Here is a 116257-nt window from a genome sequence, read left to right as displayed (position 1 = left end):
GCTACATGCCAACACGTTCTCACTCCCAACTCTTCATGTTGAGAATGTGATGCATAATGCTGATGAGGGCACAATGCTATGGAAGCAAGGAAAGCCCATTATAATTTGTAAATAAATTGTATAATCAAGTGAATCCTGAAAGCATGGAATCATTTTAATTTGAAAAACCTTAATCTGAATATATGTGATCTGAATTCCCTTATATGAAATTTCTAGAAGGCAATAAAAGTGGACAGGAAATGTGCAGCGAGAGGGGGAATGACCTAAGGTCGCCATCTGGAATCGAACCAGTGACATTGCAAATATGTACAGTAGGCCTATGCCTTGTCATCGCTCTCAGCTACTAATGTACTCCAAATTTAGCAAACTTGATTTGAACAATTCTGAAGTGTTGACAAATTCAGATTAAATAAAGAAAAAGAAAGGTTTCTATAGGCTTACTCCGAAAATTAGACTTGCGGCCCCGCTGCAGACCTTCCTGTAAGACTCCTGTGCGACGATCCCCTATATGTAGAACTGCATGTATGTGTTTAAAATTAAAATGTAGGAGGGGTGAGCGAAATGTAATTTCGATTGCCATGTGTGTGACCCACCTTGCGTGTTTGTAATTGACAAAATAAAGACTTAAAGGCCTACTTACTAAAAAACTTACTTTGTAAATATTACTGTGATGTCACAGTAAAAGACATCACAGTAATTTTTACAAAGTAAGTTTTTTTTAACCCTATATTTCTCTTTCTGTGATGTCACGAGAAAGAGAAATATAGGGTTAAAAAAAACACTCTTTCTGCCTTTTCTCAGGCTAGGATGAACCGATTTCAATTTTTTTCGCACATTTATACTACATAGGATCTCAGAATTCAATACACCTTCATATTCAAACCGGTGAAGTAGGCCTTTAACTTAACTACAAATCTATCCTTCAAAATAAAAGCTCATTCAAAGCGCTGCTGAGAGACCAAAGGTTGACTTTAACTTCTGAGGTTGTATACACAGCCACAGAAATCTAGTCATAAAATCAATGGTAATCTCTGAGAGGGGTTGACAAAGTTTAAATTAGCAGGAAAGTAATTACCCACTTTTCTTGCCTTTGGGTTCATGTTGGCAGTGGGGGTGAGGAAAAAGTTTCTCTGCAACCTACAAGGTTGTTGATGAGAATATCTTAACTAATGCATATAGATTGGGAATACATGGAAATGTGAGTTCAGCCTAACACTGAAGAGTACTGTAATGTTTCCACTTATCATTTTCCACTTAGAACTTCTGCGCCAAATCGGCTTCTCTAAGTTTTGCTTTGTGGAGTTTAGTATTTCACATACTGATGGTAGAGACTGAAGATGCAATATTGCTGATTTTATGAGCGAGTAAACAAGCTTTACTCTGGCTAAGTAAAAGGGACAAGGTGCAGTGTGTTAATAATGTATATTTTGGCAACATCTAGTGGTGAAAGATGTAGATTGCAATGCTCCGAGTCTCCCCCTCCATTTGGGAGAATTTACAAAAGCTACGGTGGCTTTCAAGGACAAGAAGTTAGTTACTAAAGATGGCATCATCCACCACTGCCTCAAGTCTTTCCACAATAAAAGTGACGAGGTGAAGATGTACTAAGTTAGTATAGTAACTTATTCTTCATCTTCCAACATGCATTTGAATGTGGATGAAAAAAACACAAATTAATTAAAACATAGCCAACTTATAAAGATTATATTCCATTTCTACCAAGTCTGTTGTGAAAAAAAAATAAAGTAAATTCTCTTCACACACACACTGCACCTTGAAGTGAAGGGACAAAAGAACAATCACCTGTGTTTGTTCCTGTCATCTGACCATTTCCACAGCTGGAACGTGACAGCTTGTCCTGTGTGTGTGCTTTGCCTTGTGTGGATAGGAGGTCTCACTGCAGCTGCTGACCCTCAGGCTGGAGCTCCTGGAGAGTTTCTCAGGCTATCACGGAGGGCTCTGTGTCTATATATTTATTCTTACACAAGCTGTAGGGTCACCCAGACTCACACAATTATTCTCATACAGTCAAGGAAAGGGCAGGTTTTTTTCCCCCCTTCTCCTGCAGGCTATCAGACCAGTGTTATATTACAACTAGAACTCTGTAACGCATTGCCACACTCTGGGTCTCAAAATGCTTGATCAATTAAAAAATGTCTGCTCAATTGTATTCCTATCTAAAACTTTAAAACATTTCAATTTCCTGACACCACCGATTTGTGTTCAGACAGTGACATCTAGTGGCCGAAATGCAGAAGAGCAGAAACTTTCTCCTTTGCCCATTTGTTTTATACGCTAGCTATAGTAAAAACATGAGCCTGCCATCACTGAGAGCAGTCATGAGATCTTCATTGGTCAGAGTTGAATAGATCTGAAACATAATCTGTCAGAACATAGCCTACTGTGTTCTTAATGTAACCGGGTGGTACAGTTATATAGGATGTAGTCTCCACTTGGTGTGTTATGGTTCTCAACCAAGGATTGTTTGTAGTTTTCTTTATGAATATAACACTTATGCCTACAGATCTAGTAGTACTTGGGAATGGGATTGCGGGTGGTTTGCATCTGGTCACAGGGTGGCAGTATTGAGTCTTACTATACTGCGCCCGGTGCTTCGATGTTTTGATATTTTGACACCACTCAATAGGTATTGGGGGTTGAGTGAGTATCCAGTACTCGGAAGAACAACATTAGTAATGTACAAGTAGTCGCCTTTTTTCATATGGTTATGGACCAAAAAAGTTTAAAAAAAGAAAAAGCATACATTTAAATGAATTGTAGGCCTAAGCACATACAAGAATAAAGTGCTAACTCAGGTGAATAATCATTTTATGTGTAAGAAAATACACTTCATATCATATAGTGTGACAAATGGATCATATAGTGTGACAGGAAAGCCTGTCACACTATATGATTAAGCGTCACACCATAGCCTGTCACTCACACCATATGATTTAACGTCACACCACCATATGAGGTTTCATGCATTTTCAGACCATTTTTTGCTATGTCATTTTATGATAGCATCATCACCAACTGTAATCATACAACATAGCTAGATATAAATGTAGTAATGACAAAAAAAGGTATTTATCTTTGTCATTTATATGTAAAACCCGTCACACTAAAAGACACTGAGAATTGGTACGGAATTGGGATTGCAGAAAAGATTTGATTTATGCAAAAAATTACAACAGCCATTAAATAAAAATATTAGAGAGAGTACATAAATTCAGTGTTTTTATGGATTTTATTATTTTCTGAATACAGAATATAGAATCGTTTTTATATATTGTTTGGTTTAATTTTCAAACACAATGAATAATGGTTTGTGATTCGAGAATTTACACTTATGAATATGCCATTTAGCGATTAATTTAATAGGGTTGATGATATAATAATAATTATATAATTTGGAACAACTGCTGGATTATGTGGCCTACATGCATAAAATGATCCGGATAACACAGTGCCACCAAGTGTTACTGAACGGTTACTACACAGGACCAGAAAAGTCACTCATGGAGAGAAGATGAAGTTCATGACATCTTATGAAATCTTTACAAGGTTAATGTGGATACATATTTTTAAATGCCTTTTTTCTACGATAATTTTTTGGGGCATTTTTGCTATAATGGCAACAGCTGACACATCTGAAGAAGACTGTAGGAAGTATCGAAACATGTCAAGGTACAAACGAAAGAATACTAGTCTGTTTACATGAACATACAATTTAATTGATCAAATTAGACTAAATTAACCCTCTCGAATTGCTTTTGAGACAGTTTTAGAGAGACAGAATTTAAATGGGGCAGTGTAACGTTACTCAGTAATAAAGTGGGACTTGGTTCTCATTCTGTACCGCCCCAAGAAACAGCTGTAAACTTATTCTATACTTTTTACTCTGTGTATTTAATGTTGTTACAGTGTTTACTGTGGAAATACTTAAAGGGAAATGCTTAAGGATTCAGATAAATCATGATTGTTTTGATTTTTATTGTTTTTTCATTATTTATATAAACAAGTAATGACAAGCACACAGGAGGGTTAAAGTGATGTTGTTAAGTATCTTTTGACCCGCTCCCCTTGACTACCTGTGTTCGAGCTAAGCTAACCTGGCTGAACGACCTCTGCCCATATCTACATCGAAGACGCACACAGTTACAGGAACGGTTTCTGTCGCCTTTTCTTGAGCCGGAGATTGATGCAAAAGCTAGTTAATTCAAAAAGTTGAACTGTTCCTTTAAATGTGTAATGCATATGGTAAAGTTGGAGGATGAGGCAAACTGAAAGTAGTTTGGGCTTTCAGGAATAGGGTTGGATGGATGGATGGGGTGTCGGTCAGGCAGCAAATGGTCCTCAAGCCCTTCTGAAAAACCGGAGAAATCTCTTCCTCAGGGATATTTGTTTGGGCTTTTTCTCTCTGTCTTTGCCCTGCTCTTCTTCAAGGTCCTTCTGCCTCTGCTGACGTTTTCTCTCCTGGACTCTCAGTGTTGTCTCAGTGTTCTTCTTCACGACAGACGTACGTTCAATCAGGTCTTTTGTCTGGACCAGAAACATTTCTAGTTCCTTATCAAACTCGTCCTTCTCCCTCTGCCTCTGCTGCTCTCTGTGGAAAGCCTCAGCTTCAATGGCCTTCTGGTTGGAACGTTGCAGGGTTAGGATTTCCCGGTTCTTCTGGAAAATCACATTCTCCTGGGCCTTGACTCTGTCGTGTAGCTGGAACAGGAGAACTTCCAGGTTAAGGAGGTTGTGAGCCCTCTTCTGCTCAGCCTGGTCGTAGAAAGCCTCACTGTCTCTCAAATCTTCCTTTAGCTCCTTCACCTCAGCTGCTAAAGCCTTGTTATCATTCTGGAGCTTTACTGTCTGCTCCGTCTGTTTGCTTCTGAGCTCCTGAAGTTCGAGCTCAGACACGTGAACCATTCGTGGTGGGGGAGAGGACTCAACCCCATCACAGCAGGTCACGGTCGGCTTTTTTCTGAATATTTCAAGAAGATCTGCCACAGCTTCTCTGGCCTTCTTGAGATAGATGGATGGGTGAACCACCTCTTGGTCCACCATCTGCTGACCATTGAGCTCAGACACATAACTCTGTCCTGGTGGGGGAGAGGACTCAACCCCATCACAGGCCTTGGTCGGCTCTCTGTTGTTCTTTTCTAGCAGGTCTACTGAAGCTTCCTCATCTGTCTTGAGGGCAATTGTTTCATCAGTCTCTTGAATTGTGAGCTGTGTCGGCTCTAGCTCCGAGACGTTACTAATATCCTTCAGAAGGGAAGCCTCAACCTCTTCATAGGCCTTTGTCTGATGTCTTACTACTAGCTCCACCTGTGCTTCTGTAGATCCATTGTCCATGTTGACTATTTTGATGTCCTCTGTCAATTCAATATTTTCTGTCCTGAGCTGCTGACAATTGTTCTCAGGGACCTGAATTGTTGTCTGTTGTGGGGGAACTTCGACCCTATCAAAGGCCATGGATGGCTCTTCTTGTAGAACTGCAGACACTTGATTGTCCACACTTGCTTTGGTACTTTGCTCCTCCGCTACTTCAGTCCCAAGCTTCTGAATATCGAGCTCAGGGATGCAAATATTTTCTGGTGGGGGAGTAGCCTCAACCCCATCACAGGTGATTTTATTAGGAGCCTCTGGAGCTACACTGTCCACATTTACTATTGTGTTTCCCTCCGTCACTTCAGTGCTGAGCTGTTGACTGTAAAGCTCAGGGACCGGAATGGTTTCCTGCTGTAGGGGAACCTCCACCTCTTCACAGGCCACGGACGGCTTTCTCCTGTACTGAGCCAGAAGAGCGGCTTTTGCTTCCCTCGCCCTGTGAAGCTGGATTGAAGGGTGAACCTCTTGGATCACGACTTGCTGACAATTGAGCTCAGATTCGATAACAATTTTAGAATTTTCTAGGGGAGAAATCTCAACCCCATCAAATGCCTTTGTCTGCTCCATCGACATTTCTGAAGATTCCTTGATGGATTCTTCTGTGTCTTGTGTCTCAAGCTGCTCACGCTCGAGATCACCAACATAAATCATACCTGGTGGAGGAGTGAACTCAACTCCATCACAGGCCTGGCTCTGGTTCCTTCTTAAGAGCTCCAGCAGAACAGCTGAAGCTTCTTTGTTTACCACCTTAACTTTGGTGGCTTCCTCTGGCTCTTCAATGATTTGCTGCTGACGTTCTAAGTCGCCAACATAAATCATACCTGGTGTAGAAGGGGGAGAAGCCTCAACCCCAACACAGGCCTTTGTCGTGTTTCTTCTCAAAAGTTTGAGTAGAACACCTGAACCATCAATGTCCACCTTAACCTCGGTGGATTGCTCAGTAACTTCCACTTGCTGTGGAGGTTTATGCTCAGGGACTTGGATTGAAACTTTCTTGGGGGGAACCTCCACCTCGACCTCCGCCCCATCACAGGCCTTGCCACTGCCAGCCTGGTCCCTCAGGGGGGTGCAGTAGGGTGCTGGTGCAGTCCAGAGCGTTTTTCTCTGGACAGGGGGGAAATCTGCATCGTAAAAAGCTTTTGTAGGGACGCCTGTTGGAGTGGGCACCTGTTGCTGTGGTGCACCCTCTGGTGAAGCAACCTTCTCGGCCTGTCTCTTCATAGTCCAATAGCAGGGCACTGGCTCTGGCTCTCTGCTTGGCTGGTCGCCCTTCTCTGCCTGGAGGTGTTCGGTGGGGTGTTGTTCCTCCCTGCCCTGTGCCTGACAGGTTGGGCTCCTCACTGACTGCTGAATGTTCACAGTCGATGGAAGAACCATTGCATCAACAACAACGGCCTCTTTCTGCCTTCGAAGACCTGAAATCCTGTTGTTCCAGGAACTGGTCGACTCAGTTGGGGTGAACACATTTTTCTTCTCCTTGTTTTTCCCTTTCTTGTTCTGTTTAGTTAATTTCTCCATTTCGATCAACTTCAATATTTTTCTTCTAAGTTCAATCTGTGCTGTAGATCCCTTTGTGATTAAGGTGGTTTTGAGTGACCAGGATTTTGGGTCCTATTTATAAACTCTGGTTCTAGAATGTTCCTTTGATGTTGGATCCATATTGTGATGTCAGATGATGATCAAAGGACATACCGTAGAATGACATAGAATAGAATGTTGCTTTGTAACTTGTTTTTGTTAATTTTTCAATTACCATGGAAACCAAGAATTGTGGCCTACTGCTTAATTGGTCATCAAAAAAATGGCGTCTTTAACTAAACAGAAAAGTTTAAGTATTCTTGCCACGCAACATAATTTCCTAATAAAAAAGTACTACCCCTGCTGTCCACCATTTAACACTATGTTAGTCTCCAGACAGTTTTTCTCTGCCGTATTGGAAAGCAGCCCAATGTTGCAGTAGGCTACTATAATAAACCACATGTAGCGAGCGGGGCAATAAAGGGGGAAGAATTGGGGGGGGGGACTGGGAGAGTACCGACAACGCCACCAGGGGAATTACACCCCTGGAAATAAAGTAAAGATAAGGGATGTAACTTGTGTTGAATAATATGAACAATGCTGATAAGGCAAACAGATTCGTTAAACTGACAGACAGAGACGGGAATTCAAAATAAACCAAATCTTTATTTTGATGGAAAACAGATAAAATGTGCAGGAACTGGAACTACTAAGGATAAAAAAGGGATTAGTGTGTAAAAATGAACAAACAAGATAACTAAAGAGAAAATATTCTTTATTACAAAATTACTAAAACTCATTTATATAGAACGTCTAAAAGTCACAATATCTAAAGTAGCAGTCCCAAACTTAAACAAAACAAAACAGACTAAAGCTGAGGCCAACTGCTGAGAGGCAAACTACGCCGAGGAGTGCCTAGGGGTGCTACCACTCACCACAAGTGCCTCACGTCAATAGTCACTACACACTAAAACTGGTGAAAAACGTGTTATATCCCTGTGCTTTAACTCGCATGCAAGTGACGGGACCTCACCAGGGGTGCCTAGCCTCCTTACAGTTTGGCACCCAGCTCCAGCCTAAAGCAAAATAACTATTAAAACATCAATCAAAAACAACAATTAACCCCCAGTTGGTTCAATAAACACTCAAAAAGAAAGACAAACAACTAAATACTAAACTAAGGCAAAACAGCAGCAAGTGAACCTACAACATGGAGGAAAATAAAGTTAACTTTGGCTCACTATGCTGCATACTTGAATCAATTAGTGTGGCCTACAAACTACTCACCACCACGGGTTTGGGGGTAAGCATGAAATTCACTCGGTCACAGGGGGGCTATCCTAAAGCTAAAAGAAACAATACCAAATTAATGGATGCTTGTTTAAAATTACGTTCAGTACATCTTCTAAAAACAGATACTCACATGGTCACCAGCCACAGCAGAGACAACATCATACTGGCACAACACACCTGCTTTATATACAGGGCTTGATTAGGGGACTGGGCCATTTGCAGGCTGTGTTCAAGAGCACTAGGTTCAATACTGATTAGAAATGCTTCTACATTGCTACAATCTACCCCTAGGTTTTTAAATCGTCGGCCCGACGATTGACACTTACTGCCAAGGCCGAAACATAAATAAAGTGCTAGGACTGGGCACCTGAGAGTTCGTAGCCCCTATTGCTCTACTTCCAGCCGCTTGAGGTTGGTGATGGAGGTTGTGGTGCCTCCCGGCATTGGTCCGGTTGGTCCTCCTCGGGGGTGCCTCACTGGTGCCTGGAAAAACAGCAGTTATATCAGGTAAATAACTTGCTTGATGTGGGCTAGAAGGTGGTACCTGCACTTCTGATGGAGTAAGTGGAGGGGTGGCTTGGGTTTGCCGACTGGTTTGGCTGTCCAAGGCTGAAGGAGCCAGTAGGAACCATTCACCATCCTGTGCAGTCCCCTCTGTAAGAGATTCTACCTCCTGGAGTGGCTTGCTAGAGGGGCAGTCAGTCACATGATCCAATTTTCTTTTAAGTAATACACGATGAACATGTTTTACCTGATGTAGGTCAGTTACAGGGGCAATGGAGTACACTGGTCCTTGTCCTGATGGGGCCTTCAACACCTTGTACACTACAGAGCTCCAGATGTCCTGAATCTTGTGGCGACCTCTTAGCCCGACATTTCTAAGGAAGACTAGCTCTCCTTCTTGTAAGGATGGATCCCGCACATGTTGATCATGGAGCTTCTTGCGCCGCTCAGCCGCAGCCGCGAGATTCTTGGTGGCACCCTCAAATGCATGGCACAGCCGGGTCTGGTGTTCAGCAATCCAATCATGGGCACTGCCAGCTACAGGTTCCTGCACTCTGCCCAAAAGAAAATCAACAGGTAACTGGGGGTCTTGCCCAAACATCAGAAAAAATGGGGACTCACCAGTGGACTGATGTGCTGTTGTGTTATTTGAGAATGTCACTTGCGGGAGGTAGCAGGACCAATCCCTCTTTTTGGTAACAGGCAGGGTGCGTAGGAGGTTGTGGAGGGTGCGATTGAAACGTTCACATTGGCCATTGCCAGCTGGGTGGTAGGGAGTGGTGTGGCTTTTGTCTATACCATACATACCACAGAGCTGTTGGATGAGTTGGCTCTCAAAGTTTCTGCCTTGGTCCGAATGAATACGCCCTGGTACCCCAAACTTATAGAACCACTCATTCACCAACACCTGTGCCACTGTGGTAGCCCTTTGGTCATGGGTTGGGACTGCTTGAGTATACTTGGAAAAGACATCCGTCATGACAAGGACATTCTCCATCCCATTCCTGGATGGCTCCAATGTTGTGAAGTCAACAGCGAGTATCTGATTTGGGCGAGAAGCAAGTAAATGTCCCATGTATGTACGAGTAGCAGGATGAGTATCTTTGGCTACCTGACATCGTTCACAGTCCAGACACCATTGCTTGATGTCCTGGTGCATCCCTGGCCAATAGCACCGCTGCCGTACCAAGTCAGTTGTCCGTTCAACGCCTTGATGCCCATGCTCCTGATGCAGCTGATGAAGGACCTGGTTCTTGAGCGACATGGGGAGCACCAATTGAAGGAGATCCCCCGCTTTGGGGTGGCAGACCGCGCGGTGCAATACTCCATCTTTTTCCATCATTCGATCCCATTGTCTGACTAGCCCAAGCACTTCCTTTGAGGTCTGGTGCCGTTCAGCTGCATCTGGGCCCCTCTTCCGGGTCCAAAACCTCTGGAATTCCTTTATTGCAGGGTCGGCTTCCTGTAAGATACACAAATCAGATGGGGAGTGAGAGGGGAAAACAGTGATGGTGGCCTGGGTAGCCCTGGTTGTCTGATCAGGTTTAAATAACTGCTTCAGTGTTTGACATGACTGCCAGAGGCTACACGTTCAGAGTCAGTAGCGCTGGGTGGGTGCTGTCGGGAGAGTGCATCTGCATTTTGATTACTTCGACCAGGCCTGTACTTGATGGTGAAATCAAATGCAGCAAGTTGTGAAGCCCAACGCTGTTCTGTAGCACCTAGCTTGGCTGTAGATAAGTGGCTGAGAGGGTTATTGTCCGTGAACACCACACATTTCTGTCCAAGCAGGTAATCTCTGAATTTTTCAGTAAGGGCCCACTTAAGGGCCAGAAATTCCAATTTCATCGAGCTGTAATTACTCATGTTTCTTTCCGTAGGTCTGAGGCCCCGGCTAGCATAAGCTATAGGTCTGACCCTGCCATCCTGATTTTGGGAGAGCACAGCCCCGAGCCCACTGTAGCTGGCATCAACTTCTAGGATGAAAGGCAAGGAGAAGTTGGCATAGGCCAGAACTGGAGCAGTCACAAACCTACTTTTAAGGCCTTCAAAACTCCGCTCACACTCCTCCGTCCATGCAACAAGTAGGCTCTCTTTAGATGGTCTCCTGGATTTCGTGCCATTCATTTCAGCCACCAGGCGATGCAAGGGTGCTGCCAAATTGGCAAACCCATCGATGAAGCGTCTGTAGTAGCTTGCAAAACCTAAAAAGGAACGCAACTCTGACACGTGGTTAGGGCGCTGCCACTTTGAAACAACGTCTATTTTGCCAGGGTCAGTAGACACACCATCCTTTGATATGATGTGCCCCAAGTAGCTCACCTCTGGTTTGAAAAAGCAGCACTTTTCCCACTTGGCCTTGAGACCTTCTTGCTGTAGGCGGCCCAGTACAGACTCCAAGCGCTCGACATGCTCCGTTACTGTTGAGGAGAAAACAACAACATCATCCAGGTAAAGCAACAATGACTGACAGTGCTGATCTCCAAAGATCCTCTCCATTAACCTCTGGAAGGTACTTGGGGCGTTGCACAATCCAAAGGGCATCCGGTTCCACTCAAACAGCCCAAAGGGTGTGCAGAATGCGGTCTTCATTTTGTCCTTTTCAGTGACTGGTACTTGGTTGTACCCAGCAGTAAGGTCCAGGGTGGAGAACCAGCAGGCTCCTGACAGAGAGTCAAGGGACTCTTCAATGCGGGGCAAGGGAAAGGCATCCTTGCGAGTCTTACTGTTTAAGAGCCGGTAGTCCACACACAAGCGGAGGCTGCCATCCTTCTTCTTGACCAGCACGATGGGGGAAGCAAAGGGGCTACTACTTTCTCTAATAACCTGTGCCTCAAGGAGCTGGTGGATGTGGGCCTTGGCTGCTTCATACTCTGAAGGGCGGATGCGCCGATATCTTTGACGTACCGGTACCTCATCCTCTAAAGGAATGTCATGAGAAAGGAGGTTAGTGCAACCTATATCTCCCTCGTTTGCAGAAAATACGTCACTGTACTTGTGCAATAAGGTTCTGACCTGACCTGACCTTGCTCCTGCTCTGATAGAGCTGTTAGATCAACTGCAGCAATCTTATCCTGCACTTCATTAGTCACTGTCTGGGAGGAAACTGTGGCTGCTAATTCCCTCTCCTCAAGCCCTGCAGGTAAACTCACGAGATGGGCATCACTTAGGGTGCCTAGGACAGTACTGGGGTAGAGTAAAACATCCTGAATCCCTACATTGACAATGGGGATGTAAACAGTACCTCTACTCACACGGACCAGTGCTGGGGAGGCTAGTAGCCCTGAAGGCAGGCCATTACTCAGGGGCTCGAATAAGGCATCATTTGCTAAGTGTTGGGAACAGGTGGCGGCAACAATTTTCAAGGTACCCCCGGGGACTCTGCATACCCTCCCTCCCTTTACTTTTACACGACCCGAGCAGTCCGGAGGGGTAGTAGCCTGAATTTGGTGACACTGCTGGAGGGCACGCTGAATTAGGGGGGGAGCCTGCAACACAGAAGGTAGGTTAAAAAGAGCAGGGCCATGCCGCACAAACAACTCCAAGTAGCATTCCTTAATTATGTTCATTCCCAGCACACCAGGAACTGTAGCTGTACTGTGTGGGGGATCCTTTACCACCAAAACCCCCCGCTTAACGATTTCCTTGCCACAAAGCTGCACATCTAACTCAAGGTATCCTATGTAAGGTATGGCTATCCCATTAGCAGCAGTAAGCCTTAACCAGTTACAGGAATGGAGTTTTTCTGAGCTCCAGGGTTCAAAATGCTTTTCAAAGAAACTCTTGGTTATGGTTGACACCATTGACCCTGTATCAACCAGGCATGGAACCTCCACCCCACCCATATTTATGATAATATTAGGGCAAGCTGAAACCAAATTTCCCGGATCATGAACTTGAGACTTGGAGCCCGTAGAGCCCCCACCTGAACCTTGGCTCAACAGTTCAGGGGGTGAAAGTTTCCCTGGTTTGGTGGACAGCGCTCATCCCTAGAGCTGGATTGTACTGCTGTGGTAGCTAGCTTGGATGGCGCAGCTACATGGCCACCATTACACTCCCTAGCAAAATGACCAGGCTGTTGGCACCTCCTACAGATAAGATTCTTCTTATCATACTGGGGTCTAGGGGCATAAGTGATGGCTGCAAGACTTCTGGTAAGCTGGTTTAACTGCTCTTGCTGAGACTTAAGGATTTCTTTTAACTCACCTAGCTCGGAGCTACCTGATGGGTTACCCATCCTGCTGTGGCTTGGATTGACTCCCTGGACAGTGTGCTGAAACCCAAAAGCAGAGGGGACAGAGTGACTTCTACCTCTCCCACCCCCTGGCATTCCCTCCTGTTCCCACCTAATGGCCTCACTGCGGACATCTATCAGGGTGGTAGCAGGGTGGCCCCGAACAAATTGTTTAAGCTCTCTGCGAAGAGTACAATCAGACACATATTCCACAAATTGATCTCTGAGTAATACATCTTTGTTTGGTAGACCATTAGGGGCTTTCTTTACAACCTTCTCTATCAGACTCATTAGTGCATGTGAAAATTCTTGCAGAGTTTCTCCCTCTTGTTGCTTCCTAGAAAAGAAATCTTCCTGCAGAGACACATATGATCTAGTGCACCCATACTGTTCCTGAAGTATAGCTAGGACCTTGTCTGGATCTTCCTTTTCTGTCTGAGATCTGTACTTAATTTCTTCTCTTGCTTCTCCTTCCAGGTGATCATAAATGAAAATTGCTTTCTCAACTGATGACAAACGCCTAGAACGTGTACAAGCCTGAAGCTCTTCAACCCACTCAACAATATTGAGGCCTGTTCTACCCCTAAACATGGGGCACTTTCTGTCTCTGGGTACAAAAATCAGTCTCTCGTTTACTGGGTTCCTTGGGGCAGAGGCACTCGATGCCGCACTGGGCCCCGGCTGGTTGCCTTCTCGTTCCTCACGCATCTGTCGATTCTCAGCTTGAAGCTGCATTATCAAGTCTTTTAGCTGGGAGAGTTCCTCCTCCATGATGGAAGAGAGAAGAGGTTATCAGGGTACAATTCACGGATCCTTCGAGGACCTGCTGCTGTTTTGCCCACACAACAAAGCTTCTACAATCAAATAAATGAGCCAACTGGGGTACCAAAAAATAAAATTTTAAACTACACGTCTCTGTCTTTACAGCATCCTGCTGACAACGCCAGATTGTAGCGAGCGGGGCAATAAAGGGGGAAGAATTGGGGGGGGGGACTGGGAGAGTACCGACAACGCCACCAGGGGAATTACACCCCTGGAAATAAAGTAAAGATAAGGGATGTAACTTGTGTTGAATAATATGAACAATGCTGATAAGGCAAACAGATTCGTTAAACTGACAGACAGAGACGGGAATTCAAAATAAACCAAATCTTTATTTTGATGGAAAACAGATAAAATGTGCAGGAACTGGAACTACTAAGGATAAAAAAGGGATTAGTGTGTAAAAATGAACAAACAAGATAACTAAAGAGAAAATATTCTTTATTACAAAATTACTAAAACTCATTTATATAGAACGTCTAAAAGTCACAATATCTAAAGTAGCAGTCCCAAACTTAAACAAAACAAAACAGACTAAAGCTGAGGCCAACTGCTGAGAGGCAAACTACGCCGAGGAGTGCCTAGGGGTGCTACCACTCACCACAAGTGCCTCACGTCAATAGTCACTACACACTAAAACTGGTGAAAAACGTGTTATATCCCTGTGCTTTAACTCGCATGCAAGTGACGGGACCTCACCAGGGGTGCCTAGCCTCCTTACAGTTTGGCACCCAGCTCCAGCCTAAAGCAAAATAACTATTAAAACATCAATCAAAAACAACAATTAACCCCCAGTTGGTTCAATAAACACTCAAAAAGAAAGACAAACAACTAAATACTAAACTAAGGCAAAACAGCAGCAAGTGAACCTACAACATGGAGGAAAATAAAGTTAACTTTGGCTCACTATGCTGCATACTTGAATCAATTAGTGTGGCCTACAAACTACTCACCACCACGGGTTTGGGGGTAAGCATGAAATTCACTCGGTCACAGGGGGGCTATCCTAAAGCTAAAAGAAACAATACCAAATTAATGGATGCTTGTTTAAAATTACGTTCAGTACATCTTCTAAAAACAGATACTCACATGGTCACCAGCCACAGCAGAGACAACATCATACTGGCACAACACACCTGCTTTATATACAGGGCTTGATTAGGGGACTGGGCCATTTGCAGGCTGTGTTCAAGAGCACTAGGTTCAATACTGATTAGAAATGCTTCTACATTGCTACACACACACCACACCCAAGACCAATTTAACTGTATTTTTATTGATACTGATTGCGTTTAACGTGCACACTATACAAAATACTGTATAGATTCAAACAATCATCCCAAACTAAAACATTTGAGAAAGTTACAAAAATAATCATGAATAATATTTCAAAATAAATGTTGAAAGCCTCAACAACAGTCAAACTTATTCACCCATTAAGAAATACCTGAAGATTAAAAACATCTTAATCATGAAACCGTCAAACATGCATATGACGTGCTGATTATGTGTAGATAGGAGGTAAGATAATTTTGAGTAAAAAAAATAAAGATTTGCAGCTTGTTCAGATTGAGTAAACGCATTAGGCGCCAAAGTCGCAAAATTGCGACAAGACGTTTTACTGAATCAAACAGCTGTTTTCTCTAAATAGAGTGTTATATTTTGTTCAAACTCCCCTCCACTAGTTGGCAGACATCCCATACCTAGACCTTAGCTCAGAAAAACGTCATCCTTCAATGCAAAATGTTCGAGCAAAATCCCATCCAAAAAACATAAAAAATATTTTTTATTTTTTTTGTCATATCCTCCTAGCGACTTTTTCTGGTGTTATTTGAGACTTTTGTGGTGTTTAGAGACTGACGGGAAAGCACGTATCACTCTGTTTACTCTGCTGTTTCTGTGCTCAACGAGGAGCGGGTGCTCACGGAGCCCCTACCCCGTCCAAAAGCACTCGCGGGCGGTCAGTCTCACAGAAGCTCAGCGCAGCGGTCCCAGCCTGCAGCCAGAGCAGAGCGGGTGTGTCTGCAGAGCAGAGAGGACACACACACCCGCTCCTCCTAGCGACCCTTTCTGGTGTTATTGGAGACTTTTGTGGTGTTAGGAGACTCTGATGTGAAAGCATGTATCACTCTGCTTTTACTGTGCTCAACGAGCAGCTCCCGGAGCCCCTGAGCCCCGTGCAGCAGTCAGGGCAGAGCGGGTGTGTTTCTCCTCTCTGCTCCGCTGACACCTCCGCGTCCAGGCTGCAAATGAATCGCGCATGCGTTGCCATTTCTGCCCAGCCTGTGTGCTGTGCCATGCAATGAGAGGTTCCACACTGTGACAAACTATAAACAGTGTCATCTGGATAGATAGGCACAGATTAGGCCTCTGCAGCAAAAAGACGCCTAGGCCTACTGTTATTATTATTATTATTATTATTATTATTATTATTATTATTATTATTATTTATTATTATTATTATTATTATTATTATTATTATTATTATTATTATTATTATTATTATTATTATTATTATTATTATTATTATATTATAATGATATAATGATAATTACAATAATGAATAATAATAATAATGGAGAATAGAAGACGAAAAGTACTGTAAAAGTTGTAGTGTGTAAAAAAAAAAAAAGAAAACGCCTGCTGTTTACATGCGTTTTGTGTTTTAGTTCTAGTTCTAGTTTACAAATGTTGGCTTACAACAAAGTGGGCATCATTACAAATAGATGGAGGGGGTGAATCTGATGAAATAAGTTCAACTCTCTTTCAAAATATCAGGTATTTCATGGAAATTACATAATCCAATATGGCCGCCGCCATATGACGTCATAATATGCAAATTAGATGAAAAAATGTATTCCCTAGATAAACTTCAGGACATTCTCAATATTTGTCTCATTAACTTTTTGTCTCTATCTCAAACCACTTTCAATCCAGAGCCTTCTGAAATTTAGGTGTCAAAATAAAGTATTTTTCAAAATTAAACCCGGCGCCTAAAGGGTTAAAGTGCGTTAACATCTGAGGACTTTAAAGCATCAGCCAGTGTAACAAACTATAGTTGACAGTAACAAAGTAAATGCGAGATATACTGAAATTTTATCTGGCAGTTACTGCAAAGCTGAATGACTGGGAGACCTGTGTTGTGAACTGTGCATGCTGTTTAAGTGATTTCTGTATGGATATAAAGTGATTTAACACTTATATTAACAAAAAAAAACTTACTTCTCATTAAATTATTTTTATAAGCAAATACTCTGGTACTTTAACTACAGTACAAAATTTGACTGGGGCAACTTTCGCTTGTCATTTAGTAATATTTGACTGTATCTATACTTTGACTTAAAGGTGGAGTCAGCGATTCTGGAGAACGCTTGTTGTCAAAATCACTTCATGCCTAAAATCAGTGAATATCTCCTCAAGATTCGCTACCTGTCCATATGCTTGAGACCCTTCCTTGGTCCTTCTTAGACGTGTTCTGTACTTCCTGACCAAACAGGGAACTCTCCACCCTATGGTGTCCAAGCAATTACACATTTAAATATCACAATTTGGTGTCACACCATATGACGTTGATTGCTCAGACTGTCAGACAAAATCTATTTAATCATAGCTAATTCAAAATATTGTACCTAGAATTTGAAAAGAACTAACTCCCAAATAGACATCTATAAGATCATCCTGTACTTTTTTGAGAAGATTTGCATTTGTTTTTCTTAGTTTTATTCAAGTTTAAAATGTGTGAAATGTGGTTGGGACAGTCACACCTTTATTTATTTTTATAAATCTTACAATTTCAGTGCCAATTTTGTGAAACTAATACGATTTGCGCTATGGACCAACGTTTTTACATAGCCTATATTTCACTATGAGACAGACTGGGTTGATCACAAAGTATACAAATTGATCAATAAGAACAGCGCCCTCTAGAGTCATACATTCTGATGGGTCAGTTCCTGGCGGCAGCATCACCATGCATGGGCGGCAGTTGAAGTTTTCCTTCCCTTTCCCTCAGGTAAGAGCATGCATCATGCATGGTTAAGACAGTAAAAGGAAAAAAGGACTAAAATCTGCGCCACAAAAAATTATTGAATCAGCCCAAATGTAGCTGTTAGCCCATTTAGAACTGTAGAGTAGAAATTTAATTTGATTGATTGATTTAAGACACTACACTGTCATACATGTGCAGAGACGTATTTTGGCCAGCTAGTAGCCTAGCCTAGGCCTACAGCCAGCTAGAAGGCCTACAGAATGAAAAGGGATGCGTATAATGACCGTTGACATGAACAAGACACGTTTCCTAAATGTTTCGGTTTAGGCTAAATCATTACAAGTTGTACTTAAATCTAGAAGTGATATGCTACCACCAGAAGTTCAACAAAGTGATCTCTGAGGGGCTGGGCCTTCACATGGGCAGCAACTACTTCTTTATCCTACCCCCTTCTGTCAAAACCACTTCCCTACTGCCACCCTTCCCTTGTTGTAATGACTGGAGGCTGGGATTTTTTTTTGCACAGTAACCTAGCCTAGACCTAGCCTACATATCCCTTCAAATGAATGGTAGCCATACCTTTTATTTGTAAAATATGATATTATTTGTGTATCTCGTTCAGGTTTGAGTTCCCAATTCTGCTCTCTCTTTTCTCAACAGATCCTGCAAATTCGTCATCCTCCTACCAACCTTTTCCTGTTTTATTGAAAACAAAACAACCTAAAGGCCCTTTTTAGGCCACGTCTTTCTTGTTAACCTGTCCTTGCTGTGTTTTACCTGTTAGCCGTTCTCCCTCTCTCTCTCTCTCTCTCTCTCTCTCTCTCTGTCACTGTGCTTACCTTCTTTGTGTTAGTGTTATTTGTCCAACTTTCTGTTGTGTGTCTATCTGCCTGTGGGTTTTCATCATGAGCGATTCAGAGGTCCAGGATCTGCTAAAGAGTGCAGATGACCTGATTGCTAATGCCTTGCTGCAAGAGGTGGATGACTTTCTTGCTAAGTACAAGAAAGAGCAAGCTACTGCACAAGCACCTCCACCAACAATTAGGTGGAAGAAGAGGGACAGCGATGGCAACTTAATCCGAAGACCACACTCAAGCAGGCGTCAGTCTAACCAGGGTCAGTATCGTTTTTACATTCATTATATTTTAAAGATCCTGATTTTCGTTTATACCAAAACAGGATAATGTAAAGCTTATCATGTATTATACCATGACTAACTAACCAGAACCAATATTTAGATAACTGATTCGCAAAGTGAATTTATTTATTTTCTCCCTATTTTTCTTCAAGTAACAACATTATTATTATTATTATTATTATTATTATTATTATTATTATTATTATTATTATTATTATTATTATTATTATTATTATTATTATTATTATTCGGCGGGCTCACCCCAAAAAGAGGTTTTTAATCTCAATGGGACTTTTCCTGGATAAATAAAGGTCTAATAATTTTTTTTATTTATTATATCGAATATCGCAATTGCCATACTAGACCGCTACACAGGCTTATACAATTTGGGTTTTGTCAGAAGAGGGAACAGACCTTTCTTTATAGGTCCATGGAACAGACCGTGGCTGGGGCGTGTGTTGTCTTTTAAATCTGTGCACTGATATCACTGATGACCTGTGTTATCAATGATGTTCTGGGCAGTTTAAATCATATGCTGCAGAGCCTTTCTGTCCTTGGCCGTGTATCAACCATGTTATTTATTTTTTATATATTGTTCTTGGCATGCCTGACTTTCAAATAGTGTATTCTGATTGCGTTGCCAGTATTTTCACTATTATTATTTTTCTTAGGGGTTTTTAGCACTTTTGACCTACTACGCGTCACGCAAAAGTTGAAAAAACTCTGCGTGCACATTAGACCTGCAAAAAAATACATTCATCTAAAAAGATGGGCCCCCAGGGGCCCCAGACAGGTTGTTCAGGCAATGATGAAAGACAGGGCTAGGAGCATGACATTTTATGGGAACATATATTGGCTCGAAGCGCACAAAAATGCAATTTTATGTTATGGGCAAAACCCATTTTTCACAACTCATTTTGGATTTAGTGCTTCAAATCGCCATTTTGGAAATTCAGGAGTTTTCTTTTGTAAAATTGTATTTTTTATTGATTAAGAAATCCGACTGTAAAAGATACTGAAGCATATTGCTTTGTTTTCATTCACTCTTGTTTACGTAAACAATATGGTACGGTCACCACATGATGTTACTCTTAAGGTATTCCCTAATGAAATATGTTTTATTTGAAATCAATCAGATCAATTAAACTTGAAATATTTTAGGTCTGTGTATTGTGTGTCAATATGTGTTTTGTCAAAACACGTTGCCAGTGTTTTGCACCAGTGAGCTTGTTTTGAGACATATGAAGAGTTGTGTTGCTGTGAGTGACTTTTTAAGGTGAAATGAACTGAATTGCACAGATGTATTTTAGTGATGCACACTGTTAAGACTTTTTGCACATGTGGCTTCACTGTCGGAAAGAAAAATTTAAACTCTGCACAAAAAAACAAATCTAACAATAAGCTAATGACATTTTTGAGTTTAACACAACTTTTTATTGATGAATTTAGCAGTTCTGATATAAATTCAGTTTCTGTGTGGCTCTGAATAAGCTGTCCTTCTGTAGGCTACCTGTAGTATTCTCTTCCACCACAGGGTGGAGCAATCTCTCCACCTTTAGCTCACTGTCTTCTGAAAGACTGATGCCGGAAGCCCCAGGTACAGATAAATCATACTTTCAAAGGTAACTGACATTCAAATCCAAATTTGATCTAAACTTTGACTTAGGCCTAGGCCTCTTATTCCGGTCACTTAAATTATTTCTCGTTCCCTAAATAAAGAAGGGTTTAAGATTTAGTATAATAATCCTAATTTTTGCTTTCTTTTTTATAGGCGGTGTATTTTAATCTCCATCGTTATAGCAATTATAGCCTACCTTATTATAGGTCCATGCGTCCCATTGCATCCCACTGTTATACCACGAGGGGGCAGTTAGATAACAAATTTGAGATGCGACCATATAGGTTGATAGAGGCGTGGGCGTGCTCTGTCTGGATTTTGGGTCGTACATTTCAAGTTTTTCAAGTGAGACCAGTCCACGGGCTAACAGTCTGCTTCCCTTCTGCTCAAGTATTCCAGGTAAGGTGACAACTTTCACACTGTGTGTGTTTGTGTGTTACAGTATTTAAAAGTACCCTGCCTGCGCATGCTGCTTATCTCGGCGCTAGCTAGCCGAGTTCACTTCCCTTCAGCTAACGGACTTTTAGCATGCAGTGTATTAAATACTCTTTTTCGACACAGTCAGCGACGTTGCGGTGTTGTTGCAGGTGTCCTTCGTCTGAACATGTCCCAGTCAACCCTGGCCAGCATGCCCGGAGCCGCTACGGGCACCGTGGTGGTCCCAGAGCCGCTCAACTACTGGGGAGGAAAGAGACTGAAGCCCCGGACTGAGGCCAACGCAGAACCAGTGTTTGAACCGGCCACTGGTGAATATACAACACACTAAAAAGTCTGGTTCATTATTAAATGCTTATATCTGAAGTCGTACTGATGACATAAGTGAAACACTTTAGGAGATGCGTTTTAAGGTGTGTAGTTTAGTGACATATAGTGCAGCGCCCGGGGTCACCATGAGGACATGCCGTTATTATTATCTACATCTAAAACCCTTCTTTATTGATGTTCTTCCTTGGTGAGGTGGTTGCATTAATAGGTTGCGTTTTAAACTGGTTTTTATCATAGGCCTAATCAAATCAAAACTCTCAAAGATGTCCCCATTTCAGATATCACTTTATGAAAACACAGACATTCCCAATGTGCAGCAGTATCAATCAGTTTTTGCAAATTGTAGATTTGTGTAATTTGTGTTGGACAAGCTCCCCATAGTTCATTTTTTGAGCCACAGCCACATATTCTGGTATGATCTGAAAATGCATATCCAGTCAAACAGGTAGGTGTCAATACTGTTATGCTAGCATGCTGGGAAGTGGTGATAACATGACTTCAAAGTCTGCTAAGCTACAGACTATTTTGACATGTCATGGTCAAAAAAATAATGCTGTCAGCACATTGAAAATGGTTACTATGAGGCATCACACATGAATGCAATTGGGCTCTTCAAATCAGCTATGTCTACAATGCCAATACTTTAAAGTAGGCAGGCTACTAGGCTACCACAGTATGCAAAAAAAGACAATAATACTACAGTATTAGCATATTATCACTATTTCAATTATTATTCACAATTTTAATCAATATAATTAAAAAAAAACATCCATTTATTATTATTTTCAGTAATACTTTAGATGTTACCATAGGTCTTTATTCTTGTGTAATTATTACACAGTAAGACATTTCTAATATCTTGTGGTAGCTCTGTGTGTAAGCTGCTGGTGTCTCTTCCCTGCAGGCCGGGTGTTGTGTCAGATGTTTCCCTGTGTGGAGGAGGAGGTGGACCAGGCCATACAGAGCGCCCACGCTGCCTACCTGAAGTGGAGACAGCTGTCGGGCATGGAGAGGGCCCGGGTCATGCTGGAGGCCGCACGCATTGTCAGGGTGAGACGCTTGTTAACTGTCTGATTTCACTGTTGTGCAACATAAATTGGAGCTGACTGTTACAAGCATGCAATAAGACACTGGTTACTCATTAAAAGACCAAATTGCCCCCCACCCGCTCCCTCCATGGCTGCTGGCCTATATTTGCACAGAATAAACCCTTTGTGTGTCTTGTGTTCCCTCTTTAGTTTCATGTGTTAGGGGATTTTAGTATCATTGTGTAATCTTCAAACTGTATGCATGTACTGACACTGAATTACCCTGAAGAGAATTTGAATTCATTCTGTTGAATTAATGCACATACGTTTTTTTTTGTTTTTTTTATGTAAATCTTTACTTTTAAAATAGGTTTGCAGGTTAACAACAACACATATCCTCTGTCAACAACATGACACATACAGTAGAAACACCGATCAGTGAAGACGTAGAGGCAACATAGGGTGAAGCTGTTTTTTAATGGTTCCCTAAACCCAGCCCACCCCAAAACCACCCCATACTCTAAATTCAACCATACATGCAGAATATTTCTTAATACATTGAGTGTTAAAATATTAAAAAATGAATACAAATAAACCAACAACATTTTCTGTTCCATTGAAACTAGGAAAGAAGGGAGGAGATAGCAAAGCTGGAAGTGATCAACAATGGAAAGACCATCACTGAGGCCCTGGTGGATATTGACGTGTCCTGGCAGACCCTTGAGTTCTATGCTGGCATGGCTTCTACCCTTGCAGGTGGGTGCACCAACACTTACATTTGTGACAAAAAATTCCCAAACTGAGTGTCTTGTTGTTTTAAAGTTGTGTTGTGTTTGATTGACTGAAGGCCAGCACGTGCAGCTTCCCGGGGGATCGTTTGCTTACACGCGGAGGGAGCCCCTGGGTGTGTGTGTGGGCATCGGAGCCTGGAATTACCCCTTCCAGGTGGCATGCTGGAAGTCTGCTCCTGCCCTGGCTTGTGGTACGTTTGTATTATTGTCTATTACAAGATTAGATTGAGTTATTTTTGTGTGTTTGTCCTATAACAAGGTGTTTATTTTGTTCCTTAATCATAAACCTCTATAAAGACTAGACCTTGCAGTATATAAGGTCAGCTATTATGTAAAATACAGTTCTTCACGTCTTTTCAACATTAATATGGGTCCCTGCCGTAACTTGAGACTTCCAAAGTATGAGAAAACCACCTCTGTCTTTTCCCCCACCTCCACTTTTCTGAAAACCTGTGTTAAAAAACCCCTGTCAGATTTCTCCATGCCCCCTTATTACCAACCTAACCTAGCACTACCACCACCTGTGATAAGCACAGCCCCAGATCCCCCTGAATCTAACTGGCAGTTAGGGAGTGACAGGCTCTAAAATGGAGTGTTTTAGACAGAGGCTGAAAGGAGGAGAATCAGCAATGGCACTGAGAGAAATATAAAAAAAAATTGGACGAAACGCCATGAAAACAGTTTCTAGTCAAAACCCAAATTACAATTTTGAACCTGAAAATTAGTATGATATAATTTTATTAATTTAAAATGAACATTATATGCGATCTTTAAAAAGTGGTTGTGTTTAGGTAATGCCATGGTATTTAAGCCGTCTCCAATGACTCCGGTGACGGCCGTGCTTCTGGCTGAGATCTACAAAGAGGCGGGTGCACCTGACGGCCTCTTCAACGTGGTGCAGGGGGGAGCAGACACTGGCACCTTGCTCTGCCATCACCCAAAGGTCGCCAAGGTCTCCTTCACTGGCAGCGTGCCAACAGGCAAAAAGGTACAGACACCAGTGCTCTGATGTTTGACCTATGGGCAATTAAACATGGCAGAATTGATTCTGAATAATAGGTAATAAAAGGTAAACAATCATCCAGATGATACATTCTTTAACTGCTCTACAAGGCCTCTGTTGTCCCTCTTGCTAAGGCCTGTGTGTTATTTTCTCTCAGGTGATGGAGATGGCTTCAAAGGGAGTGAAGCATGTGACTCTGGAGCTCGGGGGGAAATCTCCCCTCCTCATCTTCAAAGACTGTGAGCTGGAGAACGCAGTGAAGGGAGCGCTCATGGCTAACTTCTTGACACAGGGAGAGGTCAGACACTCATTTACCTATTGGGTTGTTGTATGATTTCGGGATTCAAGAAGTTAATTTGTCATATGCACAACAACGACAGCAGCAGTCATTGGCAATGAAATTCTTAAGCCTCATCATGCTCCTCTCAACAATGCAATAGAAGGAAGAAAAAACATAAGTGAAGAGAGTAACACCTGAGACACAAATGCAGATAAAGGTGTAGAGAAAAGGGGCACCATATAATCCAAAGTAAATTTAGATTTTAAAATCAATCAAATAAAATGTAGACAAAATATTTCAGGCTGGTTTTCTTGTCCACAGTATTTTTTTCTCAGTTCTGGCAGGTCTTACATGTGGGTATACTTTGTGTTTAGGTTTGCTGCAATGGGACCAGAGTGTTTGTGCAAAGGGAGATCATGCCCCAGTTCCTGGAGGAAGTGGTGAAGAGGACCAAGGCCATCGCTGTGGGCGACCCCCTGCTGGAGGCCACCCGCATGGGAGCGCTCATCAGCAAGCCACACCTGGACAAAGTGCTGGGATTTGTTACGCAGGCCAAGAAAGAGGTGTGTGTTGATATTACTCATGTTGTGAGAACATTTTTCTGTTCACACAGTGATATTGTGGGGATATACCTTCCTTTTGGGGAAGAAATGGAATGTGTGTGTGTGTGTGCTAATCATTTGATCTTAAGAATAAGGGAAAATGTCATGGTACCCTTTGGTAAAATTGTGAGCAATTGTAAAAAAAAAAAAAGGTTTGCACAGATAGCACCTCCAGCACTTTGACTAGCCTGTTTTTAATTATTCTTATTTTAGTTTTCATAGTTATTTGTCTGTTTTTCCAGGGAGCCAGAGTGCTTTGTGGAGGAGAGCCTTTTGTCCCCAGTGACCCCAAACTGAAAGGGGGTTACTACATGTCGCCCTGTGTGCTTGGTAAGGCTTTTTTATTATTTTTCATGCCTCCTCGCCCGGCAATATCTGAAGGCCGGAGGCATTATGTTTGCGGGTGGTCTGTCCGTCAGTCCGTCCCTTCAGGCCAAGTTTGCACAAGTGTCAACTGCGACTCAAGAAAAAACTGGTTACATTTTGGAGGTCAAAGGTCAAGGTTACTGTTAGGAATGCACAGATCCACTAGTTTCCTGATTCCGATATGTGGGGGGAAAAAACCTATTCCGATACCGATATTGGATAGGATCGGCCCCATCCCTAGTTACTGTGACCTCAAATCTTGAGAGCACAATATTTCAATAATGCATTGATTTGTCATATTTACTACCAACTTACACTTGGCCTCCTGGGTGAACTGATAAGACTTTGGAGGGCAAAGGTTGGTGCAGTGAACTTGTACCATAGTGTAACTTCTTGGAGTTCTACCTTCTTTAAAACATTGTCTATTTACCAAACATTACCCTTGTTAAAATTGTGTTAAGCTTGTGAACACATAAAATAAATTAACGTCTTTTTTTTTTTTTGTTATTGCTCAAGATAAACATTAACAGACATGCAGCAGAACAGCAACAATGGTACGCGAGGTATAACCACCAGGCGGTTGTTCTAGTTTAATATTATCCAAGTCATATTTTAAAACCATCTGCATGTATTGTGTCCCAGTATAACTGGAAACATTCGATTCACTCATCAAAACACACCTCTTCAGAATAGCCTTCAGCCAATGACAATATTAAATGTTGGCATATTTACATCACATAATATGTATTTTAAATATTTACACATATACATGCTTTTATATGCTTATTTTAATGGTTCACTTTGAATATGCTTGTCTTTGCTTTTGTGTGTTGGTTTGATTGCTACACCTGTTTTATAATTTGCTTGTGTACTCATTTTATTGTAAAGGGTCTTTCGAGTACCTTGAAAAGCACTATATAAAATGAATGTATTATGATAGTATGCCACATGTGTCACATCCAGTCCTATTCTCTCTGCACAGATAACTGCAGAGACGACATGACGTGTGTGAAGGAGGAGATCTTTGGGCCGGTCATGTCTGTGCTGCCTTTCGACACGGAGGAGGAAGTGGTGCAGCGTGCCAACAACACAACCTTTGGACTGGCCTCTGGGGTCTTCACCAGGTCAGCATCAGGACACACATTACTCAGCAGTCTGTGGTTCACAATGCAGACGCTTTGCTATTGAAGATAATGAGGCTATTGCATTCCACTGGCTGCACTCCAATTCAAATGAGCGCTGCCTTTTTTGTGGGGGAAAAATAGAACTGGGTTGGATTCATTGCACAATAGCAGTCTCTGGAGTGTAAGGGCGGAGTAGACCATGGGAACATGTTGCAGTCAAGTCGAGTCAACTTTATTGGCAATTTCTGCAATATATGCTAAGAGGAATCAAAAATATGTTTCTCTCCGACCCACGGTGCAATAAGTACAACAGGATCAAATAAATAATGTATCCATTAAATACATTCTAGATACATTTCTGCAAAAAGAAAGACAAAACCAAACGGCATAGAAAAGTAAAAACATTGACTCTATGTTTGACTCACTATTGACTATTACGTGCTTACTATTTAAAACTGTATCTCTTTTGCAGGGACATTTCTCGAGCCCATCGTGTGGCTCAGAACCTGGAGGCGGGGACCTGCTACATCAACAACTACAACACCAGCCCTGTGGAAGTGCCATTCGGAGGATACAAGAGTTCAGGTAGGATTTTCTATGATTTGAAATGGTCACACAATATCCACTTTTGTCATAGTCAATACAAATGGTAATACATTCGTATTAATACATTTTATTGCAGTGGTCTTGGCTGTCTTATACTTAATGACAGTAGGTTGAATCACTCACTCAGACAGACAGCGTTAATATGATGTGTATTATGCTTTTTACCCAGGCTTTGGCAGAGAGCTGGGCCAGGTGACAATCGAGTACTACTCCCAGCTGAAGACTGTGGTGGTTGAAATGGGGGACGTGGATAGCCTCTTCTAAAACGCCTCTCATCAGGTTAACACGGCTGTGACAGGACTGTGAAGAAAGCCCCGCCCCTTTGTAGTCATGTTGCTATCCTAACACAAACCAGTCTCTTCTCTACACTATGCTTTGCATTATTCCATGTGTGCTCTCAAGCAGCATGTCAGTTATCTTTACCCAACTATTCCAATGTGAACAGACAATAATGATCTTATCTTAACAAGTGAACCAAGCATTAGTATTAACCAAGTACATGATTACAAACCCTGATGTCACACAAACTCCTTTTGAAAGTGTGTGTGTGTGTGTGTGTGTGTGTGTGTGTGTGTGTGTGTGTGTGTGTGTGTGTGTGTGTGTGTGTGTGTGTGTGTGTGTGTGTGTGTGTGTGTGTGTGTGTGTGTGTGTGTGTGTGTGTGTGTGTGTGTGTGTGTGTGTGTGCGCAATCAAAAGCCTTAATAAGTGAACTGTGAATCATCATGAGAAAAAAAAAACTGCCTAACACAGTTGGTGACAGATTGTAATACTGTATGTTAGACACTACTAGACCACTAATGCCTTTTTGTTCAAATAAAGATGTTGTAGTTTCTACCTGGTTACTCCCGAATAAAAGTTAGTGATGGACACATTGTGCTGTTGGGTCTCATGTCCTACACCAGTAAAACAGTATTCCCATGAACTTGCATTCGCCGAATATAATATACATTTTTTTTTTCTTAAATGTTGAAAGTTTTTGTTCCACATTTTTTCTGGCATAACATTTTTAAGTGTCATTTTACTGTATATTCTTGGGTTATTGTCTTGGAAGCATTTCCAAGTAGTTCTATATTTCCGTATTGTGAAAAGAAAACAGGGTTTGTTGTTCCTCACTACTTCTTCTAATGCATGCTTTGATTTTGTCGACGTAAGGTGTAAGCGTTTGTGAGTTCATGGACCTTTCACCTTCCTAAAATTTTGTGCACATCATGGTAGGCCTATTTCTACTGCATTGTTCCAAATATGAACTGCAGAGGGAAAGATTTTAATCTGATGGGATTTCTGGGAGAGAAAGCAGATGAGATTGCCAAGAGAGTAAAAGTTCAGGATGATGAAATAATGAAAGTTCCCTTTGGAAAAGGTGAGGTCGTTGATAAGAGAAGCAGTGAGGCGTTCATGGCAGAAGTAGAGGAACACAGACACTAAAGGGAGACACTATTACATCATACAGAAATCAATTAGCGTGAAGGCTTTTTATGGAAAATGCTGAAGACAGTGAGGTGATGTTCTCAAGATTGAGATTTGGACAGAGTGGACTAAAGTCAACTATTTAATGAACATCTTGCATGATAAGATTTATGATTTATTAGATTGGGCTGGAATTGGGAAGGGATTTGGGATGAGTGAGAAAACTAGGTCATGGTCTAGGCCTAGGGCATTTTTAGTTTCTTCAAGATACAGGGTTAGATAAAAAAAAAAAATGCTCGTTCTATAGTCTTAAAATGTGACCTGAAGTTTCTGAAGCCTGGTGTTACACACTCCGGTACAGTAGGTGGCGGTATGCACCTAAACGTTGATTTGCGATCCGCCATCAAATTCGTAGAAGAAGTAGAGCATTCAGGAGTTCAGTGCTTCCCTCATCGTTACCGCATAACGTTCATATAACAATGCAGGTAAAAGGCGTTCAACTCCCATATATTGTAAATTACATTGTGATACCTTGTATTACTCTCTGGTCATTTTATTGAAACTATAATTAATTATACAGAATGTATGGTTGACTTGTTTGTAGGGCTAGTAGTAGGCTATGTTAGCTTGCTTAACTTAGGCAACATAACATCGAGTTTAGTGTCAATTTACGTTTAGCAAAGTCAAGATAAATAAAGATGAAACAATAGAGACAGCATTAATATAAAGTTGTGTGTGTGTGTGTTTTTCCTCCTCTCAGCAGCGGGAGGAAAAGCAGTTGGAGGCGTCGGTGGATTCCCTCATCTCTCGGGTAGCTCACGTCAAAAGCGCGCTGCACAGTTTCATCTATAAACTGGAAAATGAATACGAGCGGTTAACATGGTGAGTGATACGTTTGTCTCATTGAAGGGAAACCCTTCTCTAATAACACGTTTATCAATTTTTATTCGCCAAAGCAAATATTTCGTATTAGTTTTTAGCCTCAGGACATAAGTGTCAATACATATATATTGCTATACATTTTTTAATTAAATTACTAAAAAAAAACATCTAACCTTGATATTATACATTATTGAGATGCACCTGTGTATAAATAAATAAAACTTATAAAAAAGATTTTGGATTTTCCCTAATGAAATGGAGTTTTGTGATGTTTTTAATATATTGTTGTATCGGTGTGTATGACAAAGGGAAGGGAAGCGCCATACTCTTATTAAGTAACTAAGTTTGCACTATCATTAGCTGCTCAGTCGAGGCAGTTTTATTGGTAAAATAAGTTGACATGTGACTGTAGTTGAGATGTGTTGTTTGTGTCATCCAGGCCTTCTGTTCTGGATAACTTCGCCCTGCTGTCTGGCCAGCTCAACACCATCAATAAACTGCTGAAGAATGAAAAGACGCCTTCCTTTAGGAACCAGGTTATAATCCCACTGCTGCTGTCTCCAGACCGAGATGAGGATCTAGCAGTAAGTATCAAAGGCTTCGTTTCCACTGAGCGGCACGGTTCAGTTTGGCATGGCATGCCGGTAACCCTAGATCTGGCTTGCGTTTCCACTGCTAACAGCATTTCTTACTTGGCATAGGCGGGGTTTATGCCAGACGGAGATAGCCTCGGTCAGAGTATATACAGTCTATGGGTCAGAGCTGTTGAACGGCGCTGGTTGCCGCATCTTCTAAAGTATGGTGACATCATCATAGCAGCTAGACATTGTGTATCCTGTTGATTAATTAAATGAAGAGGAAAAACGCCAAACAGTAAACAAAGAGCTGTTGGCCGACATTTTTCTCTAAACACAAAACTCTTGACTCTTGCCGAGGTGACTACACACATTACGGTTCTCCTCTCGCATGGAAATGATTGTTCTTTCGACCAATCAACAGACTGCGGTGTGTAGCTCCACCCTTTTGGGACGGCTTGGTACCCCCAACGAAAGGGTGACAAAAAAAATAGTGCTGCACCGAACCGCACCTGTTCAGTGGAAATGAGACTTAAAAGCCAGCGACTAATATGTGTGTGTGTGCTCCTCTGAGGCTTTGTTTCCATCTCTCTCTCTCTCTCTGACCCGGTCCATGTACCTCCCTGTGCTTTGCTCCCTAACAGAAGCTCACAGAGCAGCGTGTGCCAGTGTTCAGCCATGAGATCGTGCCTGACTACCTGAGGACCAAGCCTGACCCCGAGGTGGAGGAGCAGGAGAAGCAGCTGAGTGTAGAGGCAGCCCGCATCGGCCCCGAGGCAGCCCAGGTCAGCCACCGTACACTGGGCCTCAGCCAGGCCTCTCTCACTCCTATGCAAAACATACGGAGCAGTTTGCTGTGTGCACCAATGTCAAATACTGTAGAGCGTTTATCATTATGCTCAAACTCTCCTGTTGTGTTTTAACTGTCGACAGAAACAGATCCAGACGTTAAATAAACTGTGTTCCAATCTGCTGGAGAAGCTTAACAATCCTCGTGATGAAAGAGATGCAGAGAGTGCAGGTACGTAGTCCTTTCTCTGTCCATGTGTTCCCTCTCCATTCATTTCTATTACGCCGATGTTAACACTTTTATTTTTCCCGATAAAGTGCAGGGAACTCGCTGTAATGTAGAAATGATGAAAACTTCAAATGATCTTTTGCCAGTGACTAAATATGTTTGCTTATACACCCGGCTATTGTCTAAATATAAAGATAATGATAATGGAATCAGTTGTAAATATAAGCTATTTTCTTGCAGTAAGAAAAATGCTTATTGCCTGAGTTTTAATCAGCCGATTAAACTGGGCAATATCAGATTTGACTCCAGAATATCGGAAATGAGTGAATAAATTAATGCTTTTTTTCAAACATGTAAAATATAAATAAATAATATAAATAATAATAATAGTTTAATAGTGAATGTGTGTTGTCTCTAATACCGGTATTATGAATATATATGTTTAAATATGTTGACTTTTATGACTTTTTCCCCCCCAGCTATACGACAAAACAAACCGTCATTCAACCCTGCTGACACCAACGCGCTGGTAGGAGCTGTTGCGTTCGGGAAGGGGCTCTCCAAATGCAGGCCTCCAGGTCCAGTGGCCCCTGGACATCCAGGACAAGGGCCTATGATGAGCGGAGGTCCAACCCTACAGCAGGTCACCATCGGCGGGGGCTCAGGCCAGCAAGCAGGTATGGGAGGACCATGGGCTTTTGTTTCAAGGGGAACGATTTACTAGGTTTTGTGCACAAAGTATGGAAAAAAGGAACCATGTCTAGACATGTCAAATATACAGCTTACTGTGTTTTCATTTTACATTTATATCACTTTGATCTATACCACCAATTTCTTGACATTTCAGGCACATATTGTTACTTGAAATATGTGTTCTTTAACTTTTTGATTTACAATTTACCATTGAGCATTAAGAACTGAAGGTAAAAAGGTGTAGGTTTATGGACATGCTTCACGTGTGTTTTAATAGTCTGTTGAATCAGAATACCATGTATTAATCCTACAAAGCAAAGTTGTTCGGTTGTTGCAGCAAATCCACAAACTTTGAGTGGTTGATTTGTGTCTGTCTGTTGACCTAAACATTTTGGGTTGTGTTTGGTGTTAATGTTTTAAGTGATTATTTTTTCTCTCCCCATTTTTGTTTCTCAGGAAAAATCCCAAGCAGCATCAAGACAAACATCAAATCTGCATCGGGTTCAATGCATCCCTACAACCGCTGAGCTAGAGGCTCACAGCAATGAAAACATATTCTTATATGTACTTTGCATAAACCCATCTTTTTCATGATATAGACCAACTTCTATGTTACTTCTAATTTATTACTCTGTTCTCTGTAAACATGTTCCGCTGTCATTCTTGCTGGGTTTTTTTTAATAAAAATGATCTCAAACATAAAATCGTTTTGCATTAATCAGGGTCCATATCGACATTATGAACTGTATTGTGTGAGCCACTAGATGGCAGCATGTCATCATTTATGGGATTATAACCATAGACTGATTAGAACACCTGGTTTTTGGAACTGCTCTCTGACTCTTTTTCAATAAAAGATTTGTTAAAAGAAACTATTTGGTTTCCTTAATGAATTTATTTAAATCATGTTCTCTTAAATAGGAATAACATAAGGTTGTGTTTGTCATTAAGGGAAAGTAATTCTGTTAATCCTAACCAAGGAAATGGCAAAGCTTTTTAGGGCCCAGCCATGGTCTTTAGGGGCCAGGAACCTAACTCGGCTTAACTTTATTTTGAACCAAAATTTTCACTATAATTTATTAAGAAAACATAATTGTATTTATTGTTATTAAAGTAAAATATGCACTATTTCATCTTGGAAACCTAAAAGTAGGTTGTGGTTTTTTCCCCCACCCATAGCTTTTGCATGCAACGTCAAAAGGTCAACCACACAAGCTTTCTATCGCTATGTATGTGTGTGTCTGGTGCTTTGCTTTGATAATGTGTCTAAAACCCATATGACTTGCATATACATTTCACTTCAATGTATTCTAGACAGTTTCTGAAGTTAAAGGAAAAGTTCACAATTTTTTAAGCTTGTTGCCTCACTATCTGGTTCAGGACATGGCGACAGAAACCATGCTGACAGTCAAAAGAAAAACTTTCTAACTTCACTAAACGCTCCTGTGTGCTTTGTTGGGACTTGTTTAATCTACCACGCTATGTTCCGCACTATGATCTTGTGTGATTTTTAAGTCAGTCTTTCATGTATAGCGTGTTTCTCATTTTACTCAAAACTTAATAACTGATAAGTATATCATGATGAGCAAAAAGGGGCCCCTGCAATAACTGGACCTTTTCAGGGGCCAGGCCATGTGTGTGTGTGTGTGTGTGTGTGTGTGTGTGTGTGTGTGTGTGTGTGTGTGTGGGCGGGTGGGCGGGCCTAGCTAGTTGTAGTTTAACGTCACTATTATTAGTGTGTTGACATGGATGGGGACAGTGGCCGTCAAATGAGCATCCTAACATTTCAGACGTGCACCATGATCTGATGTCTGTTTGCTATAGTTCTCCTTGCTCTCTCCTCTTATCTTGCTCCTCTTGGGCCGTTTTGCTGCAGTAGCAAAGGTGAGAGTAATGAGGGTGGACGTTGGCCTGATAATGTCAGAGTGTTTAAGGCGCCAGATGAGTTTGTATGGGGTGTGACGTGTGTGTGTGTGTGTGTGTGTGTGTGTGTGTGTGTGTGTGTGTGTGTGTGTGTGTGTGTGTGTGTGTGTGTGTGTGTGTGTGTGTGTGTGTGTGTGTGTGTGTGTGTGTGTGTGTAAGTATAGGTGGTGACGTTTGGGGGGCCTCTCTTTCACTCGGTCCCCATGGCTGACCTACATCCACCCTCTGTGTGTCCCGGGCACACATGCAGACGTCTGGCTGTGTCAGGCAGCATGGTGTGGAGTGGGCACTCTGCTGAGACAGCTCAAAGCTGCACAAGGTCACACACACACACACACACACACACACACACACACACACACACACACACACACACACACACACACACACACACACACACACACTGCATCTGAATAATAAACAAAGAGCTAACAGGCTAACGTCCTCCTGCATTATTCCACAAACAAAAAGGGTCTGGAGTGGACTGAGTTTTAAAGCAAAAGGATTCGGCTGTTTTTTGTTGTATTTTTACCATTAACAATGCAGCACACTGTATGGTTTATATTATGTTGCTTGAATTGTATACAGTGTTACTAAAATGATGATTTCATTGACGGAAGAAGCACTTTGATGATGTGATGGTTAGAGTCCAGTGTGTGTGCTAGCTGTAGCATCACTGCCATTCTGAGCTCTTTGGTTTGATAAAGACAAAAAGTTTTTTCCAGGGACTTCATTCTTAGGTTTCCCCATGTATTATTATAGATATTAAAGTGCAACACAGAAAAAAAAAATTAACATCTGATCCTCCAGTCCTTTATGATCTGTAGTAGCAGAGATGCAGTCAGGGATTTCCACTGAGAGACACTTAATACTGTGTATAGTAATGGCAGACATTATGCAATTAGAATAGTCATTTACTGCTTGTCATAAAACGATCATGTTGCATCTGAGTACCATCCTTTATTGCTGCCCTACACCAAACCAGAACAAAACACACTAACTACATGCTGCATTGAGTGTATAAAAGAATTGAGTGTATAAAAGACACCTTTAGTCTCACAGACCATGAGGGGTCAGCAGTGTTTCACTGTTGTGGAGGCACATGACCTGCCACAGGCCCCACTCTGTTAAACCTTGTGTCTAGACCATTCATTTAAAACAATTCATCTGAATTCACAAATCTGAGGTTGTGTGTTAGTTTGTTTGTGAGGGAGAAATGTTGTAGTCACATCCCAGGCTATTCAGGCTATGATTCTGAGCCCGTGCCGTAAATACTGTATAATGGGAAAACTCAATATGACAGCTGCCTCCTAAATTACAATATACAGTGTAGAGCAGGGGGGGCAGGGGAGGGGGCTGGGCCGATGTTGTTTTATTTTTTAACCGGACATAAATCCAACTTGACAACATAATCAGCATTGCTCTATCTTCTGAACGGAAAAGGATATCCCTCTAAAGTGACACACTGACCAAAATGTGCCAAATGACTTCTATGTCCACCAATGCAGCGAAAAAAACATTTAAGAAGATGCAAACACACCGACACCGACTCAAAAACAAATGAAATCTCTCCGGACATGTACGATGATGTCACTTTTCTTGTCAGATGCGAGTGCCATAATTATTGAGTGTCCTTGATCATCAGCGCAAAAATTATATATATTTTTTGTTTCATTTTTGATTTGTGTTTTGGAGAGATAACTTTCTCATTTCTTTAAATAAAAGCATCCCCCTGGCACAGTTTTAAAGCTTTCTGTTTCTCCCCCTGTATAATTACAGAACATGATAAGGTCCGCATCTTGCTCATTATGGAAGCTTAAGGCGAATATAGAAAAAAACAAACAGTTTATTCCCTTAAAAGTACCCCCCCACCCTCGATTGCTCAAATATACTGCAGATTTCCAATTCAAATGTTCCACGGTTTGAAATCACTTGAAAGGCCTATGCGATGACGCACTCTGATCTGTGAAATCTTTTCCAAATGTCTTTCTTTACAAACGTTAGGATCAGAGGAATTCATTTGGGGATCTGTGGGTGGCGATAATACGCAATTCCAGACGGATATGCTTTCCAGTGTACAAGCCTTTGCCAAATGTGAAATCTTACTGGAGCACACCCAACAGTCACTTATTACTGGACCCTATTCCTGCTGCAGAGCCCTTTTGTTCCTCAGGAGTTATGTTGTGAGCTTTAGTGTGGTTCATATGAGAGCTATCAGTGGATAGAAGAAGACTTGTTTCAGCATATTAATGCAAAAGGCTTTTTCCTTGAGACAAAAGCCGCTCCGTTATGTTGTGCCCTCCGACCCTGCATGGTCTGATTTTGTCATTCCTCTACCCTTAGGCACATGTATGTAGCCTTGGTGTGTGTGTGTGTGTGTGTGTGTGTGTGTGTGTGGTTTTGTGTGTGTGTGTGTGTGTGTGTGTGTGTGGTTTTGTGTGTGTGTGTGTGTGTGTGTGTGTGTGTGTGTGTGTGTTTGTGTTTGTGTGTTTGTCTGTGGGTCATGCTGGCAGGCGTTGAAATAGCTGATAGCACATTCACCATTGTGTATGAGGCCAGCCTTGTTATAATGAGCCACATTATTGTCATTGATATAATGTGAGCCTGCTGCTGTATGTGAAGGCAGAATGGAACAAAAAAGGCTGGGAACCCCTGCCCTAGGGTACTGTTGTTTCATTTACATTAAGACGAGACCCCACAGGCAAACACATTGTTTTTTTCAAGCACTACTTGCACAACTGGCAAACTTTCATGAGTATATCTTTATGTTATACATTGACCATCTTCATCTGCGGTGTCTCGCCCTACACAACAATATTTGAATGTGTGCCAGTTTTCTAACTACACCAAAAAAATCCTGAATCCTGAATGTCTATAAAAACCTTTATCTCGGCTGAAAGCAAAGCCTGTCTTGATTTGCAAATCATCTTATAAGTGATTTGTGGACATGGCTGATTCTCACTCCTGTCATTCAGTCTGTATTTAAAGCTGAATTTTAGAGTGAAGTGAGTTTAAAAATTTCAGGAATAGATAACAATATTTAACATTTATGACTTTTCACCTCTATTTTAGCCTCATGGTATATTTGTTAATGGGTGTTTGACATCAGATTCCTGTGGATTAGCATCTTTTCACCGTGTCTAATGGATAATGACTAACCGGTGTAGTCTTCTGAAAAAACAAATATCATGTTTTCCCGGCATAGCAGCAGGATGATTTTCAGCCTGTTTGTTACTTTTCTTTTGAAATTCAAAGGAACATAGGACTGATTTGACTCCCAATGGGATTTACACCTTTTCACCATGTAATGAGTGATTCAGCCTCACAATGGCTTTTCGGTTGGTATAGGATAAACGCATGAATAAATTAGACACGTCCAGCACTTCTTGCCATTTCATTCCCACCAAACACACTGGCTCTAAGAAGTAGAAGAAGAAGAAGCCCTTTGATAGAAAACAAGGAGCCTTCTCCATGTCATTACACTTGATCATGTTTGCATTATGTCACACCCCCACAGTCTCCGTCACGCTCTGGGGGATTTCTGGATGCTCCTCCTGGGAACCTCTTCTTCCTAATCCACAAGTCAATGTGTTTCAGACACTTTTTTTTTAAACATGGAAGGATGAATTTGAAGAGCAGATTCACACATCCTGTCTTGTCTTATCTGGAGGAGAGAGATAAGTGTGGATTCCGCCTCTTCCAGGGGACGCACATTAACCATGCGCCTCATGCCTGGAAGGAAGCGCTTGGTGTGGGGAGGAGAGGGGAGGTGAGGGGGGGTGTCTGTCTGCCCCGAGCACACAGCTTTCACTCACTTCCACAAACTGTGAAAATGTCCCCCCCCCTTCACACCCTGGGCAGCTTATAGGCCTGAGCTCCGGCGCCGCTATGTTAGTGATGGTGATGAAACGCCTGTGTGTTGAAGCATAGTTTGGAAGTGAGACGTGCGATGTTATCCAGAGGTGTTGGACGCCTACAAACGTGTAAACTTGTATCCTACAGTGACTTCTGACCCTTTTACAAACGTCCGGAGGGGAAAGCACACACACACACACACACATACACATACACACATACTTGGTGGCAAAACTAAAAGATGGAAAAAAAGAGGAACAAAACTGCATTTTATGCAACAAATGAAACTATTTATTTGGGATACGCATGGCCAGTACAAATGAAGAGACCATTAAAACCAACACCTTTCCGCTATTTTTTCTCCACAGAAAACAGGTTATGAATTGGAATTAAAAAGAGAAGACAATACTTTTTCCATTTGATACCCTTTTTTACATACGCAGAGATCTTAAAAGTTAAAACCTGACAAGAGAGAAAAAAAGCTCCACGATTTCAACGTCTGAAATCCTTATATATATATAAAAAAAAAGAAGTTAACATTCAAAAAACACTGCAGTACGTTATTGGAAGAAAAAAAAGACATGCAACAAATAAAACATTTCATGTTTTACATATTGTTCATTTTATCTCTTTCGCGCCCCTTTTTCCCTTTTATATTCAAAAACTAAAAAAGCATCATTACATGAAGCTTCGGTAATATTTGACAGGCCATGTTGAAAAGTAGAGTTGAGCCTTTTTTTAATCCAGAGGGAAAAATGCCAAAAAAAACAATCCTTGTGTTTTGCCTTGCATGGCCGCTGCTGCTGTCAGTTCACTCCAGTGACTTGAAGCAGGTTTCTGTGTATCACTTCAATGACTGCTCCACTGTAATACAGAGCAGGTGAGTCTGGGATCAGCCACTCTGAATAATCCACATGAGTTTGTATTGGTGTTATCATCACCGTGGCTGACCTCCAGACAGCAGCTCTGAAACAATTCCACAATTTTCATACATGTGTAATAAATACAGACACACTGACAACTGTTCAAAAAATACCTGTGGTTTTCAAGCCGTATACTGTGACCGGGTGGGGACTTGGGGGATTGAATATTGTTTTTGTGTAAGGGTTCATGTTAAGCTAAAAACAATGCCAGAAAGGGGCAATGTTAACAATAACTTCATTCGGACGGTAGCCATCTTGGAAAGGGCAGGGTTGTTCGGGTGAGTCTGAGTACAAAATAATTATTAGAATGATTTCACTTCGAAGCCAACGGAAACTCTATCAGGCTGATCAAAAATGGCTGCTGTCCAAATTCAAAGATACAAATGAAAAAAAAAGTTAAAAATAAGAGTAAAGGTGCATATCTACATACTGTATATACTGTATAGAGCTTTCTTGGGCTAATTCACATATAATGGTAGCATTAAAAAAGGAAACATAGCCCTCTAACAAAGCAAAATAATATCAAATGAAAAGAGATAATGATGAGTTATTCACAGAATGGAGACATAAAAATACATCCAAACATTATCTGGATTTGTGTGCCATGGTGTTTCAGTTCATATAAACACTACTGTATCCCAACTGCATTTATTTTTGGCTTTGAATACAGATACACTAGCGCATTATGAGAAGCTCACTAGTACCGTAGATAATAAAATCCTACCAAAAGAGGAAAATGAAAACGCCGGTAAAGCTGATCCCAATTTAGTTGATAAAAATTCGGCCATTTTTTTTTTGGTATCAAAGTCTGTAAATGCTGATCTCTAATGAAGTCTTATGTCATCCTGTGTATATTGAGACAACATACTATACTGTACATACGACCAATTTAATTTCACATTTTGGATTGGTTTGTGTTGACGGCTGTGGTGTTTTGAGTATGATTTAAAACTGAAAAAAAAATGGCAAAAAAGTCAGGGCACTCTCAAAGGTTGAAAATTCAAACACTCTAAGTTTCTCTTTCAAATATTATTGCTAATGTTATCAGAGAACAGGCGTTACGGGAAAGGTAACCAAGTTTTCTCAGCACTGGATGTGTATGGAGTCATATTTGCGTCACAATTCGGGATATTTTCAGCACAGAAAAATGATTTTATAATAAGTATAATACTTGGGAAAATTCTTATCACGTGCGGTAACGGTCATTTCATTTGAGCAGACAAGAACCAAATGTCCGGTTGAGTTCTCAGGATTATGACACAGACATAATCCCATGAATGAAGAGTGAACGTGAACTCCAAGAAAAGACATGCACACAACCTGGCACCTTAAAATCAGAATTACAATTTTTTTTGTGATTTGGATTTGGTTTCCCAGCAGTATTTGGCTATGTTGATGTGACTGATGCACACTGACCATGGCAAAAATGTACTGTCTATATACTCGGTTTTTTCTTTACTATTCGACCACTACTTTTTTAAACCTCTGAGTTCCCTCAGTATGTGTGTCTCTGTGGCATTTACAAACATTACCCTTCGAGTTCAGTCATTAGGTGTTATTGTGCTTTTATACATATATTGGCCTACTGTAATTCCTGCTAACGTTGTCATCCATTTAGTGATGGATGTCAGATTATTATTATTTATTTTTTTATACAAATGTTGTGGATGCAGCCAACATGCGTGACAGAACTTTAACTCTCTTGGTAAGTCACGCTCATTTTGATAATTGCTAATTGCGTAAAAATTGTGAATTCTTTGAGTTATTCTACTGCATTAAAAAAACCACTGCTCTGGCAATAAAATCTAAAATAATGCCTGATATTTCATTGTCTGTTGTAGAAGTTCTGAATACAAACTATATAAACTATATAAATGGGAAGCTGAATACTTGGTTATTACCCGACTAATACGACTGACTGGACTAACATAATAATACTTATCAAAGAGTATGAGGCATGAACAATGCAAAACTTGTAATTATGTAACATTTCCAAAATTCACCTCCAGGGTTGAACTTTGGCACCATATCCATAAAAAAATGTGTACATACAGTAACAAAAGACAGAGGCGTAATGACAGGGCATGGAGAAGAATTCCAATAATTATAAAAAAATTGTAAAACCGAAGCATTTTGAAATTTCATATTCTCTGTAGTTATTTGGAATAGAGGTAGTGTGAAAAGCAATTCAATTTTACAAGACGTGGGGCATTATTATGCTGCGCGCTGTGTACGCCTATTGTGTGTGTGTGAAGACATGATGGAAGAGAAATACAAAGAGGCAACATGGACATCAAGTGGAAACTGTACAAACTGTTTAGTGTGGATATGAGTCCCCTTACGCAGGCTGCTAGAACGCTGTAGTGCTGACAAGGTTCCGGATAAGGAAAAGTGAAGGATTTGTCCATAATGGTGAAATGTCATCCCAGACCCCCAACTGTGTCCCACCGTTTGAGTACATACAGTACGTCACGTCCAGTCCCAATGGGGTTTGAGCTTAAGTTTTTTGGGGGGGAGATTGTGTAGTTGTGAAGCAGAGGACAGAGGATTGGATCCAGAGTGGATGTAGGATCAGTTGGAGGTGTCAGAGTGAACACTACCAGGTCCTTCTGTTGGTGAAGTCACTGACGATGGAGTGGGAGCATCCTGCCAGACTCCGTTTGCCTGGGAGAGAAGAAATAAGAAATGCAAAGGGGGTTTAGTCTATGAGCAGGTTAACATGCACTATTCTGATTTAACTCCATACTGCGGTTAAGACAATCATCTAAATAAGGAGGGGCGCTCATGATGTAGTGGCTAGAGCCTCCACCCCACCCATTAGAGGCTCAGTCCTCGTCGCAGCAGACCCTGTTCGCCTTTGTTCACTGCATGTTATTCCCCTCTCTACCCTATTTCATCTACGTCTCTCCAAACTGTCTAATAAAAACCAACAATGACAGAACAATGCTTCTTTTAAGGAGGTTCACACCATGGTTCACAGCAGTAAAACCAGGGGCATGCATCGCAAACTGCGGCAAATTCCGAATAATGCAGCGAAAAAACTGTAGTTGGAATAATAAATAATAATAAGTCACAATAATGCGACTAAGATGGGGATGCTCCAGCAGCTGTCTTAATGTGATCATGGCTTACTCCTATGTGAGCAGAAACTTCTGTTTTACATTGCAATTTCTTATTCGTAATATGATTTTAACAGGGTTATTGCTGTGCATGTAAACCTGGTCTATTCCTTTCTTATTCATTATTCAAGGGAGCTGGGTCAAGCACAGAGAGGTCCAACGTATGGAAGTCCTGAGGGCAAGGTAATGTGTGACTGTGGTGTGTGGACTGGGTGGATCACACACACAGCCTTAAGCTAGATACTCTACGTCTCCTGGATTGGGAGGATATAGCTCATAGCTAACAAATATCCTATTACGGCTAATATTTCAACAAATAAGTGATACTGACTTCAAGAAAATAAAATCATGTTCTCAGCAGAGCAGAAATACAGTCTGAACCCCCATCACACACTGCACACTGTAATTCACATAATGAAGCAGTTCATAAAACAAAAAAGAACATTTTAAAGATTTTGTCTAGAAATAAATGCCTGTCACTCACTATCCTTTTAAATAACATGAATAATACATGTGAATGGTATGAAAAGCCCCTTTGAAACAAAACCAGAACAATCAAAGTCATCATGTGCACTAATTATGCTGCTGACAGCGGGAATGAACATACAATAAGAGCTGCTACAGAGGGCCTCTCCAGCGACAGCCCATTAATAAAGAGCATTGAGGATATAAATAGTAAATTCAGAGCCATCAGTTGGGGCGACGACAGCCATTAATTTCAAAGGCTGTTATTTAAGGCAGCAGACAGTGGAGGGGTCAGACTGTAGAATTGTGTGACTTGCGCTCTGCCTCCAAAGTTACTATAATTTTAAATAGAAATTGTAATTACAGCTGTAACCCACGGAGCAGCCATTATGTGCCTGCCCAGTCATTATCCAGTCCCTCTGTTTCAGATAAGTTGTTTCCTTACTATCATTTGCTCCACTCTCCATTCATTTAATGAATTATATTCAGATGTATGGATACAAGTTATACATGCTTTTAAAGCAAGGCATGGCAGACAAAAACATCGTTTTTCAACCACTGGTCAATTTTGAGTATTTTTCCTATTTTCTCCCCATAACTTGTCTTCTATCATACTATAAATCAAAAGGTCCAAAATGTACGTGTAGGTGTTTATTTGACTATACTTGGTCTGTTTGTGTCTTTAAAAATAATTTAAAACTCTAAACCAAAAATCTCATCTTCTAAAGCACTTACATCAACAACACTTTCCATAATCATTCTAAGCACTATTCTGAAGGTAGCAAAAGGAGGATTTGTTCATACTGTATGTTGTTCATTGTCTGATTTATGATACATCTTCTTTTAAAAAACAATCTAATAATGCATTTTAAAAACCTGTACATAGTATTTGTTTATTTAGAAAATGAAAAAAAAGCTGTATCCAAAATCTGTTCTGTAAAAACTTTGGACACTAGTATGTTGTAATTATAAAAATAAAGATTTTAACTCTGGATTTATCCAACATCTAGATTTTTGTTTTTTTTAGAGATGAAAATGAATACATGTTCAGTGAGATATTGCCACATTTGAATATTTATTCAAACATGAACAGAAAATCATTATTTAAATGTGCGTAATCAACTGGCAAAGTTTCATGGTGATAAAATGTTAAACTATTCACCTGCAGTGGATTTCTCTGCTTCAGTGCTGAGATCCCTCATGGGGTTTATAAAGACTTTCAAAGGCTGGTTGTGTATTGGCATTTTCTAAAATATGTTTGTATTGTTTTAAAAATGTGGTGCTTCTCTGTGCACTGAATTTAAGGACCTAAAACAGTTCATAGAAGGATACAACTAGATTAAAAAATAATGACATACAGTGTACACTAAGCAACTTTGAAAGAAAATACTATTAATTGAAAAAAATATATATCAGAACTGAGGTGCACAAAATGTAGTGAAAAGGAAAAGGCAGGTGCAGAAGAGCCACCATTCCTAACTTACTAGCCTGAGCTACATAAATCACAGGCAAAACAGCCTGGCAGACAGATGATATCCCGCTCTTACATTATGCATCGCGGGGCTTTTCTTTTTACACTGTATAAAAGTGAATAACACAGCATATTGTGGCAGTGTAAGATGTGGTAGAGCAAGCAGGGCGTCCAAGGAGAACCGTATCTGTGAGGTCAAAGGACTGAGAGAGAGAGAGAGAACCCAGGCCTGGAATACGTTAGCAGCCCTCTCAGGGGTTTAGCACAGCTGGGAGCAGCCGGGGAGCCTGTTTTGAATACACATCCATGTTTGTTATGCGGGAGACATTTCATCTGATTATCATATGGCCAGTGAGGCACGACGAGGCCCAGGCCACTGAGGCAGGAGCCCCATGCAGCGGCGTGTGCTCGTGGCTGGCTGTCAGGGCCATTAGTGAGGCCGCAACATGATCTGAGCAATGCGCCGCGATTGCTGTCCCAAGTCCACACTCTGCTCTCCTTGTGTCTGTCTTATCGATTTCACCCTTTTACGACACGGCTTGTCGCTGTGAATTTCCCTATACTGTTTGCAGCCGCCAGCAAGCAATTCCCCCCCCCCCCCCACCTCTACACAACACCCCCCTCCCCATATACCCCATCTCTGCTACAAAATAAGACAAACATGAGTGTAGCACGCCCCTATGGCATACAAGCAGTGGTGGACAGTAACGGAGTAAATTCACTTGAGTACTGAACTTAAGTATATGTTTTAGTATTTGTGCTTGACGTGAGTATCTCCTTTTTTGGAGGTAAGGTATGACTTTCACTCTTCTACATTTCAAAGACAAAGATTGTTCTTTTAACTCCACTGCATTTCTAGGAAGCTTGTTTCCTGTTATTATGAGCTGTTGATTTAAAATTTTCCAAAATGCAATTGGCTACACACGCTTTGTTTTTCACAGGAGGAAACCAATCACAGTAGCCGCTCTCAGCTGGTTTTCAAGTGAATACAGAAATACGTCACCCATGCAAAGCGCTCTTTTATTCAGACTAAATCGTGGTAGTGGGAGATGAACCTGATGCTATTGAACAATACGCCACCACACAGAGCAGCCATGGCCATATCTCTGCTATCTCTGGTCAATGTTCTAGATGTCAGACATGAGAAACGACTCTTTACAGATTCAAATGTTTAGACTACTATGTTTATTACCAAACAAACTTTATCTCTGCTTTTCAAGAATTCTCCATCCCACCAGAGGTACGTACAATATATATAAAAGTTCATTTCTCCACAAATAACAGATCCACAGAGAAACATTTGAAATACAATTTTCGAATGTTGTCAAGATTGTAAGTTTATGCGTTGAACCAAGAAAATTAAGATGCCATTTTATAAATAATTATAATTTAAGGGAAATATTTGTCCACCCGCTGCATATTAGGACATTGTTTCCAGCGGTAGTGAGATTTTATTTTTAGCAGAACAGCAGTGTTGGGAGCTCAGGTCAGCTGGTCAGAGAACAGGGCAGGAGGTGTCACCTGTGTGTGTGCCCTTGGCTCAGGGCTGACTGTATGTGGCTGCAGGTGCCAATCCAGACCTGATTGAACATGACAGGCTCTGCATGTGTGTGGCCGGCCCCCCTCACGCTGTGTACTCCGGCCAGTAATACAGAGGCAATCAACTAGGTGACCACGGAGCACAGACACAGTCCTTACTTAAGTGGCATTCTGAGCCCTATGGCTTTGAAATAATTGGTAGGGAGAGAAATAAATCAAATGAAAATACTTACATTGATGCCCTGTGGACTGTACATCTGGCTGGCTGTGAGAGCTTCACTGTACCCGCCTGTCTGACTGATAACATGGCGAAGGGTATCCACCTGAAACATGGGCACAACAACAAACAAAGCAAGGTCAGCAAGTACATCCTCCTCCTCAGGCCCAATCACACACAACAGGAAATGAAGTTGAGACACTGCAGGTGAATAGGGTCACATGTTTAATACTGTAGATTTCATCAAGAACATTTTTAGTTGATTACTTAAAATAAAACAATAATATTTTGTATTACAATTTTTTCCAGAAATGTTCAAATAGATATGCAAATGTGGCAATATCTTACTAATTATGCATATTTTTTCACTTTAAAACTATGTGTTGGGTAAAACCTGAGTTAAACAAAATATTGACAACATATTAGAGTCTAAAGTTGTTACATAACAGATTTGAGCTTTTACTGGTTTAAATATAAACTATTGACACAGTGTGTACACATTGTGACAACTATGCTGCCCTTGAGACTGTGAGTAAGCCCTATTGCGGAGCCGGTACAAGATTGTATGTTCCCTATTCCCCACAGACAGTTTGACTTAGCAGGAAAAACAAGGTTATAATGAATGACATTCTTGACGGCTCGGTTCCAATAAGGTCCTAGTAAGCTAATGCTTTTCAAACTGTTGGGCTGGCTCCCCTGGGGGGGACGTGGAAGTACTGCAGTGGGGGGGTTTGCATGACTGCAGACAAAGTTGAATCAATCTGTTTCATGTGGGAACAATAAACAAACAAGGGTGCATTCATGCTAGAAAGGCAATAATTATATTTTCAGACAGCACAATGGAAATGTCAAGCAAATATGCCAGTCAAAGCCAAAACCAAGAAAACATGAGTAGCCTAATTCTGCGCTCATGCAATGGCTGCAGAATGGGATAAACAGGAAAAATCTCCCATTATTCCAGTGCACTGTTACAAGATGCTAAGCATCTTTACTAGCCTTGCAGTCACAGCATGTTTAGTTAATAGCCTCAATTAACTTGATTGTGTTACATTTGTTGCGCTTGTTAACAAATAAAACAAAAGGTAACAAATGGTGTAACACTTCTTCATAAGAAGCCAAATCAAATTAAAGGTCACATATTAAGCTAGTTGTAAGGTGTAACATTGTATTTGGGTTCCTACAACTGCTGTTGTGTCCAAAACAAGTTTTTATTTGACACAAACTGCCATTGCTGAATCTCTTCCTTTCAGTCTCTGTCTGAAACTCTCTTCCAAAACGCCCAGTCTGCTCTGATTGGGCCTGAATCTAACTGCCGGTTTAAATCAAATTACCAGTTAGATTCAGAGGGGGTGTGTGCTTATCACAGGTGGAGGTAGTGCTAGGTTAGGTTGGTAATGAGGGGGGGTGTGGCTTCTTCCCTTATGGCATCATAAGAGGAGAGAAATCTTACAGGTTTTCAGGAAGCTTGAGGTGGAGACAAAGAGAGAGGGTTGTTTTTTTCTCATACTTTGGGAGTCTGTATTCACACCGGGTACCCATATTTATGTTGAAGAAACATTTTGCCTAATAGGTGACCTTTAATTAATTGAAGAGTAAAACTTGAATACGACATTAGTTCAATTAATTTTAATAGCTACTCCTGTGTATGAGCAGTCAAAATGTCTGCTGTGAGAAAAGGGTCTATAGGGATGGTGAGGTGGGTCTGTCTTTAGGAGTATCTGCTCGCCACCCTACCTGTGACTGCACGTTGGCTCCCACCTGAGCCCCCTGGTACGAGTCCCCATTGAGAGACTGCACGCTCATGAACAAGTCCCCGGAGTTTGACATGTTAAAAGAGCCAGCAGAACCTGGAAGGAGAGAGGGAGCAGTCGAATCACAGAGAGACAGAGAGCAAGCAGGCTAAAGCAAGTATAGGCCGGTCCAGGCAGCATGCAAGGGGTTAGCTACGTAGCAGGGGTTAGCTAGCAGGAGTTAGCTACAGCAGCCACGGTTAGAATGTTAGATGACAGCAACGTAGCCAAGAGGACACTAATGGACACGTGAGGACTGAAGAGAAACAGCAGACACCAGATGTGCTAGTGTGTGTCAAGTATAGGTGTTTTCATTTAGACATAGAAATAAGCAAGCCATGTGTAGGCCTATATTAGTGTTTTGAAAAGGTTAGAAATGGTTTAGCTGGAACAATGGGGAAAAAAGAATTGAAAAAGCAGTCTAAAGCTCTTTCTTGCCGTCATACCCAAGGTCAAATTATCTTATTAATTACATATAATTTAGGCTAATATAAGAATAAAGTACGTAGGCTCAGGATGTGTTTAGCCTATCTTAGAACAAGCACTAGAAATAGGGGGAAGTTGGTAGCCTAGCGCCCTCCAATGAGAAAAAATGCAACTTTCAACAAATCTTGCAGGGCTTTTGTGATGCCTGTCTGGTAGCTACAATAGGACAAAATATGTAGATAAATTAACTTTGGAGTGTTTCTTTTTTCATGATTTACGTGACTAAGATAGTTTTTCCATCTGCTTTCCATACTTGTTCTAAACATGTTTCCTATGGCTCATGCTGAGACCGCAAATACACACATTTAGGCCTATAGGCTTGAAAATATAAGGCTAGTATTATTCTATTTTACTTTTGTTATATTGTCAACAAGTCTAAGGAAAAAGATACAAATACAAATAGGCTACATTATTCTATCTAGAATGATCAGATTAGAACCATCGTAAAGAATGTCCCCCAGTGGAACTTTGGGGCTCATTGTTTTTAATAGTTTTCCGATCACAATGGAGCTCTATGGCACATAGGAATAACACAGGCTATACCAGCCAGGCAGTACTTGTTAGTTGAGTCAAATCCATTGTTTCATCTCTTTTCATGTGATTTGCTGACAATAAAAAAAGTATAGAATATCACCAGACCTATCCTTTCAATGTGAGTACAGCAGAACATGATGAATTCAGCGTGAAATAGTCGTACATGAAGAATATGACTCATTGAGATGAAGACAAAAGGACAGTAAGCATAGGGAGAGTTGGCATGGGGCTCAGGTTGGCTAATCTTTGACACAGCTTTGCTCTTGAGGGGAAGTTGTACGTGTTAATGCGGAAAGCTTCACTTTTTTTAATATATCAATGGGCGCGTTCCTGGGTGATAGGAGTGTTCCTTGTAGGAGAAATTCCTTTTTTGTTAGCCCTATCGGCCGCTTTCGTTCCCTACAAATCACAAGGGCCAGCATTGAAATAGCCTCACACTGATGGAACTGCAATAGCTGCTTAGTTGAAGTAATGCAAATGTCATGTCTAGTAGCCGAGCAGAGCCAGGGACTTCCTGTCTCACCTGCAGAGTTTGGAGTTGAGGGTGAATTTGCTTGGCTTCCATGTGAGGATGCATTAGCCGCACTCACGGCAGTTCTCGCAGCGTACATGTTGGCTTCTTCTTGGAACTTACCAATGTTTTTCTTGTATCTGATTCTCTTATTCCCAAACCAGTTGGAAACCTGGACAGACAAACAAGAGAATGTAGTTTAATTCTCAATCTGAAATAATAATAAAAAAAAACATACAGAGGGTCTCTCCACATTTGAGGGCAAGTGTTCAGAGGAATCGGGCTATAGTCTTTAGCGTGCATGGCCCTAAATAGCATGTTGTAGCACTGCAGAGAGCCTCTGTCAGAGGAAGGGGGCCTACATAGACTGGTGCTGTGAATCCGCATTAGTGCCAGGACGGAATGATTGCCAATAACGGTCTCATTATGTCACCATGACTGCAGCTATCATCGGAACCCCACGCAAGCACCAATCAGTCAACATCCGCTAACAGCCATTACTGCTAATGGACTCCCAGATGAAGCCAGGGTGGGTAATCCCAGCGCTAATGATAAACAACATTAAAATGAAAACCAAATCAATCCTGCAAAGTTTCCAATACGCAGAGTAGGTAAACATTCTCCTTTATTACGGCCGAGAAACGGAAACTCTACAAATCATTCGGCTTCCACAATCAGGCCCAGATGCATCCTCCAATCACTTGGTATAAATTAATGAAACCAATTGAGAAAACAATCCATTCCCGAATGATGGATTCAAAACACAAACTGCTGTTTACCTTGGCGTTGTCATTGCTATCCTTGTTATCAATTCTCACAGGATTGAAACAACTTGAGCGCTAAAGTGCAAAGATGAAAAAACAAAAAGAAAAAAAAAACAAGGTGCCTAAATATTCAACCCTTCTTGCTTGTCAGAAGAATTAGCAACAACATCGTACGTGTGTTTAGAGGTTCGGTATATTACCATGAGATTAATAGTAAATCATCATTGCCCTGCACATGCCTCAAGTGACTGCAGTGGTCATTTCCAGAGGGTTATGGTTTAATGACGTCCTTATACTGTCGGACTGAAACTACTTTTATTCACAATGAACGAACCTATTCCTCTATTTTTATGAATCAATTAATAGTTTTGTCAAATGTCTGAGTTGTACCCCAAAACATTAACTTTAAATAAAATAAAATAAATCAGACAATCAAATAAGTGATTAAAGGTAGAGTCAGCGATTCTGGAGAATGCTTGTTGTCAAAATAATTGAATATCTCCTCACAATCCACTAGTGTGTGTACGCTGAACACAACCTGGTATTCATACACAGCCGAGACTCTGTAAACAAAGGGGAGGTAAACAAAGAGGCCCACCGTAGCTAGCAACATGCTCGTTTTACAGAGCCTAGGCTGTGTAATAACACTGGAGGTAGCGGATCATGAGATATTCACTGATTTTGACAAAAAAGTGATTTTGACAACAAGCATTCTCCAGAATCACTCCACAGACTTAAATTGATAGACATTGTGTCCGGTTTTATATCACAGTTCACAGAAGTCACAGAAGTATATTACACTTATTATTTAGACTTCCGGTACATGATGAAATAACTATGACAGCAGTGTTTTTCTTTCGCTTGCTTTACTTCAATAAAAACACAATTAAGAAACAGATTCCTTGGTCAAACAAAAGCTTGAACAGTCTCCTGACATGACATATAGTACGTTGAGTCGTCTGGTGTCTCAATGCTAGCTACTGATAAAAGATTAGAGCTGTCTGTTCTCGTGACAGTCGAGAAAACGTATCACCAGGTTACTTGCCAAGACGCTGACGGCAGCTTCAGATAGAGATGATATGTACAGACGTTGCAGTCTGCAGGTTGGATGTGGTGTGGTGGGCGCATGGCTACTGATCTGTGCTTTACCTGGGCAACTGTGATGGCACACTTCTTAGCCAGCTCCTCTTTAGCCTCCTCACTGGGGTAAGGGTTACTGAGGTGTGAGTAGAAATACTCATTCAGGATCTCTGTCGCCTGCTTATTGAAGTTCCGCCTTTTTCGTCTGCAAAAAAGAAAAAACAGCATTGGTTGAGTGAAAAACAGGCAATTGAATCCAGTTAATGCTAATCAAAGCAACATACAGAGGGCATTTAATATACTTTCCAACAGTAAGAAAGTCTGGAACGTATAGGACCTGTAATGCTATTAGCAAAACGTCATACAAATGTCTTTCACTGATTTATTCACTTTAGAAATGCAGATACATGAACCCCCAGATTCCAACCATACAGTTTGATTCATCATCAACAACAGGGCTTTCCTCTCACACTCTAAAAACATGACATTTGGTAGTTTGACCCCATGTTGTTGTTGAAGAAGTGGTTTGTAAAAAAAATGATGCTACTCCCCAGTTAAACCAATCATCTAACCTCTATGATGTGGTCTCCTGAGGAATCCCTGTCCTCTGCCACACTAGACAATTTCAATTTGGCTGCAGTTTTGCTTTGAGACACTTTGTCGGTTACTTAAGGGAATCATTTTGGCCCAGAACTGCTTCACCACAGCCTGGCGTATGAGCATTCAAAATAAGAATTAGCAGTAGCAATAATAGCACATAGAGGGCCATTGGAATCTGCACAAAATCCACAATGCGTTGTTTAAAAACCCTTGAGCAAAAGGAAAAGAGCATTATGTTCCAACTAAATATTTAGACATATAAAAACAAAAAAAACAATATGAAAACTTAAATTAAGTAACCGTTTCAAAAAATGTATTATGAAAATATACTTGCCAAATACTATTGAGCACTGAATATTTTTTACCTAGTCATTGATCAGACAGTTCCAATTCTCAGTGTATGGGGATTGGTTTAAATCAGGGTTTTTTTTCTGTTGTTGCTGATTCGACTTCAAAGATACAGAATAACTGTGTCTAATAATATACACACAGTTAATCCAAACCAAATCCCAGCAAATGATAAACTACGTACAGCACATATTCAATGTTGGATTGATTAACCATGCAATATTTCAAAGTTTCCATATGAAAATGAGCCCAGTGAAAGCTCTCTCTCTCTCACACAAACACACACACACACACATGCACGCACACGCAAACACACACACGCACACACACACACACACACACACACACACACACACACACACACACACACACACACACACACACGCCTTCTAGCAGACAGATATCATATGCTGATGCCCATGAGTTGACTGACCCTCTATCTCCTCTGCACCTATCAGGTCATGTCTGCGTGTGCCACATCTAAAGAGGGCTTTGCATAAGCTGGAAAATCTCTATGCATGTATCCACCGGTGAGAAGATTTGTGCTCAAATCTCTGTCCCCCCCACACTCCAAAAGCCTGCTCCAGAATATGTAAATGTACACAGCATGCGCTCCAGCCGCCAGTAGATTAATCAGCCGAACCAAACATGGCAGTGCCTCTCAACCAGTTAAAGCTTCCCCTTTCCCTTCGCTGCTGCACCGCCACAATCATTTGCAAGAGAATAGATAGGGAGCTTTGTAATGGGGAGCGCATGCCTCATTTAAATGTTATGCCTTCGACTCACACTTTGAGCGACATTGATCCTTGGAGAAATATATGCAAATCCCAGGCACGCATCAAAAGGAACAAGCGATTACATTAGAAAAAAGGGAAACAGTTAGTGTTATGGAGCACGCAAGGGAACTCTTATTGGCCAGTGTTGCTTTCTGGGAATGCTGGTTCCAAATGGCAATCCATAGACGCTACAAACCAGCCCCAATGTGTTTATGTGTGTGTGGCATGAAGCATAAACAGCATGTGGTGGTATACGGCGCGTTTATAGCACGATAGATAGGCCTATAAGCCTCCTACATCAGCCATTCATATGGATATCAGGCTGCTAAGAGGAAAACACATGATGATTTGCAGTGTTGTTAAATTGGGCTTTTATTTGCAGCGTGGAGCATGGTTTGTGTCTGTCTGTGTGTGTGTGTGTGTGTGTGTGTGAGTGTGTGTGTGTACAGAATGGGAAATGTGCACTACACAGGAATGAATGCGAGGACACACTTTAAAAGCTTCCTATGGGCAGGTGTTGAGAACTAACATGTTTGCTAAGACACTCAAACAATACATCTGGTTTGTCCAAATGTAACAGGGGGTGGTGTAGTAGTTAGAACCCCCTCACCAACATAGAGGCTCAGTCCTCCTCGCAGCAGACCCGGATTCGAACACGACCCAGTTCGTTCTCTGCATTTCATTCCCCTCTCTGCCCCATTTCATCTCTGTCTCTCCAAAACTGTCTGATAGTAAAAGCAAAAATGCCCCATAAAAAATAAAAATAACTAAAAAACTAAAATCTAACAGACTAACACACACCTGGCATCGAGGAAGCGTGAGCGCAGGATCATGACGGCCTCACAGGTGCTCTGTTTCAGCTGCATCTGGATGGAGCTGAACTTGCGGTGGATGATGTTGACCATGCGCTCGATCTCCTTGGGCGAGATGGGCCGCGTGCGTGACTGCTCCCGCAACAGGTTCATCACGTGGGTGGTGAACTCGTTACATGCCTGTAGTAGGGACCATGGACAACACACACACAGAGAATCATTCAAAAAGTAAAGAACACGTCCGTCTATGGTCCATACAACTGTGAATTGAAAGACTTCTAAGGCGAGACACTGCAGGCGAATATAGGGTCAAATTTGTAACTTCTAGGCTAGATATCATCATGAACCTTTGGCAGTGGATTACTGAAATTTAAACTCTTTTTTTTCGTATTAAAATGTTTCAGGAATGTTTGAATAAATATGTCAATCTGGCAGTATCTAACTAATTGTGCGTACGTTTGAACCCCTTTAAAAAAACTAAAATCTAGATGTTGGATAAAGCCAGAGTTCAAATCTTTATTTCATTTTTTCAACAAATGAGTGTTTTTACTTAACAGGTTATGGATACAGCCTTTTTTCCATTTAATAAATCAAAAAATACCATGTAAAGCTCTTAAAAATGCATTTTCAGACGGTTTATTTGAAACAAAAGGCATCATAAATAAGACAATTAACAACATATGAACACATCTTTCTGTAATAACCTTCAGTAGAGTGCTAAGAATAAGTATGGAAAGTTCAGTTGATGAAAGGGCTTTAGCAGTTGAGATTTATTAATTAAATTAAAGTATTAAAATAAAAACTACAGTAGAGATAATGGCCGTTAAAGATGGTTGTCTAGGAGGTCTGTACTGATGGAAACAGACAAGGTTAAATAAACAGCTAGATGTACATTTCTGACCTTTGATTGACTTCTTTCATTTACTAGTTAAGTATGAAAGAAAACATGTTATAGCAGCAAAATGGACAAAAATATGAAAACTAACCACTGCTTGTCTAAGATTGCCAATGTGAACATATCAAATTCACTATCGTAGGAATACACATCGGCACGCACACAATTGTAGGAAACAGTATTTAAAATGAACAGATGAGAATAATGTGAATAATCCAGCTATTTTCTTTATGTAGTTCTGGGGCAAGCATTCTCACAGAGGAAAAGGAGGACTATAAGGGCTGATATATTTCATATTTAACTGAAGTGATGATGGCAGTGTGTTAAGAGCAACAAATGACAGCTGTTCCCCTTCTTAAGACACACACTTTCACAGCGTATAGCCACCCTGAGACACCAACATGCCACCACTTTTCATTCATCCCCTGTGTGTGTGTCTGACACCGTATTACAAACTGACTCTGTCTCTCCCTTTATTTCCTCTTCTCCTGCAATTCTCTCTCTCTCTCTCTCTCTCTCTCTCTCTGGGTTTAAGCGTGTCAGGCTTTGTCTGTGTCTGTCTATCTGCGTGTTCATCTGTCTCACTCACATTCATCTGAAAAGCTATTGTCATGAATGTGTCCGTCTGTTATCAAGGCAATGAGAGCAAAGCAATCCCCCCTCTTCCGACAGACTTTCAAGAAGACTTTACTCGGAATACACTCACACATTGGCACTATTCTGGGGGGTGAAAATTCAATACAAAGTGAATTCTTACACACATGTGGTAATATTTTATATTGAGGCAACATTTGAGTCCATAAGGGGTTGCCACCTGATTTCAAGCTGAAGGATAAAAGCCTGGACTTAAAATAAGAGCAAAAAAAAAAGTAAAAGAAAAAAAAAGTGGGGATATGGACCATCTCAGCAATATTTAGATTTCACCCATCTTAATAAATAAATGAATTGACTTTGTATTTATTGTGCTATGACAGCATATTTTGGTTGTGTACTAGACAGTGTTTAGAGCAGAGATGTCCATCCAGATTGTTGGACTCTTGGGAAAGCATTTGCGTAAACGTCAATGAAAATCGTGAAAAGTCCACCCAAACTGTGTCTGCAGCTTTGCTTGACTAATGACATGTTAAGCAAAGTAGTTTTCTTTTTCTTCTGTTGATTGACTTAAAATACATGGCTTTCGTTTCATCCACATATGTCTACCAACATAGTCAAGAGCCATGAAGTGGTTAAGTAAAATCCACAAATGTTTTAAAAGAGTCCGATGACTGCAATCAACTTATGAGATATACGATCCATGTACCGATCCCAATTCTATAGTACATTTATCTTTGTGTTATTATTATTATTTTAAGTGTGTAAGAAAATGAAGTTCGGTCATCGCAGAAGACCCGGTTAGAATCTGACCCTTGGTCTGTTCTCTGCGTGTCATTCCCCCTCTGCCCCATTTCATCTCTGTCTCTCTGCACTATAAATAAAATATCTAAATATAAAAAAAAAAAATATTCAATTTGATGACCATAGCTTAATGTGGTGTTTTTTTCATGCTGTTGTTTGTTAAGAGTTATTGTTGCTGCATAACAATAAACCTCATTGATCAGGTTCAGATTTAGGAAGCAGCCAGCAGCTCATTAGCTTTTTTTTATAGTTTTGGTCATTTATTTCTTCTGCACATTCTTGCCCTTCAATTGAAATTTCTATTATTATTAGTAAGTCTCTAACAATCATTGCTTCATGTAGACCAATACAAATGAAGGTTGTGTGTTTGTATAGAATAGAGGTAGTTGTTGTGTTTTTACCTGTTCGTACTTCTCCAGCTCTGTGTGGTAGATCTGTCTGATCTGTGTGAGCTTGGCCCTGTAGTCAGAATGCTCGGCTGAGTTGTCGGACCCTGGTCCCCCCGCGGCCGCCGCAGCAGCAGCCGCGGCCGCTGCACCCCCGCCCTTCTCCGGCCCGGACACGCCCTCCGCCAGCAGCATGTTGTCCAGACGCATGAGCTGGGGGTCAGGGGGCTCTTCCTCCTGGGCCCCGCGGATACTCAGCACTGTGAAATGACAGGCAAGGTCAGAGGTCAGCCAGGAAAGGGCACACCTACAGGCAGGCGTGATGCAACCGTAACAAGCTGTCAGCTGTGGAGCCTGACCGCACAGCTGACACACACACACACACACACACGCAAGCGCGCACACACACACACACACACACACACACACACACACACACACACACACACACACACACACACACGTTTACATTGCCAACAGTGGACTATGGACCTCTATTTTCTGGTCATTTAAAAAAAAATACAAAAAACACAATAGAAAGTGTACTTTTAAGTGCAACGCAAATCCACAATATAATTGTTGCTTTGTGTACATCAGCACATTGGCATGGTAAGTGGTAAGATACATGTTTGTGAGCTGGACACACACCTGAAATGGCAGTGTGATGAATATGAAGTGACCTGATGTGATCTGATGAAACTAAAGTCCTTATCATGCTGTTGTGAGAGAATAATAGATGGTAACAGAGATCGTCTCTAGCAACAATATTCTTTCTTCCACTAGAGGTCTCCCTTGCCATTCTTAAAACCATTAAAGTCCCACCTTCCATTTTCTGAAGTGGAAACAACTCCCTGGCTCTGTAGAACCATCCATTTCAATATAAACACACATCCTCCTGTGTGGAGCATGCTGCTGCTGCTATAGGAATCCAAATTGATCCCAGAGTGGACATATAAAGTGCACGGACAGCAAGCAACCGGCATTATCATGGTGACAGACAGGGCCTCGGCCTCACAGTGCTAACACGGGCTGTGACTTTACACCCCCCTCCCCATGTGTCGATAGCCATTTAAAACGTTACCATTTGTCATGTGTCTTGTTGTCTTCCAATGAAAAGGGACAGGCAGGGTGTATCACTTCATTAATTCAGAGACAATGAGAGAGTGCTTGGTGCATTAACCCCAGACTGCTGTCCGGGGGTTGGTATGGGTCCTGGGCAGGGGGTCAGTCACTGGGATGAGAATGAGGCCTGCTGTACACTAGCACAGCAAGAGGAGGGGGGGGGGGGGCTTTAAGTGGACTGGAAATGCAAATATGGAAACTGTTGGCGAGTGGATGAGGTCAGGGGTTCAGGCCAGAGGCTCTGCGGGGGGTAGATTGAGTGTAGGAGAAGTGTGGAGGGAGGAGGAGGAGGAGTGGGGAGTCTGTTGGTAGAGCAGGACTGTACAAACATCCTGTCTCATTACCCAGACTGCTCCATCACTCCTGTATAATGTATGTACCGGGGGGCTCGGAAGGCGGAAAATCCCGGATGGCTTCACACCCACCTTATACCTCGGCGGTTATGACCTGCTCCGTCAGAATCACTAACCCCCCCCCCCCCCCCCCCCCGCCTGTCTGCTTTAGTTAAAGTACATTAGCAGTGACCCCCCCCCCCCTTCTCTGCCCCGCGCCTCCTAAACCACTCACCACCATTGAGAGGCACTTCTTCTTCTATAGTTACCACCTCATAAATATCAGACTAAAGTGGGTGTTAAAAAGAGCACACCACCATATCCCGTGGAAGAAAAAAAGCTGCACACTTTCTGGAAGTCATGATTCTTTCCAAGCAAGGAAAACAACTCACAGCAGTAGATTCTTTAAGAGAAGGAGAAGAAAGAAAAATGGACACTTTTGATCAAAGTGAACACAATAAGAAGCTACGTTTAGTATTCCACGAGGAAGTGAAAAGGAGTTACCAGGTTCAGGACATTCTTTGTCTCTTTTAAAAAAGATTGGATTCCTTCATTTGAGCCATTGCTTCAGACAACTCAGCTGTAACTTGAATACATGGGTAACAGGAAAAACTTTAGAACAAATGATGGAGGAAAAGCATGATCCAAAGAAGCACCAGGACACACATACTATATATATAAGGGAGGAAGCTCTTCTGAGATGTTACCAAGGCCAGATTCCTTTCTGGACTCATAAAATGTCTAGACTGTCAAATGAAAATGGAACATAAAATTCCCTGTGTCTACAGAAAACGATACCGTTCTGCCAAGTTCTTGCTTCGATATTCACAAAGTGTTTATTTTACTTGGCTTCAAGCTTCTCCCAACATCAGTCTTATGAGGACGGCTGTTATAGAAAAGGTCGTTTCTTAGGAGATCTCATGGAAGGCAAAAGGAAACACTGACTTGAAATTGTTTTTTTGGTTTAAGATGGAATAAGAAAGGTCATGAACAAATGGAAAAGCAAATGAGGACTCCAGATCCAACAGGGTTGGGTATTCAAAGCTGTGCTCCAAATAAATAGGTAAACGAAGTGTCTTAAACTGACAATTAACACAAGCCTCCGACATGATACCCAGGTTGCCGCTTGTTGACACGTGTATATAGCCCTTTGCTAATCAGCCCTAGCGTATCACATCCAGCGCGGCCCAGATCTCTGCTCTGTTCTCTGGCTGCTGATCCAGCTGTCTTGGAGAGCATCTGTCAGCAGGGACCCAGGGAGGAACAATGCATTACGCCATGTTGGCTGTGTACTGTCATCCCTCATTGACAGCACATTGTCACACTCACACACTGGTGTCCTCTTGAGCTGCTGGCAACAAGCTAAGTAGCATGCTGCCTATAATATCAGCTCTTTTCCCTGCTGCCTCTTATCATACCGATCGGATGGGGAACCTGCGAACCAAGTGGGGGGAAATGTGTGAATCGAATGCAACAGTGTTGATTTTTTAAAATTCAAGGGTTAGGCTAATCCGTTAATTGTCTTCTGCGATAGCTATTTTTCCCCTGCATGGAGCAAACCACCCAGACCTGCTAGTGTTCACAAGTGTCGGGAGCAAATGATGATTTATTTTTTGTATCCACCCTGAACCTAAAGCACATCATTTAAACCATGGAAGGATTATCTCAAACAAATACAATTAATAAGGAAAAGAAAAAGGGGATAATATGCTTCCATAAAATTGGCTTTGCTGTGGGTCATAATTACACGACTCAGTGAGGGCCACTTTATTGTTTAATGGCAGCCTAATTGATTCATCCTAATGTTTTTTTCGAGCCTTGGGTCTGCTGGGCACTCCCTGTCCAATAGTGCCGGTGAACTTACTTAGCCACCCGCAGACAAACGACAAAGGTTCTCCCAGGGATAAACAGTTATCTGTGTGTGTGTGTGTGTGTGTGTGTGTGTGTGTGTGTGTGTGTGTGTGTGTGTGTGTGTGTGTGTTGTGTGTGTGTTTGTGTATATGTGATTAGGGTGAACACACATTTTCTGTATGTCTCTAATGGATGCCATTTCCCTCTTGGAGGCGTTTCAAAGATGGCTTGTTGTCAGACGATGCCTTATTCATCCCCACTGCTGTGACAAGCAATTCTCACAAGATGAGGCATGCAGCGGGCTTTTATGCCTTGCTTTATTTTGTGCGCTATTACAAACCAATACATGGGATTGTGGCATTTGCTCCGATGAATTGACGGGTGTCTCCGACTAAGAATTTACATAGTCGATTGTGATTGGTCTTGCCTCAAGTCTACTAATAGTCTAATCATATATATTTTTTTTAAACTTCTGCTCATTAATCTATATTGTTATATGTGACATTGGTTTACAATGTGTTCCACTACAGACAAAGGATCTGAACACCCAATTACCTGGAATTAGAATACATTTTATTGGGGGTGCTGAATGTAAAATCAGACATTCAGCACCCTCCATATAGCCGGAATATAAGGATGCTTGTTTCATAACCATACTTTGCGACTATTAGACATTGACAGGTTGGAAATGGAATCAGGGCTCTTTGGGTCGAATCATTGAATAGGTAACTATACTATACCTATAGACAACCCTACTGAAACTGTAGCAACATAATACTGGATAGAGATGTAATGTTGGAAGGAGGACTTGTTAAAACATCTATGGAGGGATTGGGTCAGGCAGGGTGTGAGGCAGTCAGTGGGTTTACTGCTCTGTGTGTACACACGGCAAGACAAAATGTCACGGTCTGAGAAGACAAGAAAAGTAAACTGGAACCGGAGAGCAGCACATTTATTTAACCTCCCGCAGCATCTGGCCTTTTACAAATCAAATCGATATTTAATAAAAGCCCGGGGCAATTGGCTTTTTGGAGAGGTGGATGTTTAACTGTCTTGGTTGGTTGTTTATCTTAGGAAATATTTATTTCATTTCCACAGAGCTGAGGGGGAAAAAAACAAAGACAGCTCTTGGTCTTTTAGGCTAAACTGGGAATATTATACTCACAGATGATTTACGTCCCTATTTGGTGGGAGAGCAGCTTGCCTAAACCCCCCCCCCCCCCCCCATCATTGCTTGTTTTCACATGTGTAACACTCTGTTGCCTGTATGTATTAGTCATTGAAGGAGATTGGCTCACAGCCTCGTATGAAGATGGGCTTGGGGATTCAAATAAGAATTGAACAACTAGCAACATAGATCCATCACTCTAGAGCAGCTTTGAGTTTGGCGTGAGTCTTAATTAAACAAAGACCATAGAGTAAACTCTGTTTTAACCTCTGAAGGGGAATGAACTATGGGTCTGCATCCTGGTGCTAGCATCACAACTATCTCATTGGGTGACACGTCATCACTGGGGAAGGACAGCGGTCACATGTTGAAGATGTTCACCTTATCTCGCCATACATAGCAGGTGTTCATAACAAAGTGAAAATATTCATACTTGACAGCGAACACAAGCAAGGTCCAGGTCTTAAAATACTCTTTTGGAAATGGGGACAATATTTTGGGATCCTATCAAAGGCTTGTCAGGGGATTAAAAAATCTCTTTCCAGGACACTGCTCGCATCTTTAAACTGATTCAGTTTTCTTCACGGCATAACAATATTAGACCAGAAAGAGTTAGAGAACACACCATGCTCTGCCGTCCAGATATCTTATCCTATCAGATTAACGGAGGCAAATGGCAGGCTGTCAAAAACCATTACCATATGTAATCCCCTTCCTAGATTTGGATAGGCCTGTCACACGGGGGACTGTTTGCAGCGCGGCCCCGTCAGGGCGATCCGGTGGATTGTGGTAAAAGCCTGATGTTTAGTTAATGACGTTGTGTCTGTTTCTGTCACAGTGAGCCAGGTGGACGGTCAAACATGGAGGCCCTTTGACAAGAGATTGGGGAGCCTTGGTTTCAAACTGTCCGGGGCGACACCTTTTGGAGGGCCCCCTTCATTCAGCACCCAGACGCTGAAATGTGATCCTCGGTGTTACATCACTGCTGCTAGATAGAACGCAGGGAGAGCAGGGGCCAAAAAAAAAATGACGCGCGATGCCCGTCAGGTGACAGCACGTCCGGGCAGATCAACAACTGCCTGGCCTGACATTTCTAAGAGCGCTTTGATTAGAAAGGAGAAGGCTACGAGAGAGTCCAAACCTGTGATGTTTTTTTAGATATCAGTCTCTCTGTTCTGTTGCTCTGTAGCTGTGTAACTTATCAGTGTTTCAGCTCACTGTTCAGGTTGCTCTGTCCTCCGGTTGACAGGAAGTAAGGCTTCCTGTTTGCAGCAGCAGAAGAAATACACTGTGTTCTGAATTGAAAACTCTTTCTCTGTACTATTCTACTACATCTGATCATTACACGTATGTAGTTTGTATGAAGTATAGGCATGCAATTGGGACATGCCTTTACTAATTTATTTCATCATAACATTGCGAGCTGAATCTGCATCTTGCGTTTATATCTGTCGGATTGCTGGTTGTTTTCACTCATATCTCAAAAAAGCTTGCTGATTTCCACACTAAAAAATCCCAACTGAGCGTATAAGGGCATCCAGGTATTTTGGAGCATGCTGCATCTGACCAAATGTATTGGGACATCCTCTTTTTCTACCATTCTTAAAAGCAGGGAAGTATAGGTATTGAAACACAGGGATGGTTTGTTAAAAAAAAAATTGTCATTCTTAGCAGCAACAACTATCACGGCCCTCCCCCCCAAAAAAAGAAATGTCTCATACTGAATAGGACTGCCACTTTATATTTGAAATACAAACTACTGTTCACACCTGGGAAAAAACATCAAATATTCAATCTACCTGTTTGACTTGACTGTGTTCAGGCTAAGCTGTTGTTGTCTGTGCTCAAAGTGGTCAACACTAGTGATCGATGCTGAACACATAAACATAACAACAGAAACACTTGAGAATGAATGTGAAATGCGTTTAAAACACACTTCATCACACATCTAAATCACATCTCAATCAATGTTTAGCAGCTATATTCAGCAGGTAGTGGTGATGATGTAACCTTGCCTCGTATAATCAGTCCATCTTTTTAAAAACTTGAATTGAAAGCCAAATGCTTTTGCATAATTAACCCTCTGTGGCCAGGCTGCGGTCGGCCTGTCTGTTTGGATTTACAGTGACAGCCCCTGGCCCTATTTGTTTGCATTGGTGCTTCAGTGGGCACACTTCATTGTGGCTTCAGCAGTTAATAAATCAAAGTAGAAGCCCCCTCTCTCTCTGTGCTACGGTGGTCCCGTCACAAGGCAGGCATCGGCGCCAAAGCGACAGCTACATGCTAATTCAACATGGGCATAATTCATTATACAGTCGCAAGTGTACTGGGATGGAAAGAGAAGCAACATACACCAGGAGGGAGACGACAGCCATCAAACTGTTAAATCCTGCTTCCCCTTAAGTCCCCTCTGTTTGCCTTTGTAAAGACTCAAGTCTTTTAAACTCCTGCCAGCACTATCAAATGATACCTCGCTCATTAGATACGCATAAAAAGAGCTTTAGCATGGGTTAAGAATAAAATGATCTACTTCTGAAATGTGGACACAAAGTCATTCTAAGGGGAAAAGGTCAACAGACAATATGAACTAGGTTAATGGACAATGAAGGCAATTAAAAAGCAACGGAGCTCTCAGGCTGCTGAAAAAGAAATCTGCCTTTTTTTTAAATTAAATATGGTTATCTATACAGTCACTTCCTGCGAGTCACACAAAGGCCAATGTAGAATACCATCTCAAAAGGTAAAATGGGTGCTATTGCACTAAAGGGGGAAATTAACAAAAAGATAGAGTCAATTAAGGCGATAAGGCCTGGTGCTCTTCAGAGGGTGAAAGGCAATGAGAGTGGAGCTGACAGCCTTCACATTAGAGCGCCTTCTCATCCACGCTTTGGAACCACCAGCTCCGAGGAGAAAGAAGCAGCATAGGCTTTGTTAAGAGTAACTGATCACACACACACACTCCTGTCATCTGCATACAGCGCTAATGAAGGGATTAGATTGAGGTCCACCAAGGCCTCAGGGCCACACGGAACAACGACAGTGGACATATACACTTCCTATTGGAATCTACATGAAAAATGCTAATTATTAGCTATCAATCACACTTGTTAATTTAAATAAAACCTTTTTCTTTAAAGGAGGGGTATGCTTGACCTACTCTCAATGCATTCAGAATGAAGGTAAAACACCACCAGCCTCAGGCTTTCAACAGAGTCATACAAAGAGGAAATCGTTTTTCAGAAAGTAGTGTTCATTGTTGGAAAAAAAATAATTTAGTGTAGCAAGAAAGCGTTTTCTTCATTCCTGATATTAACAGTAATTCAATAAAAAAATCATCTGAATTCAAGTTCAACGTATTACCATTAGACTCAGAAAAGCTATTTGACATATTTTTATGAAAGGACACAAAACAGTAATCGTAACAATAATGAAAACTTAAAATGGAATAAATGTCACACTGTCAAATTGAATCAAGCCGTATCTACAATGCTGTGGACACATCTGTTGCAGCACCCAGTGGTGTCGTGTCAATGTCCCATTGTCTTTCCAATGGTATTGGCTATCGCAATCTGTTGCTGGATGATTATGCAATACCAGCAGCAAAAGTTAGTCTTTCATTTCCATTTCTTCATCCGTACTCTGCACTGTCAGTTCCCTGTGCTCTGGCTATGGACTGGGGCTCATTGGAAGACAAAGGCTCTGTTGTTCTCAGCATAGCTATAGTTTCAGTGTTACTGCCCTACCTACATTCTGTTTTACACTATTCTATCTTTACGACCAGGAACACATTTCTAACATATTTGAACACAAATAGATTTTATTGTACCCCTCGGGGTTAAGGGAGGGTGCTCATTAACACAACCAACCCACTGTCTGTTGAATCATTAAGAATTTAACGGAGTGTTTAGCCCAAAACAAACAAAGCAAACAAGACAAACCACATGGTGTTGGCCCTATTTTGCCTTTTTCCGATTGGCTTTAAGAAAATGTACAATTTGGGTCGTTTCATACCTGTGGTCATTCTCCCCCCTCTTTGATTCGGAATTTAGCATTGACTCTGCATGTTACAAATGAATTAGAATCTGCTGGAATATAACGCTGACACCGATATTTGACAGTTTGACAAAAATATGATAACAATAGTTCATTCTGAATTTCTGAATACAATGTTGTTAAATTTGAGGGTGCTGTTGGCCGAATTTGACAAATGCGACAGTACTCAATATAATGCATAGGCACAGAACAATATAAATTCACCCACGTTTATTAAAAATCCGACGAGAGTTTTTTTTGTGTTAGTGCACGTGACAAAATTCAGAATACATCAGGGTGATAAAGTAAAACGCAGCGCATCGCACAGTGATAGTTGGGTTGGGGTTCATTTACACTGTTCAACTTCTCAGCCCCACATAAAGGACGGGTAGCGGTTAAAAAGCCTCCAAGACAAGTGTTCTGCTTGTCCCATACATGAGATCAGGGAGACAGTGCGGTCAGCATGCACCAGGCCGGGCTGTGTGCATGGCCTCGGGGCGCTGCTGCTGCTGCTGCTGTGTTGACTGGGCCTGCCATGTCATTAGCAGTCTCCTTGATCTGCTCCACCTTATTAAAGCCATTCCTTCAGGAGGGCAGACGAGCATGTCAGTGTGAAACCAGGCCAAGGAAGGGAAGGTGACCACACTGCCACCCTCAGCTTGTGCGCAGAGGCCCATGAGTGTGTGTGTGTGTGTGTGTGTGTGTGTGTGTGTGTGTGTGTGGGGGGGGGGGGGTTGAGGAGGGGAGAGGGGGTGTTACGGGCACAGTGCAACGGCTTTGTTGTCAGCCTCAGCCCAGACCCCCTGATGTCCCTGTGATTCCCTTGTCAGTCCGTGTTAATGGAACTCACAGTGGTTGTGCTCCTTCACATTCTTATCTCCTGTATAGCAGGACAGTGGCAGGGCCCAGCAGTGTCTGTTTAGCCCCGGCTAGGACCAGGAGACAAACTGCTGCTGCTGCTGCTGTGTGGAATATTGACAATGTCTCTCCTGTCAGCCAGAAAATATGTTTCAGGACGACTCCTACCAATACGGAAAATCATCCAATCTAAAGCCATGTCCTAACGTACGTACACGGATATTTACAAAAAAAAAGCGTTTCCCCCCCTCTCCTCGCAGAAAAAAATTTCCGTACACATGACAGTGTTTTAGAATATCTTTCCGTACACATGGCAACGCCAAAAAAGAAGAAGATTGAAAACGCAATCAACGTAGTCATGTCATGCCAGGCCAGTAGGTGGCGATAATGTGTCCTATCAAACACCATAGAAGAGAATTGTGATCATGTACATTGAGCGTCTTCTTGAGAGAGGGTGGAGCATGCTCAGTAGATGGACACAACAATTACAAAAGGTCTTGATGCCAGCGTTTCCCAAATCCTCCGGTTTCCCCCGTCCCCACCAATACAGAAATACATAGATGTCCAAAATCTCCACTTTTGCCGAAGTTTCTTTTCTAACTTTGCGGTTTTAGTGTCCGGTTGTGATGTTTGCATATGGACAAAAGGACGAACCGCACAAAAAAAAGATACGGTTACCTAAATACCCGTGTACGTGTGGACATGGATTACAGTAAACATACCTTCCATACAAATTGGCCTTGTACTTTTTGACCAGTATTAACCCAGGCAGAGAATTACTAGAGGTTAACTTCCTTTGACTGGTGTGCTCATGAGTGAAAAAGCTCGAGCATATAACCCCACAGAAAACACAGCCGATAGGGAAGCCTGGCGCCTGCCTTCCAGCTCTGTCCCAGTCCATCTGACTGACTGACTGACTGACTGACTGACTGACTGACGCTTACTGGTGTGGCATTATTCACACGGCGCAGCTCTCCTACTGCCAACCAGTTTATGTAGAAGTGATTAACAGTAATTAATCCTTAATCACCATGATTAGCCAAGTCGCAGTAAATTAAGCCACATCTGGAGCAGCTGAGGGGCTGGTGAGTGGCAGCAGGCAGGCTTAGTATTAACGCCACTGTTTACTGAGGTCTACCATATGAAAACAAAGTGCACACAGAGCATTGCTACTGCTTTGTGCTGTGAGGGTGACGCCATGTCAATTCAGAGAGAAAATACTGTTAAAGGTGTGTAATGAATCAAATCACATAAGATGTATACGTTCATAAATGTGTTGTGTGTGTCTGCATACTTATACATTTAACTAAACTACTCAGACTGTGCAAAGTGTAGGCGGTTGCAGTCGGACCATTCAATCTACTTGCTCTGGACAAAGAGTCCCATGGTAACCAACAGAGGGAAGGCTCATCACAATGTTGAGGCAAATGAAGTAAAGTCTGCTGGATTTTTTTTAAAACACAGATACCTATATTTGACAGTTTGTAAAATATAATAACAATAGGTCAGTCGATTTGAAAAATAGATAATTGCACAAATTAATTTTTATAATATTTTCTATTAATATTCTTTGTCTATCTTTTCTCTATGTTTTTCTTGGTTTTTCTTTGTGTAAATTGCCTGCACCATCAGACCACATGAGTTCCTTATATGCTGATTCTGACACAAACACAACCATCCAAACATATCTTATCTGTATTTCTGTAGTGAGTTTTGTCATCGCTTATCTGACTATGGCACCAATATATCTCTGATGAGCTAATATCGGACATTGTATCGCTTTCATTAATTTAACAGTCATATGTATAACAGAGGATCAGTCATTATTTGTTCAAACGTGACCAAAGGCCTCAAAGTATTGGTGCATGTATGAATAAGTGTGTAGAAAGACTTTTTACATGACAATGAGCGTGGTCGTTTGTGCCACACATTCAGAATGTACCCACTTTTGTGAAAATGTGACCATCTTGAACAGGTAGATCAACAGTAAGAGTCGCATGGTTTAAAATATGGTAAAAATGTTGCTGATGTGTGACCAAATCAGCCTTCCAAGTAACCCAGAAACTGACCTTCGACATCAATATCTACAGTAAACACTAAACAGACACCACGCACACACATACACGCACGCACACACACACACACACACACACACACACACACGCACACACACACACACAGTCATTTTTGATTGGCTGTGTTGCCTGAAGATGTTTCGTGTGTAGCGGCAGAAACAGCAGCAAAAAGCTTTTCCCTGCCAGATAAATGATGCAGGAGGACTGGTAGTGTGCCGGTGGAGCTGCTTCCCCTCACAGCGGGGTGTGTTTCTGTTTCTCTTAGCCCAATGTTTCTCTAGTCGTCCCCCCCTCCCCCGGAGAGAGCTCTCCATGCGCCCCAGTCTCTCCCTGTTACACAGCTCCAGATTAATTACACACTTTAATGAGCTGAATTATTAATTGGGCTCTTACTTGGCAGTTTAAGGAAATGCAGAGGAGAAGACAGCGGCGTGCAGAGCAATGGCAAACATGGCTCTCATTAAAACATCACATGACGAAGTCTTTGGGAGCGCTACTAATTTAGCTGGAGAAAAGAATAGGATCTGGTGTTTTTAAGTGAACAGTGAAGATGCTATAGGGTATGAATCCACACACAGCTAGTAAGAGATGGATAGAGAGAGAGAGAGAGAGAGAGAGAGAGAGAGAGAGAGAGAGAGAGAGAGAGGGGGGGGGGGAGAGAGAGCCCTGCAAAAGGCTTGTGAAAAAAACATTATGTCATTATGATTGCAGGCCCAATTGAAAGGCTATCTAATGCTAGCCGCTAGAAAAGCTTTGCTCCCCTGATTGTTCAGCCCCAGATGGGAGCTGCTATATTATCTGAAATGAGGTGGACTAATAGCAGTAGAGTGAAATGAATGCGAAGAAAGGCAATTTTCTAGGTGAATGTGTACTGTATATGTCCCCTATCATTCCCTTCTTCTCACCCAAAGGGGGGGAGGGGTCCTTATCTAGCAGCACAACTGTAACACTTATAGAGAAAGAGAGGATGTTCATAAAAAAATCAGGAATATAAGAAATTGTCGTTATGAGAGCTGTAAAAAGATGCTGCAGGAAAATGAGATTATTCACACTGTATCATGTTCGCTGAGAGGAGCAAATCCCCCTCAATGAAGAAACAGGAAATGAAAGCAGGAAACAATAGGCAGGAGCTGTTCCTGCGAGTTGTTCCTTCCATGTCTATTTAGGATGAGTGTGCGTGTTTGTGTGTGTGTGTGTGTGTGTGTGTGTGTGTGTGTGTGTGCGCGTGTGTGTGTGTGTGTTTCATGATGATATCTAAACATTTAAAAAAAGTACCCTGTTCACCTGCAGTGTTTGGCCTTAAAACATTGGGAGCATGTCCAACACTGTGTAGCATTGTTACAACACACGTATATGATCTGAGGGAGCAGGAAAGAACAGAGAAGGTTCAATTTGTTCTCTAAATACACTTTAATGTGTCAGGTATAAGGAGCCACCTCTCCTCTATCTTTTCCTTTGACTGAGCGTCTTTATCAAGAAGCCGCGCTCATATTTGCGGTGGCAATGATTGTTTTCATCAGACAGGTTTGGCTGTGATGCCAGACGCACTCACACAAGCTACATGTCTTGAGAGCAGCAAACGGCTTTCACGCTCGCTTGTGGAATCCACAGTGGGATCCCAGGGGATCTCTCTCTCTCTCTGTCTCTCTCACTCTCTCCCTCTCTTTGTCTCTCTCTCTCTCTCTCTCTCTCTCAATCTATTTGTGTACAAGCTGCTGCCAGAGCTGAACACTGCTGGTGTTTGGGAGGAAACAATAACCGTCTCTTTTCAGATAATATTACAGACCTATACACTCCGACTCCCAATAGGGTTTTTGGCTTCATTACCATATTTGGGAAGACACTATGACATAGCGCCTTGACAAATAAGATTGAAATCTTTCTGATGATTTGGCCTGTGGGCCTGTGGTTGGTGATACAGCATATTAACACAAGAAGTGGCTGATTAGTAATCACAGTGTAGAGTTAATCAGATGACCTAGAATGGGGCTGGGTGGCCGCGATGGAGCCTGTGCGTCTTTGTGCAGCTCCAGACACAAAGCCCCTGGGGACACAGCACAGCTAAACACCCCCCCTCACAGCCAGCACCGACAACTCACAAGTTCACCAATAAAAAAGAAGAAAAAAAAATGTCCGAGTGGCTCATTACGTGCGGGTCTTATTTGGGTCAGGGAGCAGATGCAAATGTAGGTCAGAAAGGAACCCCTGCTGTCAATCAAGACAGAGGAGAGGAGAGAGGGTGGAGTGATGGAGGAGAGAGAGAGAGAGAGAGAGAGAGAGAGAGAGAGAGAGAGAGAGAGTGTGTGTGTCTCTCTCCCCTGGGAGGAGAGGAGTGGTGCCAAGCTTCAATGAGGAAACTTAATTAGACTCATGCTTGTGAGGTTAATATGAGTTAAGTGACGCGAAAGAAGAAAAAAGCATTTAAAAAAAATCTCTGTAGCGGATCGGGCTCAGTTTTCCGTCCTGTGTCACCTGAGCGGACCATATATCATGTAGCTGTTTCCCTTCAGCCCTACCCTGCATGTTGGGGAGGACGGCCTGACCTACATGTTGCAGACCTCTACACAGTCAGTCCTCCTCCAGCCTGAAATGCCGTGTTTCCACTGAGCAGCACAGTTCCGTTTGTCACGGCACGGTTTGGCATGGGTACGGTAACCCTAGATCTGGCCTGCGTTTCCTATGATGACACCTTAGTTGGTAGATGGGTTTATGCAGGACAGCCACGGTATATACAGTCCATGGGTCAGAGCTGTTGAAAGGCGCCGGTTACCACAGCTTCTATGGTGACATCATAGCAGCTACGTAACTATCATCACATCGTAGCAGTGGCTGATTAATTCAACAGAGAGGAAAACACCACACAGCAAACATAGATCTGTGTGCAAACACTGTTCTCTATACACAAGACTCTTCATGCTTGCTGAGGTCGGCTTGGTACCCCAACGAGAGGGTGACAAAAATAGGTGCAGCACGGTTAGCTTATTTTGGTACGCTTCCCAACTTTTGACAGTGTAAAAGGAAATAAATGTGTGCCGAGCCGTACCGCTCAGTGGAAACGAGGCTAAAGGGACTAAAGTGTAAGGCAAGCTGAGCTGTCTCATCTGTGTATTTCTTTAAAGTGCAAAAATCCTGAAGTACATCTTTTCTTACTCTTGCACTTTTTGGCCGGTTGCAGCTCGTCTCAGCAGCCTGCGACTCTGTAGCACTTCATTCTGCCTCACACTGAGCTTTAGATTCAGCGCTAACTGCCTGGAGCTTGACACTTGTCTGAATAATGTTATGCTAATGCACTAGTCTACCTGTATTTACCCCTAAGTGCAGCAAGCAATCTGTTGATTGCGAGAAAGCAATTTTCCTGAGAGAGGAGGAGGGAGCGCGGGCGGGCAGCGAGAGAAGACTGAATGAGAGGGTAACAAGAGATCTTCTTTAAACCGCCGCAAAAAGCAATTTACAGAGGACCACAATTTTCTCTGGCTGTGAAAGGAGCGCTTTCTCTAATTGTGCCTTGGCAGAGCCATCGAGACGGGGGTATATACAGAGAAAAGCAGAGCAGGTTTCACACCTATTCAACAGCAACTCACAAGTATCAGCAGGAGAAACAGACATAAAACCCTGCTTATATTTAGCCAGGGATATTTATTTTGCACATTCATACTGTAGATAAAAAATAGAAATGAAATAGCTCACACACACACACACACACACACACATACACACACACACACACACACACACACACACACACACACACACACACACACACACACAGCCCGGGTACATTGTGTACATTCCAGCTCAGACTAATTACCTTTAGGTTCAACATTATATAAAACAGACTACAAACCAATACAATGATGTGTATGAAAGAGAATGGCCTCAATATGCACTCTTGTTCCTTTTGACTTGCACAGACACTGTATAATGCAAATCCAAATGCTATAATGATGAAGGAGGACATTGTCCTTTTTCATTTTGTATCCCAAGAAAGCAGCAAGCAAAACAATGAATTGCTCTTTTCTGACAAGTGTGTTGTGAGTGTGTGTGTGTGTGTGTGTGTGTGTGTGTGTGTGTGTGTGTGTGTGTGTGTGTGTGTGTGTGTGTGTGTGTGTGTGTGTGTGTGTGTGGGTGTGTGTGTGCATTCTGGGGTGCATTTGTGGGTGTGTGTGACAAGGCTTCTAAAAATAAAGCAACAGAACCGCATGTGTGTGTGTGTGTGTGTGTGTGTGTGTGTGTCGCCAGATTGGGCGCAGTAGTGCTGTTGCTCGTCTCTCCGCTCTGGCTGGACTTCTATCTGCGCGTGTGATAAAGCTGCTAACAGGCCCTTTATCGGGGAGCAAGGGGAAATATGCTGCTGCCAGATTAGGCCCCAGACTCTGCCAAGGTTATAAACAGCCTGTTATCTGTGTCCCAAACAGAGTAATCCACCCTCTATCAGCACCCAAACATATGGGCCACACAGAGCACAGATAGCCCTCTGATGGACACTTGCTTTTAATTGCAATGAGAGCCGGTCGGAGCATCGCTGGGAGAGAGAAAAGAGGGACATAAAAAAAAAAAGATCTGTTATTGTGGACGTGTCCCAGGCCCCCGGTGTCGCCCTGGCCAACACTCACAAAAGAGCCAACCAACCTCCACCTTCCTCCAACGCTGCACCTGCTCCTTATGGTGCGCTCCGGGGATAGCATTGGATGAGCCATAGACAGCGGCATCAATGCTACATATACAAGAAATCCATTCAAGCCCTGCTGTGATATTTGTTTCACACTCAAATTAATATTTCCCCCTTTCATCCGCCGTCATTTGCTGTCTTTTCGACCAGCTTGCTTAATTAGATCTTGGCAGCAGTAAAGCGTGCGTTCATTCAATTAGGCACTGAAGGGCTATCTTTGGTTTTTCAACACAACAGGGGACCATTCTGCAGCAGCCCATGTATACACAATACCTCAGTTCTCTTTCTGCAGTATATGCGCCCCTAATCAACAACAAACTTCAAACTTCCCCGGACACGTTATTCTAAGTAAACAAGAGCCACTCAGACCAGACACTGGGTCTTTCAGCACAAAACACAAACTCAGTGAGAGTGTGAGTGAAGTGCGGACAGCAGACAGAGATAATGGAGGGTGAACTCAGCCTTGCAGGAAGTGTGTAGTGCCTGCGTTAAAAAAAGCATGCAGCCGTTACTATGCATGAACATTGATATGAATATTTCAGCGTTAAAGTTGAGGCCAAGGAGTACCTCTTCTTCTTGTAGCAGCTACGTTTAATGGACGTCAGCATCTTCAAGCAAACACAAATTAATTTTTTTTTGCCACTTGTGGGCAGTGGAACAGGCCGTGAACACAAGTTGGACCTACTACTGTCATCTGAAGAAGATCGCGTGGCCATTCTGTTGGATAACCGTTTGCACGATCAGACAAAGAGCGATGTTAGCATAGTTTAGAGTCGGTAGGTTCATTTCCTTTCTGAAACTCGTTGAGTATTCAGTGGCCTTGCAGCTCTGTTTTTGGTCTCCACCAACCAATGCGTGTGTTTCTATAGCTGCTAAATGCTTCACAATGTTCACCCTGGAACAAGGCTGATGGGAGCAGAAAGAGTAAACTAAAAAGGCAAAGTGTTGTTCGTAAAACCGTTACAATTCAATCTTTAGACATTAAACTTGGTATCATGGCTTGAATCGGGGGTAACACACAATCACTCCCGCTGGCAGTTGACTTGTATATATTTTTTAAATTGTAGTCTTCTCACAAGGCATCTTAAATAATAAACTTATTGCAACGTGACACTACAAAACCACATAGTCAACTTTAACCACATAAAACGTAATTTTCCGGCAACAAAATTGTGGCTATTGAAAATGCTGAGTGGCTTTTCAATTTGGAAAGCCATTAGCCACAGTGGCTATGTCCAAAGAGGTTTATGTTAAGCCCTGCGTACAGTGCGTAGTATCGTGCTCTATGTATTTCCATAGTTTTGGCTAACACTACGTTAAATCATGTCATCTGGGCAACAAGCAGTCATTCAATCCCACTTACAAACCGCAACGTTTGCCAAACCCGATTTAGAAAAAAAAAATGCCATAGTGTTATACATATAGCACTATTTCTGTGCACTGGGGGATTCCTTATGCTATTTTGGGGTGTGCTAACTCCCAGTTCTATCTCACAGCAAAGTGGTTTATTGTATCTGGCTAAACTGTTGGCTTTGTTTGTAAAAGTATCTGATTGACCGTTTGTGTTGTTTGCCCCATCGGACTGCGTTGTAACGATGTCGCTGTGTTCCCAGATCTCAATTACAACAATTGCTATTGCAGAGTGCTGTTTTATCTGGAGCTGCAGCGATGAATTGTTTCATAAATTAGCTTATCAACAGAAGAAAAGAAAGAAGAAATCAGCAAGAATTCTTTTGTTTAGGTCATTTCTTCAAGCCTCTTCATTGGGATGATTTGCTGCCTTGTATAATTGGCCTTGATAGTAAAACCCCAAAACACACTCAATTGTTATTATGATGATACTAGTTTCTTCTATGTATGCCATGGCAGTGTGAGAAGACTATAAAGTACATTCACCCAACGTTCCCCTGTCTTCCTGTGTGTGAGGTACGAGCCGTATAACGCGCCGTATCTGCTCCTGTGTTAATGAGGGTTGAGGTAAATCAGGGAGCGATTCGGAGCCTCCCCACTAACTCTCTGTCTGTCTGCTGCTATGCTGCTCTGTCTGTGATGTGAATACCTCTGCCTTCATAAAAGATTCAGGCCGTATTGACTTCCTGCTTTTTGCTTTTCCCCCCCCCCCATGCAGCAGAGCCTTTCCTTTCTCATTCTGCTCTCGTGGCTGAGGATGCACACACACCTGCCTCAGGAATATAGAGAAAGTCTCTGGCTTTAAACACGCAGCTTTTATAGCCATTCCCTGAACCGCATACACAACATATCGCCTATACATCTTTTTTTTAATTATATTTAACATTATTGTATTACATGTACAGTATCCTGTTTCATTACAGTTATTTTTACTTTTATTTCCATGTACATTATTCTATTTCCTCGACATTTCAATTCATTTTGTTTTGCATCCTACTTTATATTTATATGGTGCACCTTATCTCTGTATACTTTTTATCTGCACTGTGTCCTTGCACCACTTTGTGTTTATTTGTGTCTCAGGTGTTGCTCTCTTCACTTGTGTTATTCTTCTCCTATATTGCATTGCTGAGAGGAGCCTGAGACTCAAGAATGTCATTGCCAATGACTGCTGCTGTAATTGTTGTGCATATGACAAATAAACCAATCTTGAATCTCTTGAATATTATTCTCAGTGCAGTAAATGTGCACCTCATCTGCAGTGCTGTTATCAGAAGATGACCCTGGAAATAAAAAAAATAAGATTTCTCTGTATCCGATCAACTGAAATGTCTAACCATTAAAGGGACCAGTTTTCAACATCGTAGTGTAAAACAGAACGTAGCCTACTAATCACCCTCTCGTAGGGTCAGCGGTGGGGGATTATTGGCATTATAAAATGCCACATCACATCTGTTATGCTAAATATTGATATATCATGTTCCTTTTATTTCAGCATCTGTTGCTTGCTCTTTACGGCACATCATTACCAACTGACTGCATGCATTAAAAAACCACAGGCTGAGCTCGTCTGTCTCTCCGTACAATATATCAAACACAGCCCTACACACAAAAGGGCACAACGTCTAATAAATTCCCACGTTTTATATACTGTCCCCAGATTTCTTAGTCCTGTCCAATAAAGTTTCAAATGTCATGAAGGGACCTATAATACAGACAGTATAAACGGGCGAGCCAAGGAAACCATAGCATGCTCCTCCGTCCCTTATCTTTTTATCCAATAAAGTTTTATATCTTTGAATCAACTATGAAATGGTTTGGGAACTGTCAACAAGGGGATAATTGGCAGGACTTTATTGTTATGGTGACAGGCTCATTGCTCTTTTCTGACAGTAAATGAGAAAACTGTAGTATAGCAGTACAATGCAGTCTTTCAATAAGGCCTGTGCCGTCCGAATTGACTAAATTGGTACATATTTAGTGTGGGCTGTGTCCAAGAAATAAACAAAAATCTACGATGATATATAGAATATTTATTGCTGCAAATTAAATGGGATGAGAGCTACAAAAATAGAAGTTAGACTCTCTAGTCTCACTTGAACCCTTTAAAAAGCTTTAAAAAAAAGATAGTTGTATAATCTTTGTCTGTGAAGTATTGTGTGTCAAACTGTATTGTATGTGTTTTGTTTTTTTAAATCTTGAAAAAGAGGTCTGTCTTGAAATAGAGATCTCGATCTCAATGAGACTACCTGTATAAAAATAGGATCATATATACAGGTATTGAGGTTATACTCTCAGGTTATCGCTTGTGTAAAAAAAATAAGGAAAGTAAAAGTAAAGAATATCCAGATTCATAGAGAGCAGAAGGGTTGTTGACCTCTGAGAGCAATGCACACACGCCTTCTGCCCCACACAAACAAAAGCCGAACCAGCAATCTCCAAGGCACAAGCATTTCACACTTGGGTAGAGAGGCAGAGGACGGCCCTTTAATGACACACACACACAGTCGTCCCCCCTCTCCCCCCCAAGTCACCTAGAATGAACACGCAGTGCTGGAAATAGACCGGAAAAACTCAAGCGTCCGTCCACGCTTCCAAGCAGGGCCATGCAGGAACCTGCTGATGCCTTGCCTGCCAAAACACATCCTGCTCCCCCAACAACCCACTGACTATGTCTCAATCATGGCAAAGCAAACATGATCCAAGCATGTTATTCACTGAGTTAGAATGCTGACACCACACACTGATGTGCTGTCCAGTCATGTGTGATATAACACTGTGGATGGAACAGAGCCTGGGATTCTCTCTGTCCATGCTGTGTGTGGGTGTGTGTGTGTGTGTGTGTGTGCAGCCAGCTACCAACAAAACAGTGCACTATAGCTGTTCAACAAACCACCCATCAAACACCTAGAGAAGGTTTCTGTTGTGGATGAATTTGTGGGCGATATAGCTGTGTACGGTTATGAAAAATAGTACACTGTGCATCTCAAATGTTGAATTTACAATCTTACAGATCTTTGAGATGAAATTGAATAACAATTGGCGAAAAATGGATTTAATTGAGAAAATAATTATTCAAAATAATGAGTTATAAGACAAGCGTAATTTTTTTTTGCCAGATATCTAGGACCAAACATTTTGGTCTGTACAAACAAATGATTAAGGGTCAATCTCTGGCCCTCATGAGTATTTGTTTTTAGGATTAAGATTTTAATTCCTATATACTGCCTTTGACTTATCTTCACACCGAACATGAAATACAGGTCACTTACACTGTATTAATACTGAGTGCTTCCCTATTGATTGTGCTTCCTTTGCCAGTGGGGAGCTATACTACATGGCTGGTTTGCTGCTTGGGAGACAGGCCATTCCAGACATAAAGTAACTCACCTGTGTGGCCTCTGTGCAAGGAGGACTCCCCAGTATTGAATTCCAAACCCTCAAAATGCCCCCCCTCTCCTTGGTACTAAATTCCAGTGGTCTGCTATGACAAAAGGGAGTAAAGGCAAAGCAGCACTGGAGTTAAAGCTCCTCCAGTCTCTTCTAATGAGCCTCTCTTATGTTCCAGTATGTTGCATAAAGCCATTACCTGCCCAGCAAACATTACCTTATTCATTTCATCTGTGTGGATAGCTAGCTGCCCCTTCTCCCAAGAGCATGGCATTTCAGACAGGGCTGCTGGTATACTGTATGCACATTATACCAACTTATATACTACAGTCTCAACGTCAAGAGTCTGTGATGTTTGTGTTTTACATAGCCATTGAGCTGACCTCTGAGGTAGAAGGAAAACACTGAGGGATAAAAAGCTGTACCAGCAAGAGATCTATTATTCAGAGATGAGAGAAAGAGAAAGAGAGAAAGAGAAGTGAAGAAGAGGTCTGGCCTGCCTGACTGTTGTATTACAGTATCTCAGTATGGGGCCAGAACTATTGCAGCGTAGGATGGAAGAGGCAGCAGGTGGTAGTGAGTCCCGCTGTGCCAACAACAGCTAATCTAACACGTACATTCAAGGACGATCGTTCCCCCACAAGCTCTCCTAACTGACCTGATAGTACCTACTCAAATCAATGCAGATCAATTCAAAGCCTTATTGATGTCCCAAATGAGTCCTGAAATAATAAAAGCTTATAGTTGGCCAATGCAGGACCTGGTGAAAAACAGTGTTGGAGTTTTTTTAGGGGATCGAATTATTCCATATGTAATAGCTCACTCCATGATCGCTCATACCTTTCTGCAGCAATTATTTGATGAGCGCTTGTACTTTGCAGTTTTTTTTTCAATCACTCTTAAACGGCTGTCAATGAAATGCAACCCCTAATTCAGGTTTCATTTATAAAGGATACCTGTTATGCAAAGTGCTGCTTCAGGGCCAATCAGATTAGACTAGGCTTTTTGGAAGGGTAAAGTGACTCTAAACAGAGCGTTTCAGACAGAGGCTGAAAAGAGGAGATTCAGCAATGGCACTGTCAGAAATATAAAGGATTGGTTGGACACTACACCATAAAAAAACGTTTAAAGTCGAAACCCAAATTACAATTTTGAAACTAGAAATGTGCATCATATGTGACCTTTAATGCTAAAGTGAAAGAAAGTGCTCCCAAAAACATTAGCTTAACCTTGATCAGAAACACAGCAAGGTAGAAGTGCCCGGAAATTCTCTTCTCAACATACAATATTTACACATTCAGATTAGGACAAAATGTACTTGTTAAAGAGAGAGAAAAGGAAATGAAGACGGTGTCTAATAAAAGCTCATATTTACATTTGAGCTGAGTATGAGTAAAATGAACACAAACAAATGTACTGTACACTTCCTCCAAATCTCCATTCACAAGCCTGTGGAGCACACTTTGGCCTGGCCGCCTGCGCAAAACATACAGTATAATCTGAGACACGACTCGGCTTTCGTATAACAAACCACTTTATAAAGTGTTGTGTTGATTGATTATGTAGGCTGAATAAATCTTGTCAATTATCAATTAGGCCGTACTAATCCTCTGCCTTTTCACAACCAGGGGAATATTTATGCCTGTGTGCGGAAGATAATATTAAATTATCGCCACAGCCGTCACTACTGTTGACGGCATATTCATGTGTGACGCAGACCAGGGCGTACGTGTTAGCTCGCAATCTGCAAGGATTTATTCAAATCCATCGACACCTTAATTACAAATCTATTGGGCCTTCATTTCAGCTGGGTGTCAGAGAACACTTTATTATGTCACCATAAATCAACAGTGGACTCAGAAACAATGGGCCAGCCAGCAGCCGCTCATTCAACACTGCAGAGGGAGACTGTGAATCTGAATAAAGTAGTGAATATGGCCCCAGTGTTTACATGTATATCAATATTTAATCAGGGTTAGCAGGGCAGCAGCAATTTGAAATTGAGACAATGGATGGAGTTAAGATGGTGCGCCGTCGCCTTCCGCCTAACAATGTTTGCATGACTTCCCTTGGCTCTTCAATGGAAAGATAAACAATGACATCAAATCAGGGCCGAGTGGGATTCCGTACTCCCAAGGCTATGTGGACCATAACTAAATCTTCTTACATTACAAGTGACGATGAGCACAACGTGAAACCCTGTCTGCTGTGTGGTACATTCATCACTCATATCTCCCACTTCTATGGCAAACCAGCTCCATGTCTGCTGTTGATGTTATTGTTTGTCGGCCCCGAGTCAATAAGTAACGTTTCAATCCCAGCCATTTGGACTTGGTTAAGCGCTCCGACCACAGACCTCACACATCAATCAAAGGGGAACATTGTGAGCAAATGTGCCCCCCCCCCCATTATAATTGGATGCAGCGACAGTGCATACGCAGTGCTAGTAACCCACAGTGAATCATTCCGTTTGAAGAGAATGTCGGCGATATGAAATCCATATGAATGTTTCAAGACCTCCTCCAAGTTTTCCATTAGAAAAGAGAGAAAGAATCTTCTAATAAATTGCCATAGCAAATTGTCACCATCTTGCTTTTCCTTTCTGTGGGAGGCAAGGGGGGGGGGGGGGGATGTGAGGCTTGGCTGGGCTACTGTCCTCTGCATGTGGCTCTCTGCTCTTACTCTTCTCCTCGCCAAAGGCTAAGTTAAAACAGAGCATCAGAAATCCCTAGCTTTAATAATTGAGGGAGAGACTGCAGGGTAACTCTCTCTGCCTGGGCCTGTCTTGATGCGAGGAGTCCTTAAAAGATGCATGGATGCCTCATCCCCAGAGGGAGATGGAAGGGCTTCACAGAGCCCAGGCCTCAGTATACACTTAAAGATTATGTGTGCATCCTCTAAAGCAAGATGACCAAAAAATGCTCCGAGGACCATTACTCTCTGTGGAGCGTGTTTGAGGGATAGGCAGCGAGCCGATAAGATACTATCAATATTCATGCCTCTAAATCAATTATATAACCGCCTCCATGTACTTCAAATGCAAATCATTTAGGCCGGCACAAAAACCTTCTGAGAGTGACTCTGCACACTGCAATAATTGAATGCGGGATTTACAAAGCTATAGGTAAACAAGCACTTAGACACAGCCTCAGCTTAAGAGGAAGAGCGATAAGGATTCCAGTAAACATAAATGTGTCAGCTGTTTACAGCAATCACATTCAGGGGCCTTTTCTAGTTAACTGCACCAGCTCGGGCTGTGCCTTTTAAAAATGCAATCTCTGACTCAGATGTATGGCTTTCTCATCCTCACCCCGCCATTAAGGCTAGAGCCTAAATTATTGATCCCCCTGCCTTCATCAGCAGAGCAGTCACGTCCGAGCGCTGGGGATCTAACTGCGCCTGGGTCCCCAACGCTCCAGCCACTGAAATAATTAGGAGGGAGTTCTCATTAAGGGAGAATGAAAGGTTGAGGAGGAGAGCAGCCCAGGGGCATTCTGGGTGTTTAATGTCCTCCCCAGGGCCAGCAGATCCTTCTGATCAAATCCAGAGGCTGAGACTAAAAGACAACAGGACGCTGTGTGGACACACAAAAAATACATCAAGACATCAAGAGAGGGGCCATGCATAAATAAAGATGGTTTGCACCATGAAAACAAAATGAATAATAAATTGTTAGGATTGGGATCGATAGTGTCGGTGCCTGGGCTGTGTAAATAAAGCTGCCATAGGTACAGTGTGTTAAAGTAAATGTAGCAGAGGGAATGAAGAGGAGCAGTCCCTGGCCAGCCTGATGAGGGAATCCACAGGGCTTTGGTGCCCCCCAAGGTAGTTTCCTTCTTGATGCTTAGTGAATCATACAGCCAAAAACTCTGCACTTTGTCAGTGTGTGTGTGTGTGTGTGTGTGTGTGTGTGTGTGTGTGTGTGTGTGTGTGTGTGTGTGTGTGTGTGTGTGTGTGTGTGTGTGTGTGTGTGTGTGTGTGTGTGTGTGTGTGTGTGTGCGTGTTTTTGTCCTATACACAGAATGCTAAATGTTGACTCGGGAACACAAAGGTTGAAAGTTAAAAATGAATAAATTGACAAAGGCAGCATAATGAATATTTGATTTGTAACTATTTATGGAAGCTGAAGCCTTTTTAGGATGTGGCTGCCAGAAATAACAATATCCTATGTGTGCCAACGCTACTACACACACAGAGGGGCAACACTAACACTAAATTAGACCAAAGAGCCAGCAGCAATATGGAGATTAACTCATTCATTTTTCAAGATAAAGAGTGCACTGCAAAAGAAATTGCACTGTCATGTATTTTACACTGAGCAGAAGCCTGTAAAGCCAGTTAGCAAAAGGGGGACTGAATGAAGGGAATTTGCATGCTACAGTCACATTGGTGCCAAAATGGCTTTCTCAACCACTAGTGAAGTCCATGAATCTTTTTCTTGTCACATTTGAGCTTTCAGTGTGTGGCTGCCTGGGCTCACGCTGCGACTCCTGAGCTCTTGTCTAGGCTGAGTGTGTGAGGCCACGCCCCTCGTTAGTGAGGGAGGCTTCATTATGTAAATGATCCTGCTGGAGCCGTATCAACCAGCCCGCACGCTCCCTTATCATCTCTCTGCCGCCGGGGCTCTCCTTCTCCCCGATCGCTCATACGGAATCATGGCCTAATAGCATCCCATTAACATAATTGCCAGCACAACTAGTGTTCCGTGTCTCACAGCCACTCTGCTGCTCTGCCAGCCGAGAAAGAGAGAAGAGAGGATGGGTATGAGGGTGAGTGTGTGTGTGTGGGGGGGGGGGGGAAGAGGGGGGCAGGGGGGAATTTAATTAAGCCAACGCATAGGCCACTCCCTCCCACAGTAAAAAAGTCTGTTTTCTATTTTATTCTTCATTTTTTTCCTTCTCAAGAGGAGATGGCAGAGCATTTTGTTTTCAGGAGACCTTGAGAGACTGCGCTCAACATTCCTCTGATGAGCTGAGCAGCAGACGCCAAGATCGGCTCCAAAAGCCGGTCTGCCAGGCAAAATAAAATCCCCATTATTTTTTAATTAATCCTTAATTAAAATATATCACAGCGCCCAATTCCGCAAATCTCTTCCCTAATGTGAAGATGCGGCCCATTCGAGCATATTTACACATCTTTAATTAACGCGGCGCATCCTTTTCCAGTCTAACAAGCCGTGGACTCTGGAGTGCCAAGGTGGTCCAGGCTAGCACACCACTGCAGAGACTGTGAGGAGCCTACAGAAAGGCCCTTCAATGCCATTGTGGGCCTTAGAGCCTCTGGAAACCTGGTCTAAAATAGTAAAAAAAAAAAATCTATACATGATATCAAAGTTGGGTGTCTCCCTAAGCTTTTACAAAATTCGAATTGAAAATTGAAGATACATTTTCATAAATATTATATACCTTAGTTGAAATAACAGCTCTATTAACCGTCCGGACCATGGCAATAGTTGTTGTTTTTATAGAATGTTCGGGGCATAGAACTGCCTTGATTGGTTAAAAAAACTAATTGTGTCATAAGAATCAGAACACAGCTGTCAGCCTGATCTAAACCGAATTTTTGTGGAGTTTATCAAACTTAAAATGACAATATCTTTCATTTAGATGGGTGAATATGCCTGACTCTTTTCAGATGCTTACTGTGATGCAACCAACTCCCCAAATTGCAAAGTTCGAAGGATTTGGGTTTACGGGGGGCTTTGAAAAATCCTCCATGGCTATGTGTTGTGGCTGTGGATGGACGGGTATACACAGTCAGTCAGTCTATTAAGAGGCACTGCAGCATCAGCCAGAGCGGTGAGGGGAAAGAGTTGTAGCAGGGAACCATAATCATGTGCGTGCTGCCATTACCACGCCCACCACTGCTCTCCTCTGTGCACAGCCACCCGTGTTGCTCTGATGAATTGATTGACACCATTTTCCATCTTCCACTGCTGTCAGAGAGAGAGAATAAGAGAGAGAGAGAGGGAGAGAGAGAGAGAGAGAGAGGGAGCAGGAGAGGGAGAGGGAGAGCGAGAGAGACACACAGGGAGGCCCGGCTCGATTGACAGGCAGGCAGCAGCAGCACTGTGGTCACTTCTGACATGGACACTCCTCCACTCGGACATGGAAATGGACTGAATAACACAGCACTGGCCTTGTTTAACCTCAATATGCGCTGGTCAATTTTGAGATGCATGGCTATTTTGATTCCATAACATCTCTTCTTTCATACCATTATAACAATCAGAACTTGACATTAAGGTGTTCATTTAGGCCAACTAAACCTAGTCTGTTTATGTCTGTATATAGCCATCTTTAACGGCCATTATCACTACTTTTTAAGAAAATGTTCTAAGAAAATTGTAAAGCAAAAATGAATTGTATTAATGGGAGTAACTGGCAAAGTGTCATGTTGCTATATACAGTATAAGTGTCAAATTTTCACCTGCACCTGCAGTGTCTCGCCTTAAATTAGAACTGAAAACATTGGTGCAACCCAATGACCAATGCCATTTTTTTCTTTTATCCAAAAGCACGCTAGCCTAAAGTAGATTTTTTAAAAAAGAGCAGCATAAATAAAAACATAATCCACTCTGCACATCCCCACCACAAACATCAAAGGACCCTGCAATGTGAGGGTGAGTAAGTAAGAAATCTGCTTTCCCCATTGCAGCCTCACAGCTCAATAAGAGCGTCTGGCCTCGTTACGCTGATCACAATGACATCTAAATAAGCAACAATCAGCAGTCACCCAGGCATACCACAGCAGTTCACTTCATTCCCTTAAATCACCCCCGGAGATCCCAGAACGCTGAAAGCAACGATTCTTCATCAAATAAGGCAATGCTATAATCGCTGCAATGATCAACCCAAAAAAGAAGGTTAAAGCAGCACGCCAGCGAACATCATAAAACAGCTCCTTTTATTACAAGATCAAACTCATTTCTACAGCACAGACTGAGTGTTCTTGTCTCATTTTACTAATTAGAGTTAGAGTTAAAAGTAAATTTTACTTCACTGGCCTCGATAGTCAAAGGCAACAGCAATACTGTAGTTTAGTCTTATATAACCACTTAAAACAAACACAGGAGTAGATGCTCCAAACAAATTCAATAATTCAAGAGAGGGACATGCAATGAGGAAAACATACACACACAGACACACACACACACACACACACACACACACACACACACACACACACACACACACACACACACACACACACTCACACACACATACAAACAGGAGCGCTTTTTTCCCCAGGCCGTTTTAATTTGACACCTTGAGCTGGTGGTAACTAGGTGGGGGAGCCGCAGAGGAATTCATTAGGCGCGCCACTACTGCAGGGTCCTGGCTCACAGCGTTAATGACATTGGAGGATAGGGGAGAACGAGACAGCCACCACGCAAAATGAAATAAACATGAGGACTGTCAGCCGCTGACAGCACCAGCAAAAAGGGGGGACACAGTCGTATACGGGCCAGAGACCTTCAGCCCCGCAAGATCACACCAGACGGGCTATATGGACCAACACAATATGAGTGTGGTGGGTGCACAATAATCCTCACCAGGCTGCTTTAGATTCACATTGACAGACAGTGCCTGTGTGTGTCTGTGTGTGTGTGTGTGTGTGTGTGTGTGTGTGTGTGTGTGTGTATATGCCGGCATTGATCTTTCTAAGCTTCACTCTTCATATCATTAAAAATATCCATCACTTGCCGCTGCTGCAGCATTCAGATACACAGCTGCAATTCAATTATTAATGTCACACACACACAGACACACACAAACACACACACACACACACACACACACACACACACACACACACACACACACACACACACACACACACACACACACACACACACACACACACACACACACACACACACACACACACTCACTGCCTCCCCATACAAACTGCATGCAATGTGGCTGCTGAAAGACATTAAATATACAGCAATCTTAGTCTGGCTTCACCATGGATCCATTTAGGTGACTGCAAAAATAACACACACACACACACACACACACACACACACACACACACACACACACACACACACACAGGAAGTAGAGATGCTAGCCATAGAGAGTATGAGGAAATGAGAGAGAGAAGAGGGTGCATTAGTCATTGGGCTTTTCACTATTCCATGTCATCTCTTTCAATAGAAATATCATGCACTGGCAGGTAGAACAACCGCTGAATATGGACAATTTGGCATCATTCTCTGTCTGTCTGTCAATATACGGCAGTTGTGAAATTAAGTTGTAAAAAAAAAAAAAGATAATCATGACTTGAGCTTAACTTGAAGAATCCAAAACCAAGTTATACAAAGTGACAATAAATGCAAAACATCCCAACACCAAAACGTTGCTTTTCACTTCCACTGTCATATTGTATGGCTTGGCTGCATGACTATGAATGTGTAACATCTCATGAGTGGTTGTGCTAGCTCCAAGAGACAAAGCAGCATTGTGAAATTTGTCGCTATGTTAAGTGCAACATTCAGGACTTTTGTGAATTATACGTATAGTATAGTATTGTATGAATTTGATTTGGAAACCGCCTCAATGTATCAGTGTTTGAGATTGGTAAGTCAAGGTGTGGACATATGTAGTTGCTTTTATTTTTGTCAGCAGTTCTGTTTAACATAACATGTATTGTTAGCTCAGCGCTTATGTGCCCAATGTGCTTTTCACTTACACAAAGAGAAAGTATTCCAACAAGCCAACTCCTCATAGCATTCTTTATTCCTGACTCCTTGGAGACGGATCTTTATGGTCAGAATATGTAACTAGTCAAATTCCTCCGTGGCTGCTTTTGTAAAATTGAGAGAAAGAGCGTTGTCAGCTCATGGACTCTGTAGAAACAAAACAACAATGCATACAATGGAACAAATCATTCTTCCCTGAGCATGACTTGAGTCTGGCTCTGTGTTTGTGAGGCCCTCGTCTATATGATGAGAAGCCTTTCATCCTCAAAGGACACAATGAAGCTGTCAGTCAGTGTGTCAGTCAGTCAGTCAGTCAGGAGGACGCTGTCTGTCTGTCCTGCTCTGGGACTCTAGGACAGTAGTGTCCTCTGGGTGGATGCTCCATATCTGACATGGTAGGCGCTCCCTCACTAACGCCCATGGAAAGCTTGGGTCTCTTGCGATATGGGACGTGACTGTGAATGGGTGAGCCAGAGATGACCCTTCTTCTTTTCCGAGTCGCTCAGCTTCAAATATGTTGTGGCTTCTTCTCCCCGTCGCAGCAGGCATCTGGTGTGGGGGTGGGGGGGGGGGGGGGGGGTAGAGGGGGTAAGGGGGGTGCTGACACCTGTCTCTCCCAGGACCAGACTGCCTTTGTGACGTGGGAGAGTCCAGGCCTGGCTGTCGGGACGGGGCCCCAGACAGAACATGACAGGGCCACTGACAGGGGCCCCGGCCGGCCGCACACTGCTGGGAGCAACACACTGCAGTCCAACACAAACAGGACTAGTGCTCTCTCTGCTCTGGGCCTGCAGACAACAGCAACGACTGAGAGTATCGCTGGAAAGCCACTGGTTTCTGTCTCAACAATGCTAGGGCTTGGGTATCAATGGGGTAATACCGTATCCCGGTGGTATAGAAAAACAGTAACGGTATTCCTTTAATTACCGTCATGAAAATATAGTGCGTAACTTATTCACATAAATTAATGTGGGAATGCATTCACGCCATCACCAAACAAGTTGACACAAAGTTGAATAAGTCTATCAGCTCCACAAAGCTATCTCTATATTTCTCAGTATGGCAGCGTTTACAAACTGGTGTCCATGACCTGCAATTTCATACAGGTACTTTGTTTATTTCCTTTGTTTGTAATGTCGGTTGTATTGAGCTACATTGTGATGTGTTCAAGTAGTTGTTCAGTAAAAAATAATATTTGGTGAAGGTTACTGCATCATGATTATAGTTCTATGTAATCTTGTAAAATGTAGTGTTAGGCCAGAAACTAAAACAAATGGGCTACAGTTGAAGTAGCAATAGGTATTATTCAACAGTAATACCGTCTACCGGGGAGAATATGGGGAAGGTTGAAAGGGATCAAAAATTGTATACCGCCCAGCCCTAAACCCTTTTACTAATCGCTGTTGCATGGAAGGACCTCTTGACAATACAAACACAGAAAATCAAACACAGTTTAAACTGTCTGGTTAATGGCAAAAGGGCTCCATGTGTCCTAGACTTCAAAACCAGGCAGACAGAAGAATGCTCTCTCTCCCCTATACGCCGGATCTGTTCATGATGTCATCCTCACTATAGGCACGCTCATATTTCTCAGCCCTGTTCCAAAGCGGACGCCTCCTAATTGTTATCAGGTCGATGTTGAGACAGTCCCTGCCCTTCCCCCCATAGGATGTCAACATACAAGTTTATTAATAGTCAGAATATTCCTGAATCATAACTTTTACTAAAAGAGAAATGTGTAGGAAGTGAGCATGTCTGATTGTACTTGTTATATGAAATCAAACAGGTTTATGAATGTTCACAATATTCTATATGTTGTTAAGAAAATAGAAGGATTTTGTACAGCCCTCATAATAAAACATTTGAGAGCTGTAATGGCGATACCGTGATATACCGTCAAACAGTGGTATTGTTGCTTGAGGCTTTCATACCGTCAGAATATCATAGCGGCCGGTGTCTAGGTGGTGGAGCCAACGGCAGTGTAACTGGCCTTGCTCTCTGACCACAGCTGGAACAATATGACAAATTGGCCTAGTTTCCCTTTTAATTCATCATGCCTTGCTGACAGCTATATACCTGAGCCACACATCATCATTAGTCAGGAGCAGAGCAGGTTCCAGCTAGTACATGTGATAAGGGAGGAGGATACACCTCATCAACTCATTTTCACACGTTTAGTTTTTTACAGCAACAAAGCAATCAGTGAAGTGAGTATATTTTACACCTGGGGTTTTCCTAATAGCTAGTGTAAGCTGATGATGTGGTAGTATGTGTTTGATATAAGTGAGATAATATCATTTTGTCTAACCAAATTTTTGGGGGGGAGTTTAAATTTGACCTGTGCTATGATTTATAGTTCTGGACAATATTGCTATATGTAATAGGAATGCACAATATACAGACAATGTATTGTTGACGCGGTATCAACATTTGAGAAATACCTATTGCAAATCATTTTTTAAAACTGGTAATCCATGTGTCATGTGCATTCATGCTCTGCATGGCAACATAGCTTACCAATCAGACGAATAAATAATAAACAATAAAACCATGTTGTTGTCTGCGTGGGCTACTTACTGTCTGGGGTCTATGTTGGCAGTCAACTTAAAGTAGCACTGTAAATTAGGTATTTGTTGAATTATCACAAGTGATATTATCACTGCAATATTCAACTATGTTATCGCATATCGCACGTTTTCCTGATATGGTGCAGCCCTTGTAAGTAACAACACAGTATACACCAGTTAATAGTTGAGATCTATAACACACACAAATATGTCTGAGATCATTCATACCATCAGTCAAGTCTTTTTTTCAAAACGTTTGAAGAGAAAAGAGAGAAAATGAAGGTGAAAATATAATAAACTCCTTTAAAGAATGGCTTTAAATCCAAAATCACATGGTCTTAAAGCACCCCCCCTCTCTCTCTCTCTCTCTCTCTCTCTCTCTCTCTCTCTCTCTCTCTCTCTCTCTCTCTCTCTCTCTCTCTCTCTCTCCCTCTTTCTCTCTGCATCACTGTATTCAAGTCAGTTCAATTATTGGGACATCCAGAGGATCTCAGAAGAACCAAAGGATGGCTATAATTAAAGGGTAAACGACTGACTGTCCGCAGCATTTCTCCACAGAAACAGCACATGTGTGACAACAACAGTCATTGTTCCAGTCCCTCACTGAAAACGCACGCTGCCTCTCAGGACTCAGGGTGATTGACAGCTCCATCTTTTACAGGGGGCGTCCAACAAAAAGACAGAGAGAGAGAGAGAGAGAGAGAGAGAGAGAGAGAGAGAGAGAGGCCATCCCCGCCCACTGAGCTCAATGCGTTTTGGGAGAACAGCGGTGAATCGTGACTTAAAAAAAATAAAAAATTCAAACAAAGCAAAATAAAGCATCTCAAAGACAGCCTACGAGGAACCAAAAAATACGCATCTCATTTATGACCATGAATTCTGATTCTATAGGCAGCTCCTAATTGGATTTACTGTCAGTTCAGTTTTTTTTCTTCCTTCAATGCAGGCATTTTAACAACTGCATGTATGTTGTTGTTGTTTAATGCAAAGTGTTGGGTCTCCTCTTCCTCACAAAGGGATCATTACCGGCTTACCAAGACAATAAACAACTCGTTATATCCAGAGATCATGTACCTGCAGGATGTGGTACGGGCACAAATAAACTCAGCGGAATATTATCTGGCTTCTCCTTTGCAATGAAAGGACATGTGAGGGGATAGATGAAATGCATCATGTGTGAAGAGGGTTGAAGGATGTCATCTTAAATATGAAAAAAGAAAAAGAAGCTGTTAGGGTAAAAGCCTTCCTGAACTCACACAAATAAACGTTCCATTGCCTGTGCCGCTGACATGGTTTAAAAAATGAAGAGAAATGTAGCAATGTAAAATTCTCTACAAGCGGTTAATATTTCATGAGTAGCCATTCTGACAGTCAGTATATATAGCTCATTTGTATGGCAGGCAAGGAGAAGGGGAAGTGTAGAGATGGGGTTATAGCTATAGGATGCAGGATAAAGGTGGAAAAGGGTCTCCAACAAGGCTTCAGCATGTGCCGAGCTGACAGTGAATTTTTTGGAAGTCAGCATAGTACAAAGAACATTTGAAATGGCCCATTTAACAGCGCTGTACTGCACTCCCAGCCCCATAACACCATTTGCATACTTCATATCGGATGAAGATGGATGGTGGAAATCAATGTCACCGAGATGAGTGTTCTATCAAGGTTACGCTATCCTCCAAACTCCTAAAACCCTCTTTATCTCATGGGCTGTTGTCGGAATATTAACGCATCAACACAATCTCTTTTACAGCAGATAGGCTTTGAGCAATGTGAATTCATCAGCAGGAATAGCAATGGCGGGATGCCCAGCTGGCTTGTCGCACGCTGCAACTAATGATTATTATTTTGTTATCGATTCATCGCCAGATCATTTTTTGGGGAAACATTTATTCAAGTATGATTTAATTGGTGTATAATCACTTAAAACTAAAAGCATTTGTTTTATCACCTTTGAATAAGCCTTTTATATTTGCAAAGGAGAAGCGTACGCCACCATGTTTCACAACCTTGTTTCACAACCTTGTTTCTACAGTGGCACAGAATGGACAAACTTAAGAGCCTTATAAAGTGGGCATCCTGGGGAAATGCACCTGTTGGAAGACCAAGAAGAAGCACTATAGAATAAATAATTAAAAACATGTTATCCTCATCACTTGATATTGTGGAAAGACTTGAGGCAGTGGTGGATGATGCCATCTTTAGTAACTAGCTTCTTGTCCTTGAAGGCCCCCGTAGATTCTGTACATTCTTTTAAAGGGAGGGGTTAGCAAGGGAGCGTTGACATCTAGAACTTTCACCACTAGATGATGATAAAAATACAACGATATTACACACTGCACCTTTAAGTGAAATGTGATATTTAAGGGTTTGAAGAGGGCTACATGGACAAAACCTCCCTAACAGTATAACATTTCTCACCATAACAACCTCCCTGCGTCCAATTTTCCCCCATGGGATCAGGAAAAGCATTTATTTGTCCGACTTGCAAGTTTTATTCCAGTTCGAGTGCTAAACAGCTCGAATGAACTTCTTTTGTTGTGTTGCGTATTTGTAGCCGCTCAATACATTGTCCTAAAACCTTGTCACAATTAACTTATACAGCTAGTCACCAGTAAATATAATTCCACTTTTTAATTAATTAAAAAAAATAGATCAAATTAAGTGTCAGAGTAATGTATCTATGATCGCTGAATGTGAGCTGCAGTTAATTGGTTTGATCTTAGATACTAGATTTTTCAAAGTTTTTTTGAAAAGCCAAGCAAAATACTTATTAAAGAAAGTGTCAGTGGCACAGGCCTGCTGAATCAAAGGCATGTACTTCCTTGACTGCTCTATTTTTACTCCACAGCACCCTATGATTTCCTTAATGTTCTCATTAGAAACTTAAAGGTGCTACGAGGAACTTTTAAATATTTTTGAAACAGTCAAATTTTTCCTTTGAAGATCATAGATGACATCAGTGCAAAGAATGCTATTTTTATATATAGTTTTCCTTAATGCCTTTGTCATGGGTACGCTCACCCAGGAACTACAGCTCAGTTACAACGGTATTGGTTTTTTTGCTGCTTTGATGGAGCAGTGACCCCCCCCCCCCCTCTTCCCCATAGAAAAGTAGTGATGGGCCCCAGTCCCCCTCCCTCCAAGATAATCCTGGCTCTAACACTGTTCACACCCCAGTCTTTCCAGCTCCAGTTTAGTGAAACATCATCCTCGCTCTCTGGCGCTGTCATGCCTACACAATCCCTCCCTTTGTCTGCATGATTAGCTTCTGGTTTCTCATTATGGAGGTGAGGACTGAACTTCTATTTCAAGCCTCTGTAAATCCCACCTTTACTTCAGTCCACTAGTCATAAAAATGTCATGGCAGCTACGGAGCGCACTGGGCTACACGCTGAGATCTCACAGGAATCACACGCTCAGTGCCAGATCCAACAGGGCCCATACATAGGCCATCGGTTACAGCTTGGGTAAGGGATCTCTCTCTCTCTCTCTCTCTCTCTCTCTCTCTCTCTCTCTCTCTCTCTCTCTCTCTCTCTCTCTGTCTCCCTGTCTCTCTGCATGTGACTTTCTACATGCTCAGCCTCTCCAACTTCCTGACATCAGCCTGAAAGTGACTTCACCAAAGTGCACATTCTCCGTTTACTCTTGTGGTGTCATGTTGCGCCCGCCGAGAAACAAAATGACAGACCATTTATAAAACAGGAAGAAGAGCTAACTACAGTAGGCAGCAGCTATTTCTGGAGGAGGATGTCTGCAAATAAACAAAGAGCTGCCAAAATCTTCACAGGTCGGCAGTGAAATAAAAGCACCGAAAAGTGCAGTGTGTAATATCGGATTATTTAGCGCCATCTAGTGGTGAGATTCCAGAATGCAGCGCTCCTTTGGCAACCCCTCCCTTTCGATGATTACAAAAGCTACAGTGGCCTTCAAGGACAAGAAGCTAGTTACTAAAGATGGCATCATCCACTACTGCCTCAAGTCTTTCCACAATATCAAGTGATGAGGTGAAGATGTATTTGGTTATTTATTCTATAGCACTTCTTCTTCTTAGTCTTCCAACAGGTGCATTTCCCCAGCACGCGCACTATATATAAAAACAGGTAAGGCCGTTTAGTATGTCCACACTCCACACTGATTAAAACATCCATTTCTACCAAGTCTGTTATGAAAAAATACAAATAGATTCTACACACTGCACCTTTAAAAAAATAATAGGCCAAGTCAATGCAGAGGAACTGTTTAGTTTGTGGTGTGTGTGAACCCACATGCTGTGACCCCCTCCCGGCTCTGCAGACGGATCAAACTCGGCACTTTAAGTTCCCCCACCATGTCGCTGGTGTTGATGCCAGGGAAGTCTGTCTTCCAACACTACAAAACATTTCTGCTATAGAACATTTGTTTCCTTTCTGTGGGGGGTGGGTGCAGCAGGGCCCCCAACATGCGCCCACATTTTTTCTGTCCTGCCACATTGTATGACAGTTTATTTTGGGAAGCGCAGGGTTGGCACCTGAGACACAAAGCTGACAAAGCACCCGGTGTCACTTCAATGAGGCCAGTTGGTGCCATGACAATGCCTCTGGCCACAAAGCTGGACAGCGCTGGGCTGAATATCTTGGCAAAAGTGTGGAGGAAAAGAGGCATCAGCTGTTTGCACAATTTCATCTTCAGAAGGGGGAATAAAGCCACGCACACTCTGCAAATCTGAGCGCGTTGCAGGAGGGATCCCATCTCCCATATCCGGGCTTGGATAAAAATTTGCACCGCTGTGTGACGGACTGCTTTGCCAGTTCGGGGTGTTTCTCTCTGGCTACCCCCCTAATGCATGCTGGGAATCCATCCAGCATATCTATAGCTCTCTTAATAGGAAGTGGGCTAGTAAGTCATTAGAATTGTAGAATTCATGACACACATTTTCCGTATTATCAGAAAATAAAGGATGGATATCAGATATAATTGTGCCTTTACCCCCCCAAAAAAAATATGTTGACGGATTCTATTTTTGGCTGCATCGTTTTAGTGACAATGGTTTGGCGTTTTTTTCATGAACACCGGAGTTTAAGGCACAAATTGTTGCATTATACACTTAAGTATGATTCTGAAAAAAGGGATTAAAAAAAATTAAATTAAAGATTGAATTGATTTTGATTGAAAAATAAATTCCTTTGTTTGTTCGTTTACATCGAAACAGTAGCCTAATTTATATTAGTGTGACAGCCCTATCAAATCAATCTCATATCAGATAAATTAAAGATCAGTGCTATTTATCCTTAATCAAAAGTTAAGTACATTTTGCTGTGATGGATTATATATATGAACATGAAATATACTGTAAATTTGTGTTCTGGAAATTAAGAAAAAAACAATTCAGCAAAAAGTAGTAGAGTGTATAAAATTTGAGCAATACACTATGGCAGAGACGGTATAACCAAATAATTTGCCTTTTTATTTTGACAAATTTGTTCTGATGTGTCAAAGTACTTCTTCATTCGATTCGATGAATTATTTCATACTCCAGCTCTGAATTGAGATATGACAAAACCTCTCTTTCTGCTTTGGGTGATCCAACTAGAATGCATTACAACAAATACAACAAAGGCATTGTACTTATAAGAAATAATAAAACAACAATATTCTCTAAACACCATCATAGTTGAGCTGACTTAGTAATGAAGTTGTCTTTTATTATAAGAATAGTTTAAAATACATTTACAGTTAGGATACAGTAAGACCGTTTAATGTTAAGCCTAATTCTCAATAATGGTCCCTCTGGGTGTGTTTATAATGGGGAGCCTGGGGAATGACAATGAGATGAGTAGCGGCAGTGGAATTGCAGCTTGCATTAGCTGGGCAAATGATGAGCCTTTGTTGGATGGATGCTTACTGCTGCCAGTCACACAAGTCCCAAGAATATGACACATACACACCACTGATCTGGCCAGGAATGGAACCTTGTTCTCTTTTAAAATAACACACATAGACCTTGAGAAAACACTGCTTTCTCAGTATCGGGTGTTATAAATGCTGCCTTCCAGAAAATGAAGTGTTGGACAAATACTACGTCACGTGACACTCACACACACTCAGGAGGGCTGAGCAGTGAGTGAATGCACATATCCTGTTTCTCCTAATGCAGTGGTCGACCAAGTGCAGATAAGATTACAGACTAGAAATTACTGGCTTCAAAAACACACACTAGCAAAAAGCCCCCCCACCCCCACACACACACACACACACACACACACAGACACTTGTACTGAAAAGTGACAGAGCAACTGCTTTGCTGTGTTAAATATCAGATGCAAATGAAAAGAGAAAATCTATCATGACTGTAATGTGTGGTGATAGGAGGGGGCACTGTGCTGTGCGGTGTGAGCAGGGTGATGTATGGAGGAGCTGGATGAGAGGTGAAAAGCGTAGCGAGACAGACCAGGGGGAGAGGGGGGGGGGGACCGCAGTCCTGCCAGACTCCTGAGAGCCCAGGGCAAAAGTGGAATAAATGTTGATTAGTGTTGATTTTGTCCAACGAGCACCCGGCAACTGACAGTGGGACTAAGCTGCAGCGAAAGGGAACCATTAATCTTGGTCTGGTTTAAGTAGTGTATATTAATTTGTGTCATTTCCACTACGTGGAGAGAGGCCTCTCTCTCTCTCCCTCCACTGTTTGAAAGCCTCTCTCACACTGAGTGTACATACAGCAGTGGGAGCTCTCTCTCTCTCTCACACACACACTGAGCATACATACAGTGGGAGCCTGGAGCTGGCGTCTGCAAGTAGCAAGCAGGGGGAAAGTGGAGGAAATGAGATTCCAAACACTACATTATGGAAAATGAACTCCTGGGGGGGTTGGTATGGCAACCACATTCAAATGTGCCATTGCATGTTCAATTTAACGTGCATAACAAATTTGCAGACTTGATTAAATTGGTAACATATTAAGGAGGCTGGTATAAAAGAAGTGCAGAGCAAACCTGCAGGGGCTGAGATTGCACAGAGGCAAATGGCAGAACAGTGGTGTTTAAGCAAAGCGCTGAGCACAGGCGCAGACATTCAGCTAAGAGATTGAGGGGAGCACTCTTTTAAAGTCTACTTGGATCTCGCCTTCATTCTGTAATCTCCACTCAGTGCTGAAAAGCTAAGTGTCATTTTTTCCTACAAACTGCATTCCACTGGCCTTCAGGAAGGAGGGAGAAAATCATTCATCAGTTGAGGAAATGCTAAGAACATATCAGTAAAAATCATGAAACAGCTTAATGCTGGTTAACATGGATCAGACTATCACTGTGTAGAGAACATTCTCCTGATAATAAAAAAATAGATCACTTCCTTGTACATGTGATGTCAGTGTTAATTAACAAATGGCAGCACAGTAAGATTCCTATAATTAAGCTCCTTAATATGATTAACACGTATCAATTAGGCCACTGACAATTTGCATAATGTAGAATGTAACCACATTGTTCTAATACTGTAATGGTATTAACACACCATTTACAATGCCGTCACTCACAGATTCATCTGTGATAAGGCTTACCGGCATCAAACCTGGTACAAAAAGTCAGTCGTGCCTTATGTTTGTTAATGGAAACACATTCTTAGAATAAGACTTCCTCCCTCCTTGTGATGGTTAAGAGAGAGAGAGAGAGAGGGGAAGGGAGAGAGAGAGATGGAGAGAGAAAGAGAGAGAGAGAGAGGGAGAGAGAAAAAGAGAGAGAGCGAGAGGGACAGAGAGAGAGAAAGAGAGTGGGAGAGATTGGGGAAACAGCTGTTAATGCTGCTGTATCAGCACAGGATAGGAGGAAGACAAAAAGCTGCATGTACCCGAGTGTCTCTTCACTGTGTGGGCTCACCATCACAGTAGACAGCTACATGGCCTACTAACATATAGAGGCTAACATACACTTTTACTAGCTGCTAGCTAACCTGCATATAGAAAGTCAATGTCACCACATTAGGGCCGCAGCTAACTTTTTATACACCATTGGTCAGACTTGGCAAAGCAATTTGAAGACATCACATTATCCTTTAGGAAAGAGTGAGTAATACAGGTATATGTTGGCGTCATGTAAGTTCTAGATTGCAACGCTTCATGTCTACCCCTCCCATTTGGGGAAGTTTCAGAAGCTAGAGTGGCCTTCAAGGACAATAAGCTAAAGATGGCCTCATCCACCACTGCCTCAAGTCTTTCCACGATATCAAGTGATGAGGAGAAGATGTATTTATTTATTCATTCTGTACTTCTTTTTCGACCTTCCTACAGGTGCATTTCCCCAGGACGCCCACTTTATATAAAACATGTAAGGCCGTTAAGTTTGTCCATGGTGTGCTACTGTAGAAACATGGCGACGTGCCCGCTCCCTTGTAGATTATTATAAAGTTATACAAAAAAAAACTTAAAAGTATTCATTTAGTTAACACTAATTCAAACACGCATTTGAAAATGATTTTCCATTCATACCAAATCTGTTCTGAGAAAAAAAACAGCAATTAAACCTACACACTGCACCACTGAAACTTTTTAGATGCAACCATGAATTGATTAATCAAAGAAATGATTGACAGATGAATGGACAATGAAAATAATAGTTGTGTTGATGTTCATCTGCAACATTAATTAAGTTGTTATTTTGATTATTAGAATCACAGGTTTTAAAGGTGATGTCTCTTGTTTTTTGCATCAATCCTTTATAAATGCCTTCACTGATTAATCACTTAACAAAACTGTTGGCGTTAAATTTCCCACTCAATAGACGTATACATTAATCCTGTAGGACACCAGACTCTCATGCATTTCAACTGGTCCCTGATCAGCACGAAGGGTTTCTTCAGAGTGTTTACACAGTGACGTACCGAGCCGAGCTGAGTTCAGCCTGTCTGTAATACAAACGGGCAGATGCCAAGGATCTGAATGGAGCGGCGCGTCAACGTGGTGTAAGCTTCCATAGCACCTTCCATAATAAGACCTCTGGCTCATTTCATCCTGTCAAACACTACTCTGCTTGGCCTCTGTAAAACACCCTATTTTCACCCTTCAAGGAATAACATTACATCACTGGGGCTAGTCATTTTTATAAATGGAGGATCCCCCCAAAGGCTTGAAACCTCACACTATACAAACACGGGGCCCACAAGAAAAGCTGGCCTTTTGTTGAGGTTGAGAGAGAGAGAGAGAAAAAAAATTAAACAGCGAGTCGGAGCAGCACATTCAGCGAGCAGCTCAGTCAAGGAGTGCTTTTGTTTGACACTGCTGGAGATTTATGACGTTGGTGAAGTGTTTACAGAGGTCAAGGCGGCTCATTTTCCAAATCAGTTTGTCAAGCATTTGCTTATCTAAAGAGGCCTTTTCATCAATCATACCAAACTGATGGTGACGACCAAGAGAAAGCCATCCACCTTAGGAACATCGGTATTTTTACATATGGATATTTACACACACACACACACAGTGAGCCAGAGGTCAGATTAGGTTGTGGCATATTATTTTGTATCTTTACTAGCCTATACCTTCGATTCAGTTATAGTGGAAAGCTATAAGGTTTCATGGGAGCCAAAAGCAGTCAAGTCAAATTGTTTGGAATGGATGTATTTTTTGGAAAGTCTCTGTGAAAAACCTCACAGACAAAGAATCTGATATTTTCACCTTTAGCCCACATTTTGGACACACAGAGTAATATAATTAATATGACTTCTATATTAGTTTATGCTATGTCTTTACTTAGGAATGTTCTACTACTATTACCACTACACACACACACACTCACACACACACACACACACACACACACACACACACACACACACACACACACACACACAACCACACACACACACACACACACACACACTGGATCGTGCAGAGCGTCTGAAAAAAACAACCTTCCCTTTGAAGTAAAAAGAGAAACCAAATATGCCTGGAATTAAACCGGGGTAAAGAAGAAGAGGCATTAGTTTTAATAGAGTGTTCCTTCATTGTACTTTTCCTCCTGGTATGTTGCACCATTGTGCTTGTTTATCACCGCACAATATTACTCTTGGCCATCCTTCACTTCATCCCAGTAAAAATACACACAGACTAGGTCACAAGTTCAGGCCCTATAGATCAACACTGGCATTGTGTCCTGCAAGGTACTGTCAGCCACTCGGGGGGGGGGGGGGGGAACAGCCAGCCATGGAGAATGTACACAAGCAAACGGCAGCACTATGGATACACATACTCAAAGTAACAGCAGCTCAACGGCTTTCAGAAACAGCTCTACTTAATATACACTCTATATTTAGAGGTGAAACCTGGAATGGTAAGCTGTCTGGAAAAAGGAGGACCGCACATCTAACATTTGTAAAGGAAAATAACAACAATGAGTGTGTGCGTGCCATTCACACAAAGCTGCATGACGTATTCTTTAATTTTTCAGCATTCTGCTATAAGTATAGAGAGAAGCAAACCTGAAAGCCAACTGACTTCTTTTCACTAATACTGTGACAACTTGGAAAAGTAAAATAGCCAAGGCCCACACAACTGTAATTTCATTTCTATGAATTAACAGAGCTCAATTGAAAAGTGCTACAAAAAAAAATGGAAATTGAATAAACAGATGTTTAAATTCATTTCAAAAAGGAGATCAAATCCACTAGAGGGAGCAACAAGCTGCAACTTTGGACACGACTGCAAAATTTAGATTTTGTCAGCTGATTTTGATATTCCATACAGAACTGGGACGGTATACTACAGAGTCATGAGCAAAACAATAGCTGCACCGTTTATTTAGTCAACAAAACAATCGTATCATAATTTATTTTTTATTTTTTAAACAGATCTTTTTAGACATGACTCCACAGCACTGTTGAGGTGTTGACAATGAGGCCGGGGCGAAATAGCCTGTGAGGCTTAAAGGACTCTTAACTTTAGTGGTTTTCTTCCACGCCGACCAGGGAAAGACACGTACTAATTTGAACCGCCAAATATTTGTTTCATATTTTTTTATATGATTAAATCAATCTCGACAATCAATCTTAAAGTGTTAGCAGAATCAGAGAATCAGTCCGAACAGTTACGTGTACATGTGAAATGTTTCTCACTCAAACATAAAGAACAAGGCTACATTAAAGTAGACAAGCAGCAGATCTGCGTGAAGTGCACCTTTGTATTTATAGGTTGCCGGCTCACAGAGAACAGAATGAGTGTGCGAGACAGGATGAAGAAGTCCTAGTTACTTTGTACTCTCTCTCAGCAGAGACGAACTTTGGATGAACTCCGAGAAGCGCCAGGGAGTAAAACACTACGCATAACTGTGTCACTCCCCCTCCCAAAACAACCTACCAAGACAACAGAAGAAGGAGAAGTGTGAGCCCCCCCTCTCCCCAATGCTCTCTGCTTAGCCAGTGGGCCCAGTCAAAGATAAACGTCCCAGGCTTGTGGGTGTATTAAGGCAGGGAGGTGAACTTCAATGAAAAGCTCAGTGAAAACATCCTACGATGGGCTGGGATCAACAATATAAACAGCACCAGTCAACGCCACACGCCACGGAGGTGAAGTGTGAGGAGCAAGTGCAACTTTTGTGTGACAACTACAACAATATCTCCCTCATCCTCCATCCATTACCATTAGATTTCATGCACTAATGACTGTGAAACACACACACACACACACACACACACACACACACATACACACACACACACACACACACACACATAGCGACACAGCTGTGAAACGACATGCTTTGGCAACTTAATATCTCAACAACAGTGTAAGTTTGAAGAGTCCTATGAGCACGTCAGTGTAAAAAGACAAGGGGAAAAAAATCAAAAGATGAAAGGCTATCAGTCTGAAGTGCACTGAATTCTGGCTGTGCCAATTTCAAAAATGTCACAAAGGAGGGGAAATGATTTGGAGACATGACTTACGCCTGCCTCTCCTATGTTACATTATTTCTCTCTCCGAGCAATTATTCTGCTGACATGCTCCCCTCACAACTGCTTTAATAGAGAGACACAATACAGAATGGAAAGAGACGTATTCACCCGGTCTTGACAGTTAACTCACACAGGGGAAGACATCAACGGGCTTGTGACAATTTCTGCTCAATACTCTGTTCTCTATTCTCCCACACAATGGCATCAGAAAAAAAACCTCATTCCTATTTTGACACAATAATTGCTAAAGGACTGCTCCAGGTAATTGTTCACAATAGTTCCCATCTTGTGAAATAGTTAAAAACACAGCGGACTTGATAGCTATTACACGTGTTCTTACATGTCATTGAAATTTAAGATGGTGTACTGTGGTTGTGACTGAATTATCCAACATTAGGTCATTCTCCAATGTGTGAATGAATGTGAATAGCAAATGACTTTCTGATGATGAAATTGCTCACACACACACAGACAGAGACTGTATGGATTTTTTTTTTCTTTGAGAATTGTGTAGATTTAAAAGCAGGTTATAGGACAACAGCAGAGCAGTGTTTGGCGTTGAGGTTTCTCTTGTTTAGTGCAGAAATATTATTATTGTTATTATTATTATTATTGTTATTATGAACGTACCTGTTTTCTCTTTGATTTCACACAAGACATTGAAGAGAGCTGGCTTCATTCTGTGACAGTTCAGAGCGTGTTTCCTGAAAACAGATAACATGGAACATTGTATCTCAAATGTATTCATCCATTAAAAAAACATTTTCATTGGAACCTTTACGATAAATACCATAGGAAATAACACACACACGTGCTCCAGCTTCATTGTTGCTCCCTTTGACCTATGATGATTTTATTATATTGTAATCATAAAATAAGGCCTATACAGTACACAAAGAAAAAGCTTTTCAGACCAACTTAATCATAAAAATTAAGTTTATTTAAATTTTTTAAATGTTGCCAATGACTTACATATTCAAGATGGATGAAACCTCGAACTATATCATAAGTCAGAAAAGTTGCATTGCCTTCGCTCAGCACGCTCTAAACACGCTGTGAGCCACTTCAAACTGCGACTCAGTAATTACACACTTCATATTTAGAAGATAATAATAGTCAGCTGTAGTCTACTATTTGTTCGCTTTTGTGAGCGCACCGCGACTGATTTTTAGGACCTTTAAAAACACTCTCAATGGGCAACACGTTGGCATCACACTAATACAAATACACATTCACACACACACTTCACTTTTTACCTTATGTCTAGGGTTGCGGAGGTCGAATAAACTAGTGATTTGCAGACATGCCATCGCTGTTTTCATCCGGCTTGTGAACCAGGCTGTGCAATGTGCCACTAAATTAATTTAATATGCCTATCTACACCGCACCGTATATTTTAAAATTTAAATAGCCAATATTTTCTTTTTCCTCTAAACAAAAAAACAATACATAGTCGCCTATCCAGTTTGGCGCCGCCGCCTCCTGTCACAGGGAGCAGATAATGAGCATTTCTTATTTTTTACCTGGCTTGCGCTTCGTCCAGACTCTGATCGGTGATGGTCATGATTTGCTGTAAAATGTCTCCAATGTCCTGTTTCCTCCCGTCGTCTCCGTTGCCGTCCTGCATGTGCTGCGGCAGGCCGGGGTGCGCTGCCATGCCCACGGCCGTGTGAGAGTGCATCAACCTCGGCTGCTCGTCCATCTCTTCTCCTGCTCTCTCTCTCGCTCTCTATCTAATTCTCTGTGGCGCGCTCGCTGCTGATGAAATCCTGCAAAAATACATAAAAATGAAAGAAAAAAAAATCCCAGTGGTGCTTTTAATATTTGCGCCGCGCACCCGTTCGTTCTTTTTTTCTGGTTCCTCGCAGGGGGATTTCTAGTTGTGGCGCTCGCCGAACAACCACGGAGTAAGCGGAGATATGAGCCCGCTCTCTCTCTCTCTCTCTCTCTCTCTCCCTCTGGTTGCCACTCTCTCAGCTGGTCGGAGCTGAATGTGAAATCTGATCTCAAGTGCTGCTGCCTTCACTGGAGTAGGATGTGCGTAAAAAGAGACGAGTGTCTTACTATTAACACAGTCTAGGCTGCTAGGACACCTTTTCGTGGCGCAGTGATCCAGACCCACTCTCACTGAGAGAAAAAAAGTGCCTGTGAGAAATAAGAAGTGTGGATTTATTTCACTCACTCCATCCCTGTGCTATTGTCATGTACAGTATAGAGTACAGGCTGGGCGGCATAGCGAAGAGCATGGAGAAGAGTCAGACTCCGCCTACACGCGACATGATTGGGGGGAATCTAGGAGCATTTGGCCCCACCTTGAGGGGCCTCTCGCTGAAACCTCCGATCATTGGACTGTTCTGTAAAGGTGGGATCATGCCAAGGAGGACAAGCACGGGAGATGCGTCCGCTGCCTCCGCAAGCACTACGGTGATGAATAGAGCCTGAACTCCAGATAAATAATAGTTACTGACACCAGAGGTCTGCTTTATCCTCCCCTTCTGACCTCAGCGAGAGCCCCGCATGGGCTCCACAGGAGGCCACTTCATTCCCTACCTGTGCCAACAAGGTGCACTTATCTAAACTACAGTATTGGCCAGCCCCCTTACGGTTTTCTCCAATTAGCAGACAGGTAATGTGCTTGAAGATTTACAGTTGGAAAAATCCATCCACTGATGAGACACCTGATGAAAAACAACTTTGTTTATTCTGTTAATATTTCATTTTGATATTCTAAACGGGAGCTGCCAGTCAGACATGCTTTGATGTTGTTGTTGCTGCAGTAGTAGTAGGCAGTGGGAACATCCACTTTGTTCATTCATTTCCAGGTATGTTGCAGCAGGGCTATGCTTGGCTGGCTTTGGCAGGCTCCTCCTAATGTAAGGCGGTGACCCATGTTGCGCAGCCAAGCAGCAAGGGCCCGAGTGTGTGTGTGGCCAGGCTGAAAAGTGCCCTTCAGGCCCAGCGCTGCCTCACTGCCACCACCGCTGCTGCTGCTCCCCTCCACCACCAGAGAGATTCACAGGGAAGGAGGAGGAAAAAAATGTCAGTGTTGAACTGAAGCATAGTGCTGTGCAAAAAATCCTTAGCCTGGATGTATACATAGCCTATGCGACACATATAGTAAGGAACGCATGCAAATTGCCTTAGAGAGAGCCACCTTTTTCATTGTGAGCAGCTTAAAATCACACAATTCAAAGGGCCACTATAAAAATGACATTATATATCCAATGGAATATTCGGGTTAATGGTCAGCAATGTTACTTGAAATATGAGACTTTCCCAGATTTCCCATGTTGCCTTAAACATGCAGTACACATGTTCAGAGGCTTCATAGGCAAATTACTCCGCAATACCATAATATGCATCATTCTAACTCCTTATTAAATCTGTTTCATGCTCAAATATTTCCTGGTTGATATTAAACTGTTTAAAAATCAACCCGCTGATTTTCTTTTTCTTCCTCCTCACAATTCAAAGTATACAACTGGGATGCACCCATCGGAATTCCTCATGTACATGTATTTGCATATTTGAGTTTGAGGCGTAGCAGCAGTGACATCTCAGACTGTCTTCCTAAGCCTCAGGTGGAACTATGGTGCATTCCTGGAGCTAGCTACTCTCCCCCGTAGGAGCTCCTGTGAAGCCCTGGCTATGTAAATTGGGAGCAGAATATGTATGATGGATAATGGTAAGTGTGCTAAGTTTCCCGTGCCATCTGCTCAGTAGTAGAATAATGAGAATACCTGAGGGGGTCTTTGTTACAACCAACATCCATACGACTCACCAACAGCTGCTAAGCTACGTTAGCAAGGCGTTTAGGATTCCAAATGTATGCTGATACTTTTCGGGCTACATGGCAAGGCAAACAAATCACAAAGCTGGCAGTGATCTTCATCCATTCATTCCTAGGCTGATGTATGATCAGCCCCTCACTAGTGATAACACAGGAACGGTTTAGAGACATCCTGTAAAATGCTTCGTTTGCAGCAGAGACACAGGCGATATATTAAGGAGCACGGCGCCAAATACATGAATTCCCCATGCCAGAGTATAGGCCTACCATCCACACTAGTGGGATTCTGTGATACTGTCACAGTTATTAAAAGTAACAATGGCAGACTGTAACAGCAGTGGGAAATATAACGCCCAGGTGTGGGCTCCACTGGCACTGTGAAGGGGACAAAACCTGCCTGGATATGAACCATGCAATAAACCTAGGAAAACATCTAGCTGGGCTTATTAAACAAATTCATAAAATCATAGAAAAAAAAAGGATTATTGTTAGCTGGCCTTTACATTTTGCGGTCAGTACTGATAATACTTATTTCCACTTAACGGTTCGGCTTCGGGTTCGGCAATTATTTGCTTTTCCACTGTCAAAAGTTGGGAAGGGTACCAAAATAAATGTACGGTGCTGCAGCTATTTTTGTCACCCTTTCGATTGGGTACCAATTGGTCCCAAAAGGGTAGAGATATACTGCAGTCTGTTGATTGGTTGTCAGAATCGCCATTTCCTTGCGAGTGCTAAACCACTGTGTATCACCTCCGCAAGAGCGAAGAATCTTGTGTCGAGAAAAATGTTGGCGCGCAGCCCTCTGTTTACTGTGTATCGTTTTTCCTCTTCATTGGATTAATCAGTGGGCTACACTGTGTCCCATCGCAAAGATGTCACCATAGTTATGTAGCTGCCTTGGCCAGGGAATAGACTGTTTATAAAGGCCAGTGTTGTTCAACAGCTCAGCCGTCCCTCATTAACCCTGCCTACCAGGTACTGTCTAAAGTGGAAATGCAGGCCAGATCTAGTGTAACTGTTCAGTAACAAACCATTCCGTACCAAACCGAACTGTACTGCTCAGTGGAAACAAGGCATTTGTGGAGTGGCTAAGGACAAGTGTGGTACTATAAACAAGCAAACAAATTCACACTTACAGGTAGTTACTGTTTCCAATTCACCTAGCCTACATTCAGTGGAATTCATTCCAATATACTTACTTAATTTAGCCAATAAAACATGTTTGGCCCTCCATAAATGGATTTGGGCTTGATGTGGCTACCATGCATCGTTAAACCGAAAAACCATACAATCCAGGAATTCACTAGTTAAATTCGGTATTTGAGAGAGAGAGAGAGAGAGAGAGAGAGAGAGAGGAGAGAGAGAGCCATCACAAGTTCTAGAAATGCGTTTGTCAAGTACATTATGTTATAGTGTACACAGTGTACTTGTTGTGTGCTTGTTCCTCATACTTGAGTTTTTCCACCCTGTAGCAAAATCAATAGGCTGACGATATAAACCTCACAGCTTTGGAATAATCTGTTTGGAAAACTAACTCAGACATTCAACAAGAGACCTGATATCTGCACAGAGGACGGGCTGGTTTCCATGGCACCTGGGAGAAAGCCCTCTGTACTCAGGGCCCCAGGTCAACACCATGTGATCAGGTTCAACAAATAGATCCTGCCTCTCTTTTTGGCCTGTGTGGAGGCAGCACCAATGCAACAGATTCATGCACATAACCCTCTCTGGGATTCTAATACATTTGGACTGAGAAACTAACGTATGGGAACTCCATGTCCGCTCCGCTTTACATACAGTCCAGCATATATGTCCAGGAGTGAATGATGGGAAGAGAGCTGGAGGAAGCAGGTGGTGACTCGTAAGCTACCGTATATTAACCTGTATTTTATTTGATATAATTCAAACAATATTTAGCTTTCTGTGTAACGCTATGAGCAATGAGTCACTATGGCTCTGGGTTCCCTGGCAATAAATAGCTGCTTCACTAGACTGCTTCTCAAACCTGGCCAAAATGGACAACATAATACACTTCTTCCATGTTGCAATGTTGAGAGGAGCCTGTATATGAGCCTGTCTTACGCGAGGATCCGTTGCTCAAGCTGGTTTGAGCAGAGTGAGCACCAGTGGAGAACATTGAGGAAATAGGTCTGAATGGATCGATACATAAGAACAAAAGAGAAGTGTGCTTCAGCATGGGCCCACAACATCATAGGCCCAATGCGCACACACTTGTCACTGCATTGACACAGGCATCTCACATGCATCACATACATCAAGCATAGAGACAGGGCTGAGGACGGTCGGATAACCTGAGGAAACTTGGGACATAGGCAGCAGATAGACAAATAAACTGTTCCGAGGTCAAATAGACCTACTTTTAGTAGTAATGCCATTAAGTTAACAGTGTTTAGTAGCTGTTCATTATATCAAATAACCTTTTATTGTATTATAATAAAAGTGTGTTTACCTTTAAGTTAGGCAGTAACACCTCACTTAGTCACATGCTACGGTAATATTATTCCTTGTGTTCATTAAACGTGGTATGAGGAACTTTTAAATATTTCTGAAAGAGTCTCATTTTTCCTCTGATGATCATAAATTACATGTAACAGCAAACGACACCATCGGTGCAAAGAATGCTATTTTTTTAATAGTTTTTCTTAATGTCTTTGTCATGGATATGCACATCCAGGAACATCAGCTAGCGTAGTAAAAACACTACCGCTTTTGTCCAAAGGGGGTGCAAGAATGAACACAAACTGAAAGTTCCTCGGAGGACCTTTAAGTCGAATAAGGGATTATAACTTCAAATTTGTTAGCTTCACATTTACCATACAGACATAAGAGTGTAATGTTCTTCTCATCTAATAACTGAATAGTGAAAGTGAATAAGTGTGAAAAAGTGTTTTTCCCAAAGTGAAAAACTATTCCTTTAAATCCCAATATCTTGTTCTATTCTTGTGCTATTACTACACAGCACTTTTTTTCAACCGGCCTTAGTAATGAAAAGTAATGTGACCAATTATATCGTCTAATGTCATCAATGAGTCCTTACATTTGATAAATTAGCTAAATTAGACAATCATGCTAGTAACCTAGTTCTGACCTAATTCTGTGCATCTACACAAGAAGATGACTAGAGCATGCTTCAGGCAAATCGTTAGCTTCCATAGCTGTTCTAAATGGCCATACTTGAGAGCATGGCAAAACATCCGTATAGCCTACCCTCTGAATTATCCCACCAACACTCTAAACTCCAAACACGAGTTCTGTGTCTTTGTCAATGTGATCATAGAAAATGGGGTGTAGCGCCGTGTTTGGATGGGCAGTTTTCGGAGGCATTCGTGGGGATGCTACTTGTACACAGGAAAAGTGGTTGTTTAAAGGTCCAAAAAGAGAGCTTTAGGGTGCTTTCACACCTGATAATTCACTTCTAGTTATCTTCCTTGGTTCGCACCAGATGTGAGAATGATACATTGGTTAGTTTTTCAACAAGTTTGGTTCTCCTTCACACCTATGGTTTCCTCTGGCCTGAATCAGGTTGTGAAGTGAACCAAAATACTGCAACATAAGCCATGTGCGAATGTTCATTTCACTCATTGATCAGATGTTTATTAGTAGCTCCTGAGCTGCTCTACCATTGGTCAGAATTTCCATAAGGGAAAACTACAGAAGGAAACTACAGGAAGTAGTAGGAAGTTCCACATCCCATAATGCATAGCGTAGCTGGCTATGGGAGCTCGTTACGCAGAGCTTCCCGCAATTGGGTCGGACTCAATCCGCTCACGTTCTCACCACAAACTAACCGTACCAGAGTTGAAAAAAAAGATCTTGTGTTAGTACAAAGCCCAGCCGATCACTGACTCCACCTTTAAATCAATTTTATTTTACTGTCTGATAGACAAAACCGTCAACAGTTCCTGAGAAGCACTGAGGTATTAAACTGTCTCAAATGGTGTAATTATAAAGTACAGTGACTCAAATTATAAAATGAACCATATCTCACAGGTCTCCTTGGAAGAGAATTCCTCTTGTTAGTGGAGAGACATTAAGCAGTGCCTGATCAGGGCTTTTCCACCTGACCCATCCTTTAATGTGATGGATACAATGTTGGCCCATCACATAAAGGTTACTGGCAGTCTCGTTACCCTTCACACACCAGTAGCTGCATGCCCTTTCTCTCATTCATTTTAACACATCGGTTCCCCCCCCCCCCCCCCCCTCCGCTACCTGTCTTATTTTTTTTTAACCATATTATTTACCTCTCTTGTCGGTGCAGGTCTGACATGTTTTCACAATACCTTATTCTCTAACCACTGAGCTCTATTATAGAAGGGTAAAATATTTCTCAACCGAACGTTTATAGAGACTCCTCCTTTCTCTAAATCTAACCCCGCTCAATGTGTGAGCTGGTGGGCTGCTGGAGACTTAAATGAACCTATAATCAAAGCACCAAGATAAATTAAAGAGGCAAGCGTTGACTCAGCGTTTTTGTTGCCCTATAGCGATCCATTGACCCTGAGGGGCCGGCAGCGAGGAAAATTGAGAAATGCCGGTTTTAATGCCTATCCAATATATACGGCATCTACCTCGAGACGGAGGGCTGTGCAATCAACCACTAATCCATTAAGACAGAGATGTTTTTCAAAGATTGACGCGTTATTGTGCTGCTGTCTGCACTGGCTCACGTTCAAGGTTAACCTTTTAGAGACGCCTGATTGTTGCTCAGAAGGTTAAACAACACATTAACATGCATTAAAATATTAAATTATGGCTCCATTTACTATATGAGCGGAAAAACAACAACATAAAAAAGGCTTTTAAAATTATGAAGGCAATTGATAAAGTGGGTGGCTATAGCACTAGGCGTTTTTCTCAGGGTGTGGGAAGGGTGGGGGTGTGGGGGGAAACTGGGTTGTGGGAAGTGGGATGGTTTTGGAATGGGCAGAGCGGGTGCAGTCCTGGGCAGAATGAGGGCTCCTTTTATTGCCTGGTTAATGCACTGATGGTGAGGCCAAGTGTTGAAGCCTTTGCAATTAAGGGGACTTTTTCCCTATGAGAGCCGGCCAGTGCACAGGACATAAACACACTGAAAGAGCCACCTCTCTCCTCACTGACATTTTGTTCCAATTTTATTTTTTTGCAGCAGCTATGGTGCCTCTCAGAAACAGTTACAGTGTGCTGTGTTTACACATGGACTACATCTATCTTCCAGCCAGAAATCCACCCACACAGCCCCTCTCTGTTACAGTATATTGACAGTGGGAGGACTCTGAATAAGTGATGCCTCCTGTCCGCTTGAGTAAAATACAACCTCTGCCTTGTTCCCCCTAGGATAAGCAATTAGCTAATCCGAGCGCTACAGTATAGAGCTACAGCGGAAAGCACTTGCTCCTTCCCCTATCTCGTCCATTTAAGTAATTTAAGGATCGGGAGAGAGGCTGTCCCATTTTAAACATTATAAGGGAGCAATCCCATCATGCAACTCTTCACTCTTGCCGTCCCATCTTGTTGCGCTGTCTCTGCCTGACAGCGTTTTCCTTTTTTTTCCACACACACACACACACACACACACACACACACACACACACACACACACACACACTACCAGTTCAATTTACGTTGTGCAGTTCCAATAGTGGCAATGCGGGGTTAGGATGCACACATTTTGGAGGGAGCAATAAAATGGAGCTTAAAAGGCGGATTGAACAAGAGAAGAAGAGATTGAAGAGTAGTGGAGAAAGGACAGGCAGAAAGAGAGAGAGAGAGACGCAGAGAGAGAGAGAGAGAGAGGAGCTCTTGTCACTAGGAATCAGCATCACAGAGCAGGTGGAGAGAGATAAATGTCAAAGGACTCTCGGCGAAATAAAACAACAACTCGCCCTGCACTCATCCAGGCAGAGCACAAGTCAGCCACAGTGTGTGACTCCACTGGCCTCTGGTCTAAATAGACACAAGACAAACACGCTGCAGAGAAAGAAAAAAATCATGCATAAATCTGAATGCAAATGAGAATCGAAAATAGAGGTCAGAGGGTTGGGCTAATATAGACTCGTTGAACATACACAGGTCAATAGCGTAAAGGTGGAGTCAGTGATCCTGGAGAACTCTTGTTGTCAAAATACTTTGTGTCAAAATCCATGAATATCTCCTTACAATCCGCTTACCTGGTGATCGTACTATGAGTGCGCTGAAATCTGGTTTAATACACAGAGCCTAGGCTGTGTATTTACACTGGATTTCTTTCACACACACACACACATACACACACACACACACACACACACACACACACACACACACACAGATAGCGGATGGTGAGGAGATATTCACTGATTGTATCAAAAAGTGATTCTGACAACAAGCATTCTCCAGAGTTGCTGACTGCACCTTAATATACAGCCTAGTCAATGTGAATGGACATGTTACTAGCTATGGTGAGCCCCCGTTATTTACATATCCATTGTTTATATACCAGTTAACAGAACCTAGGCTCTGTAATAACACTGGATTTTATCATTTTATTCTTTATTTTATTTTATTATGACTTTGGTAGTTTTTTTTTTTAGTATAATTTGGATATGAAATATGAGTGAAGAAACACTGATTTTCCTGCGATGTGAGGCATTCTACCTGGAGAGGGACAGTGAAAAGTGCAGGAAAGGCTCCAAAATATGCTCTAGTAGATCCCATGTGTGTGTAGAGTGTCACACAGCTGCGGTGTGACAGGTCCTCCTGCAGGCCCTATTCTCACAAACACTGATGCTGCTTTTATTAACACACCCCCTAACCAAAAAAAAATAAAAAATAAATAAAAGAGAATGGAGCCAGGGCTCTGGAGCCAAGTAGCTGTTACTGGAATTTTTCTGTCCTCATTTGCATTAATAAAGAGGCTGTTCCTTGTCGGAATGTGTTTTATCCAGCTCAGAGCTCCCTGGGCGCTCCCTCTCCGTAGAGCACTGGGACAATCCCACTGTCAGACAAGACAAGACAAATGAATCCTGTGTCAGCGCAGAGTGGCTCCACACTGACAGATTGAGAAGAACTGTCCCTCTGTCGACAGGCATGCTTCATTTTCAAATTAATAAATCTGAATAAAATATTTTACCCTTCATTATGAGTGCTGCTGCTGTGACAGCTTTGCTGAACAGGGCTCGGATGGGGAGGGGGGAAGCTTGCTGCCAGTGAAAACAGCTTGCTCCAAATCCACCTGGGCTTATGCCGTGTATTTATAATATTTGCCTCTGTGTGTGTGTGTGTGTGTGTGTGTGTGTGTGTGTGTGTGTGTGTGTGTGCACGTGTGTTTGTGTTTGTGTTAGTGTGTGTTATTCTGTTTGCTCTTCTTTTATGCATATGCACATCTCATGCGTTTTTTTCCATTGATCCTTTGCTCGCACACTTTCCTCTCAGCCTGTCCCAGAGTCCCCCGTCTTCTACCAAAGCGGATGGGACAAACAGAAATAACTAGTGGCGCTGCTGTGGTGCAGCAGTGATAGATTCCTCACATATTCTCCCCCTCACACCTGTACAGCCATATGGAGGCACGTCAACATGGCAAAAAATAACTTTCCAATGAGACCGTTGAGCATGATGTAAACTCTGAACGTGCTGTAGCTCTTGGCCAATAGCAACAAAGGAAATGTCTTCCTTCACTTCCTCACTTTCAATGTCAGCTTGTGCGAGCGCGTGCTACATGTGATTTGAGTGTTCGCTCAGAACAAGTGTGTCTCCATTCTCCAAACCACAGCTGATCATGTGTGCCACGTGCAGCAAGGTAGAGGAGGTCTGATCCAAAAGTCAAGTGTTTAGCGCTGAATGAACCCACCAGTCTCCAGGCAAAAACAGTGGTAGGTATAAGTGATTGGGTGAGAGACATAATTACTCGAGATAAAAAGGAGAGAGTGGTGTGTGTGTGTGTGTGTGTGTGTGTGTGTGTGTGTGTGCGTGTGTGTGTGTGTGTGTGTGTGTGTGTAAATATAACACACAGGACTCATAATCCTGCGATATTAGCCCTCCAGGGTGAGAGAAGAAGGCATATGAAGGAGCGTGGCGGTTTGTATCCAGTCAGTCATTCTGGATGCTAAATTAATATGCAACAGCAAACACTAATATGCCCTTTGAGGAGCCCCGGCATATTGTGCAAGACTTTACGCTCGCGAAGTTGCCTGAAGGCAAATTCCTATGAATAACGTAAAATGTAATATTGTGCTCTGTAAAATATCCAATATGCTGGTTTTCAATGTGAAGTGTAGCCTGTCATTTGCCTTTTGCTCTCACCGGCTGACTATTTTTGTAACATTTTCTACAAATTCCTTAAGCGCTGCATGATGATAGTGTAATGTAAAACCAGAAGTCATATATTTTGCTTGTTCAATTTTTACAAACGCTCGTAATTTAGCCGAAACCATAAAAGAAAATTAGCACTTTTTTGTCCGCATGATTACGGTTTTAATAGGAAACATAGCAATCATATTGATTTAAAGTCACCAAAATAATGTGCACACATAACCGGTGCAATATAAAGCTGTGCACATAACTATTGTAATGGTGATCAGTTTAATGTCAGTGTGTCTGGATCGTGCACACATGAGTCACACATGAGCCATTCCTGAAAGGTATCCCGTTTCCTTTAATCAGCACACAAAGAAAGCTGTGCTATCCATCCTGCCAATGAATCCACACCAGCCGCCATGCTGTATAATAAAGACAGGCAGCACAAAGGCCCTGCATGTTCCTCCTCATGTAGGCCTTCAATATTTAAAGCAGAGTACACGCTTCTGGCAAGGCTGCGGCGACGCGTGTCAGTTAGACTTCTTAGACATCAGCCCTCCCTGTGAACATCCCATCATCAAAGATGACATTTCATCAACTAACTCAATAAATAATAGAACACAGTGCCTGCCATTTGAACCTTGGCTGACAGCATCTAAAGGAAATTGTCACCCTCTAATTTGTTTTCTCATGTCTGCTGTCATCTTTTATTAGAGTTATCACCTGTATTTGCAATGTCCCAACAGTAAGTCTGTTGTTACCTTTAAACTCAGGGTGAATATAAATTCAATCCGGTTTACTGAAGCAGCCTTAAAAAATGTACAATAGAGTAAAAACTACAGTGATATTCAGAAGCCATCCATAGACACAGTCTGACTTGATTTGATATCCTTGTTTTGACCGTAGATAGATAGAAATCAAGTAAACAGAGCGGACAGGGGGTGACAGCACTGTATTTGTGATCTCTTGCTAGTGGATGGGGATTGTAGTGGGGGGGGGGATGTGTGCAAGCCCTAATGCCTTATGGCAACTCACGCTCCGCTGATAAAACAATATTTCATGTTGGGTCAGTGCCAATAAGGAGCCTTTTCAACACCACAGAGATGAATAGGGCCTGACTGCCATGATCAAAATGCCAGCTACGCACACACACACACACACACACACACACACACACACACACACACACACACACACACACACACACACACACACACACACACACACAACCACACACACTCACACATGCGCAAGCACACACACACACACACAGCATTTTTTGATGATAATACAAACCATCGCAAACTGACTGAGAGGGCGTAATCAGGTCAGGTTGTGTAAAGTGATGCTGGGAGTTGACAAGATTAGCTGACATAACAGCAGCTTGCTTTGTTGTAATGTGGAAGTAGGCTATACACAGGCAAGGTGACTCTTCAGGGCCTTCCCCCAATATACTGCTTTCATCTAGACTTGGACACCTCTCTGTTGGGCATTATTTAAATCTCCTACGAGGAACTCAACTTTGAAATGTTTATGATACACTCACTTTTCCTCTGATGATCATACATGACCTGTTACAGCAAACGAGACCATCAGTGCAAATAATGCTATGTCTATGTAGTTATTAGTAATGCTTGGGTCTGAATCCTCGCCAACTCAGACCAAACCATTTACGTCAGGCAGATCGGAACATCCTGTTCTCCCAACAGGTAGTTAATCACAGTTGACTTTGTTTCACCATGGTCATATAACCATTGTTAATCTGACATAGTCACATATACATTACCTCATCACAATGCATCCTGCCATTTGTCTTTCTGTCGGCACACGCTAGCAAAGATCTTTAGGACAGCAGGTGCTGGTGTGGTAAAAACACTATCGCTTTAGTCCAAAGGGGGCGCTACAATCAACAACTGAAATTCCTCATAGCCACTTTAGAAAAAATTCATTGTCTGCTTCTTGCCAGGCAAAAACTATACTCAAGTTATTTAAAAATGTTCAATAGGTCAAAGAAGTCTGCAAGAATGAACCTAAAACAGTATGAAAGACATGATATGGAATAGGGGAAGCGCAGTACAGCTGAGCCTGAGCCTGTTCACATATTATCATTTCAGTTATTGTAAATATAAAAGAGAACGTCAAGTAAAAAGTACTCCAAATTACTTCGAAAGGTACTTTAAATTACTTCCAATATTAAACTTAATTATTTCATATGATTTGATGTTACAATTTCCTGATTATATTTAGTGTCTTGCATAGAAAATTAATTCAAAATATTTGAACACCAGTGCTGTTGGTCAGCACAATTTATAAGGAGTTTAGAAATACTGGAGTCACTTAAAATGTTGGCAAGTGACAATATTCTATGTCCAATATATAGATTTCCTAACCCTAACAAAATATCTATAAAATACTTTTAAATACATTATTTCCGTTTGAAGCTCCTATAAATAAAATCAAACTCCCATTACAAGCATTACTATTGGTGTCAGGGGAACACTCAGGAACTACAATGCATTCAAAATGAGGATGAAAAACCCCTCTTCAAATGTTAGTATACATGGCTGCTTTAGTCATTAAATAAAATGAAGATATCCAAAATAATAATTATGTTCATTATGCTTGGCCTAATGCTTTGTTTGGTGCACTGATCATTGGATTAGCGACCCAGGAAGGGGTTAACCCTATCAAGACACATAGGACTACCACAGCCCGTGAGTGACCCTTTGCTCTCCAAGGTATCTCCCCTGTGCAGGATTCTTATTCAACTCCAAACTGACAGTGTTTTTAATCTTCTCTTTGCTTCTCTCCTGGAGATTGGGGGGTGTGTGGGGGGTGAGGGACAAAAATCAATACTGTGTGGCAGGCGATCTAGAAGCCAGTGAATTACAGGGGGCCTGGGTCCAGCCTTGAGCGGGGCACCATCCATGGGGGGGAGTATCATCACAGAGCAAGGGCAGGTCACAGGTTCGGGTCAGGAGCATGGCGGCTTGGAGTAAAGCAAAGGTATTTACTGTCTGTGTGCACCAAAATGAGAAATAAGTTCCACGCCACACCAAGGGAGCCTGAAATCTCTTCTCTCTTTTACCTCCCCCTTCCTGTGCATGCTTGTTGGGCCTCCATACTGCTCTCTCTCCCCCAGCCACACTCCCCCTGACTCCCCGTCTGGATGATATACTGGGCCTGAGCCTGTGATAATGCCCACACTACAAATCTGAGCGCAGAACATATCGACACCCGGGTCTGTCATTATCCGTTAATCACGTAGCGCTGACGTACGTTTCAATCCAGGGCTTCCTGGCAGCACACCAAGCTACATAAATGACCTGCAGATAAATCCATGGACGGGGCTAACACAGAGCACACACTTTCATCACAAACTCCAGACACAGACTAAACTTATACACACTGAAAACTCATCCTGCTTATGCATCAGAACGGATAGAAAGGATACACATAATGACAATGACTATAAACTCCATGTGAAATATAAGAGCACATTTCATATGAGGCGCAACACAGCAGGTGAACAGTCTTCCTATAGATATCATTATAAAACTTTGCCAGTTGGTAACTTACATTAAAACAATACGTTTTTGAGTCAGGCTAAAAAAATTCTCAGAACTTTTTGAATAAATACCTAAATACGCAAATGTGGCAATATCCGAGCAGTGATTCTTATTCCTGGACGTCATCTTCTGTCCGGGCATTAATCTGGTAAAAACAATATTATATATATACAGTATAAACATGTATATATATATATAAGTATATACAGTATACACACTACATCATTCACATCACATCCAACATTGAAGAGTTTAGAGATTTCATATGTTCCCCTCAGCAAAAATAATGCCTGATTAATTTCTGCTTGAGTGTCCAGCCTTAAGCACTCTGATCAATACGTGTGCGACTACCTGCCAATGCTGGACTGACTGAGTAATTAGCCGATGTGCTTGGCCGGCCTGACGGGGGGTAATGAAGTCACACAGGCTAAGAGCTGCCAGGGAGGAGGAAAAGCATGCAGCCTGCTATTCCAATCCAAAAACAGAGACACTTTGCCTTCAAAGCTTTCACATACATATGGATACATTGAGAGAACGCCATAAAATGCTTTAACATCACAACAACACAAATCATCTCCATCCCAACATAACGCTGACAGAAGTATAGAGAGAGAGAGAGAGAGAGAGAACTCATTCATTTGCAGGAATATTAATTCCATCCATGATCGAGGAGGGAGCGCTATAAATATCTGTGGAGCGTCTTGATTGAGAACAAACGGAGAATAAACAATGCTCCGTCTGAAAACAGTTTGTTCTGAGAGAATGATGACAGGAATAACAGACAGCTCTTGATGAGCGGGAAGGAACATCCAGAGATCAGACAAAGTTTTTTTTTTTTTTTATTGCATCAGAAATGAATTCTAAAAACGATACATCACTCAATGGCATATTAAAAGCATTCGGCCCCCGCTTGAAGAAGTTTTGATTCTCCCTGACAAAACAGAGTCTAATTAGACCAAACGCGTCTCTCTGTTTTGTCTGACTGAAATAACTCAATTATA

General features: G+C 42.0%; 3 protein-coding genes across 3 annotated transcripts; 2 read left to right on the top strand and 1 right to left on the bottom strand.

The window, feature by feature from the left end:
* The first annotated feature begins 20764 nt into the window (after positions 1–20764).
* On the top strand, positions 20765–27935 carry LOC307254771 (4-trimethylaminobutyraldehyde dehydrogenase A). The gene is made up of 12 exons (XM_080033269.1): positions 20765–20902; positions 21091–21249; positions 22173–22318; positions 22923–23052; positions 23144–23278; positions 23879–24075; positions 24248–24388; positions 24745–24933; positions 25215–25302; positions 26321–26462; positions 26935–27047; positions 27238–27935. The coding sequence occupies exons 2-12, from the start codon at positions 21108–21110 to the stop codon at positions 27330–27332; spliced, it is 1518 nt and encodes a 505-aa protein (XP_079889395.1). The 5' UTR covers positions 20765–20902; positions 21091–21107; the 3' UTR covers positions 27333–27935.
* A 950-nt stretch (positions 27936–28885) lies between these two features.
* Positions 28886–32456, top strand: med8 (mediator complex subunit 8). Its single transcript, XM_080033170.1, has 7 exons — positions 28886–28960; positions 29236–29357; positions 29797–29941; positions 30577–30717; positions 30866–30953; positions 31430–31627; positions 32100–32456. Exons 1-7 carry the CDS (start codon positions 28955–28957, stop codon positions 32168–32170), a joined length of 771 nt encoding a protein of 256 aa, XP_079889296.1. The 5' UTR covers positions 28886–28954; the 3' UTR covers positions 32171–32456.
* An 8459-nt stretch (positions 32457–40915) lies between these two features.
* On the bottom strand, positions 40916–101325 carry LOC307254759 (pre-B-cell leukemia transcription factor 1-like; the record flags this gene model as incomplete). The annotated part of the gene is given in 10 exon segments (XM_080033250.1): positions 40916–41008; positions 45172–45261; positions 46890–47002; positions 48489–48648; positions 50326–50361; positions 50363–50525; positions 52846–53036; positions 55548–55792; positions 100254–100327; positions 101147–101325. Coding segments are annotated over 10 exon segments (1344 nt in total).
* Positions 101326–116257: the final 14932 nt, after the last annotated feature.

This window comes from Ammodytes marinus (assembly GCF_949987685.1).
Source record: "Ammodytes marinus genome assembly, chromosome: 8".
In the NCBI taxonomy this organism is placed as follows: Eukaryota; Metazoa; Chordata; class Actinopteri; order Uranoscopiformes; family Ammodytidae; genus Ammodytes; species Ammodytes marinus.
This window is presented reverse-complemented; position numbering and strand designations above follow the sequence as displayed.

Excerpts from the sequence above, each read along its gene's own strand:
- LOC307254771 (XM_080033269.1), top strand. The coding sequence starts at position 21,108 with ATGTCCCAGTCAACCCTGGCCAGCATGCCCGGAGCCGCTACGGGCACC. Across the intron at positions 21,250-22,172 it reads AGTGTTTGAACCGGCCACTG|GCCGGGTGTTGTGTCAGATG; the intron begins GTGAATATACAA and ends TCTTCCCTGCAG. Across the intron at positions 24,389-24,744 it reads ACTTCTTGACACAGGGAGAG|GTTTGCTGCAATGGGACCAG; the intron begins GTCAGACACTCA and ends CTTTGTGTTTAG.
- med8 (XM_080033170.1), top strand. Across the intron at positions 29,942-30,576 it reads ACCGAGATGAGGATCTAGCA|AAGCTCACAGAGCAGCGTGT; the intron begins GTAAGTATCAAA and ends GCTCCCTAACAG. Across the intron at positions 31,628-32,099 it reads GGGCTCAGGCCAGCAAGCAG|GAAAAATCCCAAGCAGCATC; the intron begins GTATGGGAGGAC and ends TTTGTTTCTCAG.